This window comes from Equus caballus, chromosome 20 (assembly GCF_041296265.1).
Source record: "Equus caballus isolate H_3958 breed thoroughbred chromosome 20, TB-T2T, whole genome shotgun sequence".
Classification (NCBI taxonomy): domain Eukaryota; kingdom Metazoa; phylum Chordata; class Mammalia; order Perissodactyla; family Equidae; genus Equus; species Equus caballus.
In genome coordinates this window covers 29,729,179-29,873,357 of record NC_091703.1, presented here as the reverse complement: position 1 = coordinate 29,873,357, position 144,179 = coordinate 29,729,179, and the positions used below count along the sequence as shown (strand labels likewise).

Below are 144,179 nucleotides of genomic sequence, written 5' to 3'. Positions count from 1 at the left end.
CCTGACTGTTGCAGGAAAAAAATGCCCCCAGGCTGGGTAGGAAACCTTGGAACAGGTAGACAGGGTGAAAGGTCTTAGTAGCAGAAACGGTGTTATTTGGTCTGTGATCCTCTTGCATTTCTCCTAGGGTAGCCGTTTAAGCAGATATAGTTTAGAAGTTTAAGAAATAGTGGGATTTGAGACAGTGGTTTTGCTATCTGGCCACTATTGTATCTTTGAAAAGCCCTCAGAAATATGGCTAATACTTCAAAGAGGACCTTCATGACAAATCTGTCGTGTGAGGTGTGACTCAGTGGTGGTGTGTGAAAGGGTTCGAAACAATACACATGTATCTGCTTTTCACAGTCTCCAACTATCTTATGAGATTCTCCTTTTAAAGACACGTTTTGCATGCTCACACAGAAATAAACACATTATCCAATAGGTTGCCTTTACAACCTTCACGTTTCTATTCCCTGGGACTCTGCATCCCCCAGGGTGGCAGTGTCGGCAAAAGGAAGATAAGGAGAAGGAAAGGAATAGACAAAAAGAACTGGCTCTTTCAGGATTTCTTCAATCGCAATAACGTGCCCAATAATCCTGTGCTTATTTTAGATTTTTCACTAAAGAGCAAGACAGAAAAAGAAGAACAGAGATAATTTCATTTTGACTTCTTTTAGTTTTCTGGGCAGTGTTCGAGCAGTAGAATAGCAGAAGGCGACCAAGCAGAGAAGAATCTTCCTGTTTTTACCTATTCCTCGCTCCTTTCTTCCCTCCTCTACCAACCCATTCACTGTCTCAAAAAACTGGGTCCTATTTTCAGCGGAGCCGATGTGTTTTTGAGTGAATAAATGGGTGATGTTGAACAAAAGATTAAACAGTGAAGAACACATTGCTCATCGCCCTCCACCCAAGAAAACTTTAATATTTTCAAACAATGGCTAAACGGGGTACTATCGGTCAGCCGAAATAGCTCAGTTGGGAGAGCGTTAGACTGAAGATCTAAAGGTCCCTGGTTCGATCCCGGGTTTCGGCAGTTTTGTCTCACTTCGGAGCAATTGTCACCCCTTTACACAACAGTTGCACCCCAATCCCGAACGTGGATATGTAACTACAATTTTTACTGCCTTTTGCAAATCCGATCAAGGCGTGTACATATTTATTACCCTCTCTTTTGGTTGCATATTCCACTGACATCTTCCGTGAAGTGTTTACTGACATGCGGCATATTTTATTTAAAGTTTTAAAAGCTAGGGAATTATTTTCCAAGGGGATAAGAAATTCCAATACGCTACATGCTGTTGCACTTACGATTCATTTCTGCTTTCGCGTTTTGCCTGTGTGCGATGTTTTTAATCACAAGAATTGTGGAGGGAAAAGAGTAGAAAAAGCACTACTACACTGCGCAAGTGTATATATATGTGGGTATGGGTTTATGAAAAGAAAACTTTCCAATCAGAAAATCTGGGTTTGTATCTTGAGTCTACTCTGTTATTAAACTGCTGGAATAAGGAGCATTGTTGAACATCACTGAACTTTTAAACAATTACAAGAATACTCTGAGTTTTCTTGTTTACAAGACTTTCCTTCAGCCTTGCACCCCTGTCCAGAATTTGCACATCTTAAGTTATGTCTGTTTTGGTATACAAGAAAGAATGAAAATAAGCATTTCTGTAAGAATTATTCTTTTGAACATTCACAAGGGGACCTGAAATACTGAAAAATGAAAGTAAATGGATAGTAAAGTCATCAAAACTCGGGTACATGCACCCCATTTTTTCCCTTTAACTCAACTTCTTTCTTGAAATTCTTTGTTAGGGATAATAGGTATCATTTTGAACTGTTTTCTCCTTTTCAAATTACTGTTTCAGCTTTACAGTGTCTGTTTTCCGCTGACAACTCCTGAACACTGTGTCAGGAGGAAATGATCTGGTACTTCAACATCAGAATTGCATCAATTGCCAATGGAAAATTGGAACAAAATGAGAAGCAACATCAAGGTAGGGACATTGACTGCACAGGAACTTGGAATTACACACTTTATCCATCAGGTCGGAAGCTTGCATTTTATTTCTTTAAGGAATATTTGATCAGACAAATAGCATCATTGAGTGTTTCATTGCCTAATGCAGCAATAACTCCTTTACTTTCTATGGAGGTGGGAGGTCTAGGGTGATTTCCAAAACATAATTAGTCTTCCATTCAATACCTAAAAAATGAGGCCAATGATGTCTATGTAAAAAGGGATATTGGAAAGATCAAAGGAGATCATGCATGTGAATGCATTCTGTCAAGTCCGTGCATGGTATGAAACTGGAAGACCATGGTCCATATTCCCTGGCTCTGGGATTTTCCCAGAATAGTACCTAAACAGATAATGTCTTCTGTAGCCAGAGCTGTCCAATAGCAATATAATAAAGCCATAAATGAGTCACTTTTGTAATTTTACATTGTCTAGTAGTCACATTAAAAAATAAAAATAAACAAGTGATGTTAATTTTAAAAATATATTTAAATAACTTGGTATATCCCAAGCATTATTTCAACAAGTGATCAATCTTAAAATTGTTAGGGATGTCTTTTACATTTTAAATACAATATCAAGTCTTTGAGATCTGGTTATTTTTACACTTACAGTACATCTCAATTTTTCAAGTGTTCAATACTCAATATGGCCAGTGGCTACCATTTTGGACAGTGCAGGGATAAACACATATTTTACATGTTTTCAAATTTTCTGAATTCAGTATACATGGCATACAGGTGTTCTTCTACAAATTTAGATGTTTAATTCCTCAGAAGAATTCTGTATTAAATGAATCCATAATCTGAAGATGGCTATAGATATTTAATTTTTTTAAAAAAATCCTACTTTGTTCATGGGGCACAGAGAACAAAATAAAAGATACCTTCTTATTATGAATTCCTGAGAATCTAATAGACATCTAGTTTTCTCCAGGTGCAACACAACATTATGATGAAGCAGCGTTTCTGCACACCTCCTAATATTGGAAAGTATCATAAACCTAATATTTTACAGCATCAGACCATCAAGATAATCCTCCTCTGTATTTACATACACACACAAGCAGACAACCACACATCCATCAGTTTTGTGTGTTACCCTTTCTAGTCCCTTCTTTAGCAAAACCTATCACTTATTGTTTCCTGCTTTATTCCAAAAATTCCATGAGCCAACTGAAAGAACAAGTCTGCCAGACAAATCATATTCTTCCGATTTCAGGAGGGATTCAATATTATTTTATGAATATGGGCAAAAGCTAATATACGGGCAAATCAGAATAAGAAAGAGCTAACCACTAGAAATCTGGTGCCAGGAAACTGGTTTTCTTGTAGTCTTTTTATGTAGTGCAAAGGACACAGTCTAAGCTATGATAAATCCCAGAGTTCAAGAGATGTCCAGGAGCAAACTTATTTTCCTATGAGTATCACTAATAAGCACACGTTTCAGTCTTCATTCACCCTCCACGTGCTTGTGTCTACTGATTACTCACAAATCCAGGGGGCTGGAGATGGGAGTAATTGTTTGAGTTCACTGTGTAACATCCTCACAAGTGTGTTTCACATATATCTTGAATTTAACATGAGCAAACTAGCTCATCTTCTCCATCGTCCAATCTTTCTCCCGTTTCCAAAAGAATTTTAAAAACCTCCTCTTTTTCTGCACTTCCTTCTGTTTGGTAATGGCATGGCTTCCTTGCTCCCCCCCACCACCAAATAAATAAATGAATGAATGAACGAACCAACGAACAAAGAAACAAACAAACAAGTAAAAATTTTCTTTATTTCTTAAATCTTGTGGTTATTTGCCTTTGGTCTCGCTCCCATAATTCAACACTTCTGTCCAACGCTGAAGCTGTTGTTTCATTCTTGCCTTAAGGAAAAGAGATTTTGGACTATTGGCAGGGTCTCCTAAATTACCTCCGTACCTAGATTAGAAAAAACCTTTACAATGCAACGCTGACCGCATCGCTCTAGGGTTTTCCTCTGATCGTGACTTTCCTCCATCAAATCCGGTCCTTAATATTCCCATGGAGCAAACAACAAATGTCATGGAGTGTTTCAAGCAGGAAAAAGCTGAATCTCAATAGCGTTGTGTCTCAGGTTAAGACATCTGGAGGAAATCAAAAGAGCTGAAAACTGGGACTTGTTTGATCCCTTGTCAAGCACAATAGAAGGAGACCCTAACCAGGTTTTAAAGCCACGATGGAAACTTCTTGTGGTTATTGTATGACACATGTTTCCAATCTTTTGTCTTCCATTTCGAGTTCTATATTCTAAAGAGTCAGCATTCCTCTTCGGTTCCTGAGGGTCTCCTGCCCAAAGCAGCTGCTGATATCCCCTAACACTGTACTCTACTACTACGACATTCAGAGATCAAGAGCCTCAGAAAGTAAAATTTATTTCCAGATGAGCATTAGGAGAGAGACCTTCAGGAGGGGGGTGTAGCTCAGTGGTAGAGCGCATGCTTTGCATGTATGAGGCCCCGGGTTCGATCCCCGGCACCTCCAGGAGCAGCCTGGTTTTGTTTTTTTTTTTCTCTTTTTCCTCTGACCAAACACTCCTCAAACCTGTTCCTCAAGGAATACAGCTTTAGCTCTCCCAACTTTTCTATGTTCTATTCCTGCATATATCGAAAGTAAAAATATAACCTAATGGATTGCCTTGAATTTTTCAATCATCTCTTGCTGTAGGCCTTGACATCACCTAAGACAACTGCAACAGCAGAAGGAAGACAAAAAGGAGGGGTTTCCAACAGGATTTCTTGAACCTGAACCAAAGTATGCTCATTAACAAGTGGTTCACTTTGGCTCCTATTTTATACTATTATTAAAGAGACAACGATGACGACGACGATGAGGAAGAAGCAGCGCCCTACGTACATTGTCCTTTAGTTCTTTTTGCTTTCTTGGTCAAAGACAGAGAGAAAGCATTATATGCCCACTGATTTCTCTGTCAGTATCCCCCAACGACCTGCACAGAGAGCGTCGCCAAAAGTTCGGTCCAATGATGAGATATGGGGCGCTGGGGATCTCGAGTCTTTTTAGATGAGCGAGCGGCAGGACGCTGGACAGCAGAACGAAGACTGTCAGGGAATGAGGCCTTCCAAACACAAAAGAAACAAATTTGCATCAACACATTGCCGATTGATATTCCATAATATCTATTTCCCTGTATTTCCTCACTCATCCTGTTTTCCCTTTTGTTTCAAATTTTTAAACAAAACATTGCCTGGAAACCTCAGTTAACATCAAATGAAGGTCCCCATATGAAGAAGCGGGAAAGACTTTTCTACCATAGTGGAAAAGAGACGCAAAGTAAAAGGTGAAGAGATCACAAGTGTGCTGGACTCTTCTACCAGTAAAGGACATCCACTTCCTCTGTTCTTTCTGGTTCAATCCGATCATGTCTGCTTTGTATGACCAGGGAACTCCTAGGAATTTCTGATCCACTGATGGCATCTGTATTAGTTTGCTAGGGCTGCCATAACAGAATATCGCAGTGGCTTAAACAACAGAAATTTGTTTTCTCCCAGTTCTGGAGGCTGGAAGCCCAAGATCAAGGTACCAGCAGAGTTGGTTTCTGGTGAGACCTCTCTTCCTGTCTTGCAGAGAGCCACCTTCTCCCTGCTTGCTGTATTGTCACATGGCTTTTCCTTTGTGTGCACACTCCTGGTATCTCTTCCTCTTCTTATAAGGAGGGCCCCACCCTTATGATCTCATTTAACCTTAATTACCTCCTTAAAGGCCCTATCTTCAAATAGTCACATTGGGGGGATAAGGCATCAATATATTGATTTGGGGCCGGCGGACACAATTTAGTCAATAAGAATACGTTTTAAAGAATTCCAATGCTTCATGGTTTCAAAACTGCTGCTATCTGTGTGCTTATTTCCTGTTGAATCAAAGTGTCTTAGGGAGGGAATGAAATTTGTTCCCAGTCTGCCACTCTAACATTCTGTATCAGGCTGAGTTGTCCTTATTTCCTGATTCTCCTCCCGGAGGAGGGAGACTGTCTGGCTTCAGAAATCTGCTTGGCTGCTGATTGGTCATGTGCCCTGGGGCCAAGGATTTGTTTTAGGATGCATTTTTTTTGAGGGAGGTAATGTGGTCATTCCATGTCTTTTTTCTTATCCACTTGTTCTCTCCAGGCACTTAAGTAAACAGTGAGTGGCACTGAACAGGCAGGAGACCATGGTAGGGAGGGGAGAATGAGAGGGCTGTGAGCAGACTTCCAAATTTGAGGTCCAACCCCAGATCAATATTTTAGCCACCTTTGGAGGTCACACAAAAGAGCCCCTGATTTTTCTGTGGATGAACTAAAAATGAGTGCCAGGAGATTTACTCTACCAAAATACCTGTGGCCTCATCAAGCTATTTGGGTCTTTCAATTAGAAACCCACGCTTGGAAGTCTCCAAGCCCTATGACAAAGGCTGCAGTCATTCTCTCACCCTCAGAGTTGGGACGCTTTGACCTCAGCTGTCTCTCCAGCTCTACCAATTGAGCCAATTCTCTGGCCTAGGATCAAGTTGTTAAAACCTATAATATGAGTAAATTGTAATTAAAATATCTTCTGAGGTTAAGCCAGGCTTGTGCTGCTGCCAGAGAATTCTTTATTGCCAGCAGACAGACTGTCCTCCTCCTTGGAAGAAATTCTGCATCTACCCAACTTATCCTGCTCTCACATGTGTGCTCTCCTCTCCAAGCCTAAGCCACTGCTTTATTTCCTCTTAACTCTTACAAGTGCCTTCTATATTGTGTGGTAACCTTGGCTTTTCCCAACTTTCATGCTTCCAAGAATCGGATGTGAGCAATACAGGAGCCCACTGCAAAAGTGCAGGTGAAATTCTCGGAAAAGAAACCCGAATTTCAGAGGCTTGCTTATGTGGGAGAAAGTCTAAGATACAAGAGCTCACATAGAGTCTCAAACTCTTGGCTCTAAGATTGAAGTCCTGACACCCTACACACTAAGCTATTTAGAGGCAAAGAACTGCATTTCTGAAAACTATTTCAAGTTGAAAATATTGTTACTGCCTTACCTTTGTTATTTTTCACGTTTCATGTTCCCAGCTCAACGCGCTAAAACCCACTCGCTCCTGCCTATACCTGAGGTGCTGAAGCGCAAGGACGCAGGTGGATCCCGTTTTTACCTTGAACGCTTCTCTTATCGCAGCCACGTGGACATTGGAACAATGCGGCTTCCCTGCCGCTCCCTCGGAAGCCATGGACAACACCTGAATGTACAGAAGCAGAAACTCAACCACACGCGTTCTCTCAAGTGACAGAAAGAGCAGAGAGGAGCTCTAAAAGCCGCAACAGTCTTGGGCAAAACGAAGGGGATCTTCCTGCGCAAAAGCACTTTCGTCCACTTGGGTTACCAAGAATGGACCTTCGTGCTTCCCGCGCACCCAGAGGACACGCGACAGAGATGGGCAGCCAGGATGCTCACCGCCTCTCTGCCCATCCAAACCTTATGCCAACCCTAAGCACTCGTTCACTTTCTTCCTTCTCCACTTCTTGGGGCCGCTGCAGCTGCGCACCCCGCGGTGGCTCAGCCTCCCTTTCCTTATCACTTCCTGGCTCACGCTTCCATTCTTTCCTCTTTCGCCACTAATTCTCTCCTCATGTTAACTTTCCCAAGTAGCTCAGCTCACTCGCCTTGGAGTCTCTAAGGCCAAGGACTATAGAATCGGGCTGATTTTCAGAATTAATGGGGGGTATCTCTTACCCAGTAGGAAATGATTTAGGATTTCCTCCAAAGCTGGTACCTGTGTTGACTGTCGCACCAAATTTTGTCCGGTGGCGGGAAGCGTCTGCCATTTCCTCTGGGACAACGGGATCCCGAAGAAATGACCTGTCAAAAAGCAAGTTCGTTTTGCAGGTCTAGCCCAGCCGCTGAAACACCTCTCTGGTGTTCTCACTCAGAAGACGATTCCGTGTCTACCAAGAAGCTCAATGGCCGATGCAGCATCCTCCTCTCTGTTCTCTTCCTCCTCTTGGTCCCTATGCATCTCATATGCAGAGTCCCCGAAATGAAACCGATGCCGAATTTCCCGACCACGGCGCTGGTCTAGGCCTTGGCGAGTGTAGTGACAGTCCGTGACCCATTCTTATGGGGTCTTCATTTAACGCCAGGTAAGTCCTCACCTGAACCAAAATTGCAGCGCTCACGCAGCACTTAGGCTTCTGTTTTTGTATTCACCCAAACTGCTTTTGTATGGTCCTGACAGCCTTTGTAGGCACAGGGAAAGGAAGTTGTATGATGAGAGAATTGTTTTCAAAAACCAACTTTTTATTTTGAAATTATTTCAAGCCTATAGGAAAGTTGCAAAAATAGTACAAAGAACTACTATACACACATTATCCAGATTTATCAATTTTAAATATTTTGCCACATTGCCTTCCTCTCTCTCTCCAAACATAAACACACACAAATTGTTATTTTTTCTAACCAATTTCAGAGTAACTTGCGTACTGTTAAAATCAGATGCAAATGGAGACTAGCCTTGAAAATTTCCTGAGCAGACAAAATCAGTTGTCACACGAGCAAAGCAAAATTTAGCTTATTTTGCAAGACAAATGATACTAACTTGACCGGGACCACTTTTTGACTATGCTTCTGAAAATTATAAGCAAAATTTAAACTGTACCCCAAATTGATATGAGGTAACCACTAACCAATTCCTTATCATTTAAGAAAATTCTGATATTGTAACCAATTACTGTGAAGAGTAAACAGTCTCAGCCTCCTCACCATACAAGCTGCTTTATAACAATATACTGCTGAGCCTCATTCCATGTTTGATTTGAATGATCCCAATTTACAAACTGTCTTTTTGGTGTGTGCACAATAAACTTTTACTAACTGCTACTTTGGTGATGCATTGGTTTTACTTCTGCTATTTCTCAACTTTTGACAATACCGTCGTGTCTTATCTCTTATAGTTCAGTGTGTATTTCTTAGAGAAAGGACATCCTCATAAACCACAGAACAATTTTTGAATTCCAAAATTTTAACATTAATAGGATACTATTATCTAATATACAGTCCATATTCAGATTTCACCAATGATTCAAAAAAACGTCCTTCAGAGCAACTTTTCCCCAATCCAGGATCTAGTTAGTGTGAGAATACATATTGCATTTGGTTTTCTTGTTTCTTTAGTGTCTCTTAATCTGGAATGATTTCTCAACCTTTCTTGTCTTTTATGACATTGACAGATTTTGAAGAATTCAAGTCAGTTGTTGAGTAGAATGCCCTTGAATTTGGGTTTATGTGATGTTTCCTAGTGGCTAGATTGAAGTTATGCACTTTTGGCAAAAATATAACAAGTGTGATGTGTGTTCTCAGTGTATCACATAAGGTTTTTTCCTTTATTAGTGGTGGTAACTAAATGCAAAGTTTCCCCTCATTCAGTTGGTTTGTAATCTGTGGGGAAATATTTGAGGTCATACAAATATCTCATTCCTCACTAAAATTTTACCCAGAGTTTTAGAATTAATTGATGATTTTTTCCTAATCAATCTTTACCATAATGGTGGCACAAGGATAATATTTTCAATCTATTCTTTAAATACTTAAAATCTATTCTTCCACATTTATTAGTTGGTATACTACCATTAAAGAGAAACCAAAATAGAGGCCACAGTTTGAATATACCCCTAGCCCAAACGCTCATAGTCACGTAAACAAAGCTTAAACTGTCCTGATTTCTCCAAAATGCTGACCCTGACCTTAAATAAAACTTAAGCTTTCTTTATGTCAGTGTGGCCTTCTACCTCCCAGCCAATCAGCTATAAATAAGTTTTGCAGTGATACTACCCTGAAAAGAAAGTAAATTTCTAGAAACCAATGACAATAGAAAAAAATATACTTCCTCATTCACGCTTATAAACTGAGCTGCCATTGCTGAGAGCCAAGCTTCTACCACTTTTGGTTTTGAAGTCTTCTTGTTTGCAAACAGTTTGTTTCTTGCTCAGTCATACCAAGTAAAGATCTTTGAATTTTCTTTTGACACTACTGTAAATTAAAGTGTTCCCTCTTATGTTTATTTACTTACTTGTGATTGATACGAAATCAAAGAAGCTTATTTTATTCAGTGGGATAAATTCTTTTTTCATTATTAATTTAAGTACTCAATATGTCCCAGATTTTGCTAGGGAGAGCCCTTTTAGGCTGGGCTCGTGTATTCTTTTAAGACATGACCACATCTTCTTTTTGATCATTTACTCACTTTCTGGCACAAAAAGATATTCCAAACTCACCTTTACTTTCTCTAGCTCAGCCCTGGAACCAATGGTAACTCCAAAAAGCTCTAACTTCTTTTAATGAAAATTGGTACTGAGAAATCAAGATAGAGGACTAACTTTGCTCATTGTAACTGGGATGTTACTGCTTCTAGGAAAAAATGGCAAAAATAACAATTTCATATTCTTTAATCATGAATTTATACTGATACTTCTAATTAATATGTTTCAGAGTAGATGAGGTCAACTCCTTGCTGCTCTGTTGCTGTCATCCACATGGTGGGTATAAAATGTAAAATAAGAAAAATCATTCTAACACATCATTTTAATTATGATGAAAATCTAGTGAAGTCAAACGATTTAAATGATAATTCTTTGGCTAAAGTGGTAAGAAGCTGACAGAGTGAATCTCCACATCCACCAAAAACAATCAAAATCAGAATCTGGTAGTTGGTTACCCAGCTCGGGTCTGCCTGGAACTGAAAGAGTTTTAGAGGATAATTAAATAGCAAGACTTGGAGACTGGCGCAGTGGAGTCTGTCCTCTTAGTCAATTCTCTCAGATTTTCATGGAAAGCGGTAATACCAGGAACAAATAATGGCCATGTTTTTCCCTTGCCCTAAGTTTTGTACTTCTTCTTTCTTTCTTTTGTCTCAGTGCTGTTGTTCCTTGGGTAATTTTAGGTAAAGGGGAGGTCGTCTTTACCAAAGAAATGAGCTGCTTCCTTGTTTTCTTACCTTTTCCTTCTCTAGTCCTAAAAGGTTGGGAATGGATGCTCACAGTCAAATTTGAGCTGAGGAGCTTATAGCAACTCTCAGGCTGATGCACATTTACCTCAAAGATGTGCTGCTCTCTCCTTTTTCTTATTTATTGAACATAGATTCCAAACCAATGGAAGCAATTGGAGCACCTAGGAACTTCTTTGTTCATTTGTCTTGAACTCACTCTCTGATTGCTTCTAAGTCTCCCTCTACAATAATTACTACCAGGAGAGAGTAAGGGTTGCCAGTAGCTCTGATAAAAGCGCAGTCTCTTAGTTTCAGAGTTCTTCTCCTGTTGTGCAACCCAGTGCATGTGAAGGTATAGATAGCCATCTTATATTGCTCTGTGGGAACTGGGCATGAGGAACCAACACAAATATTTCTCTGGCTGCTGCTTTTTTCTATGAGTAAAGTGCTATCCGTGGGTCTCTTATTCTCCTGTTATTATATGAAATTGTAGTAGGCAAACTTGCTAGCTTTCAAGTAGGAAAGCTTTCTGACTTAATTGGGAAACAGAGAAATTCCTAAAACAGAAGTGAACCATCCTTTCCAAATGCACAAATTAGACCAGCAATGACTATGTAAAATGGTGTGTTGCAAAGATCAAATGAAACATGTAGATCAATACATTTGGAAAACTCCAGAGCATAACATAAAAGCTAATTACTGACAAGCCACGACCTGAACATTCTGACTTGAGAATTCTTTCAAAACAACACTTAACCAGATGCTATCTTTCTCAGATTCTAGAAGGGTTAAATATACAATTGATACATCTGCAGGTTTTCGGAGTTAAGTATAATAGGACATGAGTGTGTTCTGTATCTTGAGTATAATGTTCAAATCCTTAAAATATTCTGTATCAAAAAACTATCCAATACCTTCTACGCAAATGGATTTCCAATAGTGCTATAAGTATACAGACTGGCTATTGTCTCACATATTTAATAAGTGATTTCTGTGGTGTTCATGAGCTAAGCAGGAGGAAAAAACCCAAGTCCTTAATATGAATATCAATGAAGCCAACAGATATCCAGATTCTTCCAGGTGTAATACAGAGAAATGTCACCCAGTGACTCTGGAAACTTTCCTCATTGTGTTTTTATATGATCAAAGAGCTAAGTACATTTTTCCTCCTCCCATCAGCATTTTTACACACATTCACACACTTGCCCATATATCAGAACTTGAAGATATTTGTGTTTGATACTTTTCTAGTCTCTTCTTCAGTGAAGCCCATCTCTTCTTTCTTATCCTCCTATTCTATCAGTCGTATAAGCCAACTGAGAGAAATTCTCCCAGACTAATCAGTTTCTATCATTTTCAAAATAGACTCAGAGGCGTTTTTACAAATATAGATAAGAGCTCACAGTAGGGCAAATTAGGATGAGAAAGGACAAACAGCCACTAGAAATGTGGTACCATGAAATGAAACTTCTCTTGGTCTTCTTCAGAAGTTCTAAGGAGCAAAAGATTAAGCAATATAAACACAAGGGCTCAAGAACAGTCTATGAGCTCATTTCTTTATTTTCCACAAGTATCATTAGTCAGTTAATCCTAAACTTGAAAGGACACTTGAATTCCTCACTCCTTCCACTTCCTATAAGCATATGCCTACTGATCACTGATTAATCCCAGTCTCCAGGCCAACGCAGTCCACTGAGTTGCGTTGTGTCAGTGTTTACCAGATATGTGCAGGGGGTTCCACAAATAGCTTGAATTCAACACATTCAAAACCAAACTTATCTTCTGTTCTCCTTCCCACCCCAAAAAGTATTCCAATTTCTTTAACTTTCCATATTAATTTTAAAATAATCTTGTCTATAGCTACAAAAAAATCTTGCTAAGACTTTGATAGGAATTTCATTAAATCTGTGTATCAATTTGGGGATAATTGGCATCATTACCATGTTGAATCTTGTAAACCATGAATACAATATGTCTCTCCATTTATTTAGGTTTCTTTGACTTTCTCCACTATCGTTGTGTAGTCCTCAACATACAAGTCCCATACATATTTTGTTAGATTTACCTCTAAGTATTTCTTTTTTTGTCAGAGATTACATATGGTATTGTATTTTTTTTCCTTTTAAATATAGAAATAATACTTTCGGGACAGGTATTGTATTTCTAAGTTCATTGTCTGCATATTCATTGCCATTATGTAGAAATACAATTTATTTTCGTACAGTTTTCTTTTAACCTGTGACCTTGTCTAATTAAATTTTTAATTCTAAGAAGGATTTTTCTCCCATAGATTCCTTAGGTTTTCTATGTAGATGATTATGTAATTTGCAGATAGGGCAGTTTTATTTTTTCTTTTCCTATCTGTATGATTTTTAATTTCCTTTTCATGCCTTAGTGCACTGGCTAGAACTTCCAGTACCATGTTGAATAAGAGTAATGAGAGTGGGGGCCGGCAGCTCCTGGCGCAGCAGTTGGGTGCACACGTTCGACTTCAGCGGCCAGAGTTCCCCGGTTTGGATCCCAGGTGCGGACATGGCACCGTTTGGCAAGCCATGCTGTGGTAGGCGTCCCACATATAGAGTGGAGGAGGATGGGCAAAGATGTTAGCTCAGGGCCAGTCTTCCTCAGGAAAAAGAGGAGGATTGGCAACAGATGTTAGCTCAGGCTAACCTTCCTCAAAATAAATAAATAAATAAATAGTAATGAGAGTGGACAACCTACCATTTTTCCCTCTTTTAGGGAGAAATTATTCTGCCTTTCACCTTTAATGATAATGTTATCTGTAGGTTTTCTTTTTCTTTTGTATATGTCCTTAAACAAATTGAAGAAGTTCCTCTCTGTTCTTATTTTTTGAGAGTTTTTATCAAGAATGAGTGCAGAATTTTGTAAAACGCCTTTTCTACTTCAGTTGATAGGATCATGTGATTTTTTTCTTTAACTTGTTAATATGAGGGATTACACTGATTAATTTAAAATATTTACCTAGCCTTGAACCCCTGGAATAAACCCCTCTTGGTCCTGGTGTATACACTGATGACAAATACATATTTATACATTGATGATTTCTGTTTGCTAATATATTGTTAAGAATTTCACATATATATTCACTTTTTTGTACTATCTTTGCCTGGTTTTGGTATCAGAATAATACTGGTTTCATAAAGTGAATTGGGAAGTGTTTCTTACGCTTCTATTTTCTGGAAGAGATTGTGTAGTGTTTGTGTTAACTTATTAAACATTTGTTAGAATTCTCCAGTGAAACCTTCTTGGACACGGAAATTCTATTTTTGAGGAATTTTTAAATTATAAGTTGAATTTTCTTAATAGTTACAGAGCTATATAATATATATGTTCCATATTGAATAAGTTGTGGTAATTTGTGTTTTTCAAAGAATTAGTCCATTTCATCTAAGTTGTCATATTTATATGTGCAGAGTTGTTTATGGTATTTCCTTATTATCTTTTTGATGTTTGCACAGTGTATGGCGATACCCTCTTTTCATTCCTGATATTGGTAATTTGTGTTTTCTCTCTCTTTTTCTTTATCAGTCTTGCTACAGGTTTTATTTTATTGATCTTTTTAAATAACTAGCTTTTTGCTTCACTGATTTCTTTTGTTTTCAGTTCCATTGATTTCTGCTCTTATTTTTATTAGTTTCTTCCTTTTGCTTGCCTGGGTTTCTTTTGCTCTTTTTTCCCTAGATTCTCCAACTGAGAATTTAGATGATTGATTTGAGAGTTTTTCTTTTCCTGTATGCATTGAGCCCTATAAATTTCCTTCTCAGTGCTGTTTTAGTGCGTATCAGAACTTTTTCATGCTGTTCTGGTGTATCAGAAAGTTTGATACGTTGCATTTTCATTTTTATTCAAGTCTACTTATTTTTAAATTTCCACTGACACTTCCTTTTTGTTCCACGGATTATTTAGAACTGTGCTGTTTAGTTTCCAAGTGTTTGAATATTTTCCTGTTATTGTTCTGTGACTGATTTTTAGTTTGATTCCATTGTGGTCAGAGAACACACTGTATGAATCAATTCTTTCAAATTTATTGAGGTTCGTTTTCTGGTCCAGGATATGTTCTGTCTTGGTATATGTTCTGGTGGATTTGAAAAGAACGTGTATTCTGCTTTTGTTGGGCGAACTGTTCTAAGTTGATTGGATTATGTTGGCTGATGGTATTTTTGAGTTTTTCTATACCCTTGATCATTTTCCACTTAGTTGTTCTATCAACTGTTCTGAGAGAGGTATTGAGGTCTCCAACTACAATTGCGGATTTGCCTTTTTTTCTTTCAGTTTTTTTTCTTCATATATTTTGCAGCTCTATCATTTGTTGCATACATATTTTGGATTGCTATGACTTCTTGTGGACGGACACTTATTATATGATGTCCATCTCTGTCTCAGTTAAATTTCTTTGTTCTGAAGCTTACTTTATCCACTATTAATATAGCTACTCGTGCTTTCATTTGATTAATATTTGCATCATGTATCTTTTTCCCATTCTTTTAATTTTAACTTGTCTACATGTTATATTTGAAGTGAATTTTTTGTAGACAGCATCTGGTTAGGTCATGTTTTCTAATCCACCATACTGGTATCTTTTAATTGGTACACTTATACTATTTACATTTAATGTAATTGTTGGTATGTCAAGATTTAACTTTGGCTCTTTATTTTTGTTTTCTGTTTCTTCTCTGCTGTTGTCATTTTCTGTTCTCTTTCTCTTGTTTTTTTATGTACTATTTGTACATTTTTTAGAATTCTATGTTCAATTATCTATAGCATTTTTGACTGTATCTCTTTGTATAGATTTTTTAGCAGTTGGTCTGGGAATTATGTTATATATATTTAACTTATCACAGTGTACTAGTGTCACCATTTTCCCAGGTCAAGTGAAGTGTAGCAACCTTACTTTCATTTTTGTCACTTACTCTTCCTCATTTGTAATATAATTGCCTTAACTGTTTCTTTTGCATACGTTTAGAACCACATCAGATAGTCTTATACTTTTTGCTTCAACTGTCAAATATAATACAGAAAGTTCAAGAGACGGAAAATTTATTGTATTTATCATATTTTTTGCTCACCATGTTCTTTCTTCCTTCCTGATGTCCAAGATCCCTTCTTTTATAATTTCCTTTCTGTCTGGAGAACTTACTTTAGCCATTCTTTCAGGATAGTTCTGCTGGCAGCAAATTATCTTAGTTTTTCTTCATCTGAGAATATCTTGATTTCCCTTTCATTCCTGAAGGATATTTTCTCTGGATATAGTATTCTGGATTGACAATTCTTTCCTTTCAGCACTTGAAAAATGTTATGCCACTCTTTCTTACCACTATGGTTTCTGATGAGACAGCCACTATCATTTGAATTGTTTTACCATAATACAGGTAAAGTGTCATATATCTCTGGTTTCAAGATCTTTTTTTCTTTGTTTTTAGAATTCAGAAGTTTTGGTTGTTCCTCCCCCCCCCCCACCCCCGCCCCAACTAAAGAAAGAGACTCTTCTCTAAAAACCGCATAAAAATTGAAGTCTCTAGATCAGAAATCTCTACAGAGTTCCAGACATCGGTATTCCAGTGTTTGGAAAACAACGTCACAAAACTGTCCCTTAGGATTGGTAAATTTATTATGTCATCATTTCACCCCTGTAAAGCAAAGAGTAAACAAAGTTTCAATCAATGTACAGGCACAACTGTCCTATCTCAAACTCTTCATGTACTTATTCAGAGGATATTATCCAGAATTAAAACAGGAAGGGCAGGCGCCTGAACAGGGGCTTGAACCCTGGACCCTCAGATTAAAAGTCTGATGCTCTACCAACTGAGCTATCCAGGCTCCTAGTGCCCTGCTGTCCATGAGTATCTAATCTAGGTTTGCACATTTGCCCAATTCATTTGATGTTTCAAGGTTTAGATCTCAAGTCATATCCCTTGAATTCTCATTGTGAAGAAGATTTTGTTTGAGAGAGATGTTATAATTGCCAGGAACTTTTTCCTTCCTTCTCTCTTCTTCGTTTCTCTCCTCTAGGTTTTCAGAACTAGAGATGCAGTGTCCCCTAGACAAAGCACTGCTGGATTTCAGACCAAATTGCTAGACACATGGGGTTTCATATCTTGCCAGGTACCGGCACCTAAGTTTCTCAAGGCAACGATCACACTACTTCTGTTTGTATCCCTCTGCATTGTCTGGTACATCTTTCTTGGAGCCTTTGTAGGCAGAGGGGAAAAAAGTTGAAAGAGGAAGAATTTGAAGACACAAGAGAATGTTCCATAATGGGCCGCTTTCTACTGGTGGATGGAACTGCCCACAAGCATTTCCTTGGTAAATGGGATCTTGGAGCTGACTGGCAGGAGGGACGGTACCACAAGGAATAGTGTCTTTTGGTCTAGTATTCAGTGCTGCTTCTCCTGGGGTAGTCGCAGTCTCTAAATGTTTTAGAAATAGTAGTGCTAAACACATCAAGCCTTGTTCTGCCAACTTTTCATTCTACAAATACCTGCACACAAAGGTGATAATTAATCACGGATGTTTTCTTAATATTTAAGTGTCCAAGGGGGTATACCTGAGTGGAAGAGAAAGTATTCACCATGTAGAAGGGCCTGGGTTTAATTTTCTGCACCTACACAATTTCCTTCAAGCTTTCTTCCATGATTTCCTCCATGTCTAAGCCACTCCTCTTTCCTTTACTACTCTTCTTTCTTTCCTCCTCCTCTGTCTCCTTCCAAATTCACCTTCTCTTCCTTCTTCTCTTCCCTCTTTGTGTCTTTACTCACTGTTTTGCTGCTCACATCCAGAGGAAAAGTGTTTTAAAGACTCAACTGTTTTGATTCCATGGGCCTTGATACAACTCAACGTGATTATGCCACCACAAGGAATATTAGATTGAGTGAGACAACAAAGATATAGTTTACTCAAAACCTCTCCAATCAGAGGCGATAAATATGCCAAGTCCAGCACATGTTCCTTTGATTCCATTTACAGCACTATTAAGGAGCTGGAAAGAAAAATGGCAAAAGGAAACAACAGAAATGATGACCACAGATAATTTTGTGTCTCTATTTTCTCAGCTGTGCCTGTATCAATGAGCACGCAGGCAGCAGGTTGAGTAGAAAATCTGCATAAACTGACTTTTCTGTATTCGTGCTTTCCACTGTAGCCCCATCCACACACACACACACAATAAGTTGGGTCAATAATCAGACTATGAGACCTGCAGATGTCAGTTCTTTTTGCCTAAGTAAGTGAATTATTTGTTACACAATGGAATCACATCTCACAGGAAATGCCGTGCTTCCCAAATTCCAAAGATGAAAAAATTATTAGGTTTATGGATTATGGGTTTTTGTACTGTGGTTGAAATGACAAAATTGGGAGATTCTTAGTCTGAAGGTCTAAAGCATTCCTCAACTTGATCCAGGGGTTGGCAGATCATCTGAATTAGTAAAAACAAACAACAAAAGAACCCAAACACCTTTTTTCAAAGCTCAGTTACAGAAGACTTCTAACTTTGGATGTCCTCCTCCACCTATTTCCTAAAAGTGAAATATCTACACAGATTGATGTAGTGAGCATAAGAATTCCATGCTTTCAAATTTTCCTTAGATTCTCCATAGAGTACTTTTGCTCACAATATTTAAAAATCTTAAGAAAATCCTGCTTTGAGCACATCAGATAAAAATCCCAGAGAAGCCACCGGAGAAAGAAGTACTGAACAGCTTTGGAGGGAAATGGTATAATCCATATAAACAAAACTATATTTGCTTTCCCAAAGCTATTTATTAGCTATTTAGTATCCTTCTTCACATTTCTGTGGCAATCTTTCCTGTAGTGCCATACCATACTCTGGGAGAAAGAAATTTGGATGGTTTTGCTCAGTCTGCCAGCCTTACTCCGCTGCCTATGTCTGCTGGTGATCTTTTTCCTCCTCGAGACTGAACCAAAAATATCAGTTTTTAAAATTTGGTGGTATTTTGAGGTTTTCATCAGCTGTTCTTTAGGCACAAAATCTACAAGTTGAAAGACAAGTGAGAACAATCTCAAAACACATCAATGGGCCTGAGAGTCCGTCGGAACTTCTGTGCTTGCTGGGCATCCTGTCAACGGATATGGAATTCCATTCTTCAGCTTCTACTGGAGCCTATAGCCTCTTCACACAGGGGTACAACAAGCGAGCATTATCCAATCTAATGCTTCTCATTGAACCCATTTTGAGAAAGAAAGGGATTTAACTAAATTAATTTCATAAGAAACAGCAGAAGGCAATTCCTTGGTCTAACCAGACCCATTTAGGTCCAGGCCCTAGCACTTAGCCTCCGCTGCTCTCAAAAACGGATAATTATCATGCGGAACTAGTGTACATTAGGACACGTTACCCATTATAAGACCTAAAATAGTTCTTCAGTTTTGACCTAGGTCTGTACAGTGGATCCAGCAACAAATGGAGAAGTTTGGAGGTGAGGGAAAGACTAATCTCTCTGTGGGGGAAAGACAGTGCTGGGCACAAGAAAAGACAAGTATTATTTGTTTCTTCCAAATAACTCGACACTTCCAGGAAAATCAGGATGACGCGAAAACGGAGAGAATCCGCGACTGCTTTACTTTAGGAATTTGTAGATTTCTCATCTTTCCTAGCCTACCAATGTGCGTGGCATAGTTGGGAGGAATGGTCACACGAAACCGCCCTGGATTGTTTTGTGGATCAATCAATCAGGCAGCTTAGAGCAGACGACCTTGAGGCAAAATACTTGGGGAGTTATACTTTCAATGAGACAACACTCCTCCAAGCTGTTTTGGCCCTTCGCTTCCCACCTGAAGTAGTTTGGAAGTCACCAAACTGCACCTCAGACATCGAGACCAAGGAGGTTTAAGACCCATTACCCCGCCCTGCCACAATATAAGGTGATTCATCTAATTGTCGGGTGGAGGATCAGGTTCTTAAAACCTACGATATGAATGAATTATAACAAAATATTTTCATGGCGTTAGAGCAGGCTTTTCCGACAAGGCGACTCTTTTTTGAGCTTACAGACCTTTCTTCCTGGAGGAAGCGCCATCGTATCTCCGAGACGAAAAAGGTCAAAACATCAACTTAGATGCTCTCTTTCCTTATGCTGTCACCACCTGGTCATTGCAAACTTTAGTTCTTGGCTCATATTCCTCCACCCAAACTTGCGTTATCATTATCAGTGACAGATAAGAGATCCTTCGAAGAATTATCTCATTTCTGATCATCTCACAGCTTATTAATTCTAAGTAGTTGTCAGGGATTTCAGATGGAGCTTTACCCTTTCGGGGGGAGAAAATCTTCATTCAATTTCAAAGCTGAAAAATTGGAAACAGATGTGTACTACGTTTCAGCTTTCGGGTTTGGACACACCCCTCCACCAACCGGCCGCGTGGCCTAATGGATAAGGCGTCTGATTCCGGATCAGAAGATTGAGGGTTCGAGTCCCTTCGTGGTCGTTTGTTTCTTGTTGGACAAGCAACGAGCTCTTTCATTTGGCTTCTAATGGCCAACTCTTGAGAAGGAAATCTGAAATGAGTCAGAAGCCTTAAAAAAGCACACCTGTATACCAACTAGTTACTAATAGCTTGCTGTTTTGTCACTGGCATCTAATCACTAAACAATTGTAGTAGAGTACTAATGCATAAATAGTTGTTATTACACTATAGTGACTCTGGGTTTTCTGGCTTACATTCCTGTACAATGGGTAAATAGTGGCCAAGAAAAGGATGCAAGGAGTAGAAAAGTCTTCTGTAAATGTTTCTCTAGAGGAAGCTTGGTTTCAAAGACCTTCTATCTAAGAGTTAGGAATCCATGTTTGAAGGAGTGGGGAAGATACTAAACCCTGAGCAGATACTTGAAATCTGGGCCCTCATAGTGAGAGTCTGATGCTTCTCAACTGAAATAATCCCAGTTCAGGGATCCAAATTTTCCAAAGAATTTACTCAAAGCTAATAAGTTGGTTATTCTCTAAACTTTCTATTCTTTGCCTTCATTATAAACCCAGGGCCCCAATATTTGAGAGGCTCAGGCCAAAGCTGGTGGCCAGATCCTCCTTCTACATTCAGCATAGCTTCCTACTTAAAGAATCTGAATGAACCTACAAAGTAAAGACGTTGAATCAGTAATCAAAAACCTCCCAACAAAGAGAAGTCCAGGATCACGTGCAAATTCAGCTAAGTTGCAGGATATGTGATCAACAAACAAAAATAAGTTGTTTCTCTATGCACTAGCAATGACCAATCTGAAAAGAGAATTAAGAAAACAACCCCATTTACAATAGCATCTAAAAGGATAAACTACCTAGGAAAAACTGAACCAAGGGGTGAAAGACTTGTATGCTGAAAACTACAAAACAGTGCTGCAAGAAATTAAAGAAGACACAAGTAAATAGAAATATATCCCATGTTCATAGATTGGGAAACTTAATATGTTAAAATGGTAATACTATCCAATGTAATCTACAGACCCAATGTAATCCCTATCAAATTTCTAGTGGTTTTTTTTTTTTGCAGAAGTAGACAAGCCAATTCCCAAATTCACATAAAATTTCATGAGTCCTCAAATAGCCAAAACAATCTTGAAAAAGAAAAATAAAATTGGAGGACTCAACTTTTTTTATTTCAAAACTTATTAAAAAGCTACAGTAATGAAGACTCTGTAGTACTGGGATAAGGGCAAACATATTAATCAATGGAATAGAACTTAGAGCTCAGAAATAAACCCTTACATTTACGGCCAATTGATTTTGACAAGAGTATCAAGACCATTTAGTCAGGGAAAGATTATTCTCTTTAATAAATGATGCTGGAACCACTGTATATTCACATGTGAAAGAATGAAACTGGACCTCTATCCCACATCTTATACAAAATTAATCCAAAATGGATAAATGGCCTTAAGGCAATAGCTAAAACTATAAAACTCTTAGAATATAACATGGGGTAAATGTTTATGATCTTCGATTTGGGAATGAATTCTTAGATAAGACACCAAATGTATGAGCAATAAAAGAGAATAGATAAATTGAATTTAATCAAAATTAAAAACTTTTGTGCATCAATGGACAACTTAAGAAAGTGAAAGACAACCTACAGAAGGGGAGAAGATATTTGCAAACTATTTATCTGATAGACGCCTAATATCCAGAATATATAAAGAACTCTTACAAACTAACAACAACAGCAAACCCCAAAAAATAAATTTTTTAAATGAGCAAAGGACTTTAATAGACAAATGGCCAGGAAGCACATCATTAATCATTATGGAAATGTAGATTAAAACCACAATGAGATAGTACTTCATGCCTATTAGGATGGTTATTACCAAAAAAAAAAAAAGAAAAAAGAACAGAAAATAACAAGTGTTGGTGAGGATATGGAAAAATTGGAATCCTTGTACACTGCTGGTGAGATTGTAAAATGATTCAGCCACTGTGGAAAAGTCTGATGGCTCCTCAGAAGGCTAAACACAGAATTACCATATGATTCAGCAATTCATTCCCAGGTATATACCCCAAAGAACTAAAAACAAGTACTGAAACAAACTCTTGTACGCAATGTTCATAGCAGCACTATTCACAATAGCCAAAAGATAGAAACACCCAAATGTCCAACAATGGATGAATGGCCAAAAAAATTGTGGTGTATACATACAAGAAAATATTATTCTGCCATAAAAAGGAATGGAGTATGGATACATGCCACAATATGGATAAACTTTGAAAACATTATGCTAAATGAAAGAAGCCACCCACAAAAGGTCATCATATTAGTTTTCTAGGGCTGCTGTAACAAAGTTCAAATGACTGGGTCACTTAAACATCAGAAATTTATTGTCTCACAGTTCTGGAGGCTAGAAGTCCAAAGTCAAGGTGTTAGCAGTGTAGATTCCTTCTGAAGCCTGTGAGGGAGGGAACGACCTTTCTCTTTGGCTCATAGATGACCATCTTTAGGTTCATATGGCATTTTCCCTGTATGTGCATCTCTCTGTTGAAATTTCCCCTTTATAGAAGGACAACAGTCATATTAGATTAGGACCAACCCTAAAGATCTCATCTTAACTAGTTACAACTGCAACAACCCTATTTCCAAATAAGGTCACATTCTAAGGTCTTGTGGATTAGGACTTCAGCACATAAATTTGGGGGAAACACAATTCAATCCATAATGATCACATAGTTTATATTTATACTAAATATCTAGGATGCATAAGTCCATAGAAACAGAAGGCAGATTGGTGGTTGCCAGGGGCGTTGGGTGGAGAGAGGATTAGGGAGTAACTATTTAAAGGGTATTGCTTTTTTTAGAGTGATGGAAATGTTTTACAGCTAGATAGTGGTGACAGTTGCGCAATGTTGTGAATGTCCTAAATGGTACTGAATTGTTCACTTTAAAATGGTTAATATTATGGTATGTGAATTTCACCTTATAAATAATTAAAAAAAGAATCTAAGGGAATGAGAATCCAAGAGAGGAACAACTTACTTTTTCAGGAAATAATGAGGGTGCAATCTTTGTCTTAGGTTGTGCCTTGGAGGAATTTAGACACTAGCATGGCAAACGCATTTCCTGATACAGTGAAGGAAGTATCTGTTGTATGGTGGACTCCTCGGCTTGGTTGGTTAAGCTGTCTGACTGTTAAACAGATAGACATTAGTCTCAATGGGGCTTGCTTTTGTCTTAGGATATCATCTGTCTCCTCTGCTGCTTTTTGGAAAAAAAAAAAAAAAAAGGAAAAGACACATCAAATAGAGAGGGCTTCTATTTGTTTACCTGAACATCTAAAGTTTCCCTCCCTTTCTCAAAATTTGACTGGAACAGATTTTTCTACTCCCCGCTCCCTTGAATCTAAGAGTTGGTACCCAAAGACTTTGGAAACAAAATCAAACTGATTTTAATTTATCCATCCAGTGCAAGACTATGTGTAGAAAGCAGAGTTCAGTGTAGTGTTTATATTACATGGCAATTGCTTACTCACTTCTTGTTTATACTTGCAGTGTTTCTTTTCAGAAATACATATACAACCAATCTTTGTACTTACTGCCCCCATTTCCCTCGGGTGCATCTTCTGGATGGTGTTTTACCAGAGGGATCTAGAGGTTGGAATTTTAAAATAGCACTCAGAGGTTTTGCAATTGCACTTCAGCCAGATATGTGTGTGTGGCGGTGGGGGGGGGGGGGGGGTGTTTTTGATCACAAGATTTGTGGAAACATCCTGTGAGGGACAACTCAATATCGACCAAAATAGCAGGTCATCTTACCAAAACCTTGAGATTGAACCAGGGATCCAGTCAGTCTTACGTTATCCCATTTGAACTATTTTGGGCCACTCAGAGGGGTTAATATTTCAATTGCTTCTTCAATCATTCAAATGATTTTTAATTTTCACTTTTGGAAACTTTTATGTTCCTTAAGCATTACCATTTTCCATTATTCAATCAGTCATTCATTCACCACTCACCCTGAAAGATTTGGGATCCAACTTTTGGTGATTCTGGATGGATGGGGTGGGGGAGAGAGCCAGAAGAAAACAGAGAGGTAAGGAAGTTCAGTGGGCAGCATCTCCGTTCCTCCACCTACTATTTCATGACTCAAAAAATTAAGAGACTCAACAAAAATGTTTGTCAAGTTCTTTATTTTTCCTCTTCATCTTTTTTTCCTGTTCTGCTCTTCAATGTTACCGAAAAATAGAACCCAAGGTGAACTTCCCTTTGATGCTGTGGTAGGCCTCTTTTTCTTGGTGATGATTTAGGGTGAACTGGTTCCCCCCCCTTTTTCCCTCTCCTATCTTGTCTTCCTTTTGCCAAAACAGCCACCCCGTGTGTTACCAAGGTCTACGGAGCAGAAATGGGACAGCCGTAAAGGCAATGCATTGGATCATTGGTTTTGTCATGTGAGCAGGGAAATCATGAGAAAATAAATGAAAAAGTGCAAGAAAGGTTTGGTTACAGAGTAAAGGAGACAAATAGAGATACAGGGAATTGTACTCAAGACTTTGTATGTGGAAGGCACCTTTTCAACATTAAAGTACAACCAATAAAAATCAGCTTGCCCTAGATATTCTTATAAAATATCACTGCCATGTGTTTTTAAAGATTTTATTGTTCCTTTTTTTCCCAAAGGCCCCTGGTACATAGTTGTGTATTTTTAGTTGTGGGTCCTTCTAGTTGTGGCATGTGGGATGCTGCCTCAGCATGGCTTTATGAGCAGTTCCATGTCCACGCCCAGGATTCAAACTAGCAAAACCCTGGGCCACCAAAGCAGAGCGCATGACCTCAACCACTCGGCCACAGGGCTGGCCCATCAGTGCCATTTTTGAATTGTTTTGAGAAACCTAAAAGTTGGCAAGACAGAATCCACCGAGGTAAGTTCCATTAACTTTGAAATCATTAAAATAGATCCTCTCTAGCATTTCTGGTTCAAGAAACTTCCTACTCCAATCTGAAATTTGTACACAGTTGCTGAAACATATTTAAATTAATAGCATTTTACCAATTATATGTAAAATTAATTATATACATATATTATTTAACCTAGGTAGGTAAAGTTTCTCTTTTTTGACTTGTGGAATTTATAACAGAAAGCATCACAAATGATTATGAACTAATTAAGGAGGCGAAACACACCAAATATAGCTAATTACTTTTGGTATGTTTCTTTCTATAAAGTGTTGGAAAATATTTGGTGCAATCCAGCAGTTTCTTGGAGGCCTCAAAGACAATTTTTTAAAAAGTTCTCTCTTAACATCAACAGTGGTAAGTCATGCTCATGGTACGTACCCTTCGTATGTGATGAAAATGGTACTTTACATCTGTGGTCTTCCTTGCCAAGACACATAGCCCCAGCCTGATCATGACAAAGACAGCAGACAAATTCCATTCGAAGGGCATCCTACAATATACCTGACCACTATTCCTCTAACCTATCATGGTCGTTGTGATGGTTAATTTTATGTGTCAATTTGACTGAACTAAGGGATGCCCACATAACTGGTAAAACACTATGTCTCAGTGTCTTTCTGAGAGTGTTTCTGGAAGGGATCAGCGTTTGATTCAGTAGACTGAGTAAAGGGATCCACCTTCACCAGTGTGGGTGGGCATCAAGCAATCCCTTGAGGGACCAAAAAGGATAAAAAGGCAAAAGAAAGAGGAAATCCTTTTCTCTTCTTGAGCTGGGAAATCCATCTTCTCTTGCCCTAGGACATCTTGGAGCTCCTGGTTATGGAACCTTCCAACTGGGACTGAATTATACTACTAGCTTTCTTTCCTCTCCAGCTTGCAGATGGCAGATTGTGGGACCACTCAGCCTCCACAACCAATGAGTCGATTCCTATAATAAATCTCATATATATATATATATATACATACACACACACACATATATATACACATCTTATTAAAACAAAATAAAATGGAGACCATGCTTGAAAATCTCCCAAGAAGACAAAACCATTGAAGTCACATAAGCAAAACTAAATCTAGCTTATTTCATGAACATAAGTGAAACTTAGGTTATTTCTTGTAAAAACCTCTGATAATCATAAAAGAAGCTTAAGTCACCTTCCTAAAATGGTATAAGATGATCACTTTTAGCCAGTCCCCTGGTGTCTTGAAACCCGCCTTGTAATAGCCAATTATTGTAAAGGTTAAACAACTTCCTCATTTTCCCTTTCTAAGTCATCCCATAATGTCACGCCTCTGAGCTTCATGGCAGTTTTGGACTTGAAGACCCCCAGTTCAAGAACTGTTCTTTTGTGCACCATAAACTCTTACTAAATACTGTTTTACTGATCTGGCTTGAATTTTTACTGTTTCTGAATTTTTGACCATATATATATATGTATATATATGGTCAAATATGTATATATGATATATGTATATATATGGTCAAAAAGTATACATAAATATATGCATATGTATATATATGTGTGTCTATATATATATGTGTGTGTGTATATATATATCCTATTGCTTCTGTTTCTCTGGAGAACCCTGGCTAATAAAATTATTGAAAACAAGAAAAATCTGAGAAATTGTCACAGTCAAAAGAAGGCTAAAGAGACGTGACAAATAAATGTAATGTGATATCTTGGAAAGATAAAGGATATTAAGCAAAAACTAATGAAATCTGAATAGACTATGGATTTATTTAATAGAAATGTATCAACATTTGTTCATTAATTTAGCAAATGTATCATCCTAATGTAAGACGTTAATAATAGAGGAAGCTGGGTGCAGGGTATATAGGAACTCTCTGTAATATTCTCTCAATTTTTCTGTAGATCTTTCCTATAAAATTAAGCTCTTTATAAAATAAAAGTGACCTCCCTTTTAGACATACAAGAGAAGAGGGTGCTGAAAAGGATTTGGGGCAAAGATTTTGCTCTGGAGAGTGAATGCATTTATAGCAGGGCTTTTGTACTCATTAGCACCCACATTCAACACAATGATGTCTTATAGGGCCTATGCCACTGTCTAGTTTCTATGAAGATTATTTCCTTATAACATTCAGCACAGGCTAAAACAAAATAGTGAGCATGTGAATAGCAAAGTGAACTGCAAATAGTCCCAGAGCTGCTCCAATAGAAAGCTGGATTGAGTAGCCTTTTGTGCGTATGAGTTAAAAATAAGTTCTAGGAAAAGATGAAAGAATCTACACTAGAACTAGGTGGTGAATCCTAGATTCTCAGACTAAGGGCCTGATGCACTGCTGACTGACCTGTCCAGGAGTCCGACGGTTTCAGTGGGAATTGATTCAAACCAAAAACATTTAGTCGCTGCTTAACGTTTCCTCCTTATTCTTTCCCTTCTATTTTAAATCCAAACACGCTAAAAATCAGTTGCTCCCAGTGCAACGTCCAAGCACAAAACCGCTGCTAGATTCTGTCTCTAAGCTCAATGCTGCCCCTACACGGGGATTCGTACAATGTTGCCTTTCCAAACCCTCCAGTACCGGAGGATACTGCTTCACAGATAGTCAACCACAGGTGCGCCCCTGAAAATGCTCAGCTTCTGTTTGCTGTGACACGTTGCAGCAAGGCACTCTCGGAATCACAACATCCTAAGCAAGATGAGACGTATCTTTTGTGGGACATATGCTTTCGAACCACTTACCTTAGGAGGAAATTTCTTCTCTTCCTGAGGGCCTGGAGAAAGCATAGTAGAGATGCAGGACTTGGTCACTTTCTAGCTCTGCGCCTGTCCATATCCTAGATACAGATGTCCTTGGAGGCCCATCCCCAAACTCTATTCCTATTCTATTCTCACCCTCCTCCTCTGCTGCCTCTTCTCTCTCCCATCGGCTTCATCCCTCTCCCCACCACGAGCCAGGCCACTCTCCCTTCTCCAACCCTCCCATGTTTCCCCTCCTCAGCTCATTCCAGTTCCCAACCACTTGCCTTTCTAGGACAGTAATAACATAACCTATCTGAGCACCTGCCCTCTCCTCCCCACCTCTTCCCCCATCAGAAGGTTTAGGATTTCCTCCAACTTCATATCTAGGTTTGCCTACAGGCAGGAAGTGTCGACTTTCTGAGTCTTGAGGACTGATGGAATTTACGGACTTGTCCAGGCATAGGGAAAGTTTACAAAGAACGTATTGGTTTCACAGGTTGCACCCAGCTTCCCTTGTACTTTCATCATTGCGCAGCTGATTGGTCTGAAAGAGAGGCTATAACAAGAGCGCCCACATTTCTCCTCTCTCCTCTGTGTTCTGCCTCTCGTTTATTGTCTTCAGACCAGAGCTATAGCTTCGCTGAAACAAAGCCGCTGTCATGTTCCCAAATCCAGATGCTGGATGCAGAGGTTTCCAAGAGCGTGTAAGACTGCCTGAGACGCATACTAAGTATTGTGAATTAATGAACATGCTGTCTTATCTCCACATCTGGATCTACACTCCCTCGGTAGCAGTCCCTGAGTATGTCTTTGCCTTCCCTGGCACTACCTTTTGCATCTTTTTGGCCGCTTCGTAGGCAGAGAAGGACTTTTAAAGAAGGGAGAATCTGAAGACATAACAGAAGGTTCAACCTGGAATTCTTCTCGTGGTGGACTGGAATTGACATAACAGGCAGATGGCTAAAAGCAGTTCTTGAAGGGGGCAGGGACTGTGGGAAGATCAAGCATCTTTCTGTCCAGAAGGCATTTCTCCTTCTCCTGGTATATCTGTAAAATAGGATTCAATCCAGAAGTTTCAGAAAGAGAGGAGTCAAATATAGTGGACTTTGACTTGCCAACACTTTCAGACAACGCTGTAAATAGATAATATAATATACTTTACAGATAGAGTTAACCAAGGGGGTGTAGCTCAGTGGTAGAGCGCGTGCTTAGCATGCACGAGGCCCTGGGTTCAATCCCCAGCACCTCCATTTGTTCTCAGCTCCCTCACAGGGGCATGATAGTAACTCTGCTCCGGACTTCAACCACTCTTTTCTTTGTGCATACTTTGATTCATGTAGTGTTTGGCACTTAACCATTTCTACTCTGGGCTTTGACACTCCTTGGACCTCCCAACCTGACTGCCTCAGCACAATAAAGCGAGGAACCAAGTGAAGTACAGAAGCTGTTCGCTCAGAATCAATCTGAAGGCGAAGCACCAAGCATACCACCACGCCATAGACGGTCCGTTCCCCTCTGCTGCAATTTTTCATTATTATTAAGAAGCAGGGAAGAAACAGACAGATGGAGACAGAAGGGGGGAAATGGGGGCTCTTGGAAAAATTCCTTTAGATTCCTCTCCCCTCCCCGTTTTTTCTTCCAGCTGTGCCACTGCCGATGGATAATGCAGGCTCGGGAGAAAACTTTCCTTCTCGTTTTCCTTTCCCCACTAGCCCTTATGCATCTGCCACACATTGAATCTTGGTTGGGCAGCAAAAAGTCCGTCCAATCACCAGTCATGGAGTGCTGTGATCCTAGCTTTTCCTCCGTGAAGGAATATTTAGGATACTGTCCAAGGGAAAGACACTTCTCGTGAAATTCAGAGCTTTCCAAAATCCATAGTTGAAAAAATGGTTTCCAGAGATGAAAAGAGCAGCTAGTGGCTCTCAGTGCCATGACAGTATTGGGCAAAAATGGCTACGCCTTTCTGTGGGACAAATGCTTTTAAGCCCATTTCCCTTAGGAGGAAGAGAACCTCCCGGTTTCCTACTTCGCTAGAGGGAGCAGAGGAGACAGAGCCAACAGCGGCACAAATTACCTCCCGGGCCATCCCAATCCTACGCATGAGTAAAGACCTAGCCCCAGCCCTTTTTACCCCTTGCTCTTCCAGCTCCTCTCTGCAGCCCCAGCCACTTGCCTCCTCCTATCCCCCCTCTTTTCCTGTGCCACCTACTGTGTCACCTTCTTCTCCACTTGACCTCCCCCCCCCCTTTCATCCCATTCCACTGCTTCCTCTTAGCTAAATTTTTCCCAGCAGATCACTTCAGTTCCTGCAGCTCCACTTTCTAGGTTAGCAGTTCTCAAACCTGGGTGACAAAATGATCTGGGGAGGCATTTCAAGTGTGTAGATCCCCACTCCCCCCACCCCCCAATCCTGTGATTCTTAGCGCACTCAGGAGCTATAAGGTGGAAATGGGAATACGTCTACTTATAAAGTTCTCAGACGGTTCCCCAGGTTCAGGAAACACTGCATTCTAGTCTAAAACCTTTTATCTCTGTATCAGAGGGTCACTTCTGGCCGACTATGTTATTCACCAAGTTACTTTTAAATATCATCTGGCCTCTAATTGCCCATCTTAGCGACTTTCCAGCACCAACTGAGCCTAACTTGGTTATTCCAGAGAGGGGAGGGGAGATGACTTGAGCAGAGGAGGAACCGAAGAGCTGATATATTACTTATTCCGATATTCAGGAATGTAGAGGTTAGAAAAATATCAGAATGAAAATCAACAGTCAAAGAGAAGACACATGATCTGGGATTACTCCTGAAACTCATATTTGGTCACCACAAATTTTGACAACAGGAGGGGAGCGTCGATTCTTTGCACCTCTGTGACGGGTGAGGTTTGAACATCTGTCCAGGAACTGGGCTGGGGAGGGAAGGTTATTATAAAAGTTTAATTTGCCTCGCAGTTCTTGCTCAGCCTCCGAAATGCCCACCTTGTGCTTCTTTGAGCATCTCAGAAACAGAACTGCAGATCTCCAAGAGAAAGCCACTGCCCAGTTACTCGACTATGATGCTGGGCTCAAGAGTTTGCTCTGGCAGTGACAGTCTGTGACAACATATACTTACTGTTTTTCATTTGGGACCTATTTTCTCATTCCATTTGGATCTAAATTTCCCAAAGCAACTTTTCAGGTTCTTCTCTTTTGCCCCCTTCTTTGTCATTTCCCCATGAGCTCGACAGCTAGAAGCACTGGAGGGGCAGGGTATGATGATTTGGGCAATCCGAGATACTGCGGAGACTGCCTGGAGAAGGAACAGCGCATTCGGGTTTCAACTTGAGATCACTTGAGTTAATGTGGGCCTATGCATGTCGGTGGCTGAGGTTTCCAGGTCCTAGGGTTTAGCTACCCCCTTCCTCTGGAAAAATGAGTCCAAAATATGGATTCCCCTGTGGGTTATGTGGCCAGAGTTCCATTACATTATGGGGACTTCTTATCTCTCATGGCTTTTGACAGCGGCCTGAGAGATTCCCTGAGGCAGTATCAGGGCTCCATGCCAAATATAGTGAGATTGTAAAGACCAAGAGGAAAAAGATGCCCTGAGAATCCGTGAGTGATCAAATGGGTGGAGGTGATCCACACTGTTTTTCACTGCTTTGCCTACTCTGTGCCACAATCAGGAGTCAAGAGAATGAGAGTCAAAGAGAAGGAAAGTTCATTCACTTAGTCTTTGCCCTGGAATAATTTAGACAGCAGCATGACGACATACCTGGAAGGAGAGAGCCCAGAGACGGCCCTGGTGGGGGCTGTGTGGCTTAGCTGGTTAAAACGTCTGCCCTGGGTTTGAGCCCCAGAGAAAACTGAGCTTGTGATTGATGCCCGCTCCCTCTTGTGATCTCGGAGGAACTAGGAGGAGCATGCTTTTAGTTTCTCCAAATGAGGGAAATTCGACGTGATCTTTTACACTTCCACTTCACGCTTTAAAATGTCCTTTTCGAATACAAAACATAGCATGCAAAGGGTTTGACAAAGAAAAATGTAACGATTGGTATTTTAACCTGACACATGACTTGCACAGAAAACAGTGCAGCGCAATGATATTCTGTAGTTTGTGTTGAGTCCTTAACAAGTGTTTGTGTTTTTTGGTTTTGAAATGCAAGCAACTTATTTATCTGTTCTTATTCCCACCCAAACACCTTTGGCCACATCTTCCTCTGGGACATTCAGCGTGGTGTTACATGAGGTGTTATTACTTCATTTAAAGATTTAAGGAAAAAAACTGAAGTTCATTGAGGAAACATAGAAGCTAAGGAATTTAAATCTGCTGTTTGCCAGTGTTCCTGAGATTTTCCTTCAGCTAGGTGTTTTGGTTGACAGGATAGTGGGGAGTTAGTGGGTGTCTTCTCGTATATATTTTGCGTAAACTTCCTATGAAAGACGACTTAATATGGAATAAAAATAACGATGCTCACAAAACCGTTGGTTGCCCGCTCATCTGAAGCATCCCGCGAGCCTGAGCCAGCTCTCTTCAGTCTTCCAAACTTTGTTGTAAACGTTCGCTTCGCAAAAGTTTTGCTACTGCCATCTTACCTTCGTCCAACGTCCACTCACTCACTCAGCAAAGAGAACTTGGGACCTGGCGCCCAGCGCCTCTGTCGCTTACGTCCCATCCTCCACTCCCGGCGGCGGAGGCAGCGGTGGGGGAGCGGAGAGAGCAAGCGGCTTAAGGAAACCGGCGGGAAGCTTTTCTGCTCCTCGGCCTCAGACCACTCAGTGCTCATAAAACAGCGGAAACTTCGCGGTACTGCTTATTTTTGCTCTTTTTCTGTCGTACTTTTTAGGTTTCCTTCCAAATGAAACCCAAGATGAATGGGTCCGTGGCTGCAGACTTCGTGCTCCTGCCGGAGGAATTGCAGATAAGCCTAGTTCCGTTTCTTTTCTTCTCTTTCTTCTTTCTTCTCCCTGTGAATGCCCCTATCTTGGGTGGCACCAAGGCTCCAGGAGTAGAAATGGTATAATACTGAAGAGAATCAGTTGGATTGTATACTTTTGTTTTAATGGGAGCAGGAGAAACTTGACAAAACGTATGACAAAAAACGGGAGGAAAAATAAAGAAAAGACTAGCTGGAGGAGCCGGGGGTCGAACCCGGGGCCTCGTACATGCGAAGCACGCGCTCTACCACTGAGCTACACCCCCTGCCGCTGTGAATCCTCTGGGAATCGTTTATAACTTATCAGTTCTGTTTTGAAATTGTCAGTTTTATTTTCTAATTATTGGAGAAAGTCCACTGAGTTAAATTCCGTCACTTCTGAAATTACTAAACTGGATATTGTCTTTTGGCTTCACTGAGACAGTAGGATTATAGTCCAACTGACACAGTTTCCGATCCTACAACTTTCTCACTTCTGTTAGCCTGCTCCAAGGTCCACTTACAATAAATCCGCGTGAAAATGACTTTCTTTCACCAGGAAAAGTCCCAGGAAAAAACCCCAATTTCCCACGCAAATATCCAGCAGTACTGGCTCAAATGAAGTGCTCTTCAGTCCAGAAGCAACCACCAGCTTTTATCGAACTCGAGAATTGAATTTCACGCCAGATTGGCTTGGATGCTCCGGCAACATCCGTTTTCCGGCTGACTCATTGATGGCTCACGCATCAACACATGTTCTGAGATTGTCCTCAGTTCTGGTTCCACGTTCCCCATCTCTATCCCTCCCTTGAGGATTATGTCCACAAAGGATTTCAGAAAAAAAGACCTTTAAATTTCCATCAATTTTAAACAACCGATATTTTTTCAGATGGGGGAATGAACAGGGCAAACGCAGGTTGGCAAAACAAGTTTGGGGGATCCGGCAAAGTGTCAAACTGCTTTCCCTTGAGGAACCCATTATCACAACGGGAAAGCCTGCTATAGATACGATATTGGAAAGAATAAAGCCCAAAAGTCGTAGAAATCTTGAGTCCCATCTATGAATATGGAAATTCGAGGAGATCCTGGACAACACAAAGCAGATAGGGTTGAATTCACCAGCCAGGAAAGAGCAGTGGTGATCAATATTATCTCACTGGGATACTTTTAGCTTTGTGTGTAAGGCCAATGACTTTGATAATGAGTCTGAAGACTTAAACTGCCTCTTCATCAGGATTTTCCATATAATATTGACAGAAGTATTCCAGGAAGGTCTTTATTTAGTGGCTTGAAGTACTGAACATACTGAACATTATTGATGAAGGCAGGGAAGATTGAAGGCACCAATTCCAATTCTGCTCATCTTAGCCTTCTGGAAGATTTACTTGAGAAAGTGAATTCAGAAGAGTTTGTGTTAGGGGCACATGTTACAGGCAGGAGAATTTTATTTTTGACATAAACTGTGTACTTTTCAAATCTTGGGGAGGAATTCCTGATTTTAGTCTAGACCTTTAGTGCTCATCCAACTGAGCTATGTGAACCATATCTCTGCTTTCATCAACACTAATAATTTTCTCCACTTTCGAGTTTGGAAAGCACAGCGTTCCTTGAGAGACGTCATTCCCTTGTTCCCTCACCTTGAAAAAGTTGGGTTCAATATCCTACTGCATTTGGTGATTGCTTCCAACTACCAGCAAGTGTGGTTGTGGAAGGGAAGCGGGAAGAGAGAAAATCAGTGGGTAGGTTTTCTATTCCTCAGTCTTGTCTTTTAATTGACACAGGCACAGCTGAGAATACAAAAGGATCTGTTAACAAAAATTGACTACAAGCCTCTTTTCATTTCCTTTCCATCTTTCTTTTTCTTTCCTGTTCCTCAGTAAACTATGAAATGGAACAAAAGGAGCCTGGCCTCCCCCTCTAATTCCTTCTTGTCTTACTTGTGCTGATGCAGTAAGGTTGGTAGGTGTGAGAGTCGTACAGTTGAAATAGATCAGTTTAAAGGCAATCTGTAGGGTGATGGATTTACTTTGAATGTGAGCAAGGGAAAAGAGTGATAAAAGAAATTTTTTAAACAGGGAAATTTGGGTGTGTTATTGAAGTACAGCATTGATGGGAAAAGGGAAAAGCAATAATGGAGTCCAAGATTACCTGGATTCTCCTGAATGCTTAACCTGTGCTGTTCCAGTGATCTACGCAACCAGCTAGAGTCTATTCTTCAGTAAATCATTCATAACTGATGATTGCCCTGATTTCTGGATATTCTAGGACCTAAAAGTTAGCAGGACAAAGTCTGCAGTAGTTAGATTCACTATTTCAGAAAATCCTAGAATGAATCGTTTTTTGCAGCTATGCCATGAGAATGATGACTGAATGCTAGGAAAAAAGGTACCATTCTTCCTTCCCACTTCAATCAGTCCACTCTAAGGTCTGTTCACCAACAGACTACACTACCAGACTGTCAGTGTCATTACACCACGAGGGAAAGTCTCAGATTGGAATGTGTTCTGTTTCAATTGTCTTTCATTCAACTTTCTTCACCTCTGCCTACAAAACTATCAGCAAGATACAAAAGATAGTGCAGAAAAACACAACGAAGAGTTGCAAGTGTGCTGCCTAAGAGAATTTAGATCAGAGTGGAGAGCAAAGATAGAAAAGAATCAATTAACAATATTTGAAGGGAAATGAAGTTCAGCAACACAAGTGACTCTAGTGCTGGTCTGGAAATTTAAACACGAATTCACAGAACCCGGTGTTAAATGAAGAGCGATAAATGTGCTTCATAGACAGGCATTGTTTTAGCAACCCTGGACCCCTGTTAGTGGATGTCGAAGCTCTGGATCAGGAGACCACATAGAAGGAAGGTGGAAGAGAGAAAAAAATGCTAAGGTTTCAATTCACTATAGAAACTCCTTTGGGCAAAATTTTCTCCTGAAGAGAGAGAGTGCAAAGGAGGCAATACGTGAGCTGCAAAACTACGTAATTTTTGTTAAACTTCTATAGACCTAAAGAAGCCCTCAAACTTAATGTGTTACCTGAGGCACAAAGGGTATTTGCTTTCTGATTTTTGCCAATATATTGTATAATGGTCCATGTGAGTTTTGGAGGGCATCATGTAGGAGAAGCAGCCGGTAACTTACACGATTGAAAAAGTCATTCCCTCGCCTCACCCATGATTCTGATAACGAGCTGGTTTTGAGCGTATGTAGTCTACAAAATCAAGGCCTTGGAAACTGGGTTGGGCTAATCTATTGGGAAAACCTCATCCAAGAGGAAGTATACCGTATGGGAGGAAAGGCATAGTAGGACTTGACTAGGTTTCAGGAAGCACCTTTGTTATGAAGCGGTAGTGTTATCCTGTGGTAGTCAGACTCCTTACACAGCAGCTTCCAAGAGGGGTTATTCCAAGAGAAGCAAAAGCAGAAATTGCAGATCTCTTAAGCTATTTGTAAAAGGAAATATCATCAATTCCACCAATCCTCAAGACCAACCTTTGAACAGAAATACTGTTCATTCAGGGCTGACTTATTGAAAGGGAGTGTCTCCTACCTCCACAGCACACACCTGGTGCTGAGCATCTGTTTCTCAACTTTTTCAGATACAGTGGAAGGGAAGGAAAGGGAAGGGAAAGAAACAAGGAGAAGGTTAACTTCTTAGAAGCCAAGATATCTCCATCACTTGAGTTTATCTGAAAGCTAAGTATTCTCTATCACAGAGAATGAACATCAGTTTGTCTCCAAAATTAAAGCAGGTTAGTGGTGGGACTTTCCTTACTGTGTCTTTTTTTCAGGCTCTTACTGAAGAAACAAAAGCCCTTGTTTGAATTCACGTGTTGTATTCCCAGTAAGTGATAAAAGTTCATGAAAAGCTGTGTTTTCAAGGCATTCAGTTTACAGTCTGAAGTGTTTTTCTGGGGACAGTTGGAGTTCTGCTCACAGCATACTAATTTTTCTCTCGGTTAGTGTCTTTAAGATTAGCTATTCTGGCTAAAGAAATTGCACATGGGATTTTTTTTCTTTTCCTCATACGTTGGATCTTCCTTTTTCTTAAAAATCTATTGTAAAATGGTAGTAGAGGTGAAAAAGCTGGTTAAATTGGTGGCATTCAGTGATGCAAGTAGGAGAGCCGATGCCACGACACTAAAAGAGTGTATGGGTGTAAAGCATATTGGAGACTGGAAAAGGAAACACCTATGGAGGTGCTGGGTATCGAACCCAGGACCTCATACATGCAAAGCATGCGCTCTACCACTGAGCTACACCCCCAAGTGACAACGGTGCTTTTCTGTAACATACTGGGAAATATGCTCATTTCCTGTATTATTTTGCAAGGCTTTTTTTTGGTCAGAAAATTTATTATATTAATTCCATTATTTCTAAAGTTTCTAAACTGGATTTTTTTCCCCAGATATGCTCAAGAATAATAAATTCTAAACTCAAATTGATACCATTCCTGATCCTAGGTTTTTCCCAGCCCGGTCAGTCTTCTCCAAGATTTGCTCACCATCTGAGAAACAAGTTCCATCTTGGAACTTTCTTTTGTCTTCTTCTATTTCTCTCTATGGATTTCTTTCTCTCATATAGATCACTCTACCTAATCTTCATCAGTCCTCTGGTCTGTACCCACTTCTTCAAGTATCTGTGTTCCGCAGTTATTCTCTTCCTTCAGTTTCTACACTGAGTCTTTCCTTCCTTACTAGCAATCTACAAGACCAGGATACCTTCCCTTACAAAATTGAGGAAGCACTTTGACATCCTATGTGCAAAACGAAAATCATCATATTTTTTTCGAATTGTGTGGCTTCCCTCAATTCCATATCTTGAGAAATGTCTTCACCCTACAACTGGCTGGGAAGTCTAGAAAAGGGAAAGAGACAGAAACAGAGAGAGAGGAAGAGAGAAGAAAATGTTTATGGATTCAACTCCCTTCCTACTCACCCCCTGCCTCTCCATCCCCAAGCAGTCAGTGATCTACTTCTTGTCACTGTTGACTAGTTTGCATCTTCTCAAGTTTTACATAAATGGAATCATATTGTATTTAGGTGTTTTTTTTTCTTGCTTCTTTCACTCATCATACTTATATTGAAATTCATCCATGTTGTATGTATCAATAGTTCATTCTATCTTATGCTGAGTAATAGTCCATGGTATGGACATACCACAGTTTGTTTATCCATTCACCACTTGACAGATATTTGGGTTGTTTCCAGTTACTGGCTATTACAAATAAAGCTGATATGAACATTTGTGTAAAAGTCTTTCTATGGACTACAGTTCCTTTTCTCTTGGGTACATACTTAGGAGTTGAATCGTTTGTATATATTTAACTTTCTAAGAAACTGCCAAACTGTTTCAAAGTTGTATTGTTTTCCATTACTGCTAGCAGTGTGTAAGAGTCCCATTTCTTCCATGTGCTGGCCAACACTGGGTATGATCAGTCTTTTGAAACTTTAGCCACTCTTATAACTGTGTAATGGTATATCATTATGGTTTTACTTTGTATTTCCTTAACGACTAATGATGTTGAGCATCTTTGTTTATTTGCCATTCTTATATCTTCTTTGGTGAAGTGTCTACTTAAATATTTTGCTTATTTTCAAATTGGGCTTTCTTATTGTTACTTTTGAGAGTTCTTTATGTATTCTAGATGCAAATCCTTTAGTGGATATATGCTTTGCAAAGGAGTCTCCCAGTCTGTGACTTGCCTTTCTATTCTCTGAAACATGTTTTGTGCAGAGCAAGTTTTAAAAATTTTTGATGAGGCCCAATTTATCAAATTTTATGTTTTTGTTGTCATATCTACAAAATCTTTGCCTAACCCAGAGTCACAAATATTTTCGCATATGTTTTCTTCTAGAAGTTTTAAAGTTTTTTGTTTTATATTTAGTTCTATGATCCAATTTTAGTAGATGCTTTAGGCTTTATAGCATACCTTTCTAAAATGATCACACTCTATCTTCAAGTGATTTTACATTGCTTCATATATAGTATAAGGACTTTGCAACACTATACCTCCATTTTCCCTCCATTTCTTTTCTCCCAGAGTCTGACATTTAACTTCTCCATGTTATAACCCAACAATACATTGTTATTATCTATGCTTTAACAGTTACATTTTTTTTTTTTTTTAGATTTTTTATGTTTCATTTTTCTCCCCAAAGCCCCCTGGTACATAGTTGTGTATTTTCAGTTGTGAGTCCTTCTAGTTGTGGCATGTGGGACGCCGCCTCAGCATCGCCTGATGAGCGGTGCCATGTCCGCGCCCAGGATACGAACCAGCGAAATCCTGGGGGGCGAAGAGGAGCGCGCGAACTTAACCACTTGGCATCTGGGAGGGACCCAACAGTTATCTTTTAAAGATATTTAAGTAGCAAAAAAATATCATATTCATTACATCAATACCATTGCCAGTGCTCTTCATTTCTCTGTGTAGACACAGATTTTAATCTAGTGTTATTTTCATTCTGTCTGAAGCACTTTCTTTAACATGTCTTCTAACGTGAGTTTGCTAGAGATGAGTTCTTTCAGGTTTTGTATGTCTGAAAAATTCTTTAGTTTGTCTTTGTTTCTGAAAAATACTTCCACTAGGTATAAAATTAGACCGAGTTTTTTTCTTCAGTACTTCAAAGATGTTTCTCCCTGTCTTCTCATTTGCATTGTTTCTAACAAACTGGGGTGAATTGATAGTAGAAAGCTCTTTTTACTCCTGACAAGGGGAAGATAGTTTACCTTTTACAATGACCTTAACTCTTTCTGTATTTGTCTTTAGCCATTTTCTTCTTGTATTTTTCCCCCTGTTTTTCTATTTCTCTTGGAAAAAATTAGAAATTGATCATAAATTTTTTTTGTTATTTTGGTTACATGCTGGGGCTATCTGGCTTGTATCGACAAATGTAATATCAGAGAGGGGGGAGAATCTAAAAGAACTCCTGAGTTTTGTAACTTACTCCAAACATTTTTTTAAAAAATAAGCTTCAGTTATATGAATGTAAAATATTTTTCAAGGGAATACATTTCCTGAACTTTTCTTATCTCTAGAAAAAAATTAATAAATTAGGTTATAAAGTGTTGTATATTCAGTGGAATTCCTTTACTGATTTGGCTCTAGGGACTATTAAGAACTTACATAAAAATAAAAATTAGAAACATTAGAATTTTCAGAAGACAAAAGGGAATTGAACTTCCAAGACTTTAGTGTGCTATTATTACTATCCTAATAATTTTTGTAGCTAAGATTATTTTTTTACTTTAGTAATTTAATATCCTGTTGAAATAAATATACATATTTTGGCTGTTTTGTTTGATATTGTCTTTTTCCCATTTAGGTCCTAAATTCTGACTAATAGAAATTTTAGGGTATTTCTCAAATGGAACTATACCAGACTAAAAATCTTCTGCAAGGCAAAGGAAATCATGAACAAAATGAAAAGACAACCACCAACTGGGAGAAAATATTTACAAATCATATATCCAACAAGGGGTTAATTTCCAAAATATATAACGATCTCATACAACTCAACAACAACAACAAAAACAGCCCAATCCAAAAGTGGGCAGAGCATATGAACAGACATTTTTCCAAAGAAGATATTCAGATGGCCAACAGGCACATGAAACAATGTTCAACATCACTCACTATTAGGGAAATTCGAATAAAAACAATGAGATATCACTTGACAGCCATCAGAATGGCTATAATTAACAAGACAAGAAGTAACAAATGTTGGAGAGAAAAGGGAACCTTCATACACTGCTGGTGGGAATGCAATCTGATGCAGCCACTATGGAAAACAGGATGGAGATTTCTCAAAAAATTAAAAATAGAAATACCATATGATCCAGCTATTCAACTACTGGCTATTTACTCAAGCAACATAAAATTAACAATTCACAGAGATTTATGCATCCCTATGTTCATTGCAGCATTATTCACAAAAGCCAAGATGTGGAAGTAACCCAAGTGCCCAACAACAGATGATTGGATAAAGAAGATTTGGTATATATATATATATATATATATATATATATATAATGGATAACTACTCAGCCACAAAAAAAGACAGAATCGTGCCATTTGTGACAACATGGATGGACCTTGAGTTATACTAAGTGAAATAAAACAAAGAAAGAAAGACAAACACGGAATGATTTGACTCACATGTGGAAGACAAATACACACATCGATAAAGAGAACATATTATTGGTTACTGGAAGGGAAAGGGTGGGAAGAGGGCAAAAGGGGTTAAGAGGCACATATATATGGTGATGGATAAAAACTAGATTATTGGCAGTGAACACGATTCAGTCTATACAGACATTGTTATATAATAATGTACACCTGAAATTTACACAACCTTATAAGCCAATATGACCTCAATAAAATAATTATTAAAAAAATTTTAGGATGTTTCTTACATTAAAACTATCTTTGAGTTTCTCAGTTAGCTGTGATCCACAGCAAAGATTTGTTCCAGCTCTTAATAAAAAGGATACTGTAAATAATTAGCGGTTGTTTTATGCTCCACACTTTAATTAGGTAAAAAATTATTGTGACACTCTTCTGCAGCAAATTTTGCAATGTAGAAAACAAAACCCTGTCAAATCAAAAGAGAGGAACTTGTCCACCCTAGTTTAATTATATGCAAGTAAAAAAGTATTAGTGCAAATATGTTTCAACAATTGGGTACACTTTTCAGGTTGGAATGGGAAAGTACTAGGAACAGAAACATTGTCATTTGGCCTGCAATTCAGTAACTTTTCTCCTGGTGTTGTGATTAGACAAGATCCTGTGTAAGAATTTCAAAAATAGTGGGATTTATCTTAGTGGACTTTCTGCTGCCAATTATCAGGATTTCGAAAACTAGAGATACTGGCACTAATATTTCAAGATGTATCTCCAAGAGAGCTTGGCTATGGGGAAGGCATTACTAAGTGGTGGAAAGCAGACTTAAAATGTGTGCCTCTCAGTTTCATTTCCTGGAACTTTCCTCTCTGTTCTTTAGCTACTGGCCAACACCTATGCCTTACTTTTTTCATTCTTTTTCTCACACTTTCTTTGCTCTGATAAATATGATCCATTAGACCCCCCCCCCCCCCCTTAGTGCTGCCTCGTTTGTCCTCAACAGACTTCTACATCTCCTAGGGCAAAAGACTTTTTCAGAGTAGATGGAAGAGGGTGAAAGAAAGGAACCAACTCACTTGAAATCAACATCAAGAAACAGAAAATTGATCTCACATCAACAAAAATTAACCCTTGGGTTCCATTTCTCAGTATCTTTCAAGATTATGAAAGATAGAATGAAAAGAAGAGAAAAATAAGAGACCCCACGAATTTCTTCTTGTTTCCTTAATTTTCTGAGCTGTGTCTGGGTCAACCGACAGCACGCAGAAGAGCAGACAGACTTTCTGTTGAATCCCTATTACCTCTCTTCTCTCTCCCTCCTCCCCCTACCATCCGACGCTGTCAGGAATTGGGTCCAAGCAGCACAGGTGGAAGACAATAGATTTCACATCTTTAGGGGTGGATAAATATTTTGGACAGTTAGACAGCAACACTTGAAGAATCTGAAGTCTTCTAAAAATAGAAGTTGAAAACAATCCAAGTATTGAAAAATAAATAGAAGCAACAACCATTTTCAGGCAGCCGAAATAGCTCAGTTGGGAGAGCGTTAGACTGAAGATCTAAAGGTCCCTGGTTCAATCCCGGGTTTCGGCAGATTAAGCATTTTAGTTAACATTAAGGAAGAGTGCCTCTGGTAATCCCAAGATCTCCTTTAGCCATCTTGAAACTCCATAATAATTACATCTCTGAATGGAACAACGGACCATAGAACATGAGCAAAGGAAATAAGGATTTCCTTGCTTCTCCTTATGTATACAGCAATCGTGACGCCCCACGAATTTTGATGTGTAAAATAAAGATAAACAGTAAAATTCCTGCCAATAATTTACAATGTTATTACTTCTTAATTATAATGACTTTAAATAGCAAATAAGAAGTACCGTAACAAGTCAAGAGAGAGACTGAGAAAGAAAGGAGACAGTTTTATATTTTCCTACCTTTAATGGCACCTTTTCCCTGCTTTTTGAATAAGAGACTCTGCGTTTTCATTTTGTCCTGGGCGTTTACTTTGTGTAGTTGGTCTTGATCAACATTCAGTCAACATTCATAGTTTCTTGGATTAACTCCATCCACCTCCACGCCCACCCCAAGCCTCCCCACACACCTGTAGTTAAATTATAATCTCAGGAGCACTTGCGAGTATTGTATTAAAATTCACACCTACAGTCTGCATTCCCTCTCTGAACTTCACTTAGTGGTTCTTAACTTTTATATGAAATCAGGATTGGAATATCTGAGATAACGCTGCACAGCAAACCCCAAGGGAAGATGCGGTTTATATTTCCAAAAGGAGACATGGAGAAAATAGTACTTCGAAGTACACTAAAATCACCACACTACTCTTTGTTTTCTTAATAGTCCTGCTTTGTGCGGCTATACCAAAGTCAGTTCCATTTTGCTTCTAAAGTCTTTGGACACTACCTCTTATACCCAAAGCTGGGGGTGGAGGGAGGCCCACGGTAGAAACAAAAACTGCAGAAGCCAGCTTTTAAGAAAAAGAGGAAAACACTGCCTCTTTGGAGGAAGCACCAAACATTCAAATAGTTGGAACCAGACAGGCCCCGCTGGGATTCGAACCCAGGATCTCCTGTTTACTAGACAGGCGCTTTAACCAACTAAGCCACGGAGCCCACATCACGCTTCCTATTGGTTTCTTTTTTGTCAGAGAATGCTTTTGCATTGCTGATGTATTTCAGGATAGGGCCTTCCTCCTTTGTTTGATTTTTACTCTCTTGGCTTTTGGCTAGTCCAGGGGCATTCAGACAGCGAACAACAGCTGTCACCGAAGGCCAGACTTATCAGTCTTCTTTTTCTCTTGCTCTGCATAGCCTCACTATATTTGGCATGGAGCTTCCATACTGCCTTAGAGAAACTCAGGCAGATGGAAAACTTTAAGCGAGATAGAAGGGAAAGGGCTATGCATAGATTTATTTCCCCAGAAAGCTCTGGGACAATGACCACGGTAAGCTGCAAGGGAATCAATATTCGGAGTGCACCATTTTCTCCAGGGGACGAGACTAACAAAACCATAAGGACCTCAAACCCTCTATCTCGTGCGCCTGTGGCCAGGGTTACCTCAGCCTCTCCGTGTTGGTGCCTGATGCTGGGTGGAGAGAGCCCCCAGGCTTCATCGCGGACATCTAGGTTGATTGTTCCTTCTCTGGAAAAGGCCCTCCGCTAACAGGCGTTTCCCTCATAGTTACACCGGGATCCCTGCCCCTCCACTCTCTTGACTGTCAGAGCCGTAGTTGACAATGCTGGCCGGGATCTTCCAAGAGGAGAATATGAACGGTTGTCTAAGGAAATATAGGTCCAGATGGAGAGAGAACACAAAACCGCCAGGAGCTAAATGAAGAGGGGCAATATAGTCGCTGCTCGCAATCTTTGGCCTCTCCAGTGTGGTTGGGAACCCTGCAGCGGAAATTCTAAGACTTGGTTCTGAAAACCCCAAAGAGTAGATCCTTCCATTGAATACTGCAACTGTTTTAAGCAGAGTCTTATACCAAATGAAGAGAACAGGAGGAAGATGGTAAAAGGTTTGGGGGCTCGAACTGAGAAGCTAATTAACTTTTTGTCACGCCCTTCGGACAACTGGACAGTTTTCCAAACTTCAACACCGCTGAGGCTCAAAGTAGTCCGTTTTGCCTCTTGCCAAATTTTGACCTGTCAGTCAACCCAGACACGAGTTTAAAATTTTTTTTTAAATTATAAGGTAATCCTAGATTATTTTATCTTCTGTCTTACTTTCAAGTTTCATTCAGACCTCTCTTACTGGTGGGAGATCCATCTTTGTGAAGAGGGAAATAACATGCACTATCTCTCTCATTCCTCTGTAGCACAGGTCAGCTCCCCTCCCAGCCCGTTAGCACGAAAGCAGCTCAGCTTGCACTTGGGACGTCACTGGAAAATATATGTAAATATATCAAGATCTTAAACAAATTTTAATTAATTTAATTAATACATTAACACTAATGTTATGGTGAATAGCAAAGTCAACCACAAGCAACCTTCCAAGGTAGAGAGAAAAAGGTACATAAATGCTGTAGACAAACGTCAGTAGTACCCAGACCTGGGGAATTACCAGAGAACTTGATAAAAATATAGATGTATGGGTCCACCACATGACTCCTGAATGAATTAAAAATAGGTGGGAAGGGCAGGAATCTTTATAGTTTAAAATCCTCTTCAGATTATACTGATGGTCAGCCAGGTTAGAAAACCATCCGTCTAGAAAGTCGAGTGAATTGAAGCGAGTAAGACAATCTGCTGACAAACTTCACCTGGAAGAAGTGGGAAGGGGAAGGGGTGGGCAGAAAGATTCCTGGTGTCTGAGGAAAGGTAGGCAACAGGGGTCCAGGGAGGGCAGCGGCTGCCAATGAAGAGGAGAGGAGAGGGTGGGAAGAGAGCTTGGGCCTGTGGCTGAAAATAAGTTAAAAAACCAAATTCAACTGAGTAAATTTGAAGATCTAATTGGCTTTATTCATTGATTCATGAATAGGGCAGCATCCCATTTAACAAACAGAAGGATGCTCTGAGGAGTTGTACAAAATGGAAGGTTTTTATAGGCAGAGAAACCAGGTGGGACAAAGAAGTTATTAGCAAAAGAAAGGAAAGGATTGTTTCAGGCAAGGTTGCTTTCTAAGGGGGAAGGACAGAGGTCTTACCAGTCAGACTACCTCCCTGGTGTTGATCAGGAAATTCTAGACCGATATTGTTTGACTTTCCACTGCTGGGAGAGGCTGCAATTAAGTCTTGGTTTGCTGTCATGGAGACAAGTGACTCCATTTTGGCCTGTTTTTTTTTTAACAGTGTAGAATTCAGACATCCAAGCTCCCCATCTCTCCTGTGCTTTTTTTAAGTAGTGAGAAGCCAGGAGATCCTCTTGCTCCCAAGAGAAGTTGCTTAAAAGCATATGTCCTACAAAAAACTCTGGCTTGTTTGCCCCAAGACTTTTGTGGGTTTGAAAGCATCTTTCTGATCATTCCATCATGACTAGAAAGGATGAGCGCTTTGAAGGAGGCTTGTGTGATTTAGATTTTCTTTTCTTTTTTTCCTTTCCTTTGCTTTTTTCTTTTTTCTTTTTCTTTTCTTTTTTTTTTTTTTTTTTTTTTGCCTACAGTAGTGGTTGGTTTTAGTGGCTCAAAAAGAGCTGCAGGAGAGAAAGTGATGCATGTAGGAAGGTTGCCAAGTAAGGGGAACTTGGCTATGTAGATGGTGGCGCCTTTCAGAGTGCCAGTAAAGCACAAGAGGAAGAGTGGGATTTTCTGCTTGTTGTTTGGATCTTGTGTGCATGCATGCACTTGGGTAATTTTGTCTGGGGCTGGAAAAGGGAGATGAACTGAATTTGAATATGATAAAGATGCCTAAGGGACGGTCTCATTAAAATTTGTGATAAGCAATCTGATACCTGAGTCTGGAGCTGATTTTCACGTGGCTATGAAGAAGACAGCCTCTGGAGTACTGATATAATGAGTACTAAAGAGGAGAAATAAGGATTGAAGGACAAAGAGTTTATCAGTGGCTATTTTTTGATAAAACAAAAGAATGAGCATGCAACTCTTGGACCCTTAATTTCTTCACAGTTGCCATGGTGATTCTGATACTTCCTGGGAATGTCTATAGAATTCCTATTCCCCTCTACCAGTTTACAATTGACGTAATGCTTATCTTTTCTCTTTCGGAATATGGTTTACTGGAAAACAGATTTTTTGTTATCATAGCCTAGAATTTGGGGAGTATATTTCCATGCATGATCTACTTTGATCTTCACCATAACCTTTCGGTATAGTCATTGCAGCTCTTACCATTTGGCCAAATTTAAAATACCAGATAAAAAGGAAACCTGATAAAGGGACCTGAGCACTTAACCTTGGGACTCACAATCGGATGTCCACTAAAGAACTTTCAATGTCAGAGTATTCTCATTTTCTATGCAAAGCAGAGAGCAGAAGAGTGGTAGTGGTAAAAGGTTTCTTGGTATTGAGGTTCAACTTTTTCAAGGGTTCATTGCAATGCACATTAATCTAGTAGGAATATAATTAGTTGACACACTGGTTTGCTCCCAGGTATTTTCCTTCCAGGCTCATTTTAGGCTTTCTAAGGCAATTGACTTATGTTTATCTTGTGGATCTGCGACAAAAGGAAAGAGCCACCAACACTCCTTTCATCTCAGGAGTCAACCACTGGAAGTGAGCTCACGCAGTTCCTATGACTTGCACAAGTTTGATAAGGAAAGAAAATGAATGATGAGGAATCGAATAGTTCCTTCAATTTTCTGATCCAGAATCAGACACCTTATCCAGCACACTCTGAGGCCAGTCGAACATAGGTTTCTTTCTTTCTATATGAAGATGAAAGTGGAAGTGTGGTGGCAGAAATGTTAAATTTCTTTTCTTCAAGGATTCAAACTTTCAAAAGCTCTTCACAATTGGAGTTAAAAAAAAAAAAAAAAAGGAATAAGCCCCATTACTTAGAATTAACAAACTGTTACCTGATGAGAAGTGACATAGGTCTTTGAGAAGATGTTGTCTCTGATAAATATGAGGGAACTTAGAGGGAAGGAGAGTATTGTCAAGATTTAAAGTGTATATAATGAGAGAGGACAAAGGTGACAATGGGAAATGACAGTGATGAAAGGAGAGAGCACCAAAGTTTCTCTGTTCAGATCATTTCCATCATTTATTTACTGAGTAAGGAATGATAGTACTTGCTCCAGAGAAGTTGAGAAATGGTCTATAAGTGGCAAAGGACATCTCTTCCAGGACAACAAGTTTAACATTGGGGAAAATCTTGTAATTCGTTAATTCAATAGGTTTGAATAACTGGATCCTTGACCAAATGATTAGATGAATCACCAAGTATTGGAGTAGGGCCAGGACAGTGGGTCCCAAATCTCTGTGGAAAGCTGTACTAAGGGATCCTGATGTCTGCTGTGCAGCTTGGGTCAATTCCAAACTACTTCTAGAGAGGAGTATACGTAGAGAGTCCAAATATATTGGAGGATGCTTGTCACATGAAGGTGAAAACTCCTGGGAAATTTGGCTGGCAGTTGACTTTTAGCGTTTACATGTTAACCCACAAAACAATTTAGGTGACTTTGTAGGACTTCCCAAATTCACTCAAATGTTGGTGAGGTAGGAGAAACGAGAACCCTCTAAAACTCTGAAGTAAACAGGGTACAGCCATCTCTCAGTTTATGTGCTGCTGGCTCTTGGAAGTGGTGAGTTATTTGTAATAAACAAATAAACACATAAAAATAAATCCAAACTTACTCCTCTTCTCCCGTACCCAGGCCCCTCTTTCCCACTAAAAATTAGCCTTTTCTTACCCCCAAACCTCTTTGGCTCCCTGTACCCTGTTGAAGTATTTTCTCCACATTTAGGAAAAATGCAAAATCTATTGTAATTTATATTCTGGATGGTAAGTTTTAATACACACTGCTTCATAAATATAATAATTATTTTTAAGATCGGAAATTTAAAATACATTAAGAAAAATGTACAATTGTCTTTTGTTTGCATCTTTTTGTAATTTCATTGCAGCATTCCTATCTGACTGCAAATGTGTGGTACTTTGAGTTCCTTTTAGCTAGTTGTAACATCTTACTCATTAAATAAATGTTAATTAATTATTATGTTACTAATTCTCATTAATAGTTAACTCATTGAGTAATTAGTCCAATAAAATCTTTGGCACCTATTCATTTTATATTTGTATGACCGTCATGATTTTATCATTTTGGGAAAATTATTCTTTAACAATGTTGTGATAATAGAGATGCATTGGCAACTGCATGCAGGAATGAGGAGTATCAATGTGTGGTCTTATATTCAAGGTGACTTTCCTTCACAGGGTGTATTTGATTAACAGCACCCCAATATTTCCTGCTTCTTAGGGTGTTGCTATAAGTATTCTTTGGCCAATCTGTTACTGCTTGCTTAAAGTGCTTGGAAAAAATGTATACAGAATAACAATAGCAAAAAATGAATTTGATTGAAGTCGTAATTTAAATACTTGTCATTAAATACTGGATCCCAAAAAAGGTCAAGTGACTGACCCCAGGGCTCACATCTGATATGTAGCAGAGCCACGATCAGAAGTCAGGCAGTTAGACTTCTCAGTGAATACTTCACATTTTTTCATGGGAAAAAGATCTGCAGGGCAAAGACACTCCATGTGAGGAAATTATCCTTTGGAATGCTTTTCTCTCCTTTGAAATTGTCATAAATACCTAACAGGGAGGAATTGCTTATTGTCAGAGAATTTAGGTGTCTTTTGCCAACCCTTTGGTCAACAATTCTGGAGTCTTTTAGGGGTTTTGGAGGCTTATCATCTAGTCCGGTGCCTGAAACTCAGCGGTGGTCCAACAAATGTTTTGGAAAAGGTTTGGCAAGTGGTTGGTGAGACAGAGTCAGCAGGGGTCCTGACACGACCACAGGACTGGGAATGTGAGTCTGTGTTCTTCTCACTTCATGCTGATATTGGAAATTTTGCAAAGCAGACACAAAAACAAAAAACAATCCAGTTCAATTCTAGAAAGCGTGCATAACCTTGACTGAAGACTTGCAAGGACTACATTTAAAAAGAAAGAAAAACTTACATGTGTATATAGATTCAAAAGTTATTACTAAATTCAACTTTACCTTTGAAATATAGACTCTATCACAGGAATACAAAAATGGGTTATTAATAGGTTAATGGATTTTTACAGCTCACCAATGGGTTAAAAGTGAAGAATCATATAATCTCAATAAATGTGGATAGAACTTTGGTAAAATATATAATTCAGTCTAAATTTTCAAACTACCGACCACATTTTAGCAGCTCTTTATTCAATTGCACTTAACCGGTCCATTTTACTAAGCAAACCATCCATTAAATCTGTCAATTATACAGTCAGAGTGCCTAAGGCTATTAGGCTACCTTCTAGTACCTTCTCCCCACACACTCACACTTTTGTTTCCACAAGTTAGACTGTATGCTGATGAGTCTATTTTTGTTCCCACATCTTATTCTATTCCATTGATGAATTTTTCAATTATATAACTGACTTAAACATTGGATAATCCGGTGTAAAATGATGAGGGAGGAGGAAGATGCTTTGGAATAATTCTACAAAATCCACTCGGTTAAAAGAAAGAAAAATGCTTTTAAATTTGATATAAGTGAGAAAAAAGGATAAGTTAGCCAGAAAATATAAAAACTGAAAGGATTCCACATTCAGACATGAACATATTTTCGTGGTTTTATTCCTCTTTAAGCGAAAATTTAGTTGAAACTACAGAATGTAAAGCACAGGTTTTCCTATGTAAAAAACACAGATGGAATAAAAACCCAAGGACTCAGACTTAAGGCAAATGGTAAAAGGACAAAGTAGAAGAACATATTTGAAGCAAGTGGTACCATTGCTTTGATTTACCTCAGCAACTCACTCTTTTGAGTAACCAGACGGGTTAGAAACAACAGGAATGAAAGAGATAAAAAGAAGAGAATTATAAAATCTTGGGCAGGGGAAAAATGATGATTATTTGCACATAAAAGAAAATGCAGATCAAATACATAGCTCTGATTCCAAAAGTTTGTGTTAACTTCTTTGGAAAGTGACACCAGTCTTCAAAGCTTGTCGATTGCCTCATAAAACTCTTTATCTGGGGTCTGTCACTTAGATACCAGATTCTAGAATTGTCAGTAGTGTGTTGCCATTCCCTCTGTTGGCATCTTCTCAATGTGGCCAAAGGATTAGCAATAAAACAGCTAGACACTAGCCGACTTGTTGTCTTAAAATTTTGTGATGGAAAAGTTAGTCTCCCCGAATTTAGTGCCCCGGCGTGAATGAACGAAGTCAGCCACAGGGCAGCCTGGAGTGGAGCCCGCCTGCGCTGAATCTACAGAACCTGCTGACGCGCATGCTCCAGCGCACGTTCCCAGACGGTTCTCAGTTCTGGCTCCACCCTTCCATCTTGTGTTTTGTTCCAAATAGTATAAGACAGAACTTCAGAACTACACCTACTCTTAAAGAGAAATATTTCAGTGTGAAGGAGGGGACATTTCAAGGACAGGCACCGGGCGGCGGAGTAAGGTTAGCAGTTGGAACAAGACCATCAAATTCCTTTCCCTCCGAGAATGCAACGACTCGCCTGGTAAGATTGGCACAGAAATTCGAAAGAATAAAAGTAAATACCTGAAACCTCTGACAAGGGTTCACTTTTGTCTAGCGGCTGATAATGGCCATTTCTCTCCAAAGCCTTTCGGCGCTGGTTCCTCCAATGATTCCGTGATTTTCTGGTGTGCACCAGGCAGCATTTCTTCAATTTATTTAAATAGGGTGACTAAAAGATTTGAGAGCATGGCATTCCGATTCTCCCCATTTGAGCCCTCTAGACGGTTTACTTCAAACATGGATGCAAGAGCGTGTCTGTGGTCAGGACGCTTCTGTATGGGAATTGCTAAAGAATCGTTTTTGACTAAACCTGACGACCGCCAAAGCCTGGGAACAGATCCCGGCTCTCTTCGTCTAAATTCTCTCTCAATCTAGCCATTCCAGTCACACTAGAAAACTCTACATTCACTAATCCTAATAATTATTTTCACATTGGGGTTTGGATCTCCCAGCCTTCTTGTGGAAAGTGGCGTTCGTGTGCAGCGTCCATCCGCGCAGAAGAACTCAGACCCACTGAGATCAGCGTCTGGTGACCGAGCTGAATTGCATCAGTGGAGCCTGGAAAGTAGAAAGGGGAGGAAGAAAATGAGTGGCAGGCGTTTTGCTCCTCAGCCTGCAGCCTCTTTCTTGAGAAGGACAGAGCTGAGAAAATAGAGCAGGAAATGCTCCGTGGTCCTCTTATTGTTTCCCTTTCGTTCTTTTCCCCCCGCGCTGCTCCGTGATTTTGCGAATGAACCGTTGACCGGCACGTTCACGTGGAGCTGGCGTGCTTGCTGCCCTGGGCGAAGAGTGCGTGTCCGCGTTGTCTCACGCGACCCAGGCTTCCTTGTTCTCACATAATCACGTTAGGCCGTCGACTCCAAAGCTGCACGAGTACAATCGCTTGAGTAATAAAAGCCGCAAACTGGATAACTCGTGTCCCTCGAGTGTGAGCGGGAAAAGATGAATAAAGAAATGCGAAAACAAAAGTAAGAAAAACAAAAAAGAACGGGAGAGGAGAGGCCCGGACATGGTCGGGGAGCTGTGGCTGGAAGAGTGCAAGCGTGGAGGAACGAAGATCACACCTGGGCCTTCTTCCCTGCTCAGTGTTCTCTCCACAGCTCAGCCACGTTCACCAGGACACTCAGCTACTGAGGAAAGGTTCGGGACTGATAACCTTCCTTTTCCAGGAGTCTTCGAGGACGTAATAGTTGGCAGAACGGAGGGTAGTGTGTTCAGTTCCTTTGTTTCTGAAGCCCCTACTCTGAATCCGGTCCTGTGACTCTGGCAGGTGAAGTGGCACCGCAGGCGATCCGAAAAGACACTCTTCCTCACGGTCTTCCCACGGTGGCCGGCTCCCAGGTCGGCTTGCCAAGGGATTGCCTGAGTGGCAGTTCCGTCCTCCAACCGAGAGAGGCCCGTTATGGAACGTACTCTCCTGTCTTTAAATCTCTCTCCTCATTTTTCTCCCCCTCTGTCTACAAAGGCTGCAAGATAAATGGAAAACAATGCAAACAGACACGAAGACGCATGGGCGCCTCCTCGAGAGTTTGACTCCGCGCGGGGAAATAAAAAAGAGAGAAAGGGATGAACGCACAACACTTACCAGGAAATGAAAACACCTCGAGTCCAGCAATATGGTCTGCAAACCCTGCGGCGACGTCTTCTAGGGGACGCTTCAGCTCTGGTTCTGGACGCCTCGAGGAGTGGGAGACAGAAAGAGGAGAGAGCCAGCGATTATGGCGTCTCTTTCAAATGGAATTTTCTGATGCAAGGAAGAAATGATGATGATTCCATGCAATGATGCATGGAATTTCAAAATGCAAGGAAGAGTATGCCAAAGAGATTTACAAACTAGGACGAGATCTAAGAAACGAATTAGTTGAATATATGCACAGCAGCTGGACCTATGGACTCCGGTAGCTCACTCCGTAGACTTTCAAATTTTATTCCGGGGAAACACAAGTTCGAATCCCCAGGGGTTCCTGTTCCGTTTGTTCGCATTTATTCTCCGGTTATTTCTGAGCCGTAGCAGGCTACGGAGATCTCACCTGCTCTTAAAGTTCTGAGTTTTTGCAATGGGATCCTCCACCCTACTGGTTGGTAAATTATTGTCTTCGAACTAAGAATGTTTTTTTTTTCACATTAAAAAAAGAAAAAGAAAAGCAACGTGCCATGAATTTGCGTGTCATCCTTGCAGGAGGGACCCTGCTAGTCTCCTCTGTATCTTTCCGATTTTAGTATATGTGCTGCCAAACGAGCAGCGTTTTTTATTTTAAAAGGTTGAGAAAATAAAGGCAAGGATAGTGTTTCGTGACACACGAATTTTACATAAAATTCAAATTTCACTGTCCATGGGCAAAGTTTTATTCGAACACAGCCGCTTACTTTATGTATTGTCTGTGGCTGCTTTCGGGCTCCAACGGACTGCAGGTGCGACAGAGACGGCCTGCGCCCTCCTTTCCCTTCCCACCTCTGCTCTTCGCACCACACATCGCAGTGACTCAGTGATGGGTCCACAACTTTTTCAGTGCCATGTGCATCTCTGGACCCAATCTTATTCTTATCTTTTTATTGCCAGTCCTTACAGATCCTGTGAAAACAATAAGAGAAAAGTGGGCTTCGATGGTCAACTCCTTTATCGTGGAGTCTCGGCACAGCATCGGGCTTGTTGCCTAACAACGCTTTAGCTTGCGAAGGTAATAGATTGTATGATAATGTCATCAGAGCGAAACTCCTCACAACACTCCCTGAGTCACAGGGAAGCAAATCACCTTTGACGTTGACCAAAAAGGAGTCCTCTTTGTGCCGAAACCCGGGATTGAACCAGGGACCTTTAGATCTTCAGTCTAACGCTCTCCCAACTGAGCTATTTCGGCTGCCTACAACAAGCCTTTCTTCCCTTTCTTTTTCAGTGCTTGATTGGTTTCAACTTTCGCTTTTAGGTCGTACATTCTTTAAGCATAGCTGGCCAATAGTGTTGCCTATCCAGAAATCCACGAAGTCTATTGTCTTCCACCCATGCCAGTTGGATCCAATTCCTGGCAGCGGGTCATGGATAGGTGGAGGGAGATTTCGAAGAGAGCTGACAGTGAGGGATTCAATGGAAAGCCTTTCTGCTCTTCTGCATCCTGTCAGTGGATCCCTACACAGCTCCAAAGACAAAGACAACTAAGGAAATATTCCCTGGGGTCCCTCATTTTCCTCCTCTCCTGGTTCTCTCGTCTCTCTTAATCTCCAAAAACGCTGAGAACCGGAATCCAATCTGGCTATAAGTTTGCTAAAGAGCACAATGTACTTGAACATTACCAGACTAAGTATTCATCACCACATTCCCAACTTACAGGAAAGCAACGGTCACAACAATTAGGAAATTTAAAATGGCATATCGTATCACAGCAGTATCTTCACAAGAATTTTTGAAAAATGAAAATGAGGATGGAACCAGGTACGTTTGTGATTGGTTCCTTTGTTAGCCACGCAAGGAAACCATTTACCGTGGTTAGGTAATTAAATAGTGTTCACTTGTAGTAGCCTAAGAAATATGTGTGGAGAAAAGAAACTTGTTGAAGACTGCCTTTTGGTGAGAATAGTTGATGAGAGAGTTGAGGACATTGGAACAACCATCAACAGTTAATTTAAAAAATAAGGCAGGTGATATGGCCTGGTTTTCCTTGACTCTTGATGAGTCCACAGATGTTACCAACATTATTCAGTTGTTTGTTAGAGGAGTCAATGCCAGTTGGGAGTGACTGAAGAAATAACCTACATGAGTAGTCTACATGCAAAAACTACTGGTGAGAATACTTTCTGAGAAGTTGAAAAAACAACCATTCATTACAACCTGAAGTGAAATCTGCTAAGATGTGTTATAACTGGGGGTGGTAAGATTACGAAAGGAACAGAAAAAGGCTTGTTGAACACATTTCAAAACTTGTGAAAAATGTAAGCTATGGTTATTTATTGTATCACTCATCAGCAGGTACTTTGTGGGAAATGTTTGAATGTATCATATTGAACAAGAAATGTCAACAATGAATTTAGTTCGCTCTGGTAGTCCCAAGCATTGTCACTTTTGCACATTTTTATTACAAATAGTAGCTGAAGGTCCTGGCTTGTCCACCCACGGAAGGTTCGATGACTTAGCAGTGACAAGTTGTGGTTTTTGAGCTCAGGGCTGAGAGGAAAATTATTTTGAACGGGAAGAAATGCCCTCATCTCAAGTACTACTAGTAAACACTGAATGGCTTTGGAAATTACCTTCTGTTTCAGATTGCATAAAGCCTTTTAATGAATTTAACCCAAATTACAAGGCAAAATGATGCTCATATAGAAAATATATAATATGTATGTATATGAAACGTACACTTCAGTAAGGTCATTTCGATGACAGTTAATGTTGGTAGAGTCACAAGTAGCATCAAGCTGTTCCACACATTTCCCAACTGTCAAAAAGATGCAAGATCTCCACTACCACACAAATTTTCAGCAGATACATTTTTCTGAGCTCATAGCAGTGAGGTTTTTCTTTTGGATCTTAAGCGTTTTTTGGATCTTAATGCAAGTGCAAAAGAGATTTCCGTATTTCAAAATCCATTTAACTGTGCCATCGAGGAGCTTAAACCTAACCTTCCATCAGAAGTGATTGATCTGCAACGTAATGACATGTTAAAAGGCAAATATCAAAAGAATAGTAGAACTCTACAAATGGCTTTCATGCAAAAATATGCTAAAAATCAGACACTCATAGATTAATATCAGCACTTGGCCGTTCCTATATCTGTGAGAAGATATTTTCAAAGACGAAATGTTAAAGTCTCATTACAGATCATTACAGAGCATTAGCAATCAATTTTGATGGTAGGAAACATGAACTTTAAACTCTAATTAGGCAAACTGTTATCTTGAAAGATAATTCCATTCTTTTCCTTTTATTAGTGGTAATAATTGTACTCAGTTATTGTTATTATGTTTTAAACTTCATTTAAAAAGCGGAAATTTTTCTCTCTTAATATGTAAATACCCATATAATATCCTTGATTTTGCCATTTGACCTGCAAAGTCTAAAATATTTACTACTTGGCCATTTACTGAAATAGTTTACCAACTCCTGAACTAGAGGACTATCTTCAGCCAGTCTTGGAGAAATGTGTTGGTGAGGAGAGCAGCAGCATCCTTTCTGCAAAGTCTCTGCAGTGGCCATTCTCTACAAGCCAAGAATGGCGGTGGCAGAGGCTACAGTAGACATTATTCTCTGAATTCAGTTGTGAGGATGGGATACCGGAGTGGCTGTGTGTGTCTATTTCAAGTAGGCATCTTCGATCTTGGAAATAACTATGGAGTGGATTCAGGGATCCAAATAGGCCTGCAGTAAGATAAACCTGACTCCAGATGATCACATGACCTCCATAAGCCACTGCTATGACTGATGGACCACAATAGCATTTCACATTCATGTCAGTTCAGAGTCATGTTCAACAGTGTCCAAGTCGTCCGATTATGTCTCTTCCTCCAAAACACAGTTGCCTTGGTAAAGGGACTTTCTTTAGGGAAAACTAGAAAAAATATATTTACCATATACATTTTTAGCTGTGTACCAAGGTCCTTTCTCAAGTGGACCCAGTTCGTTCAAGGAGATCCGGATTGGATTCCTGACATGTGAGGTGTTAAGGTAGGAAAGGCCAGTTGGAAGCCATCGGACTTCTCTCTACCTGCCCAAATGGTAAACACAAAGGAAACTGCCTTCCTAGAGGAATTCCAAAGAGAAGTACCGTCAGCAAGGACTTGAAAATGTAGGGGGTGGTGATTCTTACACATCTCTATTCAGCTTGCCTATTTGGCCTGTGCAGAAGACAGAATTATCAAGGAAAATGGCAGTGCACTATTGTGAATTTAATCGAGACTCCAATTACACCTGCTGTTCCTGCCGTGATTTCTTTACTGAAGCAAATCATCATAGCTGCTCGTACTTGCTGTGCAGCTATTGGTGTGGAAAGTACTGCATTCTTTATGCCTATAAAAACTGACCGCTCTTATGGGCTGAATTGTGTCCCTCCAAAATGCATGTGTTGAAGTCCCAAACCCTAGTACCTCTGATGTGACTGTGTTTGAAGATTGGGCCTTTAAAGAGATAATTAAGGTAAAATAAGGTCATACAGGTGTGCCCTAGTTCAATTTACCTCACGTCCCTATAAAAAGAGGAGATCAGGATGCAGCCAACATGCAGACTGAGGAAGGACCATGTGAGGACACAGCAAGAAGGTGGCCATCTGCAAGCCCAGGAGAGAGGCCTCAGAAGAAACCCAATCTGCTGACATCTTCATCTGGGACTCTAGCCTGTGAGAAAATAAATTTCTGGCGTTTAAGCCATTCCGTGTGTGGTGTTTTGTTGTGGCAGCCCTAGAAAACCAATATAGCCATCAGGCATGGTTTGCTTGTGGCTGGGAAGGCCAACAAGATCCCTCCACTCTCACGTCAGGGTCATATAAATTTTCCAGCTTTCTGTAATAATCCAGTCTGCAGGGACATTGATCACTTCTCCATTTTGCAGGATAACACAGTGGTCTCTTACCTTGATAGTATCGTGCTCACTGGGCCTGCTTTTGAGTCCTTGGTCTAAAAGCAGCAGCTGCTTTAGACTCCTTTGAGATACATGCAAGCCACAGAGTGAGAAATACATCCCACAAAAGTTCAGGAGCCTGTCACCGTGGTAAAGTTCCTGTGGAGCATGTTGAGATAGCCCTTCAAAGGTGAAGCACTAGTTGCTTCATTGGGTTCTTACCACTAGAAAACAAGTGGAATGTCCAATGGGCCTCTTTGAATTTTGGAGGCAATTTAGAATCATTTGGACCTAATACTCTGACTGACCTACCAAGTAGCCTGGAAAGTCACCAGTTTTTGTTTTTTTTTTAAATGAGGTATAATTGACATCTAACATTATATTAGTTTCAGGTGTACGACGTAATCATTGTACATTTGTATATTGCAAAATGATCACCACAATAAGTCTAGTTAACATTCATCACCATATATAATTACAAAGAGATGCCCTTTCAAGTCTAAGTGATTTTCCTGCTCTCAGAACTCTGATTTTTCCCACTACACAGTGTTTGTGGAGTTGAAGACTTTAGCCAACGTAGGAGTGATTGCTCAGAGTAGCTAGAAAGTGGATGGATACTGAAAATGTCAACAACTAAGTCTGAGTAAAGATCACGAATTACCTCCTTGTACTCCAAGATCACGAAGAAGTTTGCCAAGAGAAGACTGTCAATACATAAGAGAGTTGGTGAACGTCGTACACCTATGAAAACTGAGGCCGTAGGCAGGTAACCAGGATCTTCTAGCTCCAGGCACAAGAGGCACCTGCTCGGTGACGGCATAAGTAGCTCCCCAACTGGAGGTGCCGGGGATTGAACCCGGGGCCTCGTGCATGCTAAGCACGCGCTCTACCACTGAGCTACACCCCCTGCTGTCATCAAGTTACGTCAGAACATCTTTAATGGCAGCCCTCTATCCGCCTGTGCGTTTTGAGGACCTGAAACTGGGAGCACAAGGATCTTTCATATACAGTTATTACGGAAATTCCCAGATTGAATTCTCATTCGCGGCTACATCCAGAGAAAGGCAGCTGAATGCTAGACAGAAAGGCACTGTTCCTGGGATCTGTGCCTGCTTGTCAACCTACCCCGAAGTTGGAGCTCCTCAAAACTTGAATACAGGAAGGCAACGAAGAGCCCTCTCCTAGCTCTGTCTGCGCAAAGAGCCTGAATCAATGACACCCTAGGAATCATGAGGAGAGCTAGTCTCATATTTTAGTTTGTCGGTACAGATCCCCAGTAGAAGGAACCACGATGGCTGAAGAATTTGCTGTCACCGGGAGGGCTGGGGCAGGGGAAGTAAAGAAAGCCTAGAACATCTTTCTGTGCCAGAAGGTAAGAAAGTGCTCAAACAGTAAGAGTATGCTCAAACGGACAGCGGATCTACGAGACAAATCTTGGAAACATCCAGCATTAAAATGAATAATGAGCAATAAAGGGCTATAGTCTAATGGATAAAATAAGAATACTTGAGTTCATACTGATAAGAAAGAAAAAGAAAAAGATGAAGGAACGAAAGAAGAAGAAAAAGAAAGAAAGGAGAGAAAGTTTTCCTTCTGGCAGTATGCCACTTAATAAGTGTGGAAGGAATGATAGAGTCATCATTTCCCACTGTCCTGCAGTGATTGACTCAGGTATAATTCATCAGTCAGTGCCAAAGCTATGGGGGAAAGTTTGATGGGTGACAAGATCTTTGTGTAGTCTCAAAGTGTGTCCTCAGTGTATTTCTTATGAAAATGATAACTTGGACATGAAGAAACTCAGCAGACAATACCTTACCCCAAATCATCAAATTTACGTCACCACAATGGTGATACTGACACCACGCACCTCTTGATGAGATAAACTGTGAAGTAAACAGTATCACTCCTGTGGTGTTCTGGCTAAAAATGCATCATCATCTGAATGGAATCAGGAAGAAACATCAGTCAAACCAAAATTGAAAACCATCATACATATCAACTGTCACATACTCTTCAAAAATCGTCAATGTCATGAAAGATAAAGAAAGGTTGAGAAACTATCTCAAATTAAAAAGACTAAAGAGACAAGATAGTTACATAAAATGTGTCCTTCTGGAGTGGTCCCAGATCTGGGGAAAAAATGCAATCCCAGACATTATTTGAACAATTAGCAACGTTTGAGTATGGATGGTATATTGGATAGTAGTGTTGTATCAATATTAAATCCCCTATTTTGACAATTTTATTATGCTTACATAAGGGAGAGACTTTAAAAAATACACTGAAAAATGTTGGGGCAGAGGGATATGTTTGCCAACCACGCTCAAATCTTTCAGGAAAAAATAATAACCCGTGTGTGTGTAAAGAGAGAGAAGGAGAACTAGCAAATGTTGCAAGATGTTTACAATAGACAAACCTGGGTGTGTAAGATAGTTTTTGCAACTGGCTTTAAGTTTGAAATTATCTCCAAAAAAAGTTCAAAAAATTCTTCCTTTTAAAATTTCCTTCCTCTTGTACCAAAAGGCTGCCAGAATGACACAAAAGGTAATATATAGTGATTCAAACAAGAGTACTGTGTGTGCCACCTCTGGGAGTTTAGACCTTGATGGGGAAATGAGAATTAATTTCTGATATCCGACTCCAAATGCAGAGTAGGGAAGATGAAGAATGCTTGGGATTGGCATAGAATTTTGAGGGGTGCTATCTCTTTGACTCTTCCTTTAGGTATGCAGGAAGCGAGAAGGTCCCCTAAGCGAAGCAACCTGAAAGTGTTTGTCCCGCCTAAGACTTGGCTTGTCTTTTCTAAGCCTGTCATGATTTGGAGAGTGCCTCACTGCTCTTTCCTTTGAAGGACAGACAAACTGAGCACATTGGAAGGCATGTGTGTAGTTGAGTTTTTGTTTTTGACAAAGTAGCCACTGGTCTCGGTGGCTTCGAAGAGAACAGCAGGTAGCCACATTTTCTTGACCCTATTGTAGCTATAGTGGGAGCTGTTTCAATGAGAAATAGAATCTGCTGGCAGTTTTGAGCTTAGGTACTTAAGTTTTGGCTGGGAGTGTCTATTTGTTAGCACATTGGTCTTGTAAGGCAAAGGAAAGGATGAAAAATATAGGTTAGGCAGCAACTAAATATTTTTGAATTGAAGAGATTTTCATGATCAAAATGTCTTTAATCCTGGATAGTTAGTTAGAAAATTAAACTTTCGATTTGATGGTCCAGGATTTGAGTCCCTTTTCAGACCCTGGCAGTGTTTATCGTTTCCCCTACTTAATTCTAACAGATCCTAGGAAAACCAAGCTTTCTTCTGGAGAAGTTGTCCACACATTTGCTCCTCTCACTTGCAGTTCTTGGCTAAACAGGAAAATAAAGAGCTGGAAACCAGAGTGACATATATTGACTAGCAACTTTCTATTCTGTTCTACTAGTCAATATAGGGGAGGTTCCTTACAATATTAAGAAAGAAACTACAAATTTAAAAGCAATGTAGCAAGTAATTAGGGAAGGAAAAGATATGACCAGTAAACTGGAAAATGCTGGTAAGATTTTTAGTTTATAATTCATTGATAAGTTAGAAGTTTAAATAACTTGATCCTAGAACAGAGGATTGATTGAATTCCTAGGTATGAGTGAGGAGGTGGCCAGCATCAAAGGATCCCCAACTTTTTCTCTGAGGGTGGGAAGAAAAGTTATGGTGACTGTCATAGAACTTGGGGACTTCCAAATTTGGGTTTGAATTGAGAGCCCAGTGGCTAAAACAGATTAGTCAGGCACTTGTTGAATTAAAGTTCTAAAATCTCATGTATTTTGGCCAGAGTGAAACTTCGTAAGTTCATTGTGAGTTCATTCATAGAAAAGTCTATGGCCATTTTGGGAACATCAATGTTGCCTAAAAGAGTAGTGGGCTAGAAGACATAAGAAACCATGAAATTCTTGAAATAAGGTCATTATAGTTGTCTCTCTTGATTTCTGGTCACGGCTCCATTATTTGAACAGGCAGCAACTTCTTCCCCAGCATACACCAGGCACTGATCACTTGCTTCTCAGCCTTCTGGAATATGCTGGAGGAAAAGCTGAGGGAAGAAACTGTGGCTCATGTTTTCAGTAGGATGATGTTTCCTTTAATTGAAATTACCTGAAAATCCCATGTTCTTCACTGTAGAGGATGAACATTGCTTGCCCCCCAAAAACCAGAAGAATTGGGGATGGGTCTTTCCACTTTTTTGTTTCCTACCCTTAAATTTATTGGTTTCAAACTTTTCCCAAATGCAGGAATAAATGTGCTTGGACTGAATGATGATGCCTTTTTTGGGTGAGTGATAGATGATGAGGATCATTTATTGCCAGGTCTAGGAAAGTTTGAATTTTGAAGGCATTGAAACTAAGTGGGCTTCCCAAGGACAAGCTGAAACGCAGCTCACAGAACCCCGGGTTGAATTCTGACTGTGGTCAATATGAAACTGACTGTATAATGTAGCTGGAGGTAGCAAGTGGATAATAGTAATAACAATGGATTACATTAAATGAGTATATCACTTCCCTGATAGACAGACTCCCTAAGAAATGAAGTAATTAACATGTCACACAGGTCACAGTCGACATGTAGCAGGGTAAGTTTCAAAACCAGGCAGATTTCCTCTAAAGCAACTGCTCCAGATTTTTCCTTTAGAGACAGGAATCCTGAAGTCAAAAGTTGAGAAGAGTGACTTTCAGATTCATTTGTCTTTGAAAATGTCATTATCACTTACAGGGAAAGAGGTGGTCCTACATGATTTCTTAATGTTATGCAATTCTCAATTCTCATCCATTTCTTCAGTCAATAATTCTAGATGTCCACTAGGAACTTTGGAGTCTCATCATCTGGTTCAAGGCCTAGAATTCAGTAAAGTCTTGTATAATGTTTGCTGAAGATTTGGAAAGAGGTTGGTAAAGGAAAGGCAGCATTGTGTCCCCAGTCATCCTCAGGATTTGTGATATGGGTAGAATCTCAGGTTGGTTTTATTTTATTAAGACTCTTGAAAAGCAGAGACAAAAATGCAAACTTTCCAACTCATATTAGAGGTTAGTGGAGGGGTGGCGAGCCCCCAGGTTGAGTGGTTAAGTTCAGGTGCTCTGCTTCTTTTGATCCTTGGCCTGGACATGGCACCGCTCATCAGGCCATGCTGAGACGGCGTCCCACATGCCACAGCTAGAAGGACCCACAACTAAAATGCACAACTATGTACTGGGGAGCGTTGGGGAGATGAAGGAAAAATAAAAAGTTTTAAAGAAGTTAGTGGAGGTTTTGCATTGTTTTCCTTTCATACTCCTTGCTTGTAACATTTGGAATCAAAGACATTTGGAACAAGATCTAAGAATGCAGCCATTGGGTAAAGAAACTGAATTTTCTTTCTAGAGACTAGAATATGAAGAGGCTGCCAGTGGCAGAGAAGAGGGAAGAGTGAAGTTGGCAGACAGAACTTCCTTTCCTCTTTCTAATTCAGTAGAAAAGATGTGTGCTCATGTTGATGTCTTTGAAGCCATAATAACTTTGAAAATCCCTAACAAGTCAATAAGTGAACAAGAAATATTGAGAAGAGCCTGGATAATGCAAAGTACAGTAATCATATTGACAAAAAAAAAGAAAAGAAGAAGAAGTGGTTGTTCTTTTATTAAAATGTGCAGGTTCCAGGCCACTTGTAAAATATTCCCTTTTTTCTTTGCAGCTGATAATATCCATTTTTACATGAAAACATTTTGCTGCTTCTCTATAGGGCATCCTCCATTTGATAATAACTGAAGTTTGCAGAAAACATTATATTTATATATTTAAAAAGAAGGAGAATGGGGTGCCGACCCAGCGGTTAAGTTCACATGTTCCACTTGGGAGGCCCGGGTTCTCTGTTGGAATCCTGGGTGCAGACATACACACCGCTTGTCAAGCCATGCTGTGGCAGGCATCCCACATGTAAAGTAGAGGGAGATGGGCACGGATGTTAGCTCAGGGCTAGTTTTCCTCAGAAAAAGAGGACAATTGGCAGCAGCTGTTAGCTCAGGGCTAGTCTGCCTCAAAAGAAGAAGAAGAAGAAGAAGAAGAAGAAGAAGAAGAGGAGGAGGAGGAGGAGGAGGAGGAGGAGGAGGAGGAGGAAGGAGGAAATGAGATAAGTGAGGAAATATAAAACAATTGGATAGTAAGAAATATTTGAGTATATGTAGGATATCTAATTGACAATGCAAGCTTATTTTATTTTTTCATGTGTCATTCTTGGCAGCACTCTAGCTCATCAAAAGCCATTGTTTTATGGACCGATGTCCATCCATCCCACCACCTAGAGAGGGTTGGTACCAATTATCATCTCTCTTTGAATTTTGGACCAAATTTTTGATTGTAGTCACTGTGAGGATTAGGTAAAGGAAGTAAAACCAGTAGAAAAATAGTGAGAAAATACTCTGTTCCTATTCTTTTCTACTATGCCATTATGGTGATGTTTCTTTGATCATGTGAGATAAGGTTTTGTCTGCTGAGCTTCTTCATGGCCAAGTTATCACTCATAAGAAATAAGTCGAGGACACAGTTTGAGACTACACAAAGATCTTGTCCCCTATCAAACCTTCACCCTTAGCTTTGGCACTGACTGATGAATTTTGCCTGAGTCAATCATTGCAGGACAGTGGAAAATGATGACTCTATCATTCTTTCCACACTTATTAATTGGCATACTGCCAGAAGGAAAACTTTCTCTCCTTTCTTTCTTTTTCTTCTTCTTTCGTTCCTTCATCTTTTTCTTTTTCTTTCTTATCAGTATGAACTCAAGTATTCTTATTTTATCCATTAGACTATAGCCCTTTATTGCTCATTATTCATTTTAATGCTGGATGTTTCCAAGATTTGTCTCGTAGATCCGCTGTCCGTTTGAGCATACTCTTACTGTTTGAGCACTTTCTTACCTTCTGGCACAGAAAGATGTTCTAGGCTCGTCTTTACTTCCCCTGCCCCAGCCCTCCCGGTGACAGCAAATTCTTCAGCCATCGTGGTTCCTTCTACTGGGGATCTGTACCGACAAACTAAAATATGAGACTAGCTCTCCTCATGGTTCCTAGGGTGTCATTGATTCAGGCTCTTTGCGCAGACAGAGCTAGGAGAGGGCTCTTCGTTGCCTTCCTGTATTCAAGTTTTGAGGAGCTCCAACTTCGGGGTAGGTTGACAAGCAGGCACAGATCCTAGGAACAGTGCCTTTCTGTCTAGCATTCAGTTGCCTTTCTCTGGATGTAGCCGCGAATGAGAATTCAATCTGGGAATTTCCGTAATAACTGTATACGAAGCATCCCTGTGCTCCCAGTTTCAGGTCCTCAAAACGCACAGGTGGATAGAGGGCTGCCAATTAAAGATGTTCTGCCGTTGCTTGATGACAGCAGGGGGTGTAGTTCAGTGGTAGAGCGCGTGCTTAGCATGCACGAGGCCCCGGGTTCAATCCCCGGCACCTCCAGTTGGGAGGCGCTTTATGCCTTGGCAGAGCAGATGCGTCTTGAGCCCGGAGCTAAAGGTAACCAGACCTGCCTAAGGCCTCGGTTTTCATAGGTGTTGATGTTACCGACTCTCTTATGTATTGAGAGTCTTCTCTTAGCAAACTTCTTAGTGATTTTGGAAGGTAGTTCGTGATCTTTACTCAGACTTGTTGAAATTTGCAGTATCCATTCACTTTCTAGCTACTCTGAGCAATCACTCCTACGTTGGCTAAAGTCTTCAACTCCACAAACACTGTGTAGTGGGAAAAATTCGAGTTCTGAGAGCAGGAAAATCACTTAGACTTGAAAGGGCATCTCTTTGTAATTACATATGGTGATGAATGTTACCTAGACTTATTGTGGCGATCATTTTGCAATATATAAATATCCAATAATTGTACACCTGACACTAATATAATGTTATATGTCAATTATACCTCATTTTAACAAAAACCCAAAAACTGGTGACTTTCCAGGCTACTTGGTAGGTCAGTCAGAGTATTAGGTCCAAATGACTCTATGCTGCCTCCAAAATTCAGAGGCCCATTGGATACTCCACTTCTTTTCTGGCGGTAGGAGCCCGATGAAGCAACTAGTGCTTCGCCTTTGAAGGGCTATCTCAACATGCTCCACAGAAATTTTACCACGGTGACAGGCTCCTGAACTTTTGTGGGGTGTATTTCTCACTCTATGGCTTGCATGTATCTCAAAGGAGACTAAAGCAGCTGCTGCTTTTAGACCAAGGACTCAAAAGCAGGCCCAGTGAGCACGATACTATCAACATAAGGGACCAGTGTGTTATCCTGCAAAATGGAGAAGTGATCAACGTCCCTGCAGACTGGATTATTACAGAAAGCTGGAAAATTTATATGACCCTGAGGTGAGAGTGGAGGGATCTTGCTGGCCTTACAAGCCACAGGCAAACCATGCCTGAAGACTGTGTTAGTTTTGCAGGGCTGCCACTACAAAACACCATACATGGAATGGCTTAAATGCCAGGAATTTATTTTCTCACAGGCTAGAGTCCCAGATGAAGATGTCAGCAGATTGGGTTTCTTCTGAGGCCTCTCTCCTGGGCTTGCAGATGGCCACCTTCTTGCTGTGTCCTCACATGGTCCTTCCTCGGTCTGCATGTTGGCTGTGTCCTAATCTCCTCTTTCTATAAGGATGTGAGTTAAATTGAACTAGGGCCCACCTGTATGACCTTATTTTACCTTAACTATCTCCTTAAGGGCCCTGTTTTCAAACACAGTCACATCAGAGGTACTAGGGTTTGGGACTTCAACACATGCATTTTGGAGGGACACGATTCAGCCCCTAACAATGGTCAGTTTTTATAGGCATAAAAAACAAAATACTTTCCACACCAATAGCTGCACAGCAAGTATGAGCGGCTATGATGATTTGCTTCAGTAAAGAAATCACGGCAGGAACAGCAGGTGTAATTGGAGTCTTGATTAAATTTACCATGGTGCACTGATGTTTTTCTTGATAATTCTGTCTTCTGCACAGACCAAATAGGCAAGCTGAATAGAGATGTGGTAAGAATCACCACCCTCTACATTTTCAAGTCCTTGCTGACAGTACTTATCTTTAGAATTCCTCCAGGAAGGCAGTTTCCATTGTGTTTACCATTTGGGCAGGTAGAGAGAAGTCCGACGGCTTCCAACTGGCCTTTCCTACCTTAACACCTCACATGTCAGGAATCCAATCCAGATCTCCTTGAATGAAGAGAGACTGGGTCCACTTGAGAAAGGACCTTGGAACACAGCTAGAAATGTATATTGTAAATATGCTTTTTCTAGTTTTCCCCAAAGAAAGTCCCTTTACCAAGGCAACTGTGTTTTGGAGGAAGAGACATAATCGGACGACTTGGACACTGTTGAACATGACTCTGAACTGACATGAACGTGAAATGCTATTGTGGTTCATCAGTCATAGCAGTGGCTTATGGAGGTCATGTGATCATCTGGAGTCAGGTTTATCTTACTGCAGGCCTATTTGGATCCCTGAATCCACTCCATAGTTATTTCCAAGATCGAAGATGCCTACTTGAAATAGACACACACAGCCACTCCGGTATCCCATCCTCACAACTGAATTCAGAGAATAATGTCTACTGTAGCCTCTGCCACCGCTATTCTTGGCTTGTAGAGAATGGCCACTACAGAGACTTTGCAGAAAGGATGCTGCTGCTCTCCTCACCAACACATTTCTCCAAGACTGGCTGAAGATAGTCCTCTAGTTCAGGAGTTGGTAAACTATTTCAGTAAATGGCCAAGTAGTAAATATTTTAGACTTTGCAGGTCAAATGGCAAAATCAAGGATATTATATGGGTATTTACATAATAAGAGAGAAAAATTTCCGCTTTTTAAATGAAATTTAAAACATAATAACAATAACTGAGTACAATTATTATCACTAATAAAAGGAAAAGAATGGAATTATCTTTCAAGATAACAGTTTGCCTAATTAGAGTTCAAAGTTCATGTTTCCTACCATCAAAATTGATTGCTAATGCTCTGTAATGATCTGTAATGGGGTTTTAACATTTCGTCTTTGAAAATATCTTCTCACAGATATAGGAACGGCCAAGTGCTGATATTAATCTATGAGTGTCTGATTTTTAGCATATTTTTGCATGAAAGCCATTTGTAGAGTTCTACTGTTCTTTTGATATTTGCCTTTTAGCATGTCATTACGTTGCAGATCAATCACTTCTGATGGAAGCTTAGGTTTAAGCTCCTCGATGGCACAGTTAAATGCATTTTGAAATACGGAAATCTTTTTTGCGCTTACATTAAGATCCAAAAAACAATTAAGATCCAAAATTCCTCACTACTATGAGCTCAGAAAAACGCATCTGCTGAAAATTTGTGTGGTAGTGGAGATCTTGCATCTTTTTGACAGTTGGGAAATGTGTGGAACAGCTTGATGCTACTTGTGACTCTACCAACATTAACTGTCATCGAAATGACCTTACTGTAGTGTACGTTTCATATATATGCATACATATTACATGTTTTCTATATAAGCATCATTTTGCCTTGTAATTTGGGTTAAATTCATTAAAAGGCTTTATGCAATCTGAAACAGAAGCTAATTTCCAAAGCCATTCAGTATTTAATAGTAGCAGTTGAGGTGAGGGCATTTCTTCCCATTCAAAATAATTTTCCTCTCAGCCCTGAGTTGAAAAACCACAACTTGTCACTGCTAAGTCATCAAACCCTACGTGGGTGGACAAGCCAGGACCTTCAGCTACTATTTGTGATAAAATGTGCAAAAGTGACAATGCTTGGGACTACCAGAGTGAACTAAATTCATTGTTGACATTTCTTGTTCAATATGATACATTCAAACATTTCCCACAAAGTGCCTGCTGATGAGTGATACAATAAATAACTGTAGCTTATACTTTTCACAAGTTTTGAAACGTATTCAACTAAGCATTTTTCTGCTCCTTTGGTAATTTCACCACCCCCGGTTATAACACATCTTAGCAGATTTCACTTCAGGGTGTAATGAATGGTTGTTTTTTCAACTTCTCAGAAAGTATTCTCACCAGTAGTTTTTGCATGTAGACTACTCATGTAGGTTATTTCTTCAGTCACTCCCAACTGGCATTGACTCCTCTAACAAACAACTGAATAATGTTCGTAACATCTGTGGACTCATCAAGAGTCAAGGAAAACCAGGCCATATCACCTGCCTTATTTTTTAAATTAACTGTTGATGGTTGTTCCAATGTCCTCAACTCTCTCATCAACTATTCTCACCAAAAGACAGTCTTCAACAAGTTTCTTTTCTCTACACATATTTCTTAGGCTACTACAAGTGAACACTATTTAATTACCTCACCAGTAAACGGTTTCCTTGCGTGGCTAACAAAGGAACCAATCACAAACGTAGCTGGTTCCATCCTCATTTTCATTTTTCAAAAATTCTTGTGAAGAAACTGCTGTGACATGATATGCCATTTTAAATTTCCTAATTGTTGTGACCGTTGCTTTCCTGTAAGTTGGGAATGTGGTGATGAATACTTAGTCTGGTAATGTTCAAGTACATTGTGCTCTTTAGCAAATTTACAGCCAGATTGGATTCCAGTTCTCAGCGTTTTTGGAGACTAAGAGAGACGAGAGAACGAGAAGAGGAGAAAAATGAGGGACCCCAGGGAATATCTCCTTAGTTGTCTTCGTCTTTTGAGCTGTGCCTGGGTCGACTGACAGGATGCGGAAGAGCAGAAAGGCTTTCCATTGAATCCCTCACTGTCAGCTCTCTTCGAAATCTCCCTCCACCTATCCATGACCCGCTGCCAGGAATTGGATCCAACTGGCATGGGTGGAAGACAATAGGCTTCGTGGATTTCTGGATAGGCAACACTGTTGGCCAGCTATGCTTAAAGAACGTCCGACCTAAAAGCGAAAGTTGAAACCAATCAAGTACTGAAAAAGAAACGGAAGAAACTCTTGTTGTAGGCAGCCGAAATAGCTCAGTTGGGAGAGCGTTAGACTGAAGATCTAAAGGTCCCTGGTTCAATCCCGGGTTTCGGCACAAAGAGGACTCAGTTTTAGTCAACTTCAAAGGTGATTTGCTTCCCTGTGAGTCAGGAAATGTTGTGAGTGGTTTTCGCTCTGATGACGTTCTCATACGCTCTATGTCCTTCTCAAGCTAAAGTGTAATTGCGCGACAAGCGCAACGCTGTTCCGTGATTCCGTGATAAAGGAGTTGACCATCGAAGCCCACTTTTCTCTTATTGTTTTCACAGGATCTGTAAGCAGTGGCAATAAAAAGATAAGAATAAGATTGGGTCCAGAGATGCACATGGCACTGAAAAAGTTGTGGACCCACTAATGAGTCGCTGCGAGTTGTGGCCCGCACAGCAGCGGTGGGAAGGGAAAGGAGCGCGCAGGTCGTCTCTGTCGCACCTACACTCCGTTGCAGCCCGAAAGCAGCCACACACAATACACAAAGTAAGCGGCTGTGTTCGAACAAAACTTTGCCCATGGACAGTGAAATTTGAATTTTATGTAAAATTCGTGTGTCACGAAACACTATCCTTGCCTTTATTTTCTCAACCTTTTAAAATAAAAAACGCTGCTCGTTTGGCAGCACATATACTAAAATCGGAAAGATACAGAGGAGACTAGCAGGGTCCCTCCTGCAAGGATGACACGCAAATTCATGGCACGTTGCTTTTCTTTTTCTTTTTTTAATGTGAAAAAAAAACATTCTTAGTTCGAAGACAATAATTTACCAACCAGTAGGGTGGAGGATCCCATTGCAAAAACTCAGAACTTTAAGAGCAGGTGAGATCTCCGTAGCCTGCTACGGCTCAGAAATAACCGGAGAATAAATGCGAACAAACGGAACAGGAACCCCTGGGGATTCGAACTTGTGTTTCCCCGGAATAAAATTTGAAAGTCTACGGAGTGAGCTACCGGAGTCCATAGGTCCAGCTGCTGTGCATATATTCAACTAATTCGTTTCTTAGATCTCGTCCTAGTTTGTAAATCTCTTTGGCATACTCTTCCTTGCATTTTGAAATTCCATGCATCATTGCATGGAATCATCATCATTTCTTCCTTGCATCAGAAAATTCCATTTGAAAGAGACGCCATAATCGCTGGCTCTCTCCTCTTTCTGTCTCCCACTCCTCGAGGCGTCCAGAACCAGAGCTGAAGCGTCCCCTAGAAGACGTCGCCGCAGGGTTTGCAGACCATATTGCTGGACTCGAGGTGTTTTCATTTCCTGGTAAGTGTTGTGCGTTCATCCCTTTCTCTCTTTTTTATTTCCCCGCGCGGAGTCAAACTCTCGAGGAGGCGCCCCATGCGTCTTCGTGTCTGTTTGCATTGTTTTCCATTTATCTTGCAGCCTTTGTAGACAGAGGGGGAGAAAAATGAGGAGAGAGATTTAAAGACACGAGAGTACGTTCCATAGTGGGCCTCTCTCGGTTGGAGGACGGAACTGCCACTCAGGCAATCCCTTGGCAAGCCGACCTGGGAGCCGGCCACCGTGGGAAGACCGTGAGGAAGAGTGTCTTTTCGGCTCGCCTGCGGTGCCACTTCTCCTGCCAGAGTCACAGGACCGGATTCAGAGTAGGGGCTTCAGAAACAAAGGAACTGAACACACTACCCTCCGTTCTGCCAACTATTACGTCCTCGAAGACTCCTGGAAAAGGAAGGTTATCAGTCCGGAACCTTTCCTCAGTAGCTGAGTGTCCTGGTGAACGTGGCTGAGCTGTGGAGAGAACACTGAGCCGGGAAGAAGGCCCAGGTGTGATCTTCGTTCCTCCACGCTTGCACTCTTCCAGCCACAGCTCCCCGACCATGTCCGGGCCTCTCCTCTCCCGTTCTTTTTTGTTTTTCTTACTTTTGTTTTCGCATTTCTTTATTCATCTTTTCCCGCTCACACTCGAGGGACACGAGTTATCCAGTTTGCGGCTTTTATTACTCAAGCGATTGTACTCGTGCAGCTTTGGAGTCGACGGCCTAACGTGATTATGTGAGAACAAGGAAGCCTGGGTCGCGTGAGACAACGCGGACACGCACTCTTCGCCCAGGGCAGCAAGCACGCCAGCTCCACGTGAACGTGCCGGTCAACGGTTCATTCGCAAAATCACGGAGCAGCGCGGGGGGAAAAGAACGAAAGGGAAACAATAAGAGGACCACGGAGCATTTCCTGCTCTATTTTCTCAGCTACGTCCTTCTCAAGAAAGAGGCTGCAGGCTGAGGAGAAAAACGCCTGCCACTCATTTTCTTCCTCCCCTTTCTACTTTCCAGGCTCCACTGATGCAATTCAGCTTGGTCACCAGACGCTGATCTCAGTGGGTCTGAGTTCTTCTGCGCGGATGGACGCTGCACACGAACGCCACTTTCCACAAGAAGGCTGGGAGATCCAAACCCCAACGTGAAAATAATTATTAGGATTAGTGAATGTAGAGTTTTCTAGTGTGACTGGAATGGCTAGATTGAGAGAGAATTTAGACGAAGAGAGCCGGGATCTGTTCCCAGGCTTTGGCGGTCGTCAGGTTTAGTCAAAAACGATTCTTTAGCAATTCACATACAGAAGCTTCCTGACCACAGACACGCTCTTGCAGCCAGTGTCTGCAGTGAACCGTCTAGAGGGCTGAAATGGGGAGAATCGGAATGCCATGCTCTCAAATCTTTTAGTCACCCTATTTAAATAAATTGAAGAAATGCTTTGTGGTACACATCAGAAAACCACACGGAATCATTGGAGGAACCAGTGCTGAAAGGGTTTGGAAATAAATGGCCATTATCAGCCGCCAGACGAAAGTGAACCCTTGTCAGAGGTTTCAGGTATTTACTTTTATTCTTTCGAATTTCTGTGCCAATCTTACCAGGCGAGTCGTTGCATTCTCGGAGGGAAAGGAATTTGATGGTCTTGTTCCAACTGCTAACCTTACTCCGCCGCCCGGTGCCTGTCCTTGAAATGTCCCCTCCTTCACACTGAAATATTTGTTTTTTAAGAGTAGGTGTAGTTCTGAAGTTCTGTTTTATACTATTTGGAACAAAACACAAGATGGAAGGGTGCAGCCAGAACTGAGAACCGTCTGGGAACGTGCGCTGGAGCCTGCGCGTCAGCTGGAACTTTGGATTCAGCGCAGGCAGGCTCCACTCCAGGCTGCCCTGTGGCTTTGACTCGCTCATTCACGCCAGGGCACTGAATTGTGGGAAAGTAGCTTTTCCATCACAAAATGGTAAGACGGCAAGCCGGCTAGTGTCTGGCTTTTTTCTTGCTAATTCTTTGGCCAGACTGAGAAGATGCCAACAGAGGGAATGGCAACACCCTACTGACAATTCTGGAATCTGGTATCTGAGTGAGAGACACCAGATAAAAAGAGTTTTATGAGGCCATTGTCAGGCTTTGAAGACTGGTGTTACTTTCCAAAGAAGTCAGCATAAACTTTTGGAATCAGACATATTTATTTGGTTATCTTTTTTTTTCACGTGCAAATAATCATCATTTTTCTCCTGCCCAAGATTTTATAATTCTCTTTTTTTCTTTTTTTTTTTTTTGCCTCTCTCATTCCTGTTGTTTCTAACTCAAGCCTGGTTTTCAAAAGAGTGACTTGCTGCAGTAAATCAAAGCAAAGATACCACCTGCTTCAAATATGTTCTACTTTGTCCTTTTACCATTTTCCTTAAGTCTGAGTCCTTGGGTTTTTATTCCATCTGTGTTTTTTACATAAGAAAACCTATATTTTACATTCTGTGTTTTCAACTAAATTTTAACTTAAAGAGGAATAAAAACCACGAAAATATGTTCATGTCTAAATGTGGAATCCTTTCAATTTTTTTATTTTCTGGCTAACTTATCTTTTTTCTCATTTATATAAAATTTAAAAGCATTTTTCTTTCTCTTAACCGAGTGGATTTTGTAGAATTATTCCAAAACATCTTCCTCCTCCCTCATCATTTTACACCGGATTATCCAATGTTTAAGTCAGTTATAAAATTGAAAAATTCATCAATGGAATAGAATAAGATGTGGGAACAAAAATAGACTCATCAGCATGCAGTCTAACTCATGGAAACAGAAGTGTGAGTGTGCGGGGAGTCACTACTAGAAGGTAGCCTAATAGCCTTAGGCACCTCAGCTGTATAGCTGACAGACCTAGTGGATGGATTGATTAATAAATGGGCTGGTTAAGTGCAATTGAATAAAGAGCTGCTAAAATGCAGTCTGTAGTTTGAAGATCTAAACTGAATTATATATTTTACCAAAGCTCTATCCTCATTTATTGAGTCTATATGATTCTTCACTTTTAACCCATTGGTGAGCTGTAAAAATCCATTAACCTATTAATAATCCATTTTTCTGTTCCTGTAATACAGTCTGTATTTCAAAGGTAAAGTTGAACTTAGTAATAACTTTTGAATCTATATACACATGTAAGTTTTTCTTTCTTTTTAAATGTAGTCCTTGCAAGTCTTCAGTCAAGGTTATGCACGCTTTCTAGCATTGAACTGGATTGTTTTTTGCCTTTGTGTCTGCTTTGCAAAATTTCAAACATCAGCATGAAGCGAGAAGAACACAGATTCACATTCCCAGTCCTGCGGTCGCGTCAGGACCCCCGCTGACTCTGTCTCACCAACCACTTGCCAAATCTTTCCAAAAACATTTGTTGGACCACCGCTGAGTTTCAGGCACCGGACTAGATGATAAGCCTCCAAAACCCCTAAAGGACTCCACAATTGTTCACTGAAAGCTTGGTAAAAGATACCTAAATTCTCTGACAATGAGTAATTTCTCCCTGTTAGGTAATTATGACAACTTCAAAGAAGGATAATTTCCTCATGTGGAGTGTCATTGCCCTGAGGATCTTTTTCCCATGAAAATGTGAAGTATTCACTGAGAAGTCTAACTGCCTGACTTCCAATCTTGGCTCTGCTACATATCAGATGTGAGCCCTGGGGCCAGTTACTTGACCTTTTTGGGGATCCAGTATTTAATGACAAGTACTCAAATTATGACTTCAATCAAATTCCCTTATTGCTATTGTTATTATATATCCATTTTCCCCAAGCACTTTAAGCAACCAGTAACAGATTGGCCAAAGAATACTTACAGCAACACCCTAAGAAGCAGGAAATATTGGGGTGCTGTTAATCAAATACACCCTGTGAAGGAAAGTCACCTTGAATATAAGACCACACATTGAAGCGAAATCATTCCTGCATGCAGTTGCTAATGCATCTCTATATCACAACGTTGTTAAAGAATAATTTTCCCAAAATGATAAAATCATGACTGTCATACAAACATAAAATGAATATGTGCCAAAGATTTTATTTAACTGATTAGTCAATGAGTTAACCATTAACGAGTGGTTATTTATTTTTTAAAGATTTTATTTTTCCTTTTTCTCCCCAAAGCCCCCTGGTACGTAGTTGTGTATTTTTAGTTGCGGGTCCTTCTCGTTGTGCCATGTGGGATGCCACCTCAGCATGGCTTGATGAGCAGTGCCATGTCTGAACCCAGGATTCGAACCAGCAATACCCTGGACCACTGAAGCAGAGTGCGGGAATTTAACCACTTGGCCAAGAGGCCGGCCCCTAATGAGTGATTATTAACATAATAATTAACTCATTTACTTAATGAGTAAGATGTTACAACTAGCTAAAAAGAACTCAAAGTACCACGCATTTGCAGTCAGATAAGGAATGCTGCAATGAAATTACAAAAAGATGCAAACAAAAAACAACTGTACATTTTTCTTAATGTATTTTAAATTTCTGATTTTAAAAATAATTATTATATTTATGAAGTAGTATGTATGAAAACATACCATCCAGAATATAAATTAAAATAGATTTTGTATTTTTCCTAAATGTGGAGAAAATACTTTAACAGGGTACAGGGTGCCAAAGAGGTTTGGGGGTAAGAAAAGGCTATTTTTTAGTGGGAAAGAGGGGCCCTGGGTACATGAGAGGAGATGTAAGGTTGGATTTATTTTTATGTGTTTATTTGTTTATTACAAATAACTCACCACTTCCAAGAGCCAGCAGCACATAAACTGAGAGATGGTTGTACCTTCTTTACTTCAGAGTTTGAGAAGGTTCTCGTTTCTCCTACCTCACCAACATTTGGGTGAATTTGGGAAGTCACACAAAATCACCTAAATTGTTTCGTAGGTTAACGTGTAAACACTAAAAGTCAACTGCCAGCCAAATTTCCCAGGAGTTTTCACCTTCACGTGACAAGTACATGTTCTTGTTCAATCTGTTCAAGTCAAAAGTTTTCTTTTATTGTCCGTCTTACTTTTCTATCTGATTTCTCCCTCATAATACAAGGCCAATGCGCTAAAAATCAGTTGCTGTCTCAGATGCGTAGGCCCAAAGGCCCCTGTGGATTCTGGTTCTGCGTTCGGCATTGCTCCCACTACAGTCACGCGGTGCTCTGGGCGTGGCTTTTCTGTTGCTCTTTACAAAGCTATCGATCCCAGCCCTGCGCACCGCAAACAAAAGTTCAACCACACGAGCGCCCTACAAGGTGCTCAACTTGTTCATTCAGCGAGGAAAAGAGCAACTGGTAGCTCTCAAACTACGATAATCTGGAAGAAAACAAATGCATTCTAGCGGGACGTACGTTTTCACCTACTTCGCTTAGAATAACGGTGCCTTCTCTTGTGGTGACCTGGTGAAAATGCAGGAGAGGTAAGGACCTTGGATACATCCGACATCCTCCCCTAGCCAAATGCTATCGGCGAAGTCCCATTCCCAGCTCCTCTTCTTGTCTCCTTCTCCTGCTCCTGCTCCTCCTCGGCGGCTTCTTCTCTCCCCTCACCAGTCTTCTTCTCCCCATTCTCCCGCCATGATACTCTCTGCTCTCTATCTCCTCTCTCCTCTCCACTCCTTCTCAGCTTTCTTTAGTTCTCAGACGTCAGTCTAGTAGTAACTCAATCTTGCTGAAATTCAGAGTCATATGGGGGAGTTTTAAAATTATGTACATTCCTGAGGTCTCACTCCTCCACCCATGGCAGGATTTCCTCCAAAACACGTGTCTGGGTCGACTGTGGCACGCAGTTTGAATAAAGGCAGGAAACGTTTACTTTTTGTATCCCAGGAACAGACAGGGTTTGAGGACCTGTCCAGGCATAGGGAAGTCATATAAAGAACTAATTCGTTTCTTTTGCTTCTTTCCTGTTCGCCTGATTGTGGAAAGCATTCTGTCTGAAAGAGGCTATATAGACGAGAGCGTCTTTCCTGATCTTCTTTCCTGTCTTCTGTCCTTAGGGGTCTCAGAACTAGAGATGCAAGCGTCCTGGACAGAACGCCGCTTCCACATTTCCAGACACACATGCCGGGCGCAGAGGTTTAAGAAAGTGGTGACTGACACACTCTTTGCTCTTCATTTCATGCCAATATTGTGAATTAGTTACACTTCAGTCTGATCTCCCCACCTGGACCTAAATTACCTGAGCAGCTGTCATGGTACTGGTCTTTGTACTCCCCTGCACTGCCTTTTATGTTTTTCTGAGAGTGCTGTAGACAGAAATGAAAGAAGTTGAAGACTCAAGAGAATATTCTATCCCGAGACTCTCCTTGATGGTAGACGGGAACCGCCACTCTGGAAGTCGTCTAGGACCAGTTCCTGGTGAGCCCGACAGTTACGAAAGATTCTAGTTGTATTAAGGGACCTTGCAGTTCAGAATGCAGTGTCTCTTCTCTTGAGGGTTTCAGAAACAGCAGAGTTGAATAGAGTAGATGCTGACCTTGCAGCTTAAATCTGGGAACACCGGCGGATAATAGCGCCAACCAGTTATGTAGACTACATTTCCGGCATCCTCCTGTAGGGGGTGTAGCTCAGTGGTAGAGCGCGTGCTTAGCATGCACGAGGCCCTGGGTTCAATCCCCAGCACCTCCATGTGTCGTCGTAACTGAATTTGGTTCTTCCCACCCTGGCTACCTCAGCGCATAGGAGTAATTAATCTGAATGCTAGGCCGTAAGCATGTCACTAACGCATGAATGATCCGTCTTTTATTCGTCGTATGTCATTTGTTATTTTGGTGTCGAAGCAGTCAAGTTGGAGGCAATTCCCTAGGAATTGAAATGAATTAGTATTAAATTATTAGTTGTGGAAGGGAAACTAGACCAACCGAAAGAAGAATAAGAAGCCCTGGGATAATTTCCTTTAGATTTCTTCTCTTTCCGCGTCTCTCTCAGCTGGTATTCCCCTGTCAATAGACAGACTGAGAAGTACAAAACTTTCACTTTTTCTTTTTCCTATGCTTCCCTATCCTTCCACACCCATCCACATACGCCCGGCATGAAAAAGCCACCACCAGAGGAGGAGAAACTATTCACTTCTGCTGATAACATACTTATGGTGAGCTACCAGGCGAGACATATGGAGGTGCTGGGGATTGAACCCAGGGCCTCGTGCATGCTAAGCACGCGCTCTACCACTGAGCTACACCCCCTACAGGAGGATGCCGGAAATGTAGTCTACATAACTGGTTGGCGCTATTATCCGCCGGTGTTCCCAGATTTAAGCTGCAAGGTCAGCATCTACTCTATTCAACTCTGCTGTTTCTGAAACCCTCAAGAGAAGAGACACTGCATTCTGAACTGCAAGGTCCCTTAATACAACTAGAATCTTTCGTAACTGTCGGGCTCACCAGGGACTGGTCATGGATGACTTTCAGAGTGGCGGTTCCCATCCACCATCAAGGAGAGTCTTGGGATACAATATTCTCTTGAGTCTTCACCTTCCTTCCTTTCTGCCTACAGCGCTCTATACAGAAATATATAAAGGGGAAATACAAAGATCAGTACCATGAGAGCTGCTCATGAAGTTTCAGTCACCAATCATGAAGAGTTGTGATCCCAGTTCTTTCTTAGAGAGGGAGTGGGTAGACTTTCCACGGCGAATAACTTCTCTCAAAGATCCCCGAGTCATCGAAACTGCACAGTTGAGTAAATTATTTGTAGAAGTGTTGAGGTACGCTAAAATAGTTCAGTTGGGAGAGCTTTTGGTCGAGGAACTACCGATCTCATTCAGTTCACAGTCTTCCCCAGGAAAAGTCGTCTGTTTGCGTCTAAATGAATTACAGGCTTGCAGGTCATTTACACAAGTCCACAGGCACCCTCTTGCACTCATTTCATAAAGTCACTACTCTAAGCACTGACATAGAGAGAAACACAATTCAGTGCCTTTGATTATTCCTGGCTTCCCCACAAAATACTTTGGTCATTCCTTTTTAAATCTTTAAATGAGCTCCTGCTTGAAATATCGCGCGGTATAACTTTGGAGCATAAAGCGAAATTGTCATCTGCTTAGACCAAAGGGAACCCACCACACCATGATGAAGCCATTGCCATTGCTCTTTCTAGATCAAACCGACTCTATCTACTTTTTTTAAACTAGAAACTCCTCCAAATTGTGGTCCAAAGATGGTACCTTTTAAATATTCCAAGAGTTATTTGGTTTTATTTTTTCAAATATCTAAATCCCTCTGAATCTCTTCTGTGTGTTAACGTGTTTGGGGGATAAAGGTGAGTTTGGAAGTTTTCTTTGGTCTTTCACCCTTACTGTTTTCACCTGTTTCTGCCCTTGACCTCTTTACTCCTGTCTTAGTTTCTGATGGCTGCTGTAACAAATTACCACTAACTTGGTGGTTTAAAACAGCACGGATCTATTCTCTTACAGTTCTGGAGGTCAGAAGTCGGAAGTTAGTTTCACTGGGCTGAGGTCAAGATGTCAGCAGGGCCGTACTCCCTCCAGAAGCACAAGGGAAGAATCCATTTCTTTGCCTTTTCCAGCTTCTACAGAAGCATTACTTGGATTCCTTGAGTTGTGGTCCCTTCCTCCATCTTCAAAGCCAGCATTGTAGCAACTTGCTTCAGTGGGTATTTGTTCTGTCCTCAGGAGGGCTCCTCTCAGCTGTCTTATTTCCTGGTTCTCCTCTGCATACTAGCTAGCCTGAAGTCTAGGCTATACCTTCATTAAGTCCAAGAATCTCATTCTAATTGCTTCACCACAACCTCTACTGTTCTTGAAAGCACCCTTGGGTGTGAACTTCTCCATACTCTGTTGCAAATGAAGTCAGTTCCTGATATTAAAACAAAAACAAACCCAGACAAAAAAACTTTTTTCAGCTTAGGCATTGAATGGAAACAGAGACTGAAAATTCAAAAAAGCTTGGAGAGAGAGAAATAGCAAGAAAAAAAGGCGAAGCAGCAGAAAAATGAGCAGTAAGTGAAAGAGGAGGAAAAAGGAGAACTTCCTAATATAAATAGGAAAATTGTTTACCACCAAAGGAGGTAATGGCAATAACAGATTTAGAAGCCAGATCATATTGATGAGGCTCTGGAGGCAGAAACCTCTACAATAAGTAAATTATCCCAGCACTTGTGAGATTTGAAGTCATGATCCCTCAGTCCCTAAAGGAGAATTATTAAAATCTAGAACAAAGAAATTAATGTTGATTATTTTTCTGAAAGAAACATCATGCAGTCATTGTTTCCCCTCAAGATGAACCAAAAGAACAGTAGCTGTGCACATGATCTTCTGTTCACTTAATCAAAGATATGTATTGGCTATTTATTATGGAATACTCGTTTCACCCACCTGTGCCTAAATTCCCTGAGGTAACACACTGCTAATCTTTATACCCTTCTGCACTATCTTATGTGTTGTCAAAAATCCAGAAATAGCAAAATTAAAACCACCAAATCAATAATATCGTATTTAGTAAGAGTTTGTTGTGCATATAAGAACAGTTTGTGAACTTGGAGCTTTCAATTTTAAAAGAGATATAAAGGTCAAGGGCGTGACATCACAGGATGGCTTATAAAGTGAAAATGAGGAAGCTGTTTAACTTTTACAGTGATTGGTTATTACGATGAGAGTTTGCAGACTCCAGCAGGGGATTGGTTAAAAGTGATTATCTTATACCATTTTTAGGCAGATTACTTGTTTATTTATGATTATCAGAGGAATTTACATGAAATAACCTAAGGTAAGTTTTTCTTATGTTCATGAAACAAGCTAGATTTTAGTTTTGCTTACATGACTTAAATGGTTTTGTCTGTTCAGGAAACTTTCAAGTCTGCGCTCTATTTTGTATTTAATTTAAACAGCGCCGTTTTGTAGGCACAGCAGAAGTTGAAAGAAAAGAGAATTGGAGACAGAAATGAATATTCTAACCTGGGACTCTCCCTGTTGAAGAATTGGAACTGATGCTTTGTAGTCTGTTGGTGAGCAGACCTTGGAGTGGAGTGACCGGATTGGGAAGATTGGATCTTAGTAACAGAAATGCTTTTTGGTCTAGCATTTAGATATCCTTCTCACGGCATAGGTGCAAAACAAGATCAGTCTAGGATTTCCTGAAATAGTGAAATTAAGTACAGTAAACTTTGTTCTACCAATTGTTTGATCCTATCCTACCCAGAACTCAGGGCAATCATCAGTTATAGAGGATTGAGTGTGTAGTAGAGCACAGGCTAACGTGTAGGAGGCTGTCCAGGTTTATTCCTGGATTTCTTCAATACTGCTTTTCTCTTTCCATTTCACAGCTGTACACATCCAAGTTGCATCAGCACAAGTAAGACAGGAAGGAATGATAGAGAAGGAAAGATCATGCCCACTCAGGATCTCCTGAAAGGAGATGAACAAGCATGCCACCACCACGCGAAGGAGCTCATGCTCCTTTGGTTCCATTTCACAGTTCACTGAGGAAGGGGGGGAAACCAGAAGGATCAAAGAAAGGTAAAACAGACCTTCGGGCAATCTTCGTTAAGTTTCCTTTTGTATTCTTAGTTGTGCCTGTTGGAAGGCTAGGGAGCAGAAAACCTACCCGTGATTTTTATCTCCCCTCATTTCCCTTCCACACACATAGGCATCAGTAATTTGGATCAATCACCAAATATGGTGGGATATTTAGCCCAATTTCTGAGTAAGGGAACAAGAGGAAGACATCTCTCAAAGAATGCAGTGCTTTCCAAACCATAAAGTTGAGAAAATTATTAGTGTCGATGAAAGTAGAGGTGTGGTGACGTCTCAGTTGAGAGAGCCCTAGACTAAAAAGCTAAAAGTCCCAGATCCCCAGAGTTTGGAAGGCCCACAATTTACATCAAGGAATTCTTCTACCTGTGTCACCTAATCACAAACATCCTTCTGCACTCACTATCTCAAGTAAATCTTCCAGAGGACTAAGGCGACGAGAATCAGAATTGTGCGCCTTCAATCTTCTTTGCCTTCACCAGCAAACACTTAAGTTTTTAAGACTTTAAATGAAAATCTGCCCGAAATACTTTTGTCAATACTATGCGGAGGCTCTTGGATAAAGAAGCAGCCTTAGTGTTTCAAGTTAACATCTAGATCTTTAGCGGTAAGACGCTAAGCTGAGAGCATCCAGGGAGCAAGGCGGCCATTACCTCTGCTCCTCCCCAGGCAATCTAATCCTATTTGTTTTGCAGTATCCAGGACTCCACCGCATTTTCCAATTCATCTATGGCACCACTTGATGGTTTCCAGGCCTCTTTGACTTTATTCTTTCAAATATTCATCTCTATAGCAGGTTTTTCCATTGTGTCAGTAGATTCTAAGAGGGAAGGCAGTTTGCCGTCCCTGCTCTATCTATCCCCCAACTTTGCTCTGCGCCCTACATCTGCCCTCGCTGCTGTTCATTCAGGAGAACGGCAAAATAAAGGCACTTCATTTCAAGATGATAGAGTTTTGAAGTTGTTTTTAAAACTCTTGTGGACATAATCCTCAAGCGAGGGACAGAGATGGAGTGTGGAATTAGAACTAAGGACATCTCAGAGCATGTTACACAAGAACCAGCGTTGCCAGTCAGCTGGAAAATGGATGCTGACTCGGCATTCGACCCAACAGGGCGTGCAATTCAATTCCCCGGTTCAACCGAAACCGCCAGCTACCTCTAGATTGAGAAGCACTTCAATATGAATCGTTACTGCTGCGATTTATGTTGGAGACGTGATTTTCTTGGGACTTTCCTTGTGGAGGCAAGTAACTTTCACCCAAACAATCTGGTGGTGAGTGCACCTTGGAGCAGGCCAACCCGAGTGGGAAGGTCTTAAAGTCAGAAACCGTGCTATTCGGACTACAATCTATTCTTCTCCTAGTGAAGCCACTAGACAGTATCCAGTTCAGTAATTTCAGAAAAAGTGAAATTTAACCCAGTAGGCTTTCTCCAACTAACTCTCAAATTGAAAAAAATGGGAAAATGGAAGTAATATTTTATGAAACAGCAAAGGCTGGCCAGAGTCAGGGGGTGTAGCTCAGTGGTAGAGCGCGTGCTTCGCATGTACGAGGTCCCTGGTTCAATCCCTGGCACCTCCAGTTCTCCTTTTACCAGCTCCATTTTTCCAGTTCACAGCAAAAGGAAGTCAATGAATTGCTTTTATTGTTCTCCCATTTCTGCTCCCTAGGGCTTACCACCCCCTTGGGGGGTGGAGGGGGCAGAATCGGCAGAAGGAAGACGAGAGGGAGAGGGAGGGGGAAAAAAAGGAACCATCCCCACCAGAATCTCCTACTTCAAAAGCAAGCAGCCTGCCACCGCAAGTGGCGCATTCAAATTGAGTTTTGTTGGGTATATCATGGAAGTACAGGACAGAGAGTAAAGGGGGAAAGAAACAGCCTTATGAAAACTTTTAGTTCTTTTAGATCTCTGAGCAGTCAGATCTGAGTCATGTAAAAAACAAGAGAAAACTTCCACCTGACTTCCTTGCCCCTACCCTCTCTTGCCCTCTCCTTTCCCTCCAGTGGTCCATCCAGCGCAGTCAATTACTGGATGAACGCAGTTGAGCGGAGGGAACGGATTCCTGATTTTCTTGAGTGAGTGACTGGGAGACACTGGACAACCCAAATGGCAGCGCTAAGGAATGCGGAGACTGTCAACGCGAACGCTGAAAACGTAGTTGGAAGTTCCAGGACTGTCAGCTGTCAGCTGTCAGCAATAGATCGACTGGGGAGGAAATTAGGCCTAAAGAGTTAAAAGTTTTTTTGTTCGACGCTGGGTTTTGGCAGAGTGGTTGTTCTGGTCGATGGGAAGTTGACTCTCATTGGAGATTTTCACACACCACATGATGGAAAACGTCCAGCTCCATACACACAGACTTAGCCAGAATAAAATCGCAAGGACATTGGAGAGTAATGAATTAAAATTCCTTGCTTTCTACATTTCTTACATTTGGCCGCTGACTCCAGTTTGTTGTTTTTAGAACTTTAAGTAAAGGGGAATATATGAGTTAACACCACACCAAAGATCTCCGGGATGCAACCAGAGTCAGTGTGTGTGTGTGTGTGTGTGTGTGTGTGTGTGTGATTGGGTGGTGGGATGAAGAGGGAATGGTAAGAAAAGACAGGTGCATAAATTTCTTGTGTTTCTGAAAACAAATAGTATCACTATAAACAAGGAGCCAATAAAAATTGTAGAACTACTTTGTTTCTAAATGTGACTCTATGTTTGGTGGATGTATCAAAATCAGTTCCATTTTCATTTTCTCTTGGAGGCTAGTTTGTGTATCAAAGTGGTAGAAAAACTGTAAAAGCCGAATTTCACAAGAGGAAGCAAAGCTTCTTTTGTGTATACAAACAAAGAAGATCTCCCTTTAGCCTCACAAAGGCTGTGAGGGCTGGAGAGGTGGATCAGCAACTCACAGAGAAAAATGAAAAAGACAGGACTCCACGGACGCTTAACTCAGGATGCCCTGTTTATCCAGCAGGCACTACAGCCACCCAAAGCACAGATGTCCAAAGTATTTCTTTTGAACTCTCAGCTGGGAAATGCTTTTACAAAGCAGTCTCACTTCAGGGCAGATGCCAAGTAAAGACTGTTTTCAAATCCTTTTTTCAGTGAATTAGTTGCTCTCCTCTTTATTTTCTGTCCAGTGACTCCTGGTGGAATCTGACAGAGAACAAAATCTTGCACTTGATGTTTCCTGAGCTAGGAGCACCAATGTATCCTTTTCCTCTCCCTCTCCGTAACCTCACTGGTTTAAATATGGAGGCTCCATGCAGACTCACATAAACAAAGGCAGTGGGCAGAACCATGGAAGAAAGTCTCCAAAAGCAGTGGGACTCTGGACACTGTAGTCTCTGAGGGAGTACATAGTCTGGCGGCTTTTCCCAGAGCTGGGAAATGGCTAATACCTAGGACTGCTAAGCCTCACCTTTGGCTTCTGTATGGCCAGTGTGGCTCAAGTGGCCTCAGCTTAGACCTCCTTCTCTGGTCAATCTCCGTGGTATCACAGGTTTACCATACCATCACAGCAGGGTCCCTGTACCTCCACTGCTCCTGACTGCCAGAGACCTAGAAGAAAATGAGGGGAGTGAGTACAAAGTAGAGAACTCAAAAAGTTGCCTCTGGAAATTTAGGTCCCGATGGAAAGAGAAGACAGAAAACCTGGAGCTACTCAGGAAAAGGGGCAAGTATCTGCCACAGACAACCGCCTTTTCTGGCACTGTCAGAATGTGATGTATTTGAAATGTCTATGGAACAACGTCATGAAGATAATGAAAATATCTAAGCACTGTCATATCTGAGCCTGGAATTCCATAGAGAGCTTGCTCTACAGACTTGGATTTTCATGTGGCGATGGGAGAGATGGCCCCTGAAGTGAGAGTAGAAAGAGGACTGAAAGGAATCCATTGGAATTGGAGAATTAAGAGTTATTGGTATGTTTTTCTGGAAAACAAAAGAATGGCTGGCTTTAGACTGATTTTGGACCCCAGGATTCAGTTATTTCTGTTTCAAGTATCTTCTTACTTCTCTCAGCTTGCTCCAAGGTCAGCTCCACAACTAGCTCTCAGGAAGGCATTTCCATTCCATCATCAGGGAAAGTCCCACAATGGGGCGTTTTCTTGTCTTTAGATTCCTTTCCCCTATCTTCCTCCTCCTCTGCCTTCAAAGCTGCCTAAAAGATCACAAAGGTAAGGTGGAGGGATACAAAGAAGAAAAGGAGACAAGTCAAGTACTGCGGTGAGTTGGGGGCAGGGGAGTGGAGGGAGATTTAGGTCCTTCAGGAGGTGATGTCGGAGCGGAAAGAATTCACAAAACCTGGCGTGAAATGCAGAGCGACAGCCTGTGTCTAGCAAACCGAGGGGAGCAATATGATTCAGACCCGGAAGCTGGTTTCTTGGCTGCGGTTCTGTTTTGAAAGCCGGAAGGAACTGAGAGGAGGAAAGAGAGTGCTACGGTCGAATACACAACCTCTTTCAGACGGAGTTCTCTCCGGAAGAGGAGAGCGCAAGGGAGATGTGTGGGCTGGGGCACCATCCGTGAAACGAACTAACACTTTGTACACCCAGAGAGCATCTCAAACCTCAGACACTGAGGCACAAAGGGCCAATGCTTTCTGCCTTTTGTCACTATTTTGTGTGATAGACAACCAGATATAAGTTTTGGATGAAGTCCGAAAGCAAAGTCCAGGTAGGGCCAGACTGCAACTTACGCTATAACGAAGCTCCCCAGATTCAAAATCTGTCAGGTTTGGGAAACTCTGACCTAGAACCTGGATGGAGTGAACTGAGTTATTGCTAAGATCCCACGCAGGGGGAGGCAGAGGGGACCGGAGAGGAAGGGTGAAGCGATGGGTGATTGGGAAGAGGAATGAGGTGAGTTTGGAGTATAGCCAAGTAGGGAGAAGAGGGCTTGAATATGGATCTTTAAACACTAATAGGATTTGGACAGATAAGTAGGAAGGACTGTCCAAGCTCCGCTTCTTTTCTCTGCATCCTCTAGGTTTGAGGAAATATTGGAGTCCAGTGAAGTGAGCTGAAAACTCTTGTCGCCTAAGAAGATCCCACTCATTTTTACCCAAACTGTTGGCTTTTGAGAGCAACATGGGGCCTCTTTCCATAGCTAAGCTCTTCAGAGCTCATCCCTGTGGCTGGATTTTTAAGAGTAGTCAAGTTGCTTCAATCCCAGTGTCTGGTTGTGATGGCAGCAGATTAGTGTAGAGTGTAGAAGTGGGATCGGCTGGCTGCTTTTGGTTTGAGTATGTGAGGTACATCTGCACGCGATTGATTTGAAACACTTTGTCCGAGAAGGCAAAACAAAGTTGACAATAACCTAATGAATTATCTTTATGGGCAGTAGAAAAAACATGGCAGGTGTGAGCCCGGATAGCTCAGTCGGTAGAGCATCAGACTTTTAATCTGAGGGTCCAGGGTTCAAGTCCCTGTTCGGGCGTCAACTTTCAATTTTTCTTCCCCATGTAACCTCATTTCCCAAAAAGTACTTGCTCCCCATCTTGGGCATTTGACCTGCCAGAGAGAAAAATGATTAATGACCCTGTGAATGAAGACAATCAGATAAACTTGAGATGTGTGATACTCGGAAGTAAGTGAGAACGGAGAGGGATCCTGCGGAGGAGGATAATGCTTTTCTGCCTCTGTGGTGGGTTGTTCTACTTTTGCTTTGTGGATGTTAGATGGGGCCAGCAAGGAGGAGGAGTTTGGGTTTGAACACGATTAACTTAAGATGCCTACAAATGTAAGATACCGTCTTGTGAAAGTAATTTGGCAACCACAGTGATCCCTGAAACTGCAACTCTGCAGGAATCTGTGATTGGGAGATTTTTAAGAAATTAATTTTGTAGCTACAGAAAAAGAGAGGGATTACATGTAGAGTGATAATCAAAAAGAGTTCATTGTGATTTGAAGATTGGGAACTCATTAATGGTATTCGTGGAAAACCATGAAGTGAACTAGAGTGACCTCGGGCTCTGGTTTCATTCCAGATCGCATAATGTTCCTGGAACTTCCTTCGAAATCCCAGGAACTGCTTAGATCTAGGTGAAGTTATTGCTCTCTCTTTTTTGCCCTCCTTTGTCCATATGAAACTCTTGCTCATGTTCACAGAAATCCCATGAAGTAGATTTTGAACTTGGGTGGACCCCATTTATCTGGCAGAACTTGTCCCTCATTTGGTCCAAAAGGCTCATCAAACTGTTAGAATGTGAGAATAGGAAACAGAAAAGTGACAGGTCTCACTGAGGGAGAGAACTGTGTGGGGTAGGGAAATGGGGCTGGCTTTAATTTGCCTTCGGGTGTTGACATAAAGCACAACTAGGATCATGTCCAGTGTCCTTGGTAAATCATTACTCTGCATTATGACCGGAGCAAACTGGATTCCAAGAGGGCTCTTGTACATTCCTGATGTGGAGGGTTTTTTTTCCTGTTTGCCTCCAGCCATATCTCAAAAATTATTTTATGAATTTTTGCGGCAAGGTCCAGTCTTTCTTTGCACAGCATTACTGAAACATCTATTCGATGGAGGGCTGTGGGATTAACTCAAGTTACAGCATTTTTTGAGGAACTCAATCTTTTAATCAGAAGACAGAATACACCCCAGCCTAATGTACTCTATTAAGAAAACCTCAAAACATAGGAAGCATATGCCTAATCCATCTATGTCCTGAGGGAAAATAGAAGCCAATTGTATACTTTTTTGGGAGGAGTCCCAGAGACATGTTGTAATATCATTTGCATGTGTTGGAATATCATTGCACATACCATGCATGATATCCTTTGATGTTATAAAAACTCTTTTACATGACCCTGTTTTACAGATAAGGAAAGGATAATGAAATAAGTTCTAAAATTTGCCCCAGTTCACCAACTTCTAAATAGCATTAAGTTACAAATCTGGATTATAGGACTGCAACTCTTGAGTTCTTTTCTCATAAAATGATACTATACTCACAAATACACATGCCCAATTTAGTGGTTCCCTCCTGTTTCAGGTCATATGTTAGATGTAAAAGACACAGAGTTCAATTAGACAGAGAATAAACATATAATATAATATAATACGAGTTTTTTTTACACAATTTTTACATAAGCCTTTTCAATCCAGGCTTATTGAAGGCATTCAATGGTTATTTGTTTAATGATGTACCAGTTTTCCATTTAGTATGTGGTCAATTGCCAGAAATTAAATCAAGTAACTCCTATCATTTCTGCCATTTGGAATAAAAAAGGACCAGAAGAAACAGAGCAGTCATGAAGGCTTGGAACAGAGGACTATGATGCCTTTTCAACCAGGACATGTGCCATCCCATGCCTCTCCCTTGCTTTGTGTACTGCGGATTGGAAGAATAACTTTCTGTTACTTGCTTTAACAATCCAATTTTCTCAAGAATCTCTCATAATAGAGTAATATTAAAGGGAAGAAATAAGACACTTTCTTAAATATCTGAAAACTATTATGTATAAATAACGAGCTGAGAGAGGACAGAAGGTAATATGGTTCTTCCAGGTTACTCTCCCCTAAATCAAGAGTCATGATGATGAGAGTTGGGGTGGAGAAACCTGAGGCAGGAACTACGTTTATCACAAGAAATTATATTTGTTTATCATCTTTGTGATAATTAACTCAATGTTTACTTTCTCATTGGACTTATTTAGGAAAATATTTCAGAATCTCTTTCCTATTTACCAGTCAGAGGAAAATAAATTTGGTGATATCAGCAAATATATATATATACACACATATACATATATAACATTATATATTATATATAAATTACATGTACACACACATACATAATCACCCATCATGAAGTATCATTTATCCATAGACTGTCCGTGGATTATCTAATTTAATTCTAACAATGGCCAAGAGTAAATACTGAACTCAACATTGAAATAAGATTTTGTCTTACTTTAGACTATACTACCTAATACCTCATAACACTATCATAGGTACTAAAAGTCACTTCTTAAAACTGATATTCATTCCTGTGTTACACATGCATCTTAGAAAAAATAGTTACACATCTTAGAAAAACAGCAAGGGAAGAGAATTCTGTAGCATGATAAATTATACACATTTTAAATCATAGTCTTTATCTTAGAATAATTTGTTTGGATAAACTCGAGAGCAACAGTAATGGCATAATTTAAAAAAAGAGGCATCAATATTGAAAAAAAATAAGGGCAAAATTACATTTATGCTCTGATAATATAGTTTGCAATATTGTGAAAGAAATTAAAAGAGCTAAAAACCCATATAAAAGAAAGTTCATACAAGTGCTAAGTAGGAAATATGTATATATCAGTGTACTAGTTATCTATTGCTGCGTAATAAATTACTCTGTCTGTTATGATGCAGTCTCTGATGTTGTAGAACTCCTCTGCCTCATTCTAATCATTAGAAGAGAGTCAATAAGTCTGGCTCACACTCAAGGGAAGGGAAACCAGCCTCCTTTTCTTGAAGGAAGGAGTATTAAATAATTTGTGGACATTTTCAAAACACCATGACCAGCAACAGTCAATTAGAAGAAAATATAGGAAGAAGACATATGGTAATTTTAATAAAAATATAAATTAATAATAAATTAAAGTATCCACTAGTTACATAAAAAAGCAACAGTAACTTAATAAGGGGTTTATATACATATTCTAGTGCATGGAGAGAATATCCCATTCCTAGATCAGAATGCTTAGTGTTTTAAAATACCAGTTCTCCCCATATTAGCCTATAACTTTAAAAATCTCTCCCCCAAATTTAGGTGCAATTAGTTTGGACATTGAAAAAATATCAGTAGAATATTAAGAGAAGGTTTGCCTTAGTAGATATAAAACATATTATAAATCTACAGTAATTAAACCAAGAAATACTTGGATCAAGAACAGGCAGAAAGATCAGTGGTGTTGCTAAAAATACATGGAACTAAATGCATATCAACTTGTAGCTTAAAATTTAAAAAAAAGACATACATGCTGGAATCAGTTGTCCTGTGTTCAAATCCCAGCTCTGCCACTTACTAGTTGTGGGACTTTGGAGAAAATATTCAGTCTCTCATTTTCTCAGCAGTTAAATAAGAATAATAATAGTATTTACCTCATAAGATCATTATGAAGGATAAATAAGATAACATAAGTATGAAATAATACAAATGTTCTTAACCTGGAGCCCAATGATCCCCAGTGGAATCCATGGATAGATTTCAGGCATTCAAGAACTTGGATGGAAAAAATTACAAATTTATATTTACTAGCCTCCAAGTGAAATTTACTATTGTTTTTACATATGACTATAGGCAGCAAACCACAGAAGTAGTAGCAGCATCTGTGATTTTGTCAACAACAGTAATCATAGATGTAGATTATATTCATCATTAGTTGAAATTACAGTACTTATGAGACCAACCACTAAATTACATGTTACTGAATGTAGCTGGCCAACTTTTGGGCAATTCTCTACCTAATAGTCATCAGCCACCAAATAGTGGTCTCCTGTTCTCATGTTGGTGACCCAGACATCTACATTGTTTTCCAATATTTCCATCACAATCATTTATTGATCAATATGAAAGATGGTGAGTAATTTTCATTGTTAAAGTTTTGCAACACTATGTGTGGTTCAAATGAGAATTTTTAACTCTTGTAGGGCAGTGTGGCCCTTTGTAACAAAGATACGCACGCTAGCAATGACTGTAAAACAGGCAAGCTCAAACATAAGTGATAGCTGAGATAGCCATTCAATTATGTTATTTAAGGAAACTTCCAAATAATGCTAAAAGATTTTTCCAGTGATATGGGTCATTCACAGTACTTTCCATTTTCTTGTCCACTGAATGTCCTTTTTGACTTTATTCTGCTTGGCTGTATTGTCTGTGAACAATGACTATTTTGTTTTTTGCTTTCCAATCATTTAAACTTTTTTGTTTTTATTTTACTTTATCTCACTCTTTTGTTTATTTTAATTTAATGCCATGGGGTAAATTATAGTACATTAATACAATGTGATATTACACAACTACTAAAAATGAGGTTCGAGACATTGGCGATGCAGAGGTGAATAAGACACAGTCCCTAACGTGAAGGAACTCACAGCTTTGTGGGGCTGACAGAAAACAGAATAACTCTACTAAATTAAAAAATATATATGACAATATAATTCCAGTTTTTTAAAAAAATGAAACACACAAACACATACACAGACAGGGAAAAATACTGGAATCACATACAACAAAATGTTGACAGATTTTTAAGTGGTGGAATTTCTCCTGATTTTTATCTTAACCTTCTTGCTTATCTGCATTTTCCCATATTTTCTGCAAGGAATATATATTTCTTTTAAAGTAAGGGGGAAAAGTGTAAAATTTATCTCCAAATCAAATACTTCTAGAGCTCATATTTGTCTGGTCCCTTGCTAGTTACTGCAAGGTGTTAGCCTCCTATAAGGAAAGAAAATTTGGAAAGTTAAGAAAAGGATAACTATACTAAAGAAAAACTACCTATATTCTCACCACTTTTTCAGAAGCTCTCTTGAAATCAAACTTGTCAATATTTTCCTTTAAATAATTTTGGACTTTTGAATCACAAGTGGAATGGTCTTCCCCACTCCAAAGTTATAAAAAATTTACTTGTGTTTTTGAAGCACTCTGTTTTGTTTTCATAAATCTCAAACACCATTTTGATAAAGAGAATCTACAAAAACTCTACAGTTAACATGGTACTTAATGGTGAGAAACTCAAAGCTTCCAGCTAAGATCAGCGGCAAGGCAAAGATGTTCCCCCTCACCATTCCTTTCCAGTATCATATCGGAAGTACTAGCTAATGCAATAAGACAAGATAAAGAAATAAAAGGTATACAGAAGGAAGACCTACATTGGCACACATTATCTCCCACAGTCCATAGTTTACATTAGGGTTCACTTTTGGTGTTGTACCATCTGAGTTTTGACAAATACTGGTATAGTATCGCACATAATGGTTTCCCACCAGCAATAAATGAGAGTCCCTGTTGTTCCACATCCTCCCCAGCATTTGGTGTTGTCAGTGTTGAGGATTTTGGCTATTCTAGTAGGTGTGTAGCAGTATCTCATTACTGTTTTAGTTTACAGTTTCCTGATGACTATGATGTGGAGCATCTTTTCATGTGCTTATTTGACATCTGTATATCTTCTTTGGTGAAGCGTCCAGACATTTTTTCCTGTTTTTTAAATTAGTTGTCCATTTCCTTGTTGAGTTTTAACAGTTCTTTGTACATTTTGGATACCAGTCCTCTATAGATAGGTGTTTTTGGAAATATTTTCTCCCAGTCTGTGGCTTGTCTTCTCATTCTCTTGAGAGTGTTTTTTGCAGAACAGAAGTTTTAAATTTTATTAAAGTCCAACTTAATTACTTTTTTCATAGATCGTGCCTTTGGTGTTGTCATTTTTACTTTTGAAGAGTTGCTATTCTATGCTGTATAACTTCTGAAGCAAGAGACAAAAACTACGAGCCCCGGGCTGCTGCCGCTGGGTCTGGGTCAGGGAAGCGCTTTGAGCGGATCGCAGCCGCGCAGCTGAGGCTGCTGCTGTGGTCCGCTCCGGGAGAAGTGGGATCCCGGCTTAGGCGGAATTACCCAGGTTCATTCTTCCGCACAGTAGCCTTGCAGAGATTCCAGGCGATGTAAGAGGGACGAGAATCTGGCACGTGGATAAAGGAAAGGGTGAAACAAAGAAATGCAGGCTTCTTAAATTCAAGATTCTCCATGAAGCCAAAGTTCACAGACAATCGCTCCGGGGTCAAGTGGGCTAGATGGTCTGTGTGGGCCGAGCCATTGGCTCTGACACCAAAGATCAGGGCAGAATTTTCACGTTTTCATCTATCTGGACAGTTTTCATCCCAGCAGGATGAAGTTGCGAGCGGCAGCTTCAAATATTCATTTGACCCTTCGACTCAGTCTGCTGCAAGAAATTTGGCTCTCAGAACATTCTTCCAAGCGTTCTGAAAAATCTCTTAATTCTTTCCTCTTGGGATTCGACGTGGCCTAAAGGAGGAAAAACAATTGTGCTGAAGCTACTAAAATTGTGCTCTGCTCAGTAACGATACCGAGCTGGATGTTGTCGGTGTGTCTCGGAAGGAGGCTACTTGGATGTAATGTGAACGAAGTGTTAGGTGTAATTCATTCTGAAAGATGACCACTCTATGGTTGAACACAAAATAATTATTCTAAATGCTCCTAGATTTTATCAGGACAGGAATCCTACCTGACAACCGTCCTTTGCTAGGGGATGTAGCTCAGTGGTAGAGCGCATGCTTCGCATGTATGAGGCCCCGGGTTCGATCCCCGGCATCTCCAACGGAGTTTCTTGTTCTTGGCTTTTGCCTAATTGAGGCTCTGGCTTTTAATTATTAAATAAAATATTTTAGTCCTTTCTCATTTTTGCCATGTCATTTATTTTAAGTCGAGCTATTTCCCATCGGTATATTTACTGTTCTTCCGCTTGGTTAACTAACCACCGCCATAGTCCCTGCTTCCTGGAGACTTCCCTGAGGTGTATTATTATGCAGTAAACAGTACTAAAACGGCAGGGACAATTCAGAAGTAAATTCATCCCATGAACGCGTCCAGGAAGAGGGAATACAGCTGCATATCAAAGAATGGCTTAACTCAATTAAATGAGGTCCTATCCCTTCCCACGTTTCACTGGAAAATAATCAATAAAAATAAAATACCTCAGCAATTTTTTTTAGGGTGAAGGGAAGGTAGCATGCTTTTTTTAGTATTGACGTACTAGTTGCATATCGGTATTCAAAGGTCCACCCTAGGACCATAAGAAGAATTTCTTCATATGCTATAATTTCTAACCTAGTTACCATTTTATTTCTCATTGCACCTTTGGCTTTACTCAACGTTTCTGTGCAGGAGAGCTGGTCATGGCCCAGTGCAAGGGGTCTGGGAAAGTAGTAAAGGTTAGGAATAGCTTGTGGAAGTGGAAGTCAGAATTGGTTAGAAACCCATAAAAGATTGCCTGATAGCACTGGGGATCCAATTGAGGTTGCATTCTGGACAATTGTAATTAAATGGATTTTTTGCCTTACATGATTACTGCATTGCACTTACGTTCATTCCTCGATTCAGTTTAGAACTCTGTAATATTGATAATATAATAACAGTAACTCACTTTTTTGTTTCTGTTCACATTTAAAAATACACTTAAAAAAAGCAACATGTATAATCCAGAGTAATCTCTCCATCTCAAGATCCTTAAATTAATCAATCTTTGAAGTCCCCTTTGTCATGTAGGTAACATATCCACAGGTTTTGGAAATTAGTACAAGAATGTATTTTGGGATGGAGGGGAACACGTTTTTCTGCGTACCACAGTATCCTGTTTACCAATCCCAATCTTCTATCTTTTCTAGCAACCTCAACCACTTACTTCCACAACTTCTGTGTTTCTACTTAATTGAAACTTCCATTTCCTTGACATTTCTTTTTCCTCATGAGTCTTCTGTTCCTACCCTTTCTTCCTTCCATATTCTTATAGATTGAAAGTTTGTGTCCTCCCAAAATTCATATGTTGAAACCTTATCCTTAATGAGATAGTATTAGGAGATGGGGCCTTTAGGAGGTGACTGGGTCATGAGGAGGGGGAGCTCTCATCAATGGGGTTAGTTTCTTTATAAAAGAGACCCCAGAGAGCTCCCTCATCCCTTTCTGTATGTAAGGACACAGCAAGAAGATGGCTATCTATGAACTAGAATGTGGGTTCTCATCAGACACTGAACGTACAGGCACCTTGATCTTGGATATCCCAACTTCCAGAACTGTAAGAAATAAATTTTTGTTGTTTATAAACCACCTAGTCTGTGGTATTCTGTTATAGCAGCCAAAATAGACTAAGACACATATCCATCTGAGATTTTTTGTTGTTGTTGTTGACCCTGAGCTAAAATCTGTTGCCAATCTTCCTCTTTTTGCTTGAGGAAGATTGTCCCTGAGCTAACGTAGGAGCCAATATTCCTCTGTTTTGTATGCGGGATGCCTCCACAGCATGGCTTGATGAGTGGTGTGTAGGTCTGTACTGGGATCCTGCCAGTAAACTCCAGGCCACAGAAGTGGAGTGTGGGAACCTAACAACTATGGCACCGGGTCTGCCCTAGATCTTAGACTTTTTGATTCTTCACTTCAGCCACATTTTGACAATGTCCTCACACTCCTTTGTTTTATACTGAACATCCTCCGTCAGAAGTCTAACTGTAGATGATTCCAAATGTGTCTTCTTATTCACTGTACTAAGACTGCTGAGTACTGCTGGAAAATATCACATCTCTATGAAGATAAGTGCCACTCTAAATATTAACTAGGCCTTCACTGCCTAGTCTTGGAGGCCTGTTCCCGGAATCTCCCCTGCCTTCAAACCCATCACAAGTTCTGGGAAGCTTAGGCTGCTGTTGCTTCTCCCCTCATCCATTCAGAATAAAAGCAAAGAGGCCAGATGACTGCTGCACCCTCTTCTGGGATGGGTCCAAGAGGTAATTCTGTACTCATCATCTCCTCCTACATAGGGATTCAACTTGGTGTCATCTTCACAGAGGAGAGAAAGAGCAAGATTAATGGAATCATTATAGCCTTTGTTACTTTGAGTCTGGATAGGACTTAAGGGAAGTTCACTCCAACCCTTCATTTCAGAGGCAAGGAAACTGAAGCACAGAGGGGCAAGGTGACTCATTTGTACCTCCTAATGTTACTCCACCTTCCTTTTGCATTTCCCTAATAGGATTTACAATAGCTACTTCAAAACTTCTTCACTCTCTTGAACTTCTAATCCTGCTTTCTGTCCTTTCAGCTGACTTTGCCTCCTACTTTAAACATAAAAATGCCATCAAATAAAAGCTATCTTAATTTCCTTCAGCAGCTTAAAAAATGTGCTTATATGTGTATTCCTCCTTTTTTCATTATGGTCTGGTAAAATGGAAGAAATATCCCTTGTCTCAGTGCTGCTCAAGCTTGAATGTCCATACACATCACCTCTGAATTTTGCTAAAATGAAAATTCCTCGGGTCTGGGGTGAAGCCTGAGATTTTACATTTATAACTAGCTCCCAGGTGATGCTGATGCTGCTGGTCTCTATGCTACACTTCTGGTGGCAAGACTGTAACCCATCTAGGGCTAGTCAGCCAACTGTGCTTAGGCCATCATGTCTTGCCTTCAGAGGGACCTTGCTCCATCAATTATTCTCACCCTCTCATATCTTCAATCTCTCCCTCTCTACTGGCTTCTTATTATTTAAAATAGTTCATATTTCTTCCATACCAAAAATCTCCCCTGGCTCCGTGTTCTCCTATAGTCACCTCTCTCTCTTCTCCCCTCTCAATTCTAGCCACATTTCTTGAAACACACCTCTCTATATTGTGTCTTCATTTCTCATCTCACTCTCTCTTCTCAATCCTCTGAATATGATCTTAATGCCTAGAACTCTAGTCAATTGGTTACCAGAGCAACCAATAATTCCTTCTTCTCTACACTGATGGGCATATTAGTCTTCACTTTATGAGACACATTACAGTATTTGATCTAATGACCGTTCTTTTGAAATGCTTTTCCCTGTCTTTCAAAGGTAACACCTTGTATTTATTTCACTTAAGTTACTTGTTCAACTCTTCCTTTTTTGCTTAAATGTTGATTTTTTCAGAGTTCAGACACAGACATTCTTTCTTCAAACTCTACACCTTCTTCCTAAGCACTCTTATATACAATTGCTCTAAATACCCTCTATAAGCTATTTCTTTTTTCTTTTTTTTGCTGATATTTCTCAAATATACATCTTGAGTCCCTATCACTCTCACAAGAGTCAAATCCATACAGCCTACAGTATATCTCCACTTCATTGTTCGATAAACACCCTGCCCTGTTCCTCCCACAGACATCTAATCAATCATTAAGGACTCTTAAAGCTACCCTCTATTATCTCTCAAAACCATATACTGCTTTGCCACTCATTCACTCTAGTATGCATCTCCAGAAATTCTTCAAACTCTGTGTAAATATCCGTAAGTCAACTTCCCTTCTCTCCTTGCACTAGGCTTTCTTGGCAAGGTACTCAATCAATGTTAAAACTAACTACACACTTATTTCATGGCAATGCATAAGAGGCCACAATTTTCCAAAGAAGAACACCCCAACCACCCTATGGGACTCATTTTAAATTGACAGCAATAAATACTAAATAGGTAGACAATGCTGCCTAGCAATCCCAATATTGTTCCCTAGTGAATTTGCTTTCCCTCTCTTAATAATGGCTATTTCTCACTGTGGCATAATAAGACTATATTTGATCTTTGTCCCAGGTTCCTAGCATTGAGCACCTAAAACCCTTGTAATTTCCTAAATAACAGGAGTGTTTTTTGTTACTCATAAGAAGCCCGTTTTTGAGCATACCTGAGTTTATGGTAATAAAGTGGCTTGGAATGAGGCCCCTACATAGCCTTAGGATGGGGCTGGTCACCAGAAAGATTGAGTGATTATAGGGTTGTAACTTTCAGCCCCACCCACCCGCCTCTGAAAAGGTGGGGGCTGGAGATTAAGCTCTAAAAAAACTCTTGAACAAAGAGATTTGATGAGTTTCTGTGTTGGTGAATCCACCGGCGTGCCAGGAGGGTGGTGCACCCCAGTTCCATGAGGACAGAAGCTCCTGTGCTCAGGACCCTTCCAGAACTCATCTTATGTACCTCTTCATCTGGTTGTTCATCTGTATCCTTTATTATATCCTTTATAGTAAACTGGTAAACATATAAGTAGATGTTTCTCTGAGTTCTGTGAGCAGCTTTAGCAAATTAATTGACTCCAAGGAGGGGTTCATGGGAACCTCCAGTTTATAGCCAGTTGATCAGAAACACAAGTAACAGCCTGGACTTGTTTTTGACATCTGAAGTGGGGGCAGACTTGTGGGACTGAGCCCTTAGCCTGTGGAATCTGACACTATCCCTAAGTATATAGTATTAAAATTGAATTAAATTTGTAGGACACCTAGTCAGTGTCCACTGAGAATGGGAGAATTGTTTGGTGGTATTGGAAAAATCACACATCAGACTCATTTTACTTTTACTCTTAAATCTCCTACATTTTTTAGCTCTACCTTTCATACTCAGTTGGTGCCCTAGTTTCACATATCATTCAAAAAATTAGAGGCAATCATATAGAAAGCTCCTTTTCTTCCCATTCTGTCTATCTACGAAGATACACTCTGCTTCTCTGGTGTTATTGTGGTCAAAGTATATTAGCTTCTTTGGAAAGTTCTACTTGTGTTCCTGATCCTCCTCTCGTTAGCTCTGAGGAGATATTCTCCTGTAATTATTTACTTATTTTTCTACCTTATCAATTTCTCTCTGCATAAACACATGCTGTCATACTCTTACCTAAAAACAAACCAAAACCAAAGAAAAAAAAGAACAAAGCAAAGCAAAACCAAACTCCACTGATTCTACATTTCCCTCTCAATACTGCTCATATCTCTGCTCTGTCTGTTTTTTTAACTAAGGGACTTTATTTTTTAGAGACAGTTTTAGATTTACAGAAAAAGTGAGCAGAAGGTACAGAAAGTTCCTATGAACTGTCGACGAAAATAATCCATAACCAATCTATAAATGAAAATTTGGGTGAGTTTATTCTGAGCTGAAATCTGAGGACCATGGCCCGGGGCCTTTCTTCCCCAAGGAAGAAAGGGCATCCAAGAAGTGAGGTGTACAGAGTGGTTATACACCCCTAAACAGGACGTTTCACGTATGATTGAAATGTCCCTCTCACAATAGTCACAAGATTGCCCTGTTGGCACAGCACTTGATGGACACAGCAGGTAGTGGGTCTGCTATCTCAGTGGGCTTAGCAGGAGGCAAGTCTACTGTCTCGAGCTGGGTGTCACAGATGAGCGCAGCAATCAGTTCCTAGCCTAAGGAAAGATGCTTCATCCTTAAGGAAATGCCAACGTTGGGAGGGGGAGGGAAGTTGTACCTTTATCTCAAGGGCCTTTGTTCTTGCCATGGGGAATGTCTAAAGCAGATATACAATGCATGCTCAATGGCCAAGGTCAGGCCCTTTTGGAAAGACAAGGTCAGGCCGAATTAGGTTTACACCAAATGGCTTCCTCATATTCTCCAATATAGCCTATTGCTTGCCATTTTTATTTGTCAATATCCTTTTAGGTCCCCCTCCCCTGCAAATTTCTCCTATTATTAACTAACATCTTATATTCATGTGGTATCTTTGCTACAATTGATGGGCCAATATTGATACATTATTATTAACTAAAGTCCATAGTTTACACTGGGGTTCTTTCTTTGTGCTGCACGTTCTACGGGTTTTGGCAAATGTGTAATGACATGTATCCACTGTTGCAGTATCATGTAGAACAATTTCACCGCCTTAAAAATCCCCTCAGCTCTGCATATTCATCAGCCCTCTCTCTCCCTGACCCCTGGCAAACACTGATCTTTTTTACTGCCTCCATAATTGTGCCTTTTCCAGGATGCCATATTGTTGCAGTCATGCAGTACGTAGCCTTTTCAAATTGGCTTCTTTCACTTAGTAATATGTATTTAAGATTCATTCTTCAATGCCTTTTCTTGACTTGATGGGTCATTTCCTTTCAGCGTTGAATAATGTTCCATTATATGGATGTAGCACTGTTTGTTTATCCATTTGTCTATTGAAGGATATCTTGATTGCTTGCAAGTTTTGGCACTTATGAATAAAGCTGTTATAAACATCTGTGTGCAGGTTTTAGTGGGGATGCAAATTTCAAATTCATTTGGGTAAATGCCAAGGAATATGACTGCTGGATCACATAGTGAGAGTATGTTCAGTTTGGGAGCAATCACCAAGCTGTCTTCCAAAGTGGCTTTGCCATTTTGCATTCCCACCAGCAATAAATCAGAGTTCCCAGTGTTCCACATCCTCCTCAGCCTTTGGTATTGCTAGTGTATTGGATTTTGGTCATTCTAATAAGTTTGTGGTAGTATTTCATTATTGTTTTAATTTGCAATTCCCTAATGACAAATGATACTGAGCATCTTTTCATATGCTTATCTACCATCTGTATGACTTCTTTGTAGACAGCTCTTCAGATCTCCTGCCTACTTTTAAATTGGGATGTTTGTTTTCTCATTGTCCAGTTTTAAGAGTTCTTTGTATATTTTGGATACGAGTCCTTTATCAGACATATGTTTTGGAAATATTTTCTCTCAATATATGACTTGTCTTATCACTTTCTTAACAATGTTGTTCATGGAATAGAAATTTTAAAATTTAATGATATCTAATTTATCATTGTTTTTTTATGGATTGTGCTTTTGCCAAACCCAAAATCACCTAGATTTTCTCCTATGTTGTCTTCAAGGAGTTTTATAATTTTGAAACTTACAATTAAGTCTATGATCCATTTTGAGTTAATTTTTGTGAAAGGTATAATGTTTACGTTGATTGATTTTTTTGCGTGTGGAAGTCCAAGTTCTTCCAGCACCATTTGTTGAGAAGACCATCCTTTCTCTACTGTATTGCCTTAACTCCTTTGTCAAAGGGCAGTTGACTATCTCTGCTCTTTTTCATGACAAAAATTTCTTAAAGGAACTGTTTTGTTTTGAGGAAGATTAGCCCTCAGGTAATATCTGCTATGCACCCGCACCGGATGCAAACCGGCAAACCCTAGGCTGCCAGGGCGGAATGTGCAACTGAACTGCTGCACCACCAGGCTGGCCCCTTAAAGTAATTGTTTTTAATTAATGTCTTCTCTTCCTTACCTCATTGGTTCCACAAAGTACTCCACGAAGGCTTCTATTCCTTCTCTTTCAATTGAGTCCAAAGTAATCAATGAGCTCCTTGATGACAGATGGTCACATCTTTGTGTTTATTTCACTTGACCTGTATTTAAAGCAGTTGGCCATTCATTCTTTTTTTATTTTTCCTGTTTTTTGCTTCATATTTTTTTAATTGAGGTATAATTGACATATAATGTTACTTTTATTTTACTTCTTTCAGGTGTACATGATTCAATATTTGTATATATTTCAAAATGATCACCACAATAAGTCTAGTTAACATCTCTCACCATATATAGTTACAAAAAATCTTTTTTCTTGTGATGAGGACTTTTAAGATCTACTTTCTTAACAATTTTCAAATATGCAATACAGTATTATTAACTATGGTCACCATGCTGTGCATTACACCCCTATGACTTATTTATTTTATAACTGGAAGTTTGTACGTTTTGACCCCCTTCACATCCTACCCCCTGCCTCTGGGAACCACCAATCTGTTCTCCATATTTATAAGCTTGATTCTGTTTTTGTTTTAATTCCACATATAAATGAGATCATACGGTATATGTCTTTCTCTGTCTGACTTATTTCACTAAGCATAATGCCCTCAAGATCCATCTATGTTCTTGCAAATGGCAAGACTTCATTCTTTTTTTGTGGCTGAATGGTATTCCATTGTATATGTATCTCCTATGTCTTCTTTATCCATTCATCCATTGATGGACACTTGGGTTGTTTCCTTATGTTGTCTGTTATTAATAGTGATGAGAATTACTTTAGGCTGGTTAATTTTAAAACTGCAGATGAGAAGCAGGCTCTGAGGAGCAGAGTTTGCTTGCCCTTGGAGAGACATTTGCATTTGTGAAAGAAGGGAGATGACCTTGTCTCTAGAAACTCTTAATGGGGAAGGCAAGGACTTAAGTTGGTTACTGTCTGGCAACCTCATGTAACTGATTTAGAGTGGTGGCTTCTGGCCTTTACTTAATCCGATTTGATTCTTATCTAAAAGTTGTGGGACCACCCAATGGCCAGACCCCACCTGCACTGATACCATTTTAATCTTTTTACATGTTCTTTCCTTTATCTTGTAAAGAGATGGCTCACATACCTATGCCTTAAATTTAGCCTTACTCTCCACCCAGGTTTGCAGCAGAAGCAGCGGCAGCAGCACCTCCTCCTGCCCGTGGGCCCTGTCCCCACACAGCACCTTTGACTGCCCATGAGTCCTGTCCCCATGCCGGCAGCAGCAGAAGCTCTGACTGCCCATGAGTCCTGTCCCCATGCCAGCAGTGGCAGGAGCAGCTCTGACTGCCCATGTGTCCTGTCCCCATGCTACTCCACACTATTCTCTAAATAAAAGAGCACTACTGCCAGATCTTGAGAGTCTAAGAAATCTTTCTTTCGACTCCTCGGCTCACCGACCCCGCATCAATAGTGCTGCAATGAATGTGGGGATACGTATATCTTTTTGAATTAGTGTTTTTGTTTTCTTCAGATAAGTACCCAGAGTGGAATTGCTGGATCATACGGTAGTTTTATTCTTAATTCTTTGAGAATTGTCCACACTGTTTTTCATAGTGGTTGCACCAATTTTTATTCCTATCAACAGTGCACAAGAGTTCCCTTTTCCTCACATCCTTGCCAACACTTGTTATTTCTTGTCGTGTTGATAATAGCCATTCTAACAGGTGTAAGGTGATATCTTATTGTGATTTTGATTTGCATTTCCTTGATGATTAGTGATGTTGAGTGTCTTTTCATGTATTCATTGGCCATCCGTAAGTCCTATTTGGGTTTTTATGGAGGCTTCATTACATAGGCATGATTGATTAAATAATTGGCCATTGGCACTTGGTTCAACCTCAAGCCCCTCTCACTTCTCCAGAGGTCAGCATGGTGGGACTGAAATTTCCAACTCTCTAATCACATGGCTGGTTCCCCTAGAAACCAGCTTCCAACATTAGGTGTGGTCCAAATGTCACCTCATTAATATAACAAAAGGCACCTTTGTTTCTTTCATTACTTGGAAAATTCTAAGGGTTTTAGGAGCTCCAGGTATGCCATCAATAGGGATAAAGATCAAATATATATTTCTTATTATAGATAACATCCAGAATATATACCCAGAAGTGAGATTGCTGCATCATATAGTAGCTCTATTTTTAGTTTTTTTAGGAAACTTTGTATCGTTTTCCATAGTGGCTGCACCAATTTACATTCCCAGCAACAGTGCACAAGGGTTCCCTTTTCTCCACATCCTTGCCAATGCTCTTATCTTTTAACTGATGGCCATTCTAACAGGTGTGAGGTGATATCTCAATGTGGTTTTGATTTGTATTTCCCTGACGATTAGTGATGTTGAGCATCTTTTCACGTACATGTTGGCAGTTTGTAAGTTTGGGGTTTTTTTGTTTTCAGAAAACATCTGTTCGGTTCCCCTACCCATTTTTAAATTGGATTGTTTGTTTTTGCTATTGAGTTGTATGAGTTCTTTATATATTTTGGATATTAGCCACTGATCAGATACATAATTTGCAAATATTTTCTCTCATTCAGCAGGTTGCCTTTCCATTTTGCCTTTGCTGTTGTGACAAAAATAATCCATAACCAATCTATAAATGAAAATTTGGGAGAGTTTATTCTGAACTAAAATCTGAGGACCATGGCCTGGGGCCTTTCTTCCCCAAGGAAGAAAGGGCATTGAAGAAGTGAGGTATACAAAGTGGTTATATACCCTGAAAGAGGATGTTTCACATGTGATTGAAATGTCCCTCCCACAATAGTCACAAGATTGCCCTGTCGGCACAGCATTTGATGGACACAGCAGGTAGTGGGTCTGCTATCTTGGCGGGTGCAGCAGGAGGCAAGTCTATTGTCTCGAGCTGGGTGGTCACAGGTGAGCGCAACAATCAGTTCCTAGGCTAAGGAAAGATGCTTCATCCTTAAGGAAATGCCAACGTTGGGAGGGGGAGGGATGTTGTACCTTTATCTCAAGGGCCTTTGTTCTTGCCATGGGGAATCTCTAAAGCAGATATACAATGCATTCTCAATGGCCATGGCCAAGGTCAGGCCCTTTTGGAAAGACAAGGTCAGGTCGAATTAGGTTTACACCAAATGGCTTCCTCATACATTCCAATATATCCTATTACTTGCCATTTTTATTTGTCACTGTGAAGACACTTTTTAGTTTAATGTAGTTTTGATTGTTTATTTTGATATTCAGAACATCTGCCCACTTCTAATCAGATTTTTTTTTGCTTGAGTCATATGAATTCCTTATAGTTTTAAAATATTAACTTCTTATCAGATATACGATTTGCAAATATTTTTTCGCATTTTGGTAGGTGCCTTTTCATTTTTCTGGAGGTCTCCTTTGCTGTGCAGAAGCTTCTTAGTTTGGTGCAGTCCCACTTCAAACCTTCCAAAACTGAATAAAAAAGGAATAGAGAATCTAAATAGACTGATCACTAGTAAGGAGATCAAAACAGTAAGAAAAACCTCCTGAAAAACAAAAGTCCAGATCAGATATCTTCTCTGGTGAATTCTACCAAACATTCAAAGAAGATTTAATATCTTTTCTTCTCAAACTTTTCCAAAAAGTTGAAGAGGATGGAATGCTTCCTAACTCATTTTATGAGGCCTACATTACCCTAATACCAACGCCAAACAAGGACAATGCAAAAAAAAAAAAAAAAAAAGAAAATTACAGGCCAATATCACTGACGAACATAGGTGCAAAAATCCTCAACAAAATATTAGCAAATCAAATGTGATTCATTAAAAGGATCATGTATTATGATCAAGTGGGATTTATACCAGGGATGCAAGGATGATTCAACATCCGCAAATCAATCAATGTGATACACTACATTAACAAAATGAAGAATAAAAATCACATGATCATCTTAATAGATGCAGATAAAGCATTTTCACAAGATTCAGCAGCCATTTATGAGAAAAACTCTCAATAAAATGTGCATGGAAGGAAAATGCCTCAACATAATAAAGGCCATATGCGCCAAACCCACAGCTAACATCATACTCAGTGAAAAACTGAAAGCCATCCCTCTAAGAACAGGAACAAGACAAGGACGCCCACTCTCACCACTCTCATTCAGCACAGTAACGGAAGACCTAGTCAGAGCAATTAGGCAAGAAAAAGAAATAAAATGTATCCAGATTGGAAAGGAAGAATTAAAACTTTCACTATTTGAAGATGACACAATTTTTTATATAGAAAATCCTACAGAATCCACCAAAAAATTATTAGCAATAATAAACAAATACAGTAAACTTTTAGGCTACAAAATCAACATACAAAAATCACTTGCATTTTTATACACTGATGAACTAGCAGAAAGAGAAATCAAGAATACAATCCCATTTACAATCATAACAAAAAATAAAATACCTAGGAATATATTTAACCAAGGAAGTGAAAGACCCGTATGCTGAAAACTGTAAGACATGTTGAAAGAAATCAAAGAAGACACAAAGAAATGGAAAGACATTCCATGCTCAGGGATTGGAAGAAATAACATAATTAAAATGTCCATTTTACCCAAAGCAATCTACAGATTCAATGCAATCCTTATCAATATCCCAATGACATTTTTCACAGAAATAGAACAAAAAATCCCAGAATTTATATGGGACAACTAATGACCCCAAATAGCAATTCTGAGAAAAAGGAACAAAGCTGGAGGCATCACACTCCCTGATTTCAAAGTATACTACAAAGCTGTAGTAATCAAAACAGCATGGTACTGGCAGAAAAACAGACACTCAGATGAATGGAACAGAATTGCGAGCCCCAAAATAAACCCACACATTTATGTACAGCTGATTTGCAACAAAGGAGCCAGGAGTATACAAAGGAGAAAGGAAAATATCTTCAATAGTGTTGGGAAAAATGGACAGCCACAGACAAAAGAAGGAAAGTGAACCACTATCTTACACCACACACAAAAATTAACTCAAAATGGATTAAAGACTTGAATGTAAGACCTGAAACTGCAAAACTCCAAGAATAAAACAGTATGCTCATAAGGCAATATGCTCTTTGACATTGGCCTTAGCAATATCTTTTGGATATGTCTCCTCAGGCAAGAGAAACAAAAGAAAAAACAAAGGGACTGCATCAAACTAAAACCTTCTGCACAGCAATGGAAACAATCAATCAAACAAAAAGGCAATCTACTGATTGGGAGAAGATATTTGCAAATCATATATCCAATAAAAGGTTAATATCTTAAATATATAAAGAACTCATACAACTTAACAACAACAACAAAAACCCCAAACAACCTGATTAAAAAATGAGCAGTGGATCTAAACAGACATTTTTCCAAAGAAGATATGCAGATGGCCAACAGGCACATGAAAAGAGGTTCAACATCACTAATTAATAGGGAAATGCAAATTAATCCCACAATGAGATATCACCTTCCACCTGTCAGAATGGCTATTACTAAAAAGACAGGAAACAACAAGTGCTAGAGAGGGGGTGGTTCTCTGGAAGGCAGGCCTTATTAAGAACAACAGAGTACGTTGGCATATTTCAGAGTGGTTCCTCCTCTCCCCCCTCTACTGGAAACATAAGGGGATTTCCTCCCAATATTTGGATATTTATTGTGAGAACATGGTTGAGCTCCTAAAGATAAAACTCACGGAAGTGTGGGGGCCCCTCTATGGCTGGGTGTCCCTGGAGTTTTTGACTATCGGACTTGTCTATATGGAGCCTCCAGCAATTCGTCAATTACAGTTCACGTTTTTCTATCCCAGCACTGGTTCCCCTGTGGTTTCCATTTGTGAGTGGCTCAGGTGAGCCATTACTTCTTGTATTCACCTGTCTCCCTCTCCAATCTCAGCAGCAGTTTGCCCTGTGTCCTCACCTCTCTTACAAATCCAAGAAGAATTACTGATTTGTCAGTCTGTTCAGCTTCTTACATATTGTTAGGATGCATGGTGAATTCCAAGTTCCTTATATATGGAACTAGAAACTGGAAGTCTCTTTACTAGTTTTCTATATATGTTTTTGCCTCTGTGTTCATTAGTGAAATGGTCTTGTAGTTTTTCTTTCTTATAGTTTCTCCATTGGGTTTTGGTATCAATATTATATTCAGCTCTTAAAATAACTCACAGAGCTTTTTGTTTTCTGGAATATTTTGTATAAAATAGAGGTTATAATTTCCTTTAAGATTTCACAGAACATTCTAGTAAAATTGTTTCAGACTGGAAATTATATTTTATGGAAATTTTGTTTAAATTCCTGATTCAATTTTTTAAATGGCTATATATTGAATCAGATTTTCTGTAACTTCTTAGGTTTGTTTTGATACCTTATACATTTTTATAAATTTTCCATTTCTTCCAATGGAATTGAGAGGGTTGAAGGCAAATTTCATGATTTCTCACATTTAAAATCTCCTAAGTAGCCACTGAAAACATTCTTCTGTTTATTCATTTATACAAGCATTTATCTCTCTATCCACCAACTCATTTACTCTTTTTGAAAATGATTCAAATATTTCCTTACGCCAGGTACTGTAATAAGCACTGACATGCAATTAAGGATGACGCAATGTCTTAGCTAACCTTCAAGAAGGCCTCCATGATTCTTACCTTCTGGTGACCACACTCCTGTGCGGTTCCCTTATACTTGAATCAGCCACCAAGATGCACATGAGGGAGAAATGAAGCCTCCTACCCACGTGTGAATGACGCATCTTGGAAGCAGGTCCTCCAGACACAGTAAACCGTCGGAGAACTGCATGTCCTGCAGACACACTGGGCTCAAGTTCATGAGACATCTGGGGCCAGAACCACTGAGTCAAGCCACTCCAGAGCTCCTGACCCACAGAATCGTTGAAATAATAAACATTTATTTTTTTAACCCACTGAATTTTGGGGTACTACTCAGCAATAGATAACTAATATTAACAGCAATCCTTTATTTTACGTTTCTCTTAGGGAAACAACTGTTGTTTACTAAAAAAAAAAAAAGGATAATTTTTTTATTGTTGCTTGCATTCCAGACTGTTATTAGAAACCACATTCCTTGAAAATCAAATAGCAATGCTAAACTAAGATGTGTGTCTCTCCTCTCACATATCTTTTTTTATCCTGAAAAAAGTCTGAAGTGTTTAGGTAGACTGCCTAGTATGTCTTATTCACCAGAGGGTCATGGACCTACCATTAAAACAATGACTGGCAAAAGGAAATGGAAAAATCATAACTATTTTAGACCACTCATGATTTATGCAAACCGTCTGGGACCATCATCTCCACTACCTGACTACAACTTAGGTTTTCTTAAAAAGCTAAGAGGATGAGAAATGCTGTGTAGTCTTGTCAAGCTGACTTCTCTGGCCTCATCTCCATCTTGCTCCTCCTCTCAACTCCAATCGTTCTAAACCACATGCACTTCCTGCCTGTACAATGCTGTGTCCTCAGCTCTCTCCAAATCTCTACTTGGCATTCCTATCCATTCTTCCAGGTTTGCTCACCGGTCAGCTTACCTGGGGACTTCCCTGAACTAGTCAGGAATAAAATCTCACTTTGCAGCCTTTGATGAGAAAGGGGTGTGAATATCCAGAGGACCACTCCCTCTGAAAATAAAGTACCACGGAAGCAGAGGTTTAGCCTCAATCTTAGAGTTAACGCGTTTCTAACTTGCCTGGCTCTTCATTCCAAAGAATCAGAGGAGGATCTGAGGATTCGTATTCTCTGGATTTGATTTGTATTCTTTGAGTAAAATGAGGATCAGAAAGCCGCAGCATCTCTACCCTTTAGTCCTCCCAGTTGCTAAGGGTGGAAGGAATTTATTTTTGTAGCAGAAATTCCTCGTTAGCTCCTTGATTTCTACGAAAAGGTGCATAGAGGCTTCTGGAGTCCAGGAATGGGTTGCAGAAATGGGGAGGGGGATTGGAGGTAGTTTGTTAAGTTCCACAGATAAAGACAGTTATCGGCAAAGCGTTTTTAATCTCTCCTGTAAGAATCTTTCCTTTGTTCCGTATGTATTTCGAAAAAAGAGAAAAGCAGTAAGAAAAGGAGAGCCTGGGGAATGTGTCCTACTGAGATTTCTGAGCCCAGTCTGTTCTCATCAGTTACCGAATGTCTGCAAGGTACAGGTTAATCAGAATTTCTTGTTAATAGATTCCTGTAAAATAGACGGAAATTTTCATGCTCGCTTGCAAAAACCCAAAATAGGTTTGCTAAAAAAAAAAAAAAAGTTGTGGAGTAAATTTCTGTTTTATTTCATGAAGGTAGTTTAGAAAACCACAATTTATGTGGTGGGGATGTAGCTCAGTGGTAGAGCGCATGCTTAGCATGCATGAGGTCCCGGGTTCGATCCCCAGCATCTCCATCCTTTTTGTTCTCTTGTTCGGGAAACATCTACTTTACGGTCGCCAGCCCATTCTTATAGAATCTGAAAATTAATCATCTTGCCTCCCGGTATTTATAATTTGCTCCGGTTATGCTCGTAACCCTTCCTTTTAAAAATTTTATTTCTCTCCGTCCTCAGCAGGTTTTACATATGCTCTTCCACAGAACAAAATCAACAGTGAATTTTGGTCCCTGTTCCATGAAAAAAAGTTATTGACATTTATCCGTGTAAACTCTAAATTAGAAGATTTGCGAAAGAATTAGTATTTTCACTTAGTTTTGGTGCTGGAGTTTGGGGTGGGGGATGGGACAGTAGGCTGAGCTCCTGTCTCAGGTTTCACATTTTGAGGCTTAGTAAGAAAAAGATGGATTTCGCCGGAAGCTCTTTAGAAAGAATATACACTCTTACAAAGCCAAGGCTATTAAAATATTGGGTAAATGTGGCTTCTCAAAACGTGACAGTTCTCTCAGAAATCGGACACAAAGGAGTGAAATAGAAGCATCTCCACACAGACATGTTTTTCCCTCAGTGCATTTTGCCAGTGAGTTCACGGCGGTCACGTCGCTGTGGATCTGATCCCTTCTGTACTGATCTCTTTTGTGATCTCTAAATTTGCCTCACTGATTCAAAAATTACTACTTCAATTCTTTCTCTGAAAAAAAAAAATCCACTTCTCTTTCTAAACCTAGCCTTTTTATATCATTCCTATCATTTTTATATCATATAATGATATATATCATATATCAGTGGGTAGGGACTTTCTTTGGCTAGCTCCTTTGTGTGTTTTGTTGAAGATCCATTCCCTTTTGGAAGGCAGCAATTCTTGTATCCTGATCCTTTTGTCTCAACTTCCAATTTGTGACACCCCATCACATTAGCACGTGAAGGAAATTTAGAAAACAGTTTTCTGAGGTCTGGGTTTCTTTCTCAGCCAGGCCTCTGTCAGCTCAGAGTCTGGGCAGCCCCTGCCTGGCTATGGTTTAAGTCAAGAGCTCACGGATATGACCAGGGAAAAGAAACAAATTCTTACAGGGATAGGAGCCCAGTGTTAAAAAATGATAATGGCTACCACCCTTTATGTTAACCTCTTTAGAGTTTTGATCTGTCAGCCGTGAGTGGATCCAGTGCTTGTGCCACTTGACTCTTTAAGAAAAAATACAAAATTAAGGCACGGGTCTCAGAATGGGCCTGTGAAAGTGTGGTGCCCTGAGCTTAGACTCTATCAGCTGCTATTAGCTTCAGGCTAAATCATCCTTGCTGTCATATAGTGAGCAACTGGTCTTGTCAATGTTTATTACAGGCCTACAGTAGTGTAACTCTGATGTAGCTTTAAAAATATTAGAACACTTTAAACTAAATTTAAAATAGTAGCCATAGACTCTACCAACTGAGCAGTCAATAAGGAAATAGTTTGCAGACTCTTTCCTTGCTTATTCCTCACATTTTCAATGTGCCATATTACTCACAGTCACGGCTAGTGGTTGTGAAATACCAAGAGTTCTACCTAGTAACCGGTTTTTTGTTTTTGTTTTTTTTGGTGAGGAAGATTGGCCCTGAGCTAATATGTGTTGCCAATCTGCTTTTTGCTTGAGGAAGATGGTCGCCGAGCTAACGTCTGTGCCAATCTTCCTCTATTTTGTATGTGGGACACGCCGCAGCGTGGCTTGATGAATGGTCTGTAGGTTCACACCCGGGATCCAGGCCTATCAACTCCAGGCTGCCAAAGCGGAGCGTGCCAACTTACTACGCCATCAGCTGGCCCCCCTAGAACCAATTTTGAGTTGTAATTATTCCTCGCTCCCCTTTCATTCTCCACCTTGCCTTCTTTTGTTATCACTTCATGTCATCAGACTATGATCAACTTGGTCAAAGATTGTTTTTAAGATTTCTCTATTCCAAATCACATGAAAAGATTCTCCTTTAACCAATAAAAAGTTTTAGGTACAGTTCCAGAACAGTGTCCTAACTAAATTATTTCATCTGGTAGGTAAATCATGTGCTGGGTGATGGGAGGGATGAGGAAAGACAGAAATCAGTACAATTCCCCGGGGCCCCCAAATTTCCTTGAGGCTAAAGCAGTGGTTCTCCAATGTAGCCAAACATTGTCCTCACCTAGAGAGCTCTTAAGTTTCCTAATGCCGGGATCTCACTCTGAGAGATTCTAGTTTAATTTATCTGGAGTGTGGGATGGACACTGGCATTTCTTTAAAGCTCCCTAGGTGATTTGAATATGAGGTTGTGGGGACCTGGAATTGGCCACCCCAAGATATGTCTCTTTGGCATCAGGATTATTTGAGGCTGATTGCTTTTGATAAACTGGGACAGGGAAGGAGGCTCTGAGGAATGGAACTTGCCCTTTGTTAGGACACGTTTACGTTTGTAAGGTAAATCTCTATCTGTAAAGTTGCCTCCCTCTCTGTACCAGGAAGAAGAAAGGAGATGACCTTCTCTCTAAAAACTCTTAATCAATACCAAAGGCAAGGACTTAAATCTGCATTTTATTGTGCTAGTCTGGTAACCTCCTGTAACTGACTTCCCTCCCCCTCCCAATATTGGCATTTCTTGTAGGATTAAGCGTCTTTCCTTAGGCTAGGAACTGATTGCTGCGCTCACCTGTGACCACCCAGCTCAAGACAGTAGACTTGCCTCCTGCTACACCTACCGAGATAGCAGACCATTACCTGCTGTGTCCATCAAGCAATGTGCCAACAGGGCAATCTTGTGACTATTGTGGGAGGGACATTTCAATTACATGTGAAACACCCTGTTTGGGGATATATAACCACTATGTGCACCCCACTTCTTGGGTGCCCTTTCTTCCTTCGGGGAAAAAAGGCCCCGGGCCATGGTTCCTCATAAAGCTTTGTTTAATTTTCTCTTGCTATTCTGTCTCATGTGAATTTAATTCGTTCTCCAGCCAGACGAACCCCCATTTGGGAAGAGGAAATGTCTTCCTCCCCTACAAGTTCAGGTTGAGAATCACTGGCTTAGACAGCCTCTATTTAAGTTATCTCTAAATATCCACAAAAGATAGGAGGGGACATAAGAGAGCTATGTGTGCAGGTTTAGTCCTTTCTCAGTTAGGCTAAGCTTATCTAGAGGCACCACTGGCCACTCAGATAGTCATAGATGCATGAGCAGTCCCAGGACTGACCACGTCAAGAGCAGAGGGAGGTGACCAATTGTATGTAAATTAATTTCTCTACATACAGTTCTGTTAAGTAGAGAGAAGCTTCTCTCTCTCTCTTGTTTTTGTACCACAGTTGTTCAAGGACTGTGAAGTGAGAACTGACACTCTCTGAGACCCCTGGTTTGCAGAGCTGGTCACTAGGAAGAAAGTGGGTCACTGAATAACTCAGGGCCTTCTGGGACAGAAGGGGTATACTCTAAACCCTGCTCCACCCAGTTTAGCTTTGGGGATATGTGTCAGTGGTCTGAGAGGCTCTGACCTAGACCTAAAGCGGGGACAGACAGTAAGTTTCCTGAAATAAAATTATCTCATGGAAACGGGGAGCTGGTATTGATAACTTGGGGCTAAGGCTTCATAAGGGAATGCTTGTTTTAATTTATCATATGACTCTGGGTCCCTGATAAGAATATAATAATGTTTTCAACAACATTTCAAGAGAGGACTATTTTAACTAGGTAAAACTAGATCTCTTTTTCTGTAGGTTTTTTGCTCAAAGAATATTAACAGGAGCAAAGATAGAAAGAAAAAGAGCTATTTTCTAAGAACATAGAAAGGAGCAGAGACCTGAAAGCTGGAGAAAATTCTTCTATTTGCTGATCTTTATTCTTTAGCACTAAAGAGAAAGGCTAAAACTTCTGTTTACCAGAATGAAACTCCTCTGAGCATACCCTGAGTTTGACTTCAGTTAGTAGTTTCTACAAAGTCTTGTGGCTAAAGAAAATCAGATGTGAACCAAGGTCATTTAGTAAAGAACACACTTAATTCTTTTTATTTCAAGGAGAAGTGAGAGACAGCAGATCTACACTGTAGCATGGGGCAATCCTTGCGCAGTTTCATCTTAAATTGTGACCAATAACCTCTCGATAATTTGAAATAAAATATGTCCTGATATGTAGATGGAAAAGAAAGCTCATCTCTTTGCTTTTTTGTCTATATTGGGCCTTCACACACAAATAGAGGACAGACTGGATGGGAAAAAAGCCAATTAGAGCACTTCTCCTCACAAAGACATTTATAACCAGAGTACATTCTAGGCAACAGGACCTCAGAAAAGCGTGGCAAATCGGGGGGAGTTTAAATATTCAAGGAAAGAAATCCAACAATGCTTGGCAGGAATCTCTGAAACATGAAATAAGTTATTATCTGTGGTCACCTGGAATGAAAAGTGCACTGAAAGGAAGACGTTGGGGACTTCGTTGCTCTGCCCTACAATGATATGAAGGTATATGAGAAGAATGGTGGGTGGGTAGGGGGATAGTTACATCTTATGCATTGAATATGTTAAAGGCCTTGAGCCAGCCCTGATGGTCTAGTAGTTAAAGATCGGGGCGCTCTGCTTCAGCAGCCCAGGTTCAGTTCCTGGGCACAGAACCACACCACTGTCTGTCAATATCCATGCTGTGGCAGCAGCTCACATAGAAAAACTAGAAGGACTTACAACTAGAATATACAACAACATACAACTACGTACTGGGACTTTAGGGGGGGAAAAAAAGAGAAGATTGGCAACGGATGTTAGCTCAGAGCAAACCTTTCCCAGCAAAAAAAAAAACAGGCCTTAAATATCTCAATTGTCTGCTTAAGGCATAAATGGAAGCCTGAGGCTTTCAGTGACCACAATAAAAGACTATTTGTTTTCTTTAAGGGGATATGAGATAGTTGACTATCATGTCTAGCTTCAAGCTGTGGGTAGCTGAATTATTAAATCAGTGAAATTTAGAACTTCTCCAGGTCTTGGATGTGAAATTTAGGGGACTGGCGGGGGAAGAGTGACACTGAGAATTGCAATAGGATTTAGAGGTCTAGGAATTTCCTTGAACCCTCTGTTCTTGCTGGTCTTCTCTTGATAGTTGTAGCAGATGCTCTTCTCTTATCAATTTAATGTCTTCCTACCCTGAGTATTAGTCAAGTTTCTCCAAAGAAACAGAACCAACAGGGCATATGATGTGTAGAAAGAGAGAGACAGATAGACAGACAGAGACAGAAAGAGAGAGAGAGTGAGAAATTTATTTTAAGGAATTAACTCACACAATAGTGGGAGCTGGCAAGTCTGAAATCTGCAGAGCAGACTGACAGGCTGAAAACTCTGGCAAGCGTTGATGTTGCAGTCTTGGGTCCAAAGACAATCTGGAAGCAGAACTTCCTTCTCCTTGGCGGAACTCAGTGTTTTCTCTTGAGGCCTTCAACTGAGTGGATGAAGTCCACCCACATCATGGAGAGTCATCTGCTTTACTTAAAGTCTACTGATTTAAATGTTAATCACACCTTAAAAATACCTTCATAGAAACAACTAGGTGGGGTTTTGACCAAACAACTGGGCAGGCTAGCCTAGCCAAGTTGATACATAAAATTAAACTGTTACAACCTGTTTTTAGATACTGCAATTCTCTTGTGTAAAATTTTATCTTCCAAAAGATGGTTAATTCTCTCAGAGAAACAATGATCCCTGCATTTGTGAAGAAATAAGAATCACTTTAAGGAGGAATAGAACCCTTTCAAAATGTATTCCTGGTTCTACAAGATCATTCTTTAAGAAAAAATTTACCTGTGGTAAAGGCTAAGATATACACATAGGGACAAAAAATAATCACTTTTTGTGATTTGATGATTCAAAAGAAGTGTAAATAACTTTAAAAACAATAGAATTTTTATTTATGGTTAAATATGGTTCTGGGATTTGCTTTCAAATACTCCAGAAAAAAAAGAGTAAAGACAGATGGAAACAAAAATAGCATTATCTTGATAATTGTTCAAGATGATGGGCAAATGCAGTTCAGTATATGATTCTCTTCTTTTTTTGTTCGAAAAACTGCTTAAAAAGAAACAAAGAGATTCAACAAACTACTATTATAAATGATAAGAGAATTCAGAAAAGTGGACGAGTAATTAATATTCAGAAATTTATTGTCTTCATATTTGTAAAACATTACAATATATATTTGAAGGAAAGAACCCATTGTTTCAGCTAGGAAAGCCATTTAGCCAAAAGTAAAGAAAATCAAACTAACAGTGGTTTATTTTTCTTATGTGGGACACAGCCTAAAAATAGGTGGCTGCAAATAAATGTGACTATAAAAAAAAATTCAGAATGTCAAAAAGATCATTAAAAGTGAAGATATTGATGTAAACTGGAAAAATGTTTGTTACTAACACTGGTTCATCAGCTTAATGACATCGGTATCTCTTAGAAGGACTTTCTGTCCTAACTACAAGATGGACACCGGGCCTCCAGGAATCATATCAGCATCCAAGGTAGGAAGGAATGGGGGAGGAGTTGATGCCGATCACCTAAGCATTGTCTTTATCAGGAAAGGAAAAGCTCTCCCCCAAGTCTCCCCGTAGACTTATATTTACATTTTTGGGGCCAGAACTAGGCACATGGCCACCCCTTGATCTAAGGGAGGCTGGAGGAACGGATATCTCATGTTTTGAGTGTGAGGTGATCAAAGGAGAATGGGGTTGGATATGGAGGTTGGAATAGCCGCTTTACAGTTTCTACTCATTTAAAATAGCAACAAAAGGATTAACTTTCTAGTAGTGAACAAAGTAACAAATGTGCTAGATGCACAAAAAGAGCGATATTTCTGTTTTTTGATTATTCACTAATAAAAGTTAAAATTGAAAATAAACTGAGAAGACAGGGAAAATTTACCCTGGGGGAGCTAACTTGCTCAGATAGAACTTCCTGTGCTTAATTCTTAAAGGGCGCTATTTTTTTTTCCCTCAAAGTTTCCTTTTAGGGTAAATTTTAAGTTATTTGGAATGGTTGTTTCAGAAGGTGAGAAAAATTTAGATCGCTAGGCCAAGTCATTGTCTTTATTTTTTTCCCTTTACTTGTGTTATCTTTCTGGTACGTTTGCCATGAAACGTTGGAAGGCAGCATTTACTTACATCTCTTTGTTACAGGGAAAGCTCAATTCCACGTGTTCTAGGTAAAGCTACAGTATCATTACCCACAGATACATTTTGTTTTGTCAACTAACATTTTAGCTACTGAATGGGAAAGACTATTTCTGTGCACTTTGTTATTTTGTTCAGGAATTAAATCACAGCTTTGAGAGTATAGAGTTTCTGGCAACATTTGCTTAAGGGAAGAGGCTCTACCATGCGTAAAGCAAATAGGCTAATACTTGGGGCTTCGCAAGTGCGCTAGCCTCTGGTTTTACTTCTCTTGTTATTTTTCTAACGTGATAATGTGAAAGTTTATGCAAATACATTTTATTTTATTTAAATTAAAGTTGATTATGAAATATTTAAGCATAAACACAGAGAATAGTATAATAGCCATTATGTACCCATTATCCAGATTTTCCTTTTTCTAAGAAAATAATTTGGAAGTATAGTTGAAGCATGGCTCTTCACTCTCCATTCCGCTTCCTCTCTCCACAAAAGTAACCACCATCCTGAAGTCCATGTGGATCCTTCCAGTCTCCATTTTTTTTTTTTACTATACATATGTATATCTATAAAAATTTTACAGCATTCACCTGTCATACTGTACATATTTATTACAATGTCCTTTTTATTCATCATTATGTGCTTAATGCAAATTCCTTATGACAGAAGGAGATATATCTCATCTACTTTAAGTATTATGTAGTTAATCTATTGGAGAACATACAGTTTTATTTTGTTGCTTTACAAAGAATGCTGCAGAGAACATCATTGTACATGTCTTCTTGGATAAACTTGCAAAGAGTTGCTAGGTCATACCTCTAGGGGTGGAATTGCTGAATCATAAAGTAAGGATATCTTCTGCTTTTCTGGATATTGCCAAACTGCTCTCCATACTGTTTGTACAAATTTATATTCTTAGCAACAATCTATGGTAATACCCATCTCCCACCATCTATCAACGCTTGGCATTATTGAGCTTTAAAATTTTTGACAATAGAGGAAGATAAAAGCAGTCTTCAAATTTGCATTCCTCAGATCACCAGTGAAGTTTTGCATATTTCATATATTTATTGGATTTTTATGTTTTTTTCATCTGGGAATGAGTCTTTATATTCTTTGTCCAATTTTCTACTGATTACCAAACACTATATTTACATTATGCTTCATTAGTTTACTAAGTGATGATGCCTCTTAGTCTTAAATTGCACTACAGTTTCATCCTGCCCAACCCCCTGAACATTAATATACACTTGACTGATTCCTTGGGTTTTTCATTAGCCACCATGAATATTGTAGTCTCCCCATTGCTGATTCACAGTAGAGGCATCACAGCTACTGATTTGTGATCAATATCCGCCTCTCAGGCTCCAGCCTACTTTGTGCTCCTAGCTCACAATCTTTGCTTTTACTCCCTGTATAATGGTCCCTTACCCTTTCATCCCTATTTGATTTTTCTACCCTCCAGCTTCCATCTAAATCCTGTTGTTAACTTTTCTTTCCCAGTCTAAAGCTATCTTCTTCCCACACATCTGTCAGACACTCCAGTTCTGAGTGGTCCTCATTTATTTCCACTCTCTCTCTACCTCTGATTGTTTTCAGAAACCTTGGACCTGGATCACTGCTTTGACATATGCTTCTCCTTGTGCTTTTCTTTTCTTTTGGCCTTTGAATTATAATTTTTATTCAGCTTTTTAGTTAGGTTATATGAACCTCTCACACTTACCTCTCAACACCCCTTATTCTCTAGTTCTCTTTTTAAATAAGTTAATTTCATTTAAGTTTGGGACAAAATTCAGGGGAAAACTTAGTTCTTCCTCAGAGGATAATGCTTAGGCTGCCGTAACAAAATAACACAAACTCAGTGGCTCAAAAAATAGAAGTCTATCATCTTACAGTTCTGGAGACTAGAAATCCAAGGTCAAGGTGTCAAAAGGGTTGTTCCTTCTGAGGATTGTGAAGGAGAATCTGTTCCACACCTCTCACCTAGCTTCTGGTCGTTTGCTTGCAATCTTTGGCATTCCTTGGCTTGTAGATACATCACTCCGATCTCAACCTTAATGTTCACACATGTTCATGTCTGTCTCTAAATTGCCCCCTTTTACAAGGACACCAGGCATTTTGTACCAGAGAGACCCACTCTACTCCAGGATGACTTCCTCTTAACTAATTACATAAGCAATTACACTTTTTCTAAATAAGGTCACATTCTCAAGTACTGGGGGTTAAGACTTCAACATATGAATTTTTAGGGGGACAAAATTCAACTAACACCTCCTAGCTAACATTATGTTGAATTACCCTATTTTCAACAGAGGAAACACTCACTGAGGGTAATGAGAAGCCACTGCAATTATAAAGAATCTCCAGGCTCTGGTATCTATATTTATGTCGTTCATTTAGCTATTTGGGGTCTAATGTTAGTCAACCACTTTTGCATCAAACTGGTCCGGGGTCTCATGTGTTCTTTGCAGTTTCAGCTCAGTTACACCTTCCTTTCCTGAGTGCAAGTCTATTTCAGCTCAGTTACACCTTCCTTTCCTGAGTGCAAGTCTATTTCAGCTCAGTTACACCTTCCTTTCCTGAGTGCAAGTCTATTTCAGCTCAGTTACACCTTCCTTTCCTGAGTGCAAGTCATCGGGATAGCTTCTACTGATTCCGCCTCTCTCTCCTCTCACGATTATTTTATTTCAGGCACCTTGCAGACCTTCCTACTATCCAGCCTTCCTCAGGTTTGCTTCATTCTACCTTAGCAGAGATTCCTATTTTAGTTATGTAATCGAGATTAACTTGAAAGTATAAAAGATGCTGTCAAGTATTACTTGTACATATAAAATACATATTAGGCCTCCTTTTCTAGCAAGAAATCAGATAAATTAAAGAGAAAGGACAAAAAAATGTATTGAGCAGGGCAGTGTATGGAGTACAGAGTATTATGTACTAAACTGTATTACCAGCCCATTAGGGGCTCATCTATCACCTTGTACTTCTTTTATTATGATACTTATAACACTTATTAAAATTTCTTGTTTTATTTCCTGTCATCTGTGGCTATTTTAGTTGGCTATAGAGGCTAGTTGTTCTATAGAAATCATTTCATCGCCTGACACATAGTGGGTGCTCAATATCACTCTTGTTGGACAATTGCTTGAATAATACTTCACTGTAAATGCTGTCATCCCAATTATACTTTTTTGACTGAAATTTATACAGTCCTGATCACAAACAATTCAGCTAATTAGAATTCAGAAATGTTATGATTCCTGGGCCATTAAGAATTTGGGGTGCTGTTTTCCAAACTCGGTAAATATACAGTAACTGTAAATGGAGTAGCAGTGTAGTCCTAATCATAGAAGTTTGCTCATATAGATTAAATTAAAAAGTGACTATCCTGATTAGCAAGAAAATAAATTTATATTTACCACAAAAGTGTCCTGAGTGGGGTAGAAAATGGCAATGTCGAAACACTGGATGCAAGAAAGAAAAGAAAAAAGACTTCACGATTCAAGGGCCTTCCCAGGCTCAGAGCTGCTTTCAGCTTTTACATGGTTAAATAAAGAATTCTGAAGTCCTCCCAAATGTATTTTAACCAGACAGCAGAAGCTGCGTAGATGTGCAGTGGCGCCTGATAATTTGGTGAACTCACACCTCTCCCTTTCAGCACCAGCCTTATTCTAATTAAAGGCAGAAACTGAAACTCAGCCATTAACAGTGTGAGAATGGATTCCGATTTTGGGATTGCACAATCAGTTAATGTTTATTTAGCTTCTACAAGTTGAGGATCCATGAGGAAAATACTAAAGAACGTCCTCTTGAAAAACCAAAGTGGAGAAGGCAGAATAGAGAATGAGGAATTTCCCCGTGCGGTGATGCCTCCCCAATGCTTCAGAGTCTGGTTTCCATCTGTGCACCTTCCTGAGAACTGCAGGAACAGAGGTCATTTCCCTGCCTCGGGCAGGCAAGGGCTCCTGGGGTTTGAATCATAAAACCGTTAAGTGAACTCTGACCAAGCCGCCTCTTTGTTGTCTCCTACTTCCTCAAGCAGAGTACAATCTGACAGCTGCTAGCACAGTCTGAATGTGTTAAGAGTTTGGGGTTGTTTGTTTTTCAATGCACGAGTATGCCATCTTCTAACAGCCAGGAATATCATTAATTTGATAAAAGTTCTAACTGACCTATTTTGCTAGAAAAGTCTTTCACTACACTTTTAGAGTATCCACTCACTTGATGATTCTAAATTATTACAATCGGGTGAAATATAAAAACTATTCTGGCCTCACTCAGAGAAGTCCCTTCCTCCACAATAAGCACTCGGCTGGTCTCCACTCTTTCCTATTCCATGGTTGTTCGAGTACATTCTCAAAGTTACGGTGTGAGTGCGTGTATGTGTTTTGTTAGGTTTGTTGGGAATCTAAGTTCCAGGAGTCTCTTTCGCGAGTCTGCCTTTACCGAGAGGTCGATCTATTCTAAGTGTGCACAGTAACTCTAACTGATAACACAGCTTTTCACCTAATTGAGTACAATTTAATCATAAAAGGACCCCCACCTGGTACACAGCTGGCTCTGTGGCTTAGTTGGCTAAAGCGCCTGTCTCGTAAACAGGAGATCCTGGGTTCGAATCCCAGCGGGGCCTTACTGCTTTTTTTTAAAACCCGGTCCTCCTTTCTGGCAATTCATTCAAATTTTTAGTCTGAAATCATCTTTAATCTAAACAATATCAAATCCACTGCTTGGAGCTTTAATCTCCGCAACCTCTCCTCCTTCTTTTGCATTCCCAATGACTCTCAGGCTCTCTACTGGTGATCTATCACATGGTTATATTGGGATTTAACTACTTGGGTGCTCAAGATCAGTCATGAATAGAGAATTTCTAAAACAAAATTGGAAAAATTTTAAGTCAAACCGTTTAAAAACATACTCTGCTGGTTTCTCAAACTCCAAGCAGTCTTACTTAAATCAGACATAGTTAGAATATGTTTGCAATTTATTGAACATTTGCTATTGTCGCATTTTGTATGTTTTCTCCCATACCTTTAAATCTCTAAAAATAGTCATGAAAGTAAGCATTATGATGTACATTTTACAGATGAGAAAGCTGAGAACAGGGGAGAAATGAAGTAACTTGCCCAAATCACAGAAGGTAAATAGTTAATCAAGCTAGAGTTTAAACCAAATTCTTCCCAAAGTCATGGTCTTAAATATCAAATATTCTTATTTATAAAATAAAATAGTGTCCAGTATGTTTTAGAATCATAGTTTTTAAAATTGGATAGTACTAAACTCATTAGATTATCTAATGAAAACTTTCGCCTATGATCATCACCAAAAAAAAAAAAAACCCAGTAGACTTAAAAATAAATTTCGTATGTTCTTTCAAGGTTTTCACCAACCCCCTTCAGCTCTTGAATGTCCATGAACAGCTAAAGAATCCTTGACTTTCACAAATAAATAGAGTAAACCACAAATGAGTGTTAAGAAAACACAAGCTATTATAGAAACACAGTTTACTTCTTGACATTGATTTCTACAGGACTAGTATTTCCTCTCCTGGTGTGACTTAAATTGGGCTATTAGGCACAGACATCTGGTTGGAGATGTCATGACTCTGGACCAGCATGCCAATTCCAAGAAATTATATTTCTGGATGTGAGGTCACTGAATTGAGTTCTGGAAGGAATTCTACCTGCGCAAACAATTCTTACAGCTGATCCCAAGCAGCAAAAAGATTTACTTTCATCTATTTTAGCTGATAGTTATGAAGCTCATTCATTCATCACTCATTCATTCCAAAAATTATGTATTGGCTTACGCATCCAATGTGTGGAAAGGTGAGTTGAAGAGGTCTGGTCTCCACCTCAAAGGAGATAAGAGCTTAGTGTGGAGGAAGGAGGAGATAGAAATAAATTAATAATCAAAAACAGAAATATAACATCATGGCTATGATAAATGCTAAAAAAAACCAAAAGAGTGACTGAGATTAGGAGATCATATGTGGGATTTCGTTTAATCAGGGAGGTCAGAGAGAGAGAGAGAGAGACTTGAGGTGCAAAGAAAGAAAAATTATGAAGAAGGAGAGGCACAGCATAGGACCATCCAGGCAGAGAGAACCAGGTAAAGTGCATAGAACTGAAGAAAAGCCAATATCGCTAGAATGGAAAGGATATAAACAAGCAGGATGAGAAATGTGGCTGCAAAGGGATAGGGCTAAACTGTGACAGGCTTTTACCGGTCATGTTGAGGAGTTTTAATTTTACGTTAAGAGCAGCCAAAATGCATGTGGAAGTCGACATGAACACATAATCATTTTTAAAAATTACTAACCAGGACAAAAAATTGTGATGTTGAAGATTTATGTTCGTAAGTTGTTTATTGTTTTCTTTTTGGAAAATAGGTTTAAAATGAAAAAGAGTAGAATTTAAGAAACATAACCAGAGGTGCAGAAAGCGTATATGTAAGAAATAAGTCAAGAGAACTGACATCAAGTTTTATGGAGAAAAATCCCCCAAATTGAGAGAGTCTGTTTCCATAACTCCAAGGGAGGTATGGCTCATGAGTGACTCCTTTTCAAAATGTTTTTATAGCAAAACTTTGGCAGTTGGATTGGCTCCTGTTTACACTTCGACTTTGTACCATACATCATGAAATTTCCCAGGGGTTTGCTGTAGCCACCTACGGTTCTACTTTTTCTGATGCCAGCCTTTCCAAAAGTCTCTTGATCAGAAACACTTGTATTCATGGTCATACTGAGATAAAAGCCAATTTTGAAGCCACTTATTCTGAGCTGGGCCTGGTCAGGTTCAGGTAAATCTAAAGCCTTTAGTGACATTGATTTGCATACATCTTCTTTCTGACATTCAAGACCTATACAATGTATATAATTTGTGCACAACAAAGTACACGAAATACATTTTAGGGAAAAGTGGATCATATATTCATAAAGAAAAGTATTTTTGTGCCAGAGAGGTTGTGCAGCCCTGGGGATGTAGCTCAGTGGTAGAGCGCATGCTTTGCATGTATGAGGTCCTGGGTTCAATCCCCAGCATCTCCAGTTTCTTATTCCTCAGTATCCGCTTAGCATGATTTTTAAACACTGGATCTTGATAAACAAACATACTTGGTCTTTAGCACTTTTGATATTCCTAAGCAATTTAAACTTAATGAAATCAGATTTCATTCTAGTTTGAAAGTCAAACATACTGCTGAAAGAAATTTACCTTCTTCTACTGCCATTATAACAAAGTCCGTTACAAAAAGCCCACAACTTGTATCATACTTAATGGTGAAAAATTGACAGCTTTTCTTCCAAGATCAGGAGAAAGGCAAGGATGCCCACTCTTATAACTTCTATAACATAGTACTGGACGTTCCAGCCAGAGCAATTAAGCAAGAAAAAGAAATAGAGTGCATCCAAATCAGAAAGGAAGGAAGAAGTAAAATTGTCCCTCTTTGCAGGCAACATGATCTTATATATAGAAAACTCTAAAAACTTCATTGAAAAACTATTAGAACTATTGAACAAATTTAGTAAAGTTGCAGGGTACAAAATCAACACAAGTCAATTGTGTTTCTATACACTAACAATGAACTATCTGAAAAGGAAATTAGGAGAACAATCCCATTTACAGTAACACCAAAAAGAGTAAAATGTTTAGGAATAAACTTGACTAAGTAAGTGAAAGACTTATATACTGAAAACTACAAAACATTAATGAAAGAAATTAAGCAAGACACAACAAATGGAAAAATGTCCCATGTTCATGGATTGGAGACTAAACATTGTTAATGTCCATACTACATAAAGCAATCTATAGATTCTATGTAATCCCTATCAAAATTCAAATGGTGTTTTTTACAGAAGTAGAAAACAATTCTAAAATTCATGTAGAACCACAAAAGACCATGAAGAGTCAAATCAATCTTGAGAGAGAAGAACAAAGCTGGCAGCATCACATTTTCTGATTTCAAAATATATTAGAAAGCTAAAGTAATCAAAACAATATGGCACTGGCATAATGACAGGCATATAGACCAATGGAACAGAATAGCAAGCCCAGAGGAAATCCATGCACAAATAGTAAAACTGATCTTCAACAAGGATGCCAAGAATACACAGTGGGGAAAGGATGATCTCTTCAACAAATGGTGTTAGGAAAACTGGATATTCACATGCAAAAGAATGAAATTGCACCCTTATCTTATATCACACACACAAATCAGCTCAAAATAGATTAAGGACTTAAATGTACATGAAACCTGGATCTGTAAAAATCTTAGAAGGAAACATGATGGAAAAGCTTCATGATATTGGTGTTGGCAATGATTTCATGAATATGACACCAAAAGCACAGGCAACAAAAATAAAAATAAAAAGTAGGACTACATCAAACTAAAAGGCTTAATCCACACAGCAGAAAGAAAAAAATCAAAGGAAAGAATCTTTTGGTGGATTGAAAAGGCAACCTACAGAATGGGAGAAAATATTTGCAAACCATGTATTTGATAAGGGAGTAATTAAAAACTTTGGGTAAAGGACAGGGATAGAGCCATCTTGCAAGGTGCACCCAATCTCAGGTTCTGGGCTTGGTCAACATGTGTGTAAATCTCAGCCTGGTCCAAGAAGGAAAATTCCACTCAGTAGATTGGGTGAATAAACCTCTATCCTGTGGAATAAAAATTGTAAGAGAGGTGCTGAACACTTAAATGTAAAAGGTCATAACAATTTAGAAACAGGTTTTAGTGTAAGGTAGGTGTCCTCAAGGTGTGGTCTTCAGACCAGCAGCATTAGCATTACATCTTGCTAAGCATACAAATTCTTGGGTCCCACTTCAGACCCGTGAGTCAGGAACTCTGGGGGTGGGAGCCCAATATGCCGTGATTTAATAAGCCCTGGAGTTGATTCCTATACGTGTTACAGTTCAAGAACCACTGGTGTCAGGAAATGATGAATATGACATTACTATATCACTTTTTAACAGTAACACAGTACCAAGATGTTTCCAAGATTTAAAGATAAAATAATTTGACATATTAGGCCTGAATTTTTATAGTGTATATTAAAATAAATATTTAAGTGCATGAGGGAAATCTAAGGTTTTGAATTTAGTTTTCATATATTGTGAAAACAGTACGTATTTTTAAAAATCAGTGAAATGTGCATTAGACAAAGTACAAACAGCAGCAGATAATTCTCTTGATATGTGAAAGCCCTTGAACACTAGAGAATCTTTCCACTAGCCATACAAAAAGAAGCAAAGAGGGAGATAAAGATCAGTAGAAACAGGTTAGGAAAAGCAAAAGGCAGAAATAAAGCCCATTTTCAGATACAGAGTTCCCCCCTGCATTGGGACACAGCTGGACACACCAGGGATGGAGCCCAAGACGTCCCTCATAAGAACATGCTCTACCACTAAGCCACTTCCAAGGGAAGGATGGAGAGAGGGACTTAGGAAGGAAGGGAAGAAGGTAGGTGGAAAGGAAGATCTCTCTAGTCTTTGACCAAAGTCTCTTCCAAAATATAATTCCAGGGACACTTTTCTTAAACCCCAAATCAGTTTAATTTCACAAATACGTATGAAGTGCCTACTAACCACAGGCTCTCTGCTTTCCTCTCACGACTTGTAGCACAGTTTTCCACTGTCGTCTAGCTCCTGCAGGGCTGTGAGCCCAAGCTGTACCGTCCATCGCAGAACTTTACTCAACCATCTAATCGCTAGTAGCTCTGAGCACAAAAGGCATGGTCTAAATCAATAAGTTTATGACCAAAATTATAAAGAATTCCTCGTTCATGGAGAGTAATTGCAACCCCCGGTTCCCTGGATTCAAAGGCTGAAAGGTTAGCATCTCCCCGGCGGGTCAATGCAGTCTGAGGGCTGAACATCTTGAAACCATTTAGACCTGGCAGTGCTCAACCTCTGGAGGCTGGTGCTCAAAGAATTTAGGACCTTCCGCCGCTCGGTGATTGTGTAATACGTAGTTATCACGTTTGAGTCTCATTCGTTACCGAAATTCAACAGAAAAATGACTCCACCCCTAAAATTGGCCCGGCATCACTACTCACAGATTGGAGTAAGTGCTACCAATGTGTCCATTCTTCCACGTTGGGGCCCTGGCAGGCTTCCCGAGTTACATCCAACATACAGTCTGGCCTGTAATTTTCTCCTCACTACCACGCCTGCTGCCTTCCTTCATGTGGCTCCTTCTCTGGAATTGAACACTGATTAAAATCTCACTGATGCAAATTTTGCAAATGTGTAAAGTGAACACGTTGTTTGGGGCCTTCCCAAGTTCTTGGAAAGTGCAGGTACAAGCGAACCTGATCATCAGCTTCGGGTTACATCTGCCAAGTTGGCTTCCTTAGAAAAATAACTCGCATCCCGCATCCACAGTCCCGCCAGATTTTAGTTCGGGAATGAATGTAGCGATCTGAGCAGGAGAGGAGTGTATTTTCACTGACCCCACCAAGTGTCCTTAGTCATGCAGGCTTAGTCAAGCGGAGCCTGTGCTCTGAAAGGATAAAAAAGGTAAAGACTCACTGGTAGGAAGAAGGGAAGGGGATACATCTGGCAGTTGGCCCAGGATCAAAGGAGCCCCACCAAGAAGCCAAAAAAGCCCGAAGAACGTGCAGCACGACTGCAAACGCTTGCACTAGGGGCGGCCTTAGTCGCTGGCTCCAGAATGAACTTGCCCTCGGACGGGAGAGGCAGTGTCTTGTACTCAATTGCCAACCCGGACCCAGCTTATGGGGAACAACACTTGCAACACTTCTCAGGCCTAACCACTACCCGATACCGGAGCTGAGCGAGCTCGAGACACGTCCATGAGCGATCCCCGCGCGGACTGGTTGGCTAGACGCTCCAAGGACCAGGCGGGCAACAAGGACTGAGGCAGAGGAGAAACGGGAAGCCAAGCGATGGCTCCAGCGGAAGAGAGACTATGGCCCCCAAGGCACATCCTGCGCTCCCAGGTCCCCTTCCTACCACCTGAGAAAAGCGGCCATACAGCCACGGATCATTCCTTCACTCTCGAGGTTTCCGCGATACATTTTCTACCCTGGCCGAAAAGAGAGAGGAGGGAATTGGGACGAAGAAGAAGGGGCAGCGGTGGTCTGGCCGCAGCGCTTTCTTACAGCAGAGCGCTCCACTAGCCCAGGAGCGCACCCAAACACAGCTGGGGTCGGGGGTGGGGGTGGGGGTGGGGGGGTGGGGCGGGGGAGGTGTTGAGTGGAAGAGGGAGGAGGCCACAAAGTCTAGCAATCTGCAAGCTAGCTTAGAGGGAGCAGGATGCTGTCATCTCCGCCGCAGCTGGACCCGAGCAGGGACCCGCCAGTCGTACCCAGCCGGGGTATCAGAGACGACCCGAGGTGCAAGGCAATGTTTACTCCACAGCACACAGGACTACGTGGTAAACGGGGACTGACGTCCGGTTGAGCCCGCTTGGACTGTTCGGTTACCAGCGTGTCTGGCCCCCAACGCCGGCGACTGGCACGCCCCCGTCAGGGCACCCAGAGCTCCCTTCCACCCCTCGCGGTCTGCACAGAAACCACTCACCGGTGCGAGGAGCAGCGGATGGTGGGTAGAGGGGAGGTGAGCTCTGGGATAGAGAGATGCTCTGCAAGAGCTGGAGACTTAACGGAACTCTGCGGTCGGGAGATGCGGATGGGGCTACGCGAGGCAGTAGAGTCGTTGGATGTTTGCGCCGCATTAATCCCGGTGTACCCGCTTTTGCTCACATTGACGAGGCTTTCAGTAAGAAGTCCATCCACGCCAATGGTCTTGAGCCTTTCTAGAGGATAAAACCATTGACTTTACTGCTAATTTTTATATATTTATATTCATTTATTTTTATGTCTCCCTTATTCGGTTCAAAACATTTCACCTCAGCGTTTGCCGTTTTTTTTTCCTATTGTTTTTCTACTCTCTCTTCCTCTTTCCAACACGGCTGTGCCAGAGGGATTTGGGGAAGACTTAGGGCACCATCGCTGCTCTGGGCACTTTCTGGGAGATTTCCAGTGCTCCAGAGACCCCAGGAACAGCAGGACTGGTGACAGAGCAAGACTAGTTCCAACCATAGAGAAGGCGGCGTCCCCGGGGAGGAAAACCCGGTGAGGCCAAGGAGTCTGCAACAAGGAGGAAAGGCCGGGATGGAAGGCGAGGAGCTGTGTCCTGCCCTCCACAGTTGGCCAAGGCAGAAAGGAGCGAGTGAGAGGCAGGACAGGGCACAGGCTGGAAATGTGACCTGGCTCCAAATGCTAGGAGCTACCCCGCGGAGTCAACGGGGCATCCCAAGCTGACTCCTAGAGCAGAGACAAGGCCTGGTCTGCGAGGAATGTTAGTCTGCCCAACCCGCGATGTGAATGCTAAAATTAAACTCCCGAGAAGAGAGAACAAGGACCATGCTTTTGTTGCTGAAGAGTGAGAGGACAGATGTTGGCAGCTAAGACTGTGAACAGTTCTGAAATATACTCCGCGGTCTGCTCCGTGGAGCACAGTGATCGCCTGCACCAGGGAGGGGACGTTCCGGAGCTCGGGTGTCAGCGCTGGAACGTTGGTAGCCCTTACCCATCCAGTCTCCAGCAGAATTACCAAATACGCCACACAGCCCCGTGTCCACATCACAGTGTCACCGGGAGGCCGGAGCCGTCTCACTACCGGCTAACTGGATCTCTTTTTCTGTGGGTCTTTGCCAAGTGTAGATTCAGTAAAACCAACTGATGCGGTTCAGACTCAGCTTGTGTCTTAGGCCAGCTAACCAACAAACAACCTGAACAAATCGCTGCGGGGTACTTATCTCCGGCATCCATGCTCCACGGACGCCCAGAACTTTGGCTGAAATCTGAGAAGCACAGCCACCCACTGCTGCAAGCCCAAATTGGTCCTCATGTACAATTCTTGGCCTTTATTCACTGGGCCAAGTCTTGTCTTTCAAGACTCCTGGAGTCATCAATTTCTGATCAAGAATGTGTTATACTTTCTGTCTGCTGTTGTAGTTACCCACACTTGTCTTTGCCAGGGCATTTATATTGTACTGAAATTATCTGTTTAGATATTTGTGAATCTCCCCTCTCTCCCATACACTTCATCACAACATTCTCTCTACTGTAACATATATCCTGAACAGAGTATACCTGTAATTTATTTCTCACGGTTCTTTTTTGAGTGACTACTATGTGCCAGGCTCTATGGCAGGGGCTTGAGATGGAGTGGTGAGAAAATCAGTCACAGTCTCTGCCCTCCTGAAGCTACCTTACTAGAGAAGGAAACAAACTTAATCAAATAACATAAATCTGCAGTTGTAAACCGTGCTAAATGATATTAAGGGGAAGTAGAGGGAACCTATGGATGGTATTATTTAATAAGCATTTGTTAAATCGACCTGATTTTGTTTCTCTGAATGTAGTTAGAAAGAGGCGACAGAATTAGTCAGCTATACTCCATACCATCTTCAGGAGAACTATTGGTCAATAATCAGAGGAAAAAGTAGCCCTTTGTCTTTGGGGATGTAGCTCAGTGGTAGAGCGCATGCTTTGCATGTATGAGGCCCCGGGTTCGATCCCCGGCATCTCCACTTTAGCTAGGCTGTAGCTGAGTTTTAAGGTTCAGTGTGTTAAATTACCGAGAACGTTTAAATATTACTCAAACTCCTCCAGTTAGTAAAAATTATAAATCTAATATGTCAAAATCATGTAAATATCTTGGGACAGCTTTAAATCTCATCACTCATTAACAAAATGATCATCAAGCTTTCCTCTAAAACAAATGTCTGAGTGGAGTACATGAAGACAGACATCAACTGACTGAAGGTGAATGATTTGTGACCAGAAATACAGTTTCCTGGAGCTCAGTTGAAGGTGATTCTACCCTATTCTCTTAGCTATATTGGATCATCTTCTCTTAAGAGTTGCACTTTGAGCCTTATATCAGGAACTATCTGAGCTATTTCCTCTAAAATACTTTTTCCTCCTTGGTCTTTTCACCAATACACTATTTTTTTTGACTATCATATACACGACCTACTGTGAACCAATTTTTCAACTGCTTGTTGAATGGTCTGGTTCAATTGAATCTCAGGTCACTTGAGTGACCTAAATCCTCACTTTTTCTTCTCATCAAGAAGAGCTGAGTTACTGGCACAGTGTTGAACAAAGAGCTCTGCAAATCAGATTTCTAAAACGATTTTTGACCACAGATTGAGGAGAAAATAGAAATAGCTGCAAGGATGTAATAGAAGAGTACATAATTTGCATGCGTGAGGTTCCCAGTTCTATCCCTGTTATCTCCACTTTATGTCTTCTCCACCAAGGGACAAGTTGCAGTAAAACCTCTAGTTGCTCATCTCTCTGTTCATTCATGGCTTATTTTATTCTCTTTGTCATGCCACTGCTAGTTTTTACTTTCAACTTTCCTTCCCACTTCCTTGTGGTATAAGGATGCCCTTTTGGTGGTATTTTTGGTCAACAATCAGAAAAGTCAATAATACCCATAGTGAAGGTGTGGTTCAACGGTAGAGTAAAGGAATCCTCTTGGAGGACACAAATTTGATCCGCAGCATTTCCTCTTTTCATTTGCCTCTTTAAAAGTCAAGACATGGCTAGAATTCTGTAAACAAAACAAGGCTTTTGGTTTTGGCCCCTTAGCAACTCTTAAAATAGACTAAAACACCAGAAGTATAGGCAGTCAAATTTAGATATATCTGTTTGTTTATGTATTTATTTATTTATTTTTATTGATATTTCATTTTTATTGATACTAGCGCATTCCATGTGCTAGCTGGCTCAGTAGGTTAGGTGCTGATACTGAGCAAGCTTTTGCTTGTTGTAAGGGCCTCTTTTATGAATGGTAAATTTAATTTGTCCTTTCACATAAGTCTCCCACATCTATTTACTCTATGTCCTGTCTAATATCACATGATGAAAGCTTTTCCCCTTTTGATTCTAGGTTAAAATTTCTCTATTTTCAATTATTGCCCCATAATTTTCTTTTCAATAGATCATCCTTGTTCTGGTGGAGCAGCTATTGACCTAAGGAATGAGAACTTAGTAAATTGAAGACTGACGCCACACTGATCATATACGCTCGTGATTGTTCTTGTGTTCTGTGACATGTAAACATGAAACATTTACAAGTAACTTAAACATAAAATAACCAAGTCAGTGCCACCTTTCTTTATCTTAGTTTGAAAAAGAAGTGCAAATGCTGAAATGAAGCCACATTGCTTCTAATGTCAGAACCTCTTGGATGCTGTTCCATCGACTCTTTGGTAGAAGGGGGAGAATAAAGTATGGGTGCGTGTCCCACTCTGTCAATTATCTTGCAGTAACATTATAATCTTTGCCACAGGAAAGTTCTTCATTCTAACTTCCCTTCTTCCTGGTTTCCCTTTGACACCAACTGCTTTTAAATAATATATACCTTAGAACATAGCTCAGCTAGAATGAATTCTCCATGGAGGTTAGAACAGGTCTTTTTCAATTACAGTAGCTGGTTCTGAAGAAAAAAGCTTCTCATACAAGAGAAAGTTGGATATACAAACTAGCTCTCCATATTGCACCATTCTGGTTGACCTGTCAGTAGGCAAAGGAGGCATTATTATGTTTTTATGGTTGATATTTGGTTCTATTCTTTCATAATAATTACTGAGGACAAAATTTTAATTAGAAATAATAACAATTCAAAACCTCTTTCTTTCCTATTAAGCACACAGTAAGTTAACTGTCATCATCATTATCACCTTTATCATCATAATTTTCATTACTATTATCATATATTGGCACACAAGACTCTAACAAGCACAATCTGTAAGGTTACGAAAAGTAAGAGATAAATTTGAATAAATCAAAATTAAATATTTCTTTATTTTCACTTTATTCTTTAGTTTTAAAGAAACTAAAGATTGTTAAAGATTAAGATACCTTAGAAACAAAGGATGTGTTAGCAAAAATTAACACATTGATGACTGTGATGATTAGTTTTGTGAGTCAACTTGACTAGGCCATAGAACACCCAGGTATCTGATTAAACATTATTTCTGGATATGTCTGTGGTTGTTTCTAGAAGAGATGAGCATTTGAATTGTTAGTAAAGCAGATAGCCCTTCCCAACATGAGTGGGCATCATCCAATCTGTTGAAGGCCGGAACGCAGAGGAAGGTTGCCCCTGACTCTTTGAGCTGGAACACCAGTCTTCTGCCCTCAGGGCTTCTAATCTCAAGTGTTAAGACTTGAACTGGAATCTGCATCATTGGCCCTCCAACTCTCAGACCTTCAAACTACATGATATATATATATATATATATATCATGTATATACATCATATACATATGACATATACATGATATATATATATATGACATCACATATATTCTATTGGTTTTGTTTCTCTGGAGAATACTGACTAACACAATGACAGATTAGGAGAAGTGGATTTGCAATATTTAAAATCAACAATGAAATCATTTCTAGAATATTCAAAGAATAACCACAAATCAATAATAAACCTGTCAACTCTTCACATTGCTCAGATTTCTTTTTAATACCTTTATTGAGGTATAATTGATATACAAAGGGCTGCACATATTTGATGTGTACAATTTGATAACTTGGGACATAAGCAACACTCATTATACCACCAACACAAACAAAGTAACAGACATATCCACCACTTCCCAAAAAGTTTTCTTGTGTCCGTTTGTTTTTGTTTTGTGTGTGAGAGAGACGGAGAGAGAGAGATCTATCCTCTTAACAAATTTTGAAGTGCACGATACCTTATTGTTAACTATAGGCACTATGTTGTATAGCAGATCTCTAGCATATTCATCTAGTACCACTGAAACTTTATACCCATTGAACAACAACTCCCCATTTCCTCCACACTAAAGTCCCTGGTAATCACTATTGCGTCCTCTACTTCTATGAGTTTGACTATTAGAGATAGCTCATATAAGTGAAATCGTGCAGCATTTGTCCTTCTGTGACTGGCTTATTTCACTTATCATAATGTCCTCCAATTTCATCCATGTTGTTGCAAATGGCAGGATTTCATTTTTTTTAAGGCTGAATAATATTCTTTTATGTATGTACCACATTTTCTTTATCCATTCGTCTGTCAATGGACACTTCAGTTGTTTCCATGTCTTGACTACTTTGAATAATGCTGCAATGAACACGAGAGTGAAAGTATCTCTTTGAGATCCTGATTTCAATTCTTTGGGATAGGAAATGCAGAAGTGGGATTGCTGGATCATTTGGGAGTTCTATTTCTCCTTTTCTGAAGAACCTCCATGCTGTTTTCCACAGCTGCTGTGCCGTTTTACATTCTCATCAACAGTGTACAAGAGTTCCAATTTCTCCACATTGTCTCCAATACTTAACCTTTTATCATGGTTTTTTATAATAGCCATCCTATCTGTGGCTATCGAAAGATATCTCATTGTAGTTTTGATCTACATAATACATATATCATCACGTTGTACACTTTAAATGTATTACAATTCGATTTGTAAATTACCTCAATAAAGCTGAGAAAAACTGCATACTCTGCAATTATTTTCAAAGAACAGAAGCCATTCTTTGATGAAAATAAAATAAAATTAAAATATAGTTAAATATATGATATAAAGTATGTAATGTAAAGTATAAAAATTTTAACTCTTGATTTTGGACATTTTAAAACACAGTAGAGATCATACTGTAATGAATACCTACATAACTATCACACAACTTCAGCATTTCTCATAATTTTGTTGTTACTGTTTAATTTTTACCAACTTTCACTATTTTTGCTTCTTTCCTTCTGGAATACAAACCAAATTCCAGACGTTATACTAATTTCAACTATAAATATTTTGCGATGTATAACTAATAGTTATAAACTTTCTTTTTAACATCACCATGATAATACCACAACCAGTATAATTAATAAAACTTCTTAACATAATCTAATGCTCAGTCCATGTTCAGTTGTTTTATTTTCCAACTATTTTGTTTGAATCAGGATCCAAACACGTTACGTTTGTCTGTTATCCTCCTCGCATGTCATTTAATCTGTACCCATTCCCCCTCCCTCTTTTTCCCATGTCATTTTTTTCTTTAGGTTCAGTTTGTCCAGGAGGATTTCCCACATTCTGTCTTTGACTGATTGCTTCCTTATGGTGTTATTAAGCGTATTCCTATATTCCTAATATTTACTGTAAACAGATTGTTTACCTAGAGAAAGCATTAATTTTTAACACAAGTATTTCATTGGTACTGCCAGGTATGTTCTATTTCACTGCGGTCAAGAGGCACATGATGGATAATGGTCTCACTTTTAATGATGTGACATTGATCATTCATACCAGGTGACGTCAGCCTGCTCCATCCATTCTGGAGTCCCCCATCCAATTTCACCTCATGGTTGTAGCAGCCATTGAAGATCGCGACTTGGATGCATTACAGCAATATCAGTTGCAAAATGTTGACTCTCATTTTACTATTCCTCCTGCATGTATTAGCTGTAATTCTTCTACAGAGAAAATCTTCCCCTCATCAAGTATATTTTTATCCTGAAGTACATTCTATGTAAGAGAGGTAGTATAAATACTTGATTCTTTTCTCTCATTTGTCAGCTTTCAAAACAATAAATTGATGTCCAAAAACCTCCAATGGCTGAATGTAGGAAGACTATGCTGTGTGTGTGCGCGCGAATTTTATATCCAGGTTCTTTACTAAATTCTCCATTTGTAGCTTTTCTCTTTTGAGGAGTGGTTTCCAGATACATAATCCTATCAAGATATAGGGAGATAGCCTTAGCCCTTCCTATCCAATGCTTCATTCTCCAATCACTTTTTCAGGCTACATACCTTGATTATTACCTCTATTATAACATTAAGCAGTAGTGAAGATAATGGATATCCTTGTCTTGTCAGGAAAAAATTTAAATGTATTTGACCACAAAATACCTGGCTTAAATAGGTGGTACAGGTCATAAAAACCTACTAAAAATACATTTTACAGCGTTATTTTCCAGAATAAAAAAATAATTTCTAGAAATCAATAAGTTTAAAAGGGACTTTTTTCCCTCTTGCGTTATGTATTCAACCAACATTTCCAACTAGCTCTGGCCTAGGCAAACCAGCTATGATTTTTGTATTGGTTAAGACATGTTGGTGTTGTGGGATACTTATTTGTGTTGGGGGCATTAGAAGTGGTTGTCCACTCAAATTTATTTCTAAAATGAGCCCAACTTGTCATTCATTTTGATTGAAATTTTCTTGAACAAGAGATATTTAGATGCTTGGTTTCTCACATTTGCAATGAGTTATCTCAGCAAAGTGGCGGTGGTTCTAGATTCACTGAACCAGCCAATCTTCATTCAATCTGTATCATTCATTTTAGTCTTGGAAAGCAACACACACTATGACAGACAGTACTTATTGTCCCTCGTGTGCATGCAACCCTACCATTTATAACTGGGGCCCACTGCTTTCATATCCGGTGATTCAAGAAAACATAAAGTACAAGTGGTGGGATGTTCATAAGAAAGAAATTAATAAGATCTTTTTCTGCCATTCCACCTCCAGTGTGTTCTTTGCTCCGAGAACTCTTCAGAATTCAAAATAAAGCGAATGAAACTGAGGGTCTGTTATTTTTATCTTCTTTTCTGTTTTCAGCACGGAATCTAAAGAAATTAAGACAATTAATTTGCAAAAAGGCTTGTTACTTAGGATCCAGGACATTTCAGGTGGTGGCAATGCTGTCGGGGCAGAAACTGGGTACCACAAACGCAGTATAGGCAACCAGAAAAGTGAATGGAAGCAGACACTGGGTTTAAAGAAAGAAACGAAGGGAAAACAGCTCTAATCACAAGTGCTTTCTCTTAAAACTGGTGGAGGTGCCGGGGATTGAACCCGGGACCTCGTACATGCTAAGCACGCGCTCTACCACTGAGCTACACCCCCAGCTGCGACCATTTTACTTTGGATTCCTTTCGTGATTTATAATCATTATTTTTTCGCTTCTTAAAGGTTCACTGAATTGCAGAGAAAACGTGAATGTAAACTTCTCCATTTGCGAAACGTACTGCGCAGCGGTCTCAGAAGAAAACAGCAGAATGAGGCTCCAAAGAAGGAGGCTGAAAAGCGACAATCTGTTGTCTCTCGCTCTTTCCAGCTTCATTTCCTGCCTTTTCCACGTGTAAAGCCTCAGAAGGCCGAAGCAAGTAGCTGAGCCTCTGGGGTACCCGCTGAGAAGGTGGCGTTGGGAAGAGATCGGGGGTGGAGTCAAAGGGGGTCCTCGCCTGTAGCACTTCAGTTTCCGTGTCCAGCACCAGCCTCCTTGGAACAAAGACCCTCAAATCATCCCCATTTCCGGAAGCCAAAAAAATCCATGGACTATTTCGTGGTGATGGCAGGGAAGGTCCCTGCGAGTTCACCATGTCCTGGATCGATCACTTAGGACAAACTGGAAATCACGTAGGCGCCCAGATCCGCGACCAGAGCAACGTTTACCTCCCGCAAAACCCTGGTGGTCCCCTGCTATGCGCAGCTGGTCGAGGGTGGGGTGGGGGTGTTGCTTAGGCGCAAGGTGAGGAGGCATGGCAGAATTGGCTTCTGTTTCCCTACGACCAATCCGTTGGGAACCGGGAAACTATGAAGAATTACTGGTTCCTTGGATGATTTTTGGGGGGACGGGGTGGGGGTAGGAAGGAGCTGTCTATATTTTAAAGAGCTGTCCTGGCCTTGCCCAAGTTCACAGCAGTTGATTTCCCTAGCGCCTCCGGTGCAGTCTCTCTTTCTCTCTTTGAAACAATTTCAAACTTACTAAAAAGTTGAAAAAACAAAAATAGTACAAATCCGTATACCTTTTATCCAGATGTAACTATTGTTAATGTTTTATCCCGTTTGCTTTATCATTTGCTTGCTTTCTCTCCCATTTGTAAGTTGCAATACACCGTATTCTTTTACCCTTAAATATTACATAACCACAGTACTCTTACGAACTTTAGCTAATTTAGCATTGATACAATAGCTGTGTTTAATCTACAGTCTGCATTCCAATTTGACCAATTGACCAATTTCCTCCTCTAGTGCAGGATCTACTCTAGGGTCAAGTATTGCATTTAGATGGCACGTCTTTTTAGCTTTTTTTAAAATCTAGAACATTTGTCTTTTATGATATTGACATGCTACTTGAAGAATGCTGTCTTTTTAATTTAGTTTTTTAAATAGAATGTCTTTCACTTTGGATTTGACATGTTTTCTCGTGATTAGATTCAGGTTACGCATTCCCCGCCGGAATACTACATAGATGATGTCTTGTGCTTCTCAAACTATCATATCTGGAAACAAGAGAGGGATATCTGCCTTGGACTGATGAGGTTAACTTTGATCACCTGGCTTGTGGGGAAATAATTTAAGACTGCGACTATTTTGCTCCTTCTCAAAATTTGCCCCAAGATTTAACATCCACTGTCTGAACCAATTTTTATTATAACGGTTGCAAAATGATGATTTTTCAACTCCAGCCCTCCCGTGACATTTACAGTCAGTGCTTGGCATGCTACTAAGCAAGACTTCCTGCTTTTCCCCATTAATTTCTTAATTTATTATTTGTATGGATTCCTATTTTTTCAATGGTTCATAGTTGATTACAATACTTAATTACTTTGGTGCTCAAATAGTCCCAGATTTGGCCAGTGGGTGTCCCTTCAAACTGGCTCCTATGTCTGTTTGCAATGCCCCTGTCATTTTTTTAGTAGTCTTTGCTTTCTCACTCACTCTTTTGTTTCCACTCGCCTAGGCTGAGTCTGTCCTCATGTCCAGTAAATAAACACCCAACACTGGGACTCCTGCCCAACAGAAGTGAATGAGGAAGCTGACAAACAGGATGAGAATTTGGGCTGGGGAGTTGTATTTTATTTTCAACTGATTTGATCCTCTGGTCTGACATACCCCTTGCAAAACAAATAGGGGTGAGGGAAAAATCACAAAGATAATATTGAGTGAAAGAAACCAACGTAGTGTATATTTCTGTTTGTATAAAATTGCCAAAACTAATACGGTATAAAAGTCAAGTTAGTTACCTCTTGTGGATGGTGGCTAGAAGATGACAGGAGAGGATAGTCTTGGTTGCTGGAAAAGTTTTGTTTCTTCTCCTGGGTATTGGTTACATGAATGTATTCCATTTATGAAAAATTACCAAGCACAATTTGTGCACTTTTTCTGTATGTTTGTTACACTAAACAAAAACAATGTGTAGAGAGATGTTGCTTCAGTCACTGGGAGGTTCCTCTTCCTGTTTCTGCCTGGGATTCATCTCCAGAAGAGATTTCTCCTCTGAGGTACAGTGCTTGCCAATGATATCACGATTAATCATGAATTGAAAGAAAAGAGAAATTCATTATTGTTTCTTGCACTAAGATAAACTCCACAGTGGCTAATACAGTGCATCAAGGAGCACCATCAAGGTTCCACAAGAATCATGGGATAATTAAATGAACGATTTTTTGTAAGCTTTTATTTTTATTTTTTAAAGATTGGCAGCTGAGCTAACAACTGTTGCCCATCTTCCCTTTTTTTTTTCTTTCTGCTTTCTCTCTCCAACCCCCCAACCCGCCCCCCCCCCCCCCCCCCCCCGCCCAGTACATAGTTGTATGTATTTTAGTTGTGGGTCCTTCTAGTTGTGGCACATAGGACACCACCTCAGTGTGGCCTGACAAGCCACATCCGCTCCCAGGACCCGAGCCACCGAAACCCTGGGCCACCAAAGCGGAGCGTGCGAACTTAACCACTCGGATTTTATTTTTATAGTACTAGAGAATTGTATGTGATCTGAATCCCTGATTTAGTGTTTCTACATTTAGTTGATTTCTCTTTTTTCTTTTTCTGTTCTTTCCATTCTGTCCTTCAGGCAGACAAAGCAACGAGGAGTGATATCTGGATTTTATTGGACCTACCCCCTTCAAAACTGAAGCTGGGGATTGCCTCTGGCACTCTAGTTTGCAGCTCCCTCTGAGGATGCCCAGCACCAGCGTTAAGACCCGCATCTCAGGGCCTGACTTTGGTCCCACACTCTGCACGGAGTCATGTTCTACAGCATGTACTTCTTCTCTACAATCTACACTCATTTTAAATTCTGTGCTCAGTTTTGAAAAGGTTTTAAGACAACACAAAAGAGACCCAAAGAGCAAATTAGCGAGCCCCCTTTCCCCTTCCTATGGGCCATGCTGGGTAATTCTACTTTCTGGATGAGAAAATCCAATGAAACTTAATGTTAGGCAGACATTGCTTCAGGAGCAAACACCATTTGGATTTTGTAATAGAGAACACTGGCTTGGGGAGAAACGAGAAACAGTGTTATCTACTTGTTCACAGCGCCTTGCAGTCCGCCAGATTTGGGGTTGAAATGACCTTGAGACTTCTTAGCTATCTAGGTTGGACATGTTATTTAATCTCTCTAAATCTCAGTTTCTTCATATGTAAACTGGAAATGATAATGCCTATATTTCAATATTGTTGTGAGGTTTAAAGAAGAAATGTAAATAATTTTCATTCACTGAGGCATGGAACAGAGTGTGCTTTTATTATTTGGTGGCTATTATTATTTTTGTTGGTATTAAATTGGGGCTTCTCAACTTGGAGGTATCCAGTTATTTCTCCAGCAAAAATGGGTTCATTTGGGATCAGCAAAGAATTGCAATTTGATGTTTGCAACCATGGTAAGCCACATGCAAGTTCCCCAGCAGCAAGATAGGAAAAACTCTTTTATAGAGGGGAAGAGGAGGTTGGGAGGGCTATTGTAAATGAACAGTTCATTGGAGAAACTGAGAGTTCGAGGTGTAGCAGTTTTCCACGGGCTGAGTTATGGCAGATTGCCATGACATTCTCATTGGCTGAGCTTCATGCCAATCAAGAAGAGGAAGTCTTTCTTCTTCCTGTTTGGCTCTGCTATTGTTGTAGGGCGTGAGAGCTCTCCGTTTTGGGCTCCGGTTCCAAGTTAATGAGGCTTCTGTTTACTAATTTCTACAGAGGCAAAAGTATCTTTACGTGATCATAAAAGACAACTCACTAGGAGGACAAAAAATTATAAGCATATATGCATCTTATAAAATAACCTCAACATATACAAAACAAAATTTCATGGCACTACTTGGAGAAATTAGTGAATCCATCTTCATACCTCCATAGAGATGTATTGAAATCTCTATTAATTCTTGCTATTTTGAATTGATTTAAAAAAAACAAAGATTAAAAAGACTTGAAGCACAGCATAATCTAGTTTGACATAATGGGCATGTGTAAGTTTATTTTTTTTATTGTAGTCATAATAGTTTATAACATTTAAAATTTCAGTTGTATGTTACTATTTGTCAGTCACCATATATATGTCTCTTTACCCCTTATGCCCCCTTCTCCCTGGTAACCACTAATCTGTTCTCATTGTCTGTGTTTATCTTCCACATATGAGTGAAATCATACGATGTTTGTCTTTCTCTCTCTGGCTTATTTCGCTTAACATAATACCCTCAAGATCCATCCATATTGTTGCAAATGGGGGGATTTTGTCTTTTTTTTGATGGCTGAGTAGAATTCCCTTGTGTATATATACCACATCTTCTTTGTCCACTCACTGGTGGATGGGCACTTGGGTTGCTTCTACATCTTGGCTATTGTGAATAATGCTGCAATGAACATAGGGGTGCATAAGTCTCTTTGAATTGTTGATTTCAAGTTATTTGGATAAATATCCAGTAGTGGGATATCTGGGTCATATGGTATTTCTATTTGTAATTTTTTTTTTTAAAGATTGGCACCTGAGCTAACAACTGTTGCCAATCTTTTTTGCCCCCATGCTTTATCTCCCCAAATCCCTCTGGTACATAGCTGTATATCTTAGTTGCAGGTCCTTCTAGTTGTGGCATGTGGGATGCCGCCTCAACGTAGCCTGATGAGCAGTGCCATGTCCTCTCCCAGGATCCCAACCGGTGAAACCCTGGGCCACTGCAGCGGAGCACACGAACTTAACCGCTCAGCCATGGGCCTGCCCCTCTATTTTCAATTTTTTGAGAAATCTCCATACTGTTTTCAGTAGTGGCTGCATCAGTTTGAATTCCCACCAGTAGCGTATGAGGGTTCCCTTTTCTCCACATCCTCTCCAACACTGTTTATTTTCTGTCATGGTAATTATAGCCATTCTAACAGGTGTAAGGTGATATCTCATTGTAGTTTTGATTTGCATTTCCCTAATGATTAGTGATGGTGAACATCTTTTCATGTGCCTATTGGCCATCTGTATGTCTTCTGTTGAAAAATGTCTGTTCATATCCTCTTCCCAGTTTTTGATCGGGTTTTTTTGCTGTTGAGTTGCATGAGTTCCTTATATATTTTGGAGATTAACCCCTTGTCAGATGTACGATTTGCAAATATTTGCTTCCAGTTGGTGGGTTGTCTTTTCATTTTGTTCCTGGTTTCCTTTGACTTGCAGAAGCTCTTTAGTTGGATGAAGACCCATTTGTTTATTTTTCCTTTTGTTTCCCTTGCCTGAGTAGACATAGTATTCAAAAAGATGCTTCTAAGACTGATGTCAAAGAGTACACTGCCTATATTTTATTCTAGGAGTTTTATGGTTTCATGTCTTACCTTCAAGTCTTTAATCCATTTTGAGTTAATTTTTGTGTATAGTGAAAGATAATGGTCTACTTTCATTCTTTTGCATATGACTGTCCTGTTTTCCCAACACCATTTATTGAAAAGACTTTCTTTTCTCAATTGTATGTTCTTGGCTCCTTTGTCAAAGATTACCTGTCCATAAATGTGTGGTTTTATTTCTGGGCATTCAATTCTGTTCCATTGATCTGTGTTTCTGTTTTTGTACCGGTACCATGCTGTTTTGCTTACTATATCTTTGTAGTATATTTTGAAGTCAGGGATTGTGATGCCTCCAGCTTTGTTCTTTTTTCTCAGAATTGCATTAGTTATTTGGGGTCTCTTGTTGCCCCATATGAATTTTAGGATTCTTTGTTCTATTTCCATGAAGAATGTCATTGGGATTCTGATTGGGGTTACATTGAATCTGTAGATTGCCTTAAGAAGTATGGACATTTTAATTATGTTTATCCTTCCAATCCATGTGCATGGAATATCATTCCATTTCTTTATGTCATCATCAATTTCTTTCAATAATGTCTTATAGTTTTCATTTACAGTTTACAGGTCTTTCTCCTCCTTGGTTAAATTTACTCCAGGATATTTTATTCCTTTGTTGCAATTGTAAATGGGATAGTATTCTTGAGTTCTCTTTCTGTTAGTTCAGTATTAGAGTATAGAAATGCAACTGATTTTTTGAAGTTGATTTTTCATCTTGCAATTTTGCTGTAGTTGTTGATTATTTCTAATAGTTTTCTAATGGATTCTTCAGGGTTCTGTCTATATGGAATCATGTCATCTGCAAACAGTGAGAGTTTCACTTCTTCCTTGCCAATTTGGATACCTTTTATTTCTTTTTCTTGCCTACTTGCTTTGGCCAAAACCTTCAGTGCTACTTTGAATAAGAGTGGTGAGGTTGGGCACTCTTGTCTTGTTCCTGTTCTCAGAGGGATGGCTTTCAGTTTTTCCCCATTGAGTGTGATGTTGACTATGGGTTTTTCATAAATGGCCTCTATTATGTTGAGGTGCTTTCCTTCTTTACCCATTTTATTGAGAGTTTTAATCATAAATGGATGTTGGATCTTATTGAATGCATTGTCTGCATCTATTAAGATGATCATGTGGTTTTTACTCCTTATCTTGTTAATTTGGTGAATCACGTGGATTGATTTGTGGATGTTGAACCATCCCTGTGTCCCTGGTATAAATCTCATTTGATCATGGTATATGCCCCTTTTAATGTATTGCTGTATTTTGCGAATATTTTGTTGAGGATTTTTGCATCTATGTTCATCAGCGATATTGGTCTGTAATTTTCCTTGTTTTTGTTGTTCTTGTCTGGCTTTGGGATCAGGATGATGTTGGCCTTGTAGAATGAGTTAGGAAGTGTTTTGTCTTCTTCAATTTTTGGGGAATAGTTTGAGAAGGATAGGTATTAAATCTTCTTTGAATGTTTGGTAGAATTATCCTGACAAGCCGTCTGGTCCTGGATCTTTATTTTTGGGGAGATTTTGATTATTATTTCAATCTCTTTACTTGTAATTGGTCTATTCAGATTCTCTATTTCTTCTTGATTCAGTTTTGGGAGGTTGTATGAGTCTAAAAATTTACCCATTTCTTCTAGATCCTCCAATTTGTTGGCATATAGTTTTTCATAGTATGCTCTTGTAATCCTTTGTATTTCTGTGGTATCCATCATAATTTCTCCTCTTTCATTTCTAATTTTATTTATTTGAGCCTTCTCTCTTTTTTTCTTAGTGAGTCT

At 40.0% G+C, this 144,179-nt stretch overlaps 25 non-coding genes across 25 annotated transcripts; 16 read left to right on the top strand and 9 right to left on the bottom strand.

Moving 5' to 3' along the window:
• The first annotated feature begins 942 nt into the window (after positions 1–942).
• Positions 943–1,015, top strand: TRNAF-GAA (transfer RNA phenylalanine (anticodon GAA)). Its single transcript has one exon. It is a non-coding gene; the product is annotated as a tRNA-Phe (tRNA).
• A 3,424-nt stretch (positions 1,016–4,439) lies between these two features.
• Positions 4,440–4,511, top strand: TRNAA-UGC (transfer RNA alanine (anticodon UGC)). Its single transcript has one exon. It is a non-coding gene; the product is annotated as a tRNA-Ala (tRNA).
• Positions 4,512–16,741: 12,230 nt separating this feature from the next.
• Positions 16,742–16,814, bottom strand: TRNAK-UUU (transfer RNA lysine (anticodon UUU)). The gene has a single exon. It is a non-coding gene; the product is annotated as a tRNA-Lys (tRNA).
• Positions 16,815–20,368: 3,554 nt separating this feature from the next.
• TRNAR-CCG (transfer RNA arginine (anticodon CCG)) lies at positions 20,369–20,441 on the top strand. Its single transcript has one exon. It is a non-coding gene; the product is annotated as a tRNA-Arg (tRNA).
• Positions 20,442–29,274: 8,833 nt separating this feature from the next.
• On the top strand, positions 29,275–29,346 carry TRNAA-AGC (transfer RNA alanine (anticodon AGC)). Its single transcript has one exon. It is a non-coding gene; the product is annotated as a tRNA-Ala (tRNA).
• A 3,860-nt stretch (positions 29,347–33,206) lies between these two features.
• On the bottom strand, positions 33,207–33,278 carry TRNAA-CGC (transfer RNA alanine (anticodon CGC)). Its single transcript has one exon. It is a non-coding gene; the product is annotated as a tRNA-Ala (tRNA).
• A 3,903-nt stretch (positions 33,279–37,181) lies between these two features.
• Positions 37,182–37,253, bottom strand: TRNAA-UGC (transfer RNA alanine (anticodon UGC)). The gene has a single exon. It is a non-coding gene; the product is annotated as a tRNA-Ala (tRNA).
• Positions 37,254–42,629: 5,376 nt separating this feature from the next.
• Positions 42,630–42,702, top strand: TRNAF-GAA (transfer RNA phenylalanine (anticodon GAA)). The gene has a single exon. It is a non-coding gene; the product is annotated as a tRNA-Phe (tRNA).
• A 963-nt stretch (positions 42,703–43,665) lies between these two features.
• On the bottom strand, positions 43,666–43,739 carry TRNAT-AGU (transfer RNA threonine (anticodon AGU)). Its single transcript has one exon. It is a non-coding gene; the product is annotated as a tRNA-Thr (tRNA).
• Positions 43,740–53,404: 9,665 nt separating this feature from the next.
• Positions 53,405–53,511, bottom strand: LOC111769384 (U6 spliceosomal RNA). The gene has a single exon (XR_002802377.1). It is a non-coding gene; the product is annotated as a U6 spliceosomal RNA (small nuclear RNA).
• Positions 53,512–54,053: 542 nt separating this feature from the next.
• On the bottom strand, positions 54,054–54,126 carry TRNAF-GAA (transfer RNA phenylalanine (anticodon GAA)). The gene has a single exon. It is a non-coding gene; the product is annotated as a tRNA-Phe (tRNA).
• Positions 54,127–58,641: 4,515 nt separating this feature from the next.
• Positions 58,642–58,713, bottom strand: TRNAA-AGC (transfer RNA alanine (anticodon AGC)). The gene has a single exon. It is a non-coding gene; the product is annotated as a tRNA-Ala (tRNA).
• A 6,484-nt stretch (positions 58,714–65,197) lies between these two features.
• TRNAA-AGC (transfer RNA alanine (anticodon AGC)) lies at positions 65,198–65,269 on the top strand. Its single transcript has one exon. It is a non-coding gene; the product is annotated as a tRNA-Ala (tRNA).
• Positions 65,270–69,767: 4,498 nt separating this feature from the next.
• On the top strand, positions 69,768–69,840 carry TRNAF-GAA (transfer RNA phenylalanine (anticodon GAA)). The gene has a single exon. It is a non-coding gene; the product is annotated as a tRNA-Phe (tRNA).
• Positions 69,841–70,383: 543 nt separating this feature from the next.
• On the top strand, positions 70,384–70,490 carry LOC111769383 (U6 spliceosomal RNA). The gene has a single exon (XR_002802375.1). It is a non-coding gene; the product is annotated as a U6 spliceosomal RNA (small nuclear RNA).
• A 7,117-nt stretch (positions 70,491–77,607) lies between these two features.
• TRNAA-AGC (transfer RNA alanine (anticodon AGC)) lies at positions 77,608–77,679 on the top strand. Its single transcript has one exon. It is a non-coding gene; the product is annotated as a tRNA-Ala (tRNA).
• A 485-nt stretch (positions 77,680–78,164) lies between these two features.
• On the bottom strand, positions 78,165–78,236 carry TRNAA-AGC (transfer RNA alanine (anticodon AGC)). Its single transcript has one exon. It is a non-coding gene; the product is annotated as a tRNA-Ala (tRNA).
• Positions 78,237–83,050: 4,814 nt separating this feature from the next.
• On the top strand, positions 83,051–83,122 carry TRNAA-CGC (transfer RNA alanine (anticodon CGC)). Its single transcript has one exon. It is a non-coding gene; the product is annotated as a tRNA-Ala (tRNA).
• A 3,780-nt stretch (positions 83,123–86,902) lies between these two features.
• TRNAK-UUU (transfer RNA lysine (anticodon UUU)) lies at positions 86,903–86,975 on the top strand. Its single transcript has one exon. It is a non-coding gene; the product is annotated as a tRNA-Lys (tRNA).
• Positions 86,976–93,792: 6,817 nt separating this feature from the next.
• On the top strand, positions 93,793–93,864 carry TRNAA-CGC (transfer RNA alanine (anticodon CGC)). Its single transcript has one exon. It is a non-coding gene; the product is annotated as a tRNA-Ala (tRNA).
• A 15,756-nt stretch (positions 93,865–109,620) lies between these two features.
• TRNAA-AGC (transfer RNA alanine (anticodon AGC)) lies at positions 109,621–109,692 on the top strand. Its single transcript has one exon. It is a non-coding gene; the product is annotated as a tRNA-Ala (tRNA).
• Positions 109,693–121,356: 11,664 nt separating this feature from the next.
• Positions 121,357–121,430, top strand: TRNAT-CGU (transfer RNA threonine (anticodon CGU)). Its single transcript has one exon. It is a non-coding gene; the product is annotated as a tRNA-Thr (tRNA).
• A 2,343-nt stretch (positions 121,431–123,773) lies between these two features.
• On the top strand, positions 123,774–123,845 carry TRNAA-UGC (transfer RNA alanine (anticodon UGC)). Its single transcript has one exon. It is a non-coding gene; the product is annotated as a tRNA-Ala (tRNA).
• Positions 123,846–130,288: 6,443 nt separating this feature from the next.
• Positions 130,289–130,360, top strand: TRNAA-UGC (transfer RNA alanine (anticodon UGC)). The gene has a single exon. It is a non-coding gene; the product is annotated as a tRNA-Ala (tRNA).
• A 6,297-nt stretch (positions 130,361–136,657) lies between these two features.
• On the bottom strand, positions 136,658–136,729 carry TRNAA-AGC (transfer RNA alanine (anticodon AGC)). The gene has a single exon. It is a non-coding gene; the product is annotated as a tRNA-Ala (tRNA).
• Positions 136,730–144,179: the final 7,450 nt, after the last annotated feature.